This window comes from Esox lucius, chromosome 14 (genome assembly GCF_011004845.1).
Source record: "Esox lucius isolate fEsoLuc1 chromosome 14, fEsoLuc1.pri, whole genome shotgun sequence".
Lineage (NCBI taxonomy): Eukaryota > Metazoa > Chordata > Actinopteri > Esociformes > Esocidae > Esox > Esox lucius.
In genome coordinates this window covers 1,124,068-1,268,246 of record NC_047582.1, presented here as the reverse complement: position 1 = coordinate 1,268,246, position 144,179 = coordinate 1,124,068, and the positions used below count along the sequence as shown (strand labels likewise).

Genomic DNA, 144,179 nt, shown 5'->3' with positions numbered 1-144,179 from the left:
CCATTGGCCACAATGCAACTCAATGCACATGAAATACATATTGGCCTATAAAAAAAAGACTATTCTATACGCCGCAGTGAATGTAATGTAGGAAATGTTCAGGAGACTCTATAGATTGATTATATGCAAAGAAATCAAGGGGCACTGTGTATTTGCAATTGTTGCTGGTGTTTTACTCCACCCATTCCATTGGCCACAATGTAACTCAATGGATATGAAATACATATTGGCATATAAAAAAAAACAATTCTATACGCCGCAGTGAATGTATTGTAGGAAATGTTCAGGAGACTCTATAGATTGATTTCATGCAAAGAAATCAAGGGTCACTGTGTATTTGCAATTGTTGCTGGTGTTTTACTCCACCCACCCCATTGGCCACAATGTAACTCAATGGATATGAAATACATATTGGCCTATAAAAAAATAACTATTCTATACGCCGCAGTGAATGTATTGTAGGAAATGTTCAGGAGACTCTATAGATTGATTATATGCAAAAAAATCAAGGGGCTCTGTGTATTTGCAATTGTTGCTGGTGTTTTACTCCACCCATTCCATTGGCCACAATGTAACTCAATGGATATGAAATACATATTGGCATATAAAAAAAAACAATTCTATACGCCGCAGTGAATGTATTGTAGGAAATGTTCAGGAGACTCTATAGATTGATTATATGCAAAGAAATCAAGGGGCACTGTGTATTTGCAATTGTTGCTGGCATTTTCCTGCGCTCATCCCATTGGCCACAATGCAACTCAATGCACATGAAATACATATTGGCCTATAAAAAAAAACTATTCTATACGCCGCAGTGAATGTAATGTAGGAAATGTTCAGGAGACTCTATAGATTGATTATATGCAAAGAAATCAAGGGGCACTCTGTATTTGCAATTGTTGCTGGTGTTTTACTCCACCCATTCCATTGGCCACAATGTAACTCAATGGATATGAAATACATATTGGCATATAAATAAAAACAATTCTATACGCCGCAGTGAATGTATTGTAGGAAATGTTCAGGAGACTCTATAGATTGATTATATGCAAAGAAATCAAGGGGCACTGTGTATTTGCAATTGTTGCTGGCATTTTCCTGCCCTCATCCCATTGGCCACAATGCAACTCAATGTACATGAAATACATATTGGCCTATAAAAAAAAAACTATTCTATACGCCGCAGTGAATGTAATGTAGGAAATGTTCAGGAGACTCTATAGATTGATTATATGCAAAGAAATCAAGGGGCACTGTGTATTTGCAATTGTTGCTGGCATTTTCCTGCGCTCATCCCATTGGCCACAATGCAACTCAATGCACATGAAATACATATTGGCCTATAAAAAAAAGACTATTCTATACGCCGCAGTGAATGTAATGTAGGAAATGTTCAGGAGACTCTATAGATTGATTATATGCAAAGAAATCAAGGGGCACTGTGTATTTGCAATTGTTGCTGGTGTTTTACTCCACCCATTCCATTGGCCACAATGTAACTCAATGGATATGAAATACATATTGGCATATAAAAAAAAACAATTCTATACGCCGCAGTGAATGTATTGTAGGAAATGTTCAGGAGACTCTATAGATTGATTTCATGCAAAGAAATCAAGGGTCACTGTGTATTTGCAATTGTTGCTGGTGTTTTACTCTACCAATTCCATTGGCCACATTCCAAATTGCTGAATAGCCTTTAGATCCATTATTCCTTTTGTTAATGGAGGTGATTATCACCACTTGGTGATTACCTAACAATTCAGCCAATGATCTAATGTTGTTGTCAACGACATATATTAACTGGTCATTAGCCTGTTGTACCACCTTTAGAGATGTAGGTCCAAAAGACCATTTACAGTTTTATACCTTTTAGATTAGCAAAATAATAGACAGAGTCAAATCATAACCAATATCCAACTATTACATACTAGAATAAGTTCAACTTCATCAACTCTATTAGAAGGATATATTTTATTGCAACTACATTCCAGCCTTAGCTTAATTTGAGAAAAAAATATGTATTTGTCCTTATATTGAAAGATACATGTTTTAATTGAGACGTATGATGGCTTGTATTGTACAGTGAGGAAAAAAAATATTTGATCCCCTGCTGAATTTGTACAAAAGACACCTGTCCACAGAAGCAATCAATCAATCAGATTCCAAACTCTCCACCATGGCCAAGACCAAAGAGCTGTCCAAGGATGTCAGGGACAAGATTGTAGACCTACACAAGGCTGGAATGAGCTACAAGACCATCACCAAGCAGCTTGGTGGGGAAGGTGACAACAGTTGGTGCGATTATTCGCAAATGGAAGAAACACAAAAGAACTGTCAATCTCCCTCGGTCTAGGGCTCCATGCAAGATCTCTCCTCGTGGAGTTACAATGATCATGAGAACGGTGAGGAATCAGCCCAGAACTACACGAGAGGATCTTGTCAATGATTTCAAGGCAGCTGGGACCATAGTCACCAAGAAAGCAATTGGTAACACACTATGCCGTGAAGGAAGTTTGCCAATGATCATCTGAATGATTCAGAGGAGAACTGGGTGAAAGTGTTGTGGTCAGATGAGACCAAAATCAAGCTCTTTGGCATCAACTCAACTTGCCGTGTTTGGAGGAGGAATGTTGCCTATGACCCCAAAACACCATCCCCATCGGCAAACATGGAGGTGGAAACCTTATGTTTTGGGGGTGTTTTTCTGCTAAGGGGACAGGACAACTTATAACACATATAAGGGACAATGGATGGGGCCATGTACCGTCAAATCGTGGTTGAGAACGTCCTTCTCTCAGCCAGGGCATTGAAAATGGGTCTTGGCTGTGTATTCCAGCATGAATAATTACCAATTACAATTACCCAAAACACACGGCCAAGGCAACAAAGGAGTGGCTCAAGAATAAGCACATTAAGGTCCTGGAATGGCCTAGCCAGTCTCCAGACCTTAATCCCATAGAAAATTTGTGAAAGGAGCTGAAGGTTTGAGTTTCCAAATGTCAGCCTCAAAACCTTAATGACTTGGAGAAGATCTGCAAAGAGGAGTTTGAACCCCAGCACAACAAGGTCTAGTTGTATCGATTACCTGTATTTCCTTAAACAAAGTGTCCTTGATCAGGGTAGCCATAATTGGCATCTCAAAATCATTGCTCAAATGAATCTTTTTAGCCACTACTCATAGCCACTGGAAGGCCCTGGACGTCTCCAATCCGTAAGTCACATCCAGATCCCATGCTTGGGTTTCATACTCCAGGGCCAGCAGTTCTTGGTAATTGCCTGGGAGATGGATGGGCTGGCTTCAAGGTTGTTACCAGGAATGATCAGACATACTATGACTGGGACGAGGCCTCTGGGTAACACCTCCCCACGAACATCTGCCATCAGATGTGAAACTCTTGCTCCAGGAGTGGACATGAAGCCAAAAGCCATGGTACATCGACCAGTGGAATCAGCCTGATTTGGCATGGGGACAATGTTATCCACTAAGGCACGGACATGAGAATTACCAATGACCAGGACAAATTATAAGGAAAGAAAGTTAGAGATTTATCCCAATAATTAGGTTTTTCTAAATATATATTTTATTTTTTGAAAATATGTGCACATCCTAAAACCTTCATAGTAAATTCTGAATGTGGGCTGTTAGGTTTTATCTAAATACAACTAATATGGGGCATTACAACTCCCCATACAACAGTACATAAAGTTAATCAAACCAGTTACTCAACTTTCTACTCAAGTTGATCTCCTTCCGTCTTGGCTGTCTTAGAGTTTATGATGCTTAGGATGGGCATTGTATTACGAATGTGGCCAATTCTTAGTCAATATTATTTCCGGCTGTCTAAAACGAGAACATTTGCTTGGAGATAAATATATTACAGGACTGCAAAATGTTGGTCCTGGAAGGGCAAAACACTTTTCTGTTTTGTTTCTTAGAGGAAGTTAGCCCTCAGACCAACTCAACTGTACTCAGATGGTATCCCCGGTCAAAATAAGTCAGTAATGTGAAAATGAAGACCTGGGTTTTGGCCCTACGCGACCAACATTCAGGGCAGACATATGCTATAACTTTGTTAACATAGAGATGTCCATGGTGCTTTAAAGACCTCTCTGGGAATATTGCTATGAATACTTTTTAAGAGTTTTATTGTAAATAATCTAAATAAGCCAATAAGGAGAAGCTGTGTGTATTGATTTTCTGTCTCTACATTTGGCTATAAAAATCATTCAATCAGAATTTTGCTCAGGCAAATGAAATTACAACATATGCATACCAACATGAATCAAACAGCAAAACCAACAAATTGAGAAGAAATTGCCAACCTGATGAAGAAACAAAGCCTCTTAAAAAAATTTAACAGTGATTCATTACAAATGTAAGCTGTTCCAAGCAGAGTCCAAACAAGGGACTGTCTGCAAATGGGGTTGGTCCTACTAACCTGGTTATATATTATAGGCCTATCAAATGAGAGATTTGTGAACGAGATGCTACCTGTCAACTGAAAGGACGATTGGGATAGCTATAGCACAAGTTCATTTTTTAGTCGCTGGGCAACACAGACTTTCAACTCCCTCCAAAGATTTTCTATGGGGTTGTGATCTGGTGACTGGCTAGGCCACTCCAGGACCTTGAAATGCTTCTTACGAAACCACTCCTTCGTTGCCCGGGCGGTGTGTTTGGGATCATTGTCATGCTGAAAGACCCAGCCATGTTTCATCTTCAATGCCCTTGCTGATGGAAGGAGGTTTTCGCTCAAAATCATGGCCCCATTCATTCTTTCCTTTACACGGATCAGTCGTCCTGGTCCCTTTGCAGAAAAACAGCCCCAAAGCATGATGTTTCCACCCCATGCTTCACAGTAGGTATGGTGTTCTTTGGATGCAACTCAGCATTCTTTCTCCTCCAAACACGACAAGTTGAGTTTCTACCAAAAAGTTATACACATCTGGCACTGCAGGATTTGAGTCCCTGGCGGCGTAGTGTGTTACTGATGGTAGCCTTTGTTACTTTGGTCCCAGCTCTCTGCAGGTCATTCACTAGGTTCCCCCATGTGGTTCTGGGATTTTTGCTCATCGTTCTTGTGATCATTTTGATCTTGCGTGGAGCCCCGGATGGAGGGAGATTATCAGTGGTCTTGTATGTCTTCCATTTTCTTATAATTGCTCCCACAGTTGATTTCCTCACACCAAGCTGCTTACCTATTGCAGATTCAGTCTTCCCAGGCTGGTGCAGGTCTACTATTTTTTTTCTGGTTTCCTTTGACAGCTCTTTGGTCTTGGCCATAAACACCAGCAACAATTGCACCAGCAACAATTGCAAATACACAGTGCCCCTTGATTTCTTTGCATATAATCAATCTATAGAGTCTCCTGAACATTTCCTACAATACATTCACTGCGGCGTATAGAATATATATTTTTTTTATAGGCCAATATGTATTTCATATCCATTGAGTTACATTGTGGCCAATGGGATGAGCGCAGTAAAATGCCAGCAACAATTGCAAATACACAGTGCCCCTTGATTTCTTTGCATATAATCAGTCTATATAGTCTCCTGAACATTTTCTACAATACATTCACTGCGGCGTATAGAACAGTTTTTTTTCTATAGGGCAATATATATTTAATATCCATTGAGTTACATTGTGGCCAATAGGATCTGGGATGGGAGGAGTAAAATGCCAACAACAATTGCAAATACACAGTGCCCCTTGATTTCTTTGCATATAATTATTCTACCCACTCTCCTGAACATTTCCTAGAGTACATTTTTACAATATACACTAAGCAAAGTGTCAAAATCGATACATTTAATATTATTAAAATCACATTTTTCCACGGACTTCTATTTTGAAGGCAAAATCCGAAAACCGGAAGTCTTATTGTTGCTACGAAATCTCTAATGTTGCCAGCATGACGCTAATCAATTTGCGGCATCGGCAGCTCGCAGTGGCATTTCCGGTGGCAGGTTGGGATGCCACGGCATCTTCCCCGTTAGCAGTGGCATTTTTAGTGGCATGTTGAGATGCCACGGCATCTTCCCCTTTAGCAGTGGCATATTTTGTGGCAGGTTGAGTTAGCAGTGGCATTTTTAGTGGCATGTTGAGATGCCACAGCATCTTCCCCGTTAGCAGTGGCATTTTTAGTGGCAGGTTGAGTTAGCAGTGGCATTTTTAGTGGCATGTTGAGATGCCACGGCATCTTCCCCGTTAGCAGTGGCATTTATAGTGGCAGGTTGATATGCAATACAAATTTACTCGACCGATTATGGGATAGAACGGTGGCAAACAAGGGCTGTGTCCGAAATCACCCACTACTCAACATATACAACCAAACCAGTAGCCTGTCGTACTGTAGAGGAAAGAGCATATCCGATTGCAACTGCTGGTGTTTGTAGCATTTGCTAGTGAGATATTTTTTTTAATTTATAATTTATAATATTTTATTTGTATTACAGTCTGTTTTTTTGCTGTGCTAAGGAAAGAAATTGGTGGTAGCCTATTCATTTTATTTTTATTTAAAACGCAATGACATACTAGGCTGTATTTAGGAACAAAACTCTTTAATATAACATAATATAAAAATATTTTAACAATCACTGTTCCTCAAATCTAGCAAAGAGTATTTAATTGTTTTTATCAACAAATTCTTCCCAGAAGTTGTCGTAGTCCTTTTTTTTCAAAGACAAATGTAAAAAGTTCTGAGAATCCTCATCCAGTTCCCCATCCCAGGTGTCCATCTCCTGGATGGCTTCTTTTTTTTCTTCTCTGTCCATCGAAAAGGACAGCAGGGAGTTTCAGTCCTCCATGGAATGTTGCCTTATCGCACCAGTCAGCAGCAGCCAGGCTATGTTGGATAAGGTTTTCCTGCAGTAAAAAAAGTATGTTATTGATAATTTATGTTTTTCCCAAGTGAAGATTTCAGACTTATATCTACATTTACAGTACGAAACATTAAAAAACATTGTACCAACAAATGCTGTATTTATTAACACTGTGGGTTCCATCTAAAACCCTCCAAACTAAATGTCAGTATACAGGTGCTGGTCATAAAATTAGAATATCTTCAAAAAGTTGATTTATTTCAGTAATTCCATTCAAAAAGTGAAACTTGTATATTATATTCATTCATTAAACACAGACTGATATATTTCAAATGTATATTTCTTTTAATTGTGATTATTATAACTGACAACTAATGAAAATCCCAAATTCAGTATCTCTGAAAAATAGGGTGCGGTTATCCCTATTGCTCTCTACCACATCTTTTCCTTCCCTTCGCCTCTCTATTCATGTGCTTGGACACAAAGCTCTGTGAACAGCCAGCCTCTTGAGCTATGACCTTTTGTGTCTTGCCCTCCTTTTGACAGCTGTCAAGTCAGCAGTCTTCCCCATGATTCTGTTGTCTACAGAACTAGACTGAGAGACCATTTAAAGGCCTTTGCAGGTTTTTTGGGTTAATTAGCTGATTAGAGTGTGGCACTAGGTGTCTTCAATATTGAACCTTTTCACAATATTAAAATTTTCTGAGATACTGAATTTGGGGTTTTCATTAGTTGTCAGTTATAATCATCAAAATTAAAAGAAATAAACATTTCAAATATATCAGTCTGTGTGGAATGAATGTCTACATTATACAAGTTTCACTTTTTGAATGGAATTACTGAAATAAATCAACTTTTTGATGATATTCTAATTATATGACCAGCACCTGTATATTTTTTCTATTGAATTTAATTTAGCAAACTGCATTCAGATGATCCAACCTGCGGCCCTTTGCTGCATGTCTTCCCCTCTCTCTGTGCCCCTTTCCTGTCTATCTTCGGCTGTCACTAGCAATAAAAGTTTTTTTTATATAGTTGATTCCCCCGCTAGCTGCAGCTACAGGCTTCATATTCGGCCTCAGCTCCACCGACGGTCCACATCTTTTATCCGGGAGATGGGCTACTGCCAGCATGGCAGTAGCCAGTCGGAGCTAGCCAGTCGGAGCTTCACAATCGCTCTTCAGAAAGCTATAGTCGTCCTGCTGATCTCTGCTGATCAGGGTCTGAAAAAAAATATTGTTCCCCTAATGTAATCATGCTTTAAACTGCAGTCTTTTATTTGAGTGAGTAAAGTATTTTGTCATTGTATTTTAAATAAGTAACTTAAAGACATGTCTGCTTCAATGTATTAATAGAACAGCTCAACTACAGCCTATTTTACTGATTGGATTCATACATTTACACGTTCTACTTGAAATGGCTACTACTGTCAAGCTAGCTGATGCATGCAGACAAGCTAGCTCAAATTGACTAACTACATATTTATATTCAACCAAAAGTAAATATGAGATGACATGGAGAGTCAGGAAGAAAATGCTGGCTAAGCAATTTCCATACGTGGTAGGGCACAGAGAGTATTTTCTGTGTTATATATCAGCTAATTTGAGTAGGAGATGCGCGCGTATATGGGAGAAAAATAAACGTAGTTTCAAATTTTGGCGCACTGGCGCCGTTTAGGTCTTGACAGTCGCAGAGTCTGTATTCTCTCATTCATTCCCATGCATTCTGTCTGCAGCATATACGCGCAAGTACTATCAAACTCGCAACAATCAGACTGAAGGTTGGTTATGTAATAGTTGCATATACATGTAATTCCTGCAATGATGCATTCTTGCATCCACTGCTCATATGCCTGGACCATCCGGGATTGGTTTATGCGACATTCGGACAGAAAGGCAGTGGGTCTGGATGGATGGGACTAATTCAGGGAGTGATACATATTGCACTGATTAGTATTAGTTTCAGGACATAGTATACAATTGCACATTTTAACTGACTTAAAAAAATTTGCTTCAATCTCACTCCCAGGACTTTCTTCCATGGGCACCCGACCAGCCTGACAATTGGCAGGGCAATGAAGATTGTGGCCATGTATGAACAATCATACCCCCGGGCTCATTAACGACGAGTTCTGCACCACCACATTGGACTATCCAGCTGTCAACTGATCACCACCTGGTGGTGAGTTGGATCCGATGGCAGGGGAGGAAGCTGGACAGATTCGGCAGACCCAAGCGTACTGTAAGGGTCTGCTGGGAACGTCTGGCCGAGAGATCTTTAACTCCCACCTCCGGCAGAGCTTCGACTGGATCCCGAGGGAGGCTGGAGATATTGAGTCCGAGTGGACCATGTTCTCCACCTCCATTGTCGAAGCGGCCGCTCAGAGCTGTGGCCGTAATGTCTCCAGTGCCTGTCGAGGCGGCAATCCCCGAACCCGGTGGTGGACACCGGAAGTAAGGGATGCCATCAAGCTGAAGAAGGAGTCCTATCAGGCCTGGTTGGCTTTTGGGACTCCTGAGGCAGCTGACGGGTACCGGCAGACCAAGCGGACTGCAGCCCGGGTGGTTGTGGAGGCAAAAACTCGGGCCCAGGAGTAGTGAAGCCATGGAAAAGGACTATCGGCTGGCCTCGAAGAGATTCTGGCAAACAGTCCGGCGCCTCAGGAGAGGGAAACAGTGCCCTACCAACGCTGTTTACAGTGGAGGTGGGCAGCTGTTGACCTCAACTGGGGATGTCGTCGGGCGGTGGACAGAGTACTTCAAGGATCTCCTCAATCCCGCCATCACGTCTTCCATTGAGGAAGCAGAGGCTGAGGGCTCAGAGGTGGACTGATGAAGTCACTGAGGTAGTCAAGAAACTCCTCGGTGGCAAGGCACCAGGGGTGGATGAGATCCGCCCTGAGTACCTCAAGTCTCTGGATGTTGTGGGGCTGTCTTGGTTGACACACGTCTGCAGCATCGTGTGGCGGTCGAGGACAGTGCCTCTGGGATGGCAGACCGGGGTGGTGGTCCCTCTTTTTAAGAAGGGGGACCGGAGGGTGTGTTCCAACTACAGGGAGATCACACTTCTCAGCCTCTCCGGGAAAGTCTATGCCAGGGTTCTGGAGAGGAGAATACGGCCGATAGTAGACCCTCGGATTCAGGAGGAACAGTGTGGTTTTCGTCCGGGCCGTGGAACACTGGACCAGCTCTATACCCTCTACAGGGTGCTGGAGGGTTCATGGGAGTTGTGTTTTGTGGATTTGGAGAAGGCATTCGACTGTGTCCCTCACGGCATCCTGTGGAGGGTGCTATGGGAGTATGGGGTCCTGGGTCCTTTGCTAAGGGATGTCAGGTCCCTGTATGACCGAAGCAGGAGCTATATATAGTAAGTCAGACTTGTTCCCAGTGCATGTTGGACTCCGGCAGGGCTGCCCTTTGTTGCTGGTTCTGTTTGTAATTTTTATGGACAGAATTTCTAGGTGCAGCCAGGGGCCGGAGCGTGTCAGGTTTGGGGACCACACAATTTTGTCTCTGCTCTTTGTTGCCGTGTTGGCCCCTTCAAACCAGGACCTTCAGCATGCACTTAGACGGTTTGCAGCAGAGTGTGAAGCGGTGGGGATGAAAATCAGTTCCTCCAAATCCGAGGCCATGGTCCTCAGTCGGAAAAGGGTGGCTTGCCCACTTCAGGTTGGTGGAGAGTTCTTGCCTCAAGTGGAGGAGTTTAAGTATCTAGGGGTCTTGTTCACGAGTGAGGGAAGGATGGAACGGGAGATTGACAGACGGATCAGTGCAGCTTCTGCAGTAATGCGGTCAATGTATCAGTCTGTCGTGGTGAAGAAAGAGCTGAGCCGCAAGGCGAAGCTCTCGATTTACCGGTCAATCTACGTTCCTACTCTAACCTATGGTCATGAGCTTTGGTTCATGACCGAAAGGACAAGATCCCGGATACAGGCGGCTGAAATGAGCTTTCTCCGCAGGGTGGCTGAGCGATCCCTTAGAGATAGGGTGAGAAGCTTGTTCACCCGGGAGGAGCTCAGAGTAGAGCCACTGCTCCTCCACATCGAGAGGGGTCAGCTGAGGTGGCTTGGGCATCTGTTCCCGGATGCCTTCTGAATGCCTTCCCGGGAAGGTGTTCCGGGCCCGTCCTACCGGGAGGAGACCCCGGGGAAGACCTAGGACACGCTGGAGGGACTATGTCTCCCGGCTGGCCTGGGAACGCCTCGGTGTCCCCCCGGAAGAGCTAGAGGAAGTGTCTAGGGAGAGGGAAGTCTGGGCATCTCTGCTTAGACTGCTGCCCCCGCGACCCGTACCCAGATTAGCGGAAGAAGATGAATGAATGAATGAAAAGGATTTTGGCCATGTGTATTTAACCACAGGAAAACTGAGTGCACACATAGGCTACAATAAGCTCTATAACCTGTAAATTGATGATAACGTAATGCAATGTACTGTCTCAGATGTGGCAGTTCTAATCAATGATGGACAAAATGTGTATTTCCCCATTTGTTATACAAAAACCTTGTAACTCCATTTGAGCTTGATTTTGGTATAATATTAATAAAATGATGACACATGTATAAAGACACAATACCAACTTTGAACGTACTGTGTTCAATTATTTAAAAAACTTTTTTTTTTTACATTTCCTGATAAGTTGCGATTTTGGAGATATAAGGTATCTGCCTGACAACGACAATAAATACATGCATAAATACATTTCTATTTGCATAAATTAGGTTTATTAAATGTGTTAAATATGTAGGTTTTGTGTATATGTTATACAGGCTGGATACTCTTCTCTGTCTATGAGTTGGGGAAACGGTTAAAAATGTGGGGACTTCAGCTATACCTTCTCCCCCTCTCCGTCAGAACTCTTGCCAGTAAATCCTTGTTCTCCATTTAGCCAAGGCCCAAATATGGCCATTCTTTAGATTATGTATCCTATGTTCCTAGGACTTGGAGCATTAAGATGAGAACCAGATGTTAGAAGAACATACCTAGGAACGTGCACAAGTGTACTTTGTCTGTGTATCACCTAGAAGCTTGTAATAAACCATTAGAATTAAAGTATTGGTTTCTTGGAATAATTGTATAAAGGAATTGGCTTCCTATTTATAATTGAGAAATTAGAATTAAGTGTACTCAACCCTCGAACATGAGAAATGGAAAATAATTATCTGCAACATCTGCTTAACTGTCGAGTAGATACATGTCCATAACCAGAACAAACGTGTTGGACAGGCATTTGATTTCCAAGGGGGGGGGCACGTTTATCCTATTTACCAATAATGATTATCTTCAGCACGATGGACAGAAAGCTAATAATTTCTAGCATGTATGGCTGCCTAATGCTATGGGCTATTAGGCTATTGTCATTCGACGTAATCATTCCATATTCACAGTGACAGTGGAATAAAGTGATTTAACAAGAGGCTTACAACACTAATTGCAGAAACATGAATATATGGCGAATTAAACCATCAAGGATGTTTAAGCAGTATGACATGACGCTGCAACACAAATAGACATTGCAAAGGCCAAATCAATGACAAAACAGGTACCAAAGAAACAAAAAGGTACTCACAAAAAAATGTTCCTTTGAAGCTTTAAGCCAGGTGTACTTTTCGTACTCGATCGATTGAAAGTGCCACACAAACCCTTTCCCTGTCTGAAATAGGGCTGCTTTGTTGGGGGGTTTTCCTCGCAATCTCCAGCATTTCTCAAAAAATGCATTGCCAGTAAATCAGTCACCAAATCCATTTCTTCTCCTCCATTGTGCATTAAGAAACAACAGGGCTCAGTACAAATCTAAACAAAAAAATCTAACAGAATGCACTACATCTACTACATCCTTACCCTGAACGGTTGCTAGTTTGGGGTTTTCTTCGACCCTTTCTCACAATTTCCATGTTTTCTCAAACAAGGATTTGCCAGTAAATCCGCCACCAAATCCATTTCTTCTCCTCCATTGTGTGTCCAGAAACAACAAGGCTAAGTATAAATCTAAACAAAAAATCCAATGGAAAGCATAACATCTAAAAAATCTCACGTAATAAATAAAATAAATCTTTGATGTTCCTACATTACGTCCTAACTAGTTTTACCTCAGTTAGGTAGCTGGCTCTCCGATCACACCACCTGAAAAATACACACTTAGGCAAGCTAGAAGGCTGCTATGTGACAAAGAATAGGTTCATTATTGCAAACTCAATATCTTATTGGTTGAAGAATATGACAATCAACAACATTCTCCCAATTTGTATCAACAGAAGATGGGATTCACTCGAAATTCTGTAGGCCTCAGGGTATATTTTGACCTGGAGACAGTACATGTGGACAATCTGATTGGATAAAAGCTCTGATATATCTGAGCTTCACTGGAAACAGCACAACCGAGGGAGAGAAAAGCAATGAAATGATGAATAATTTGTAAAATACATAACACGTTAATGAAAATATATATTGCATTATAGAAAATATACTTTTTTGATTCTGACATCACTAGGCCAGCAACAATGGTCTCTGGTCAGCAGCAGTTGAAACTTTTTTCTTCTTGTACACCAAATTATTACTTTATCAAGTCAATCAATGTTTTGCAACATAAAATGTTAACTAGCGTGACATTAATTACCATTTCTGAAATTCCTGACTTAATTAAAAAATACGACTCCGTTCCCAATTATCGTCTACTTTACTATTCTGTTAAATTGCATGATATTTCGTTTTATTGATGTTGCAAATGACAGATTATGGACTAGAACATTTTACCTACCTTACTTGCCTTCCAGTAAAGAAAAAAGACTGATCAACTTAACATTACATGATGTCTGGTCTGTCACACATGTGGTGTTTCAGGATTTGCAACTTGTCTGCTAAAGATTGTTTATCAAACAAAGTCAGATACAGGTGACAAGATGAGTGACTGAAAGACAGGAAGGTAATCAAGATTTGAACTTCCGGTCAGATTGGTGAATCGTCTTGTTCAACCATCTTTGATCTCAGAGACATTTGGTCCCAGAATTAAGTGGAATGAAAAGAAAAATGGCTGCGCACATAAACAGTAATTTGCCAAACAAGCTCAACATAACCTTCATAAAGGTGTTTTTCACATATTTGTCCATTACTAAATATGCAAGAATCTGAATTCATAATTTTTTTGTGAAATAGTGAATAATCATGAAAATAAAGGCATTATTAACACAAACCATTGTCTGCTGGTTAGCATATGTTTTATTGATAAGACAAGTGGAGTGATCCTCAGGAAAATAACACATCTTAGAAGGTTGCTCAATAAATATTCAGTACTCTTTAACAGTACTACTTCCCTAAATAGTTTCAAAATATAAGTTTAACCAGCTGAAATCAGAATAAGCAACATGGAGTTCATGGGCTGCTGTGGTGGCCCTTTTTGTTGTCATAATATGCAATTCTGGAATTGTCAGTGCATTCTGAAATAGTAAGCATTAATAAATCACGCTCAGGGGCCTTCAGCGATGTTTCAAAATGTACTTGTGAAAAGGTTTAAACATGTAATTTCATGCTATAGAAGTAGGGTTTCAAAAATGTTCACAAATTCAGAATTTCTGAAAAATAATTGTTGTTCCTTTAGAGGAGATGCACTTAAATACCTCTTTTGACGATTTTATTTTAAACATGGTGAGCGTGGTGAGTTTGCAAATGTGGGGAACCTCAATAGTGCAACCATGCGGTTGGCATCATTATTGTCGCATCATCTTTGTTAACATACACACCAAGTAGTGTCAATGGCAGCCATGTTTTTTAACATACTGGCCTGATTTATATAACTTTTGATCCCTAGATGCCAAATACCAAAGTGCATGAAGTTTGGACATTTGTTGCCAGAGAAGATTTTTTTGTGTGTGTTTTTCACAAACTCTAAATGGCCGCCAAACCATTAAAGCGAAGTTAATGAGACCCAATGGCAAATATGTTTCTTGTGAGGAGGTGGACTTATCTACCTCTTATCATGGCTGTATCTCAAACAAAGTGAGTATGGTGACCTAGCTAATGTGAAAAATCTCAATAGCACCACTATGTGGTTGATAAAAAATCCTTGCAGTAATTTTTTACATATGGTCCTTGTCGACATATGTACCAAGTAGAATTATTATACCATTATCCTTGTAGGCGATGTGTCAATATAAGAACTTTTGAAACCCTAATTAAAGTTGCAAGCAGCATGTGGAAGGTTTCAGCATTGAAGCTACTAAACTCAGCATAAAAAGAAACGTCCCTTTTTCAGGACTGTGTATTTCAACAATAATGTTGTAAAAATCCAAATAACTTTACAGATCTTCATTGTAAAGGGTTTAAACAATGTTTTCCATGCATGTTCAATTAACCATAATCAATTAATTAACATGCACCTGTGGAATGGTCGTTAAGACCTTAACAGCTTACAGAGAGTAGGCATTTAAGGTCACAGTTCTAAAAACGCAGGACACTAAAGAGACGCTAAAGAGACGGTACATCCGAATATCACACCTGCGTGACAGGTACAGGAGACACTAAAGAGACACTAAAGAGACGGTACATCCGAATATCACACCTGCGTGACAGGTACAGGATGGCCACAACAACTGCCCGAGTCACACCAGGAGCACACAATCCCTCCATCAGTGCTCAGACTGTCCGCAATAGGCTGAGAGAGGCTGGATTGAGGGCGTGTAGGCCTGTTGTAAGGCAGGTCCTTACCAGACATCACAAGCAACAACGCCGCCTATGGGCACAAACCCACCTTCGCTGGACCAGACAGGAGTGGCAAAAAGTGCTCTTCTCTGATGAGTCACGGTTTTGTCTCACCAGAGGTGATGGACGGATTTGTGTTTATCGTCAAAGGAATGAGCGTTACACCGAGGCCTGTACCCTGGAGCGGGATCGATTTGGAGGTGGGGGGTCCGTCATGGTCTGGGGCGGTATATCACATCACCATCGGACTGAGCTTGTTGTCATTGCAGGCAATCTCAATGCCTTGCGGTACAGGGAAGACATCCTCCTCCCTCATGTGGTACCCTTTATGCATGCTCATCTGGACATGATCCTCCAGCAGGACAATGCCACAAGCCATACTGCTCGTTCTGTGCGTGAGTTTCTGCATGACAGCAATGTCAGTGTTCTGCCATGGCCAGCGAAGAGCTCGGATCTCAATCCCATTGAGCACGTCTGGGACCTGTTGGATCGCAGGGTGAGGGCTAGGGCCCCCCAGAAATATCCAGGAACTTGCAAGTGCCTTGTTGGAAGAGTGGGGTAACATCTCACAGCAAGAACTGACAAATATGGTCCAGTCCATGAGGAGGAGATGCACTGCAGTACTTCAAGCAGCTAGTGGCCACACCAGATACTGACTGGTACTTTTGATTTTGAGCCTCCCTTCATTCAGGGACACATTTCTGTTAGTCACGTGTCTGTGAAACATGTCTTATGGTGTTGACTCTTTTAGTGTTCACACAAATATTTACACACATTAAGTTTACTGAAAGTAAAAACAGTTGAAAGTCAGAGGACGTTTCTTTTTTTGCTGAGTTTATTAGCAAGATTGCAATTTGTTTTCAACTTATCCATAGTTGCAAGCAATACGACATCTATGTTTTCATGTTTCCTTTAGTGCCCCCATGTGGCCAACTTGAAACATCATTCACACAAAGTAAAAACAACCCTGATCATGTGTACTGTGGAAGATAGAAAATGTATAAAGTAAAAACTCCTTCAGTCATTTGCATGACAGTCCATTATTTCATGTTTAATCGTATATACGGGAACAAGCATCATGACAAAAAGAGTACAAGTACAGAGACCAACACAGAGTGCTGCCATGACATTTGTTTTGAATATGGCATTTCAGGTTCAAGCATGTTACTATTGGTGGTTTTGCTAACTCAGCTCTCCCAATAAGGAATAGAGTCCTGGTCACATCTATAATACAAGGAGCAGGAGCCCCACTGCTGCTATTAAGATGTACCCCCAAAAGGGAGATTTCTTCTAGTGATTTCTGCTAGGCCCAAGGCCTAGTCTACCACACATAGATGCAGACTAAGAGCATTACACAGAAAGAGACATCATGAGTGGCTGACAGTGTTGTTGAGTATATGCAATGTTTCAAGCACACTAACAGAAAATTAAAAAAAGAAGGATATAATAATAAATTAATTTTCTACAGTACCAAATGCAATCTCACTGAGTGACAAAGAACAACAGATATTGTGTTATGGCTATTATGCCGCCACTGTTTGGCCAAACTTGCATGTTACATGGCAATAGTTTTCAGGACATTTACCTCAATTGGTCTTATAATACAATATTCTGCATCAGATAAATATGGATACTTCAAATGTCTGACACTATCAGAGCAGTATAACACCTTCAGCACCAAACAATGTAACTAGGTAGTTGCTTGAACTTTTCAGAATGTAATAAATGTTGCCTAAGTAAATATAACTTAAGGTTTCTTTAAGGTTTTACATGGATTGATGTCTATATCTATCTGAACTTTTACATCGTCATTCTCCAGGCTGAGCACTGAGGTCAGCTAACCAGTTACTTCTAGTTGTCCCAAAAGCTAGGCTAAAAACTAGAGGGGATTAAGTTTTCGCAGTGGGTGGTCCCATCCTCTGGAATAGCCTACCACTGCATATTCGAAATGCCCAGACTATACACATTTTTAAGTCATTGATAAAGACTCACCTTTTTACTCTGGCTTTTAATCTTAGCTGAGTTGGCATTAAATGTCTGTGCTATTTTGCCTGTGTCTTATGTGTATCTACGTAATTTTGTACCTGTAAATTTCATATATTTTGCATATTTTGTTATTTACTCCTGTACAGCACTTTGGTAAACGAAAGTTGTTTTAAATTTGACATTAACATAACTTAATGGATGTTTATCAGTCTTCCCCAGCGCAGAACATATTAATGAATTCACCTTTTGCTTGTTGTACGATAATGATGGGGTCAGAAGAGATAATCATTATAATTTTCAAAGGTATGTGCACTTAAGTATGTTTATTAACATCAATGATTGTTTAATTTCGATGATCAAAAGACTATTACAGGTAGCAACAATATAACCCAATACTTTTCCAGAATTAGATTTATTTGGAAAATGCCCTCACTATTCTTACTCTAAAAATATGTTTACTTTGGTAGGGCATGGGCATAAAGCCTATGTCCCCATGTGATATTGTTAAATTACAAATCAGTTTTAATTTTTATTTAACTGCCATGTCTACAATTTAAAGGTAGAATTGATAGTTTTAGTGGAACTGCTGAAACACTAATTATAATATTGAAATGGTACAAAAACAGTAGTGTTTCACCAGTGAACTGCTAAATAACTAATTATAAAAATAATAATAATAGTGAACTGGTACAAAAACAATGGTGTTTCACCAGTGAACTGCTGAAACACTAATTATAATGAACCAGAACAAACACAATAGGGTTTCAGCAGTGAACTGCTGAAACTCTAAATATAGTTGCAAGCAACCATGGGACGAGGTTCTCTTGTGACATTGTGAGCAAAGGAAAGCAGTCATAACAACCTTGTAAGCATATGGTAGCAGAAAGAATCACATGGTAAGTACTTTCAAATATCTTTTACTGTGGTCAGCCACATTATCCGCCATCTTGTATTATTTCTCTTAGTTTTAAACACCCTATAGGGAGACATCTATTAGACACATATATGCTGTTGACCTGGTCAAACAGTTATTGTTGATTTTATGTAGATTTTTATGCCTTTCATGAAATTTTCACTAAAGAAATATCCAACATGGCAGAATGATGCAATTCTGTACATCCTGGGGAATGACGCATGTTCACAAAGAATCAGCATTCTAGGTCAATAGGGATGGAAATGGCATATTTGTGGGAAAAATGCATTAAGGCATGGCATGTGGCTCCCCTTGTGGAGGAATCGGGCAGACATGATAGACATGACTCTCTAAGGACAAAGACATAAACACTGGCAATGGAAAACGCAGTGGTAGGACACTGCAAATATATGTTTTTTTTAATGTTTCACTAAGAGTGTGTGTGTGTGTTTCTGTGTGTGATAAAAAGATGCAGATAGAATAGAAGTAGGTTACATCATTTTATCATCTACCTTCTATTGTCCAATGTACTTACATTAACCACATTTTTACTGATGTCATTGCACTACCAACTTGTAATTTATCTCTTATTCCTTACAACACTATAAAGAGGCACATATGAGACATGTGTACACCAACAGTCAAAAGGACTACCAGGTGATAATTCTGTCTAATTTTGGATGTTTCATGAAATTGTCGCTGTAGAAGTAAATCCCAGATGGCAGAAATTGCATAATTATGGAAAAAATGCATTAAGGTGTGGCCTGTGGCGCATCTTGTGAAGGAATGGGGTCAGGTGTCTGCGTGGAACCTATAGCTGGTCTGTACTTTCATTGTGCCATAATGTAATGCACACATGAAGTGTATGCATCCATAAGTTTTACACTGGTCAGCCATTTTGTCCGCCATCTTGTATTATATCTCTTAGCCTTTACCACCCTATAGGGAGATCTTAGAGACGTATAGGACACAGATATGCCGATTGCAAGGTCAATCAGAGGTATCATTGATTTTACATTTTCATAGGTTTCATAAAATGTTAAATGTATAAAATTACCAAGATGGCGGACATGATTGGTTCTTGATACAGTGTTGCAAGTCTTGGGGAAAGTGACATGTAGACAAAGAATTAGCATTCTAGGTCAATCAGGGTGGAAACAGTGTCAGTGTGAAAAAATGTTATTGGGGCATCGCATATGGTGCCCCTTGAGGAGGAATTGGGTCTGATGTCTGTGTGGTAGGTATACATGGTCTATTTATTCATTGTACCATAATGTAATGCATGAAGTTTATGGATGCGTTTGTTATACACCGGTCAGCCATTTTGTCCGCCATCTTGCAATGTATCTCTTATTTCTTATCACCCTATAGGGCAGCATGTATGAGACACTTGTAAGCCAAAGGGCAGGTCAATCTGACTTATTGTTCATCATACAGAAAAATCCAATATTGCGGATTTTATGGGTTCTTGAGGCTTTTTTGTTCATCATGAGAAATAAAGCAGGTATACAAAGAATTGGCATTCTAGAATTTACTTAGCCGTGTTTGACTTAGAGGGTAGATTCTTCATACCCTAGTGAGTAATTCTCAAAAGCCATGTTTCACCTCATAACGTCTAGTTCTTTTTTTATTAGGCAATTTGCATAGCCGTATTTGGCTTACAGTGTATTGACCTGGAGCCACTGGAATAGGTGGTTTAGTGCTGCTGACTAACACTTATATGGACTTAACACTTTATATGGATTCTGGAAACACTAGTGAGTCATTCTCGAATGCCATGTTCTATTTCACAAGGTCACAGTTTTTTGTAATAAGGCAATTTGTATAGGCCAAATTCAGGTATAGAGTCTTGCACTGGAGGCAATGGAGTGGGGCACTAAGAACGAGCTGCTAGCTATAGCCTCTAATTTCCCCCATGTGTTGACACTATATATGTATTATTTATACCCTTGTGAGTAATTCACAAAAGCCATGCTCCATGTCACAAAGTCTAGTTTTTTAGTGTTAAGGCAATTTGCATAGGCCAAATTCAGGTGTAGAGTCTTGCACTGCAGGCAATGGAGTGGTTGGCTAATAAAGTGCTGCTGGTGGAATGTATGTTGAGATAGACAGGATAGATGTTGGTCAATAAGGTAAATAGGAACATAGTTTGGCAGGGGACATTTGTGTCTGTGTGTGTAACTCTCTAACAGTAACTCTCTAAGGCCATCAACAAAAACAAAAACACAGGACACTGCAACTATATCTTTTTTTAATGTTTCAATAAGAATGCGTGTGCATGTGTGTGAAAAAGAGATACAGACAGCATAGAAGTTGGAAAAACATTCAAGAGTGTACCACTGTGCATAAAGATGGCACAAAAAACAAATCTATGTAACCTTCTTATCAATTACCACAAACATAAACATGAACAAATTGAACAGCCACAAAGCACACTGGGATGTCATTAATGCATAATTTGTTTTCAGGTGACTCACACCACCCCAAAATCCAACAAGCACATGATAAGCAGAATCATGTAATGGTGGATGTCCAATGTTCTCTCTCATCTTCATCCGCTTATCCGGTATTGGGTCGCGGGGACAGCAGCTCCAGCAGGGGACCCCAAACTTCCCTTTCCCGAGCCACATTTGCCAGCTCTGACTGGGGGATCCCGAGGCGTTCCCAGGCCAGTGTTGAAATATAATCTCTCCACCTAGTCCTGGGCCTACCTTGAGGTCTCCTCCCAGCTGGACGTGCCTGGAACAACTCCCTAGGGAGACGTCCTTACCAGATGCCCGAACTACCTCAACTAGCTCCTTTCGATGCAAAGGAGCAGGGGCTCTACTCCAAGTTTCTCACGGATGGCTGAGCTTCTCACCCTATCCCTAAGGGAGAAGCCAGCCACCCTTCTGAGAAAACCCATTTCAGCCGCTTGTACTCGCGATCTTGTTCTTACGGTCACCCAGCCTTCATGACCATAGGTGAGGGTAGGAACAAAAATTGACTGGAATATCGAGAGCTTTGCCTTCCGACTCAGCTCTCTTTTCGTCACAATGGTGCGGTAAAGCGAATGCAATACCGCCCCTGCTGCTCCGATTCTCCGGCCAATCTCCCGCTTCATTGTCCCCTCACTCGAAACAAGACCCTGAGATACTTGAACTCCTTTACTTGGGGTAACGCCTCATTCCCTACCCGGAGGAGGCACTCTATCGGTTTCCTGCTGAGAACCATGCCCTCAGATGTAGAGGTGCTAATCCTCATCCCAACCGCTTCACACTCGGCTGCGAACCGGTCCAGTGAGTGCTGAAGGTCACAGACCGATGATGCCATCAGGACCACATCAACCGCAAAAAGCAACGATGAGATCCCCAGCCCACCGAACTGCAACCCTTCCCCACCCCGACTACGCCTTGATGTCCTGTCCATAAAAGTTACAAACAGGATTGGTGACAAAGTGCAGCCCTGGTGGAGGCCAACCCCCACCTGGAACGAGTCCGACTTACTACCGAGAACCCGAACACAGCTCTCACTTTGGACGTACAGGGATTGGATAGCCCTCAGCAGGGACCTCCTCACCCCATACACCCGCAGCACCTCCCACTGTATCTCCCGGGGGACCCGGTCATACGCCTTCTCCAGATCCACAAAACACATGTAGACTGGATGGGCATATTCCCAGGCCCCCTCCAGGATCCTTGCAAGAGTAAAGAGCTGGTCGGTTGCTCCGCAACCAGGACGGAATCCGCATTGTTCCTCTTCAATCTGAGGTTCGACTATCTACCGAACCCTCCTTTCCAGTACCTTTGAGTAGACTTTCCCAGGGAGGCTGAGAAGTGTGATACCCCTGTAATTGGCACACACCCTCTGGTCCCCCTTTTTGAACAGGGGAACCACCACCCCGGTCCGCCACTCCTTAGGCACTTTCCCCGACTCCCACGCAATGTTGAAGAGGCGTGTCATCCAAGACATCCCTTCCACACCCAAAGCTTTCAACATTTCTGGACGGATCTCGTCAATCCCCGGAGGTTTGCCACTGTGGAGTTGTTTGACTACCTCTGTGACTTCTGCCATGGAGATTGACGATGCTTCCCCATCAGCCTCCAGCTCTGCCTCCACTATAGAGGGCATGTTAGTGGGATTTAGGAGTTCCTCAAAGTGTTCCTTCCATCGCCCAATTACCTCCTCAGTTGAGGTCAACAGTGTCCCATCCTTACAGCTTGGATAGTTCCACGTTTTCCCCTCCTGAGGTGGCGGACAGTTTTCCAGAAACCCCTTGGTGCCGACCGAAAGTCTACCGACAGCCCTTCGGGTCTGTCGGTACACTGCAACCGTCTCCGGAGTCCTCCGGGATAACATATCCCAGAAGGCCTCCTTCTTCAGTCAGACGGCTTCCCTGACCACCGGTGTCCACCAGGGTGTTCGAGGGTTATCGCCCCTTGATGCACCTAAGACCTTAAGACCACAGCTCCCAGCCGCAGCTTCAGCAATGGAGGCTTTGAACATCGACCACTCAGGTTCAATGCCCTCAACCTCCACAGGGATGCCAGAAAAGCTCCACCGGAGGTGTGAGTTGAAGATCTTTCGGACAGGGCCTCCTCCAGACGTTCCCAGTACACCCGCACTACCCATTTGGGTTTTCCTGGTCTGTCCAGAGTCTTCCCCCACCCCCTGACCCAACTCACAACCAGATGGTGATCGGTTGACAGCTCCGCCCCTCTCTTTACCCTTGTGTTCAAAACATGCGGTCTCAGATCCGATGACACGATCACAAAATCAATCATCGACCTTCGGCCTAGGGTGCTCTGGTACCACGTACACTTATGAGCATCCTTATGTTCGAACATGGTATTCGTTATAGATAATCCATGACTAGCACAGAACTCTAACAACAAACGACCACTCGAGTTCAGAACACGCCTCTCCTGGTGTCTCAATCACGCCTCTCCAGGTGTCTCCATCATTGCCCACGTGTGCGTTGAAGTCCCCCAGCAGAATTATGGAGTCCCCTAGTGGAGCCCCATACAGGACTCCATTCAGGGTCTCCAAGAAGGCCAAATACTCCGAACTGCTGTTCAGGGCATATGCACAAACAAAAGTCAGAGAATCCCCCCCCACAACCCATCCACTGGGGTAAATGCCAACATAGCGGCACTCAGCCAGGGGCTTGTGAGTATCCCAACCCCCGCCCGGCGTCTCACACTCTGGGCAACTCCAGAGAAGAATGAAGTCCATCCCCTATCCAGGAGACTGTGTGTGGATCTAACTGATAGCGCTCCACCTCCCTCACAAGTTCCGGCTCCTTCCCCCACAGAGAGGTGACGTTTCACGTCCCCAGAGCCAGCCCCTGCCGCCCGGGTCTGGTCCGTCGAGGCCCCTGGCCTTCACTGCCACCCATATGGCAGCGCACCCGACCCCAGCAGTTCCTCCCATGAGTGGTGGGCCCATAGGATGGAGAGGGGGGTGCCACGTTGCTTTTTCGGCTCCGTGGCAAACCCGGCAACCAGGCGCTCACTGGCGAGCCCTCCCTCTAGGCCTAGCTCCAGACGTGGGCCCCGGGCTTCCTCCGGGAAGCTCCTCCTCTTCCTCGTTTGTACATATAATTATTCATTTTTTGAACCATTCTTAGTCATGCACACATGAATGTTCCCAGCGCAAATTCGCCTGCAAATGCACTGTTTTGCTCCAGAGTAGTACACTATGAAAGGTGTTCAATCTACTCAGATTTAACTCAGGGTTATCAAGGAAAGTCAGGGTTGAAAAACTCTGATTGCCTAAAGTGGCATTAAACTGTACTACGACAGTGATTAAGAATTTTGTGAGTTGACTCTGTTAACTTACTGGAGTTTGTGTGCAGTCGCTTAAAAGGGGCGCGTTCAGCAACGCAAGCTGAGTTTTTGTACAATGGCTCATGCTCCGTCTTCTTTCCTGGAAGTATACACATTTATATAAAAATGTTATGTGGAGTTTAAAGAAAGTTTAACGCCTACATCTAACACAGTGGCGCCCAACAAAGGCAGGGAGGCTTGTTGGCAGCGTACTGATAACAGTACATTCGTGAGAGTAGTGTTCTTGAGATTGAGATGTAAGGACAAGTAAAATAGTCTATCTAAACAGTTATGGCCTAAACATGGGCTACATATCTGAAATGTACCCATTACTCACTGTTAATTACTTAAGATCTACTCCATAGAACACCTTGGTTGCAGGGCTACCTGTATTAATTTAATGATCAAATACCTGAACATTAATGCTGTGAAATGAACTCCTATTCACACAACCCCCCTCATGTTCTCCCAGGGGCACTCTAATTGGCATATGTGTGCGGTCAATCGCACACATCACCTTCGGGATTCCTATGGAGAAAAAAGTATTCTGTATATTGCCTAGGCCCAGTATATTGCATATTAAAAATAGACCAAGTATTTTTTGCTAATTACTTGCGATCGCATAAAAAGCATACTTGATCTTAAGAATGCTTTAATGGCCAGGGAACACAATAAATGCATCAAGCAGTTTAGTGAGAGCTACCATCTTGTGAACTGCATAGCATAGCCTACAGTATTCTTGCTCAGATGTTCAGCATCACCGATGGAATACAAGAAATGTCGACTGGCAAAATATTGCAAAGCATGTCACACTGCGCAATATGAGCGCATTACTCCTGCGAGTGGCATTGGAGACATCTGGCCCGAATTGAGGAGAATAAATATCTTTATTAGAAAACCCCATCAGGGTAAACTAAAAAAGAAGTTACCCAGTCTTTAAACACCCTCGCCTTGCGGAGTGAGCTGTCTTTAAACGGCAAATCTTTCTGAAATACAGAAAATTACAGAAAAGTCTCTTTTAACACCCTATAAGGGAGACATGTATAAGACACATATATGCCACTGGCCAGGTCAGTCAAAATTACTGTTGAGTAGATTTTTTTTGGATAGGTTTTACCTACCTTCTATTGTTACATTAAGCACCTTTTTACTGATTTCATTGTTCCAACATCTTGCAATATATCTCATATTTCTTATCACCCTATAGGGAGGCACTTATGAGACACCTATGTACTGACAGTCAGGTCAATTGGAGTAATGGTTGATTTTATGTAAATTTTTATAGTGGTAATTAGCATTAGCTAACTCTGTGAAGTCAAAAATCAGTAGATAGGGTGTTTACAGTTATGAGAGAAAAATACAAGATGGTGGACATATTGGCTAACACTTAAAACAAATGCACAAATAAACTTAATGTGTGCATTACATTAGGGCACAATGAAAATATATACCATGTATATGTACATACCAAAATCAAAATCAGTAGATTTTTGACATATCATCAAGATGTCGGACATGATATGTTCTTGGTCCAGGGTTACACCTCCTGGGGAATTAGACATGTTGAAAAAGAATCAGCATTCTAGGTCAAACGGGGTGCAAATAGTGTCATTGTGCAAAATGTTAATTAGGGTGTGGCCTGTGGCGCTCCCTGTGGAGGAATCAGGTCCTGTGTCTGTGTGGAAGGTATACCTGTACATGGTATATATTTTCATTGTGCCCTAATGTAATGCACACATTAAGTTTATTTGTGCATTTGTTTTAAGTGTTAGCCAATATGTCCACCATCTTGTATTTTTCTCTCGTAACTGTAAACACCCTATCGGGAGACATGAATGAGACACATGGTTGCCAAATGTCAATCAGGGTTATTGTTGATTTTATGTCGAATTTTATAGGTTTCAAGAAATGTTCACTGTTCAAATTATTCAAGATGGCAGACAGGATAGGTCCTTGAGGCATATTTGTACCCCTTGGGGAATAAGGCATTTACACAAAGAATTAGCACTCTAGGTCAATCGGCGTGGAAATTGGAATAATTGTAGAAAAAATTAATTGAGGTGTTGCCTGTGGCACCCCTTTTTGAGGAATCGGGTTTGGGGTTGGTGTGGATGACATACCTGATCTGTATTTACATTGTGCCATATTGAAATTCACACATGAAGTGTATGTATTGAAAAGTTTTACACTGGTCAGCCATTTTGTCCGCCATCTTGTAATATATTTCTTAGACTTTACCACCCTATAGGGAGACTTGTTTAAGGCACAGGTATGCAAAATGCCAGGCCAATCAGAGTTATTGTTGATTTTATGTAGATTTATATACAAAATATTAAATATCCTACCGGAGGACCCCAAATAATAATACTGACAATAACAACAGGGTTTCTCCTACCGGAAAACCCCTAATTACCGACAATAACAATAGGGTGCCTCCTACCAGAGGACCTCTAATAATACCGGCAATAACAATAGGGTTCCTCCTACTGGAGGACCCCTAATAATAATAATATTACCGACAATAACAATAGGGTTCCTCCTACTGGAGGACCCTGGATAATATCGACAATAACAATAGAGTTCCTCCTACCAGAGGACCCCTAATAATACAAACAATATAAACCACCTTCTTTACTTTGCATCGGGTCAAAATACACATAGGTTTATCACAGCTTCAATGCAATGAAAAATATTTATAGGGTGTGTAGTGAATTTCTATAGACATTGCCAAATGTTTGAAAGTAAACCACCTTTCGTGTCATTCTATTTGTGTTCTCTGACTTTCCCCACATCTAAAGATAACTAAGGTAGTTTGACATGTTCGGACTCAATAGTTATACCCCAATGAAACAGAAGGAAACAGAAACAGAAACTCAAGGATGACCACTTCAGAGTCCATAATAACTCAGACAAACTTGAAATGAGAATAAACCTTTATAATATTCATTATATAAGAGTTCCCTGGGAGGCCAATAGTCATGTCATATTAATACAAATAGTATTTGAAAGTTTACCTAAATTAAAAATGTGAACAGCATTACTTTTTTCTTGGCTTTTTGTTTATTTATACAAAGACCAGCAATAATGGTTGTGGGTACTATATACAGTATATAGTTAAGGTAGCAAAGTGTATTTAGAGCCATTATAAAAAAAGTGTTTGTATTTCACCATTTCGAAATAACACTTTAGTTTATTGGGTTGCTATACAGCATTTTCCATTATAATGTCAGTTTAGTCTCAGATCTATTTAATATCCAAATTAAGCTCTTATATTTAATATTTGGTTGCATATCCTTTACATACAATACCTGCCTGAAATTGACAAATGATTGACCCCACCGGATGCTGGGTAATTTTGCCTCTTAAGCCTGTACTCCAGCCACCTTGAGTTGTTGTTTAATTTTCCCTTGAATCTCAAGGCTTGTTCAGGTTGGATATTAATTGGGAAATTGACTTGGCAAGTCAAGAACTTTGCCCTAAAAACTCTCTAGCTGCTGTGAAAGTTAATTTTGGTTCATTGTCTTTCTGTATGAAGGCATTTGTATGTACTTTAGCAAACAAAGTTTGCAGTTGCATAACATAACAACACAAGTAAACAGTATACACTACCAGTCACATGTTTTAGAACACCCCAATTTTTCCAGTTTTTACTGAAATTTAAGCAGTAAAGTGCTGTAAATAACCTGAAATGGTAAAAATGCCAGAGGTGAAACAAACTATTTGCTTACATTTTTTTAACCAAAATTGCAAAGAAAGTTAAGGTGTCAGTGAGTACTGTTTCCTACACCATCAAAAGACACTTGGAAACTGGAGGAAACTCTGACAAGAGGAGTTGTGACAGACTCAAAATCACAACAGTCAGAAGACAATTTTTTAAGAGCCGCCTATCATGCAAACTGTTGACTCTCAGAACACTGGTCGAAGTAAACAAGTCAGTAAGTGACAGTAAGAAAACAACTGCAAAGATGGCAAAATAAGAAAATGTGGCTTTCCTGGTCCATAAAGCACCATCAGTGGACTACTGAAGACTGGAAAAAGATTGTATGGACATACTAATCAAAATTTATAAAAATCTTTGGTTCATCACCTAGGGTTTTTGAACACTGTCAAGTTGGCGAAAGGATGGTTCCTCAGTGTGTGACACATACTGTTAAACATTAAGGAAGCATGATGGTCTGGGGCTTTTTTGCTTGATCCAGAGTCAGCAACTTGAGAGTGGCACCCTGAACCAAATCGGCTAACACAACATTTGGCATCGCCATGCAATACCCTCTAGTGTATGGCCAGTTGGACAGGGATACACCCAACAGCAAGATAATAACCCAAAACATATCTCCAGGCTATATCAGAACTACCCTAGAAGAAAAGAACAGGACGGTATGCTTCAAATCATGGAATGGCCAGCACTGACATCCACCTGTTTACTGTCTACTACTTATTTAATTGTTGTACTGTGATTCAGTGATGTTCATACTGTGTATATGTTCTATATATCATGTCCACCTACCTAATGTACATAACACCTGCACAAAAATACTTATTCATTCCAGCATTGTTTACTCCATTAAACTATATATACACACACCTAAAGGATTATTAGGAAACACCTGTTCAATTTCTCATTAATGCAATTATCTAATCAACCAATCACATGGCAGTTGCTTCAATGCATTTAGGGGTGTGGTCCTGGTCAAGACAATCTCCTGAACTCCAAACTGAATGTCAGAATGGGAAAGAAAGGTGATTTAAGCAATTTTGAGTGTGGCACGGTTGTTGGTGCCAGACGGGCCAGTCTGAGTATTTCACAATCTGCTCAGTTACTGGGATTTTCACGCACAACAATTTCTAGGGTTTCCAATGAATGGTGTGAAAAGGGAAAAACATCCAGTATGCGGAAGTCCTGTGGGCGAAAATGCCTTGTTGATGCTAGAGGTTAGAGGAGAATGGGCCGACTGATTCAAGCTGATAGAAGAGCAACTTTGACTGAAATAACCACTCGTTACAACCGAGGTATGCAGCAAAGCATTTGTGAAGCCACAACACGCACAACCTTGAGGCGAATGGGCTACAACAGACCCCACCGGGTACCACTCATCTCCACTACAAATAGGAAAAAGAGGCTACAATTTGCACAAGCTCACCAAAATTGGACAGTTGAAGACTGGAAGAATGTTGCCTGGTCTGATGAGTCTCGATTTCTGTTGAGACATTCAGATGGTAGAGTCAGAATTGGGCGTAAACAGAATGAGAACATGGATCCATCATGCCTTGTTACCACTGTGCAGGCTGGTGGTGATGGTGTAATGGTGTGGGGGATGTTTTCATGGCACACTTTAGGCCCCTTAGTGCCAATTGGGCATCGTTTAACTGCCACGGCCTACATGAGCATTGTTTCTGACCTTGTCCATCCCTTTATGACCACCATGTACCCATCCTCTGATGGCTACTTCCAGCAGGATAATGCGCCATGTCACAAAGCTTGAATCATTTCAAATTGGTTTCTTGAATATGACAATGAGTTCACTGTACTGAAATGGCCCCCACAGTCACCAGATCTCAACCCAAAAGAGCATCTTTGGGATGTGGTGGAACAGGAGCTTCGTGCCCTGGATGTGCATCCCACAAATCTCCATCAACTGCAAGATGCTATCCTATCAATATGGGCCAACATTTCTAAAGAATGCTTTCAGCACCTTGTTGAATCAATGCCATGTAGAATTAAGGCAGTTCTGAAGGCAAAAGGGGGTCAAACACAGTATTAGTATGGTGTTCCTAATAATCCTTTAGGTGAGTTTATATATATAGATCACATCCACTGTCATTATGTATATAATAATACCTGCACTAAAATATTTACTCCAGCACCCTGCTCATTGCACTATTGTCTCATCTGTCTTACTATGTTGTTGTTTTGGTTTATAATGTGTATTTATGTGTACTGTATACCGCAGTCGGTGACTTTTGCTGAGTGGATTAAAGAGTGCCATCTTTAATCCAGAGTCAATTTCTTCTTATGTGTACACATACCTGGCGAATAAAGCTGATTCTGATTGTCTCCATACCCATCACACTGGTTTGGGATGAACTGAGCAGAAGGGTGAAAGCACAGCAACCTATAAGTGCAACACGTTTGTGGGAACGCTAGCAACTATGTTGGAAATAACTTTCTATGTGGTTTCCATTGTAGAAAGAATACAAGTGTATTCAGCTGCTGGCTGCAAACGGTGGCTAGTATGAGGAGTCAATAGTTGATTACATTTTGTTTAACAAAATTATTCCATGATTTATTTTTTGTATCCAAATGTAGTTGTTCTATACTTAAAGAGTACATTAACATATTAAACAGTGTGAATTTCAATGAAAACTGGAAAATTGATGTGTTCTAAATCCTTTGACCGGTAGTATGTGCAAGCCATAGCACCTCCACCGAATTTTATGGATGATGTTCTATGTTGTGCTTCTTCCTTTGTTGAAAACAAGGTAGCACCCAGGGCCATTACCAGGAGTCCTGGGTCCCCGCCCATACAGAAGACATTGACATTATTAGAATCAGCTGGGCCCCCAAGCCATTGCACCCCCCATTCATATTTACTTGTACCCTTGTTAGCAATGGCCCAGGTAGCACCCATCACCTAATCTAATGGTGAAGCATGGTGATAGGAGCATCAAACTATGGGGATGCTTCTCAGTGACAGGGACTAGGAGACTTCCCTCAGGGATGGATGAACTGAGCAAAATACAGAGCAGTCCTTGAAGAAAACCCAATCCACAAAACTGGGGTGAAGATTCAACTTTCAGCATGACGATGATCAGAAGCTCTGGGACAATCCTGTCCATGAGTGAAGCTACCCGAACTTGAACCCTACTTAATATTTACAGGGAAAACTGCCCAAATTAAAAGTTGGTGGAGGCATACCAAAAACACAATATTGCAATTATTATATTTTCAGTAAACTGGACCACATTTTTTATTTTCCTCTTTGTTATTGTGGTGTGTTTATGCAATTTGAGTGCAAAAATAAAATGTAATCAATTATAGCGCCTAACAACAAAACTAACAACACTGACTCTAACAACAAAACTGCATACTCCGTCCATCTCCTTAAATGCCATTAGATTAAAACTTAGAGGTCCTTCCCTTCTTAAATGAGTCTTCAGCATACAAGAAGGGAAGTATGCAAATTACAATATTAGGTCTCTTGTGAATAGCATACTCCTCACTTCAATTGAGCTATTAAGCATAATTCACACAGACAGATTTTCCCCAAAGTTTATTGCTTCTGAAACATTTTACACTGCAGAGCTCAGGTCTAGATGACAGAAATGTACCGTGGAATCAGTTTCATATTTTCAACTATTCCTCTTCAGCTACAGCGGCCAAGCTACAAAAGGTCTGCAAACAGCATCTTTGGAAAAAAGGAACTTAATAGTAAAAGTAAGCCTAAATTCATTGCCAACCAGTCTTTATACATCTCTGTACATTGCATCTCAAACTATTTACATATTTTCACAAGGCAAAAAAGTTGAATTACAAAACATTTCTGCACATTTTCCCAGTAAATGACCATGGTGAAGATGGTCCTTTTAGTGTAAGATCATATGTACGGGCAAACATTTTCATTTTGTACACACAATAGCTACAAATGATGCAGAAAGAATATATGTTTTAATGAAACGACAATAAAGCTTCAAAAATATGATATATGTCACATGATATAGAAACCAGAGAAATGCATTTAAGTAAGTACAGTGTATAATTGTACTTCTTCACACAGGACAACAATTAATGTGCAGTATTGACATCCAAGTTGGGAAACTCAAACTATGATTACTTATAAAGCAGCCTACTTTGAAGAAACAAAATAAAAAAAGTACCAGTGTACTGTATTCATACGTCATATTTGTGATAAAATAAATACATAAATGCATTGTTCTTTTGTGATTCCATGTGCAGCCCTTATATATTTGTACTCCAATAGAAATATAGTTTTTCCAGTGAGCCCCAATTTATTTTACAGTTTAGTAATAATAAAACAATTCAACTAACTAATGGCACAGATCTAGTAAATGATAAACAAAGCACTGTGATATAAACCACTTACAAATCTTTTCCCAATAACAGTGTTTCATTATTGTTTTTTCAAAATACATTGTTTAGCTTTTATCACTTATTATTGCTCATAACCAAAGCCTTACTACAAGCTAGAGGAAAGACTGACAAGTCAGTCATTCTTAGGAACTCAAATTGGTGCCTTCGGTCGAACCCATTGCAGAACACTGAAGAAAACATAAAATACAAAGAAAGATAATAATGAGCATGTCGGCCAATTATAACAAAATGCAGTGTTAATGTTGAAATGATAGCGCAGGTTGGGAAGAAAATATCAAAATATTGATTGATGTAAAAATAAATAAGGAACACTAGTATTTTGCTACTGATAACATATTACAATAAATAACCAACGTTGTAATAAAATACAAGTTTGTAATACCATTACAATCCAACTTGTCGAAATCAGAAAATGGGCCCAAATTAAACAGTGTTTTATTAAGAAAATTCTGTCATTCCATCTAGAGAAAGTGGTCTAGGACATCCTAGTCAGCTGTGAACATACATGATGAGGTCCATGATCATAATGTCTACTTCTCCAGACATCAACTGAGTCACAAATGGGACCCTACTCTTTGAATAGTGGACTACCGACAATTAGGACGCACTGTAATCTAGGGAGTTGTGGGGTTTACCCCACAGTCTTACGCCAGATGGTGAGACAGCCCACCTTCACTGGCTCCTAGAAACACTTCCGTTCCTCAATGACGCCATCTGGCACTGTGAAATGGAGGTTTAAGGTGATGGTAACAGGCACTCAAAATAATGGGGGTCCATAGGGTCATTTTGAGGTCAGTTCTAAGACTAAGCAATTAATCTGCCAATCAATTACTTCTGCTGACAAATGGGAAATACTGCAGTTTCATCTAATGTACTAAAAAGGTAGCAATCATTCAGATACGTGCTGACGGGTTTTGAAAAACTTAAATCGGAGTGGTGCCATAATTGTATGCAAGAACAAGATGTAATGTCTGAACAGGAGCCTGTTGTTGCATGCTCACAGGTTACCAGTCACACAATGCATCAGTTTTCCAACATCATGGCTGTTAGTAAAGGGAAGAGCAGGACTTTGGCTGGCTATACTGACTTTCACTGAAACCACACACACACACACACACACACACACACACTCACTCACTCATTTGACATCAGTTGGTGGGACTCGCTTTGTCAACGATACATTCAATAAGTAGTGGACAGACTTGAGTCTCATCTAAGGCACATGTTTGTTTTCTACTGAATGATGCTGTGTCTGTATAAAAAAAATGGGAAGATGTACACAGCAAAAATCTCTACGAGATTGCCCAATTAGAGTAAGTACTAGAGTAAATACTACAGTATGTACACTCATATCCAAAAAGACTAAGCCCCCCCCCCCTCCTTAGACAGTTTTGTTTCCATGTGCAGTGAAGATGAGGTAGAGTTAATTAAGTACTCTGTTCTGTCTGAAGAGAAGGGACCAGTGCTACTTACCAGCTGAACTGTGATCAGACTATCTGGTTTTTTATCAACACTGTTTATAATGAACAGTTATTGTTGATAAAAGGAACAATAACCAGCTCAAGTCAAAGCACATCTTTTCTTATGACTTCAATTTACATAATTGACCTGTCCTGGCAGATGTATTCCATCTCTTTTGAAAAGAAAAAGGGAGGATACTAATGAACACAGTCACGGGCCAAGTGTCAAGGGCCATATTGTCTGCAGGAAGAAAGATGTTCTGGAATACTGACATCCATATTTCAGGGCAATTTTAACCACAATATAACCACTTTGAAATACATAATGGGAGAGCAGAAAGGTACTTGCTTATATTCTGCAGGGTTGACCAACATAAAAAACTACTAGTTTTATAGACGTGTCTGGAATGGATGGATACCTTTAGTTCTTTAGGTCTTTTCAGTTGAGTGAAGTAGTAAACAATGGCCAAGACATTGCTTTTGATCAAACAAAAACAAACTTAGAAACATCAACAACAATATATTAATAGTAATAATATTGATAGTAATAATAAAGATCATGATAAAGCTAATAAATAAATGTAGTCACTACTGCATTACCACAGAAGGATGAGAGGCCCCTACTCCCAAACAAAATGCAGGCTTCCCAGTCAACCATCCCACATGGAGATGACCTCACCCCTCTTCAGGACAGGAAAAAAAAGGGTTGGCTGGCTGTGTGACCAGTTGCACAGAAATTGAGAGTCACGTTCAGCACACCACAGCTCTAACCTGTGATCAGTCCATCGGGTCCTTCTGTCTTTTGAGCGCCACAAGTGGATGAGATTGCATTGCTGGTTGATCCTTCCATGGAACCAACGGGTGTGTGTGTACGCAAGATTGGGAAATGCAGAGTCTCAATGATGTTCCCGATTTAGTGTAGTTGGGGGACAATTGACTATGTGACCTGACATCCATATGAACAACTTCATTCTTTTATCTCATGGCTGGTTAATAAATAGAAGAGAGCGTTATCCAGGGCTGGGCAGAGCATGGCTAGGTACTTGTGGGTAGGGCTAAGCAGGGTTTAGGAGTGTAGTGTGGGATGGGTTTCAGAAGCGGTTAAGGTTAGGGTCACTTGGCCTCACGGATGTCCAGTCGTAGCCACTGCAATCCCTGCCGTGTATGACGAACCAGAGAGCTGATGTTGGAGGTCAAGTTCAACGGGCCCAGAGCAGAGTTCAGCTCTGACAGCAAACCTAAAGAAGCACAGACAGACAGACAGGCACGCACAGACAGACCAAGACAGGGCCAGACAGAGATACAGACAGCCAGACAGAGATACAGACAGAGACATGGAATCTATAGGTCAATACCAAACATTAAACAGAGTAACAGTAGAGAAATGCTGACATGAACCTGAACGTCCACATCACCAGTATTTTTCCCCCAGAGCAACAATGACCTCTGGTGGTAACATATACAACTCCAGCTGTAAATAATCCCTGTGTAATTATGCTATCACTATGAAAGACCTGTAACCCTTTCCTTGTGTCCTTACCGCTGCCTTTGTGGGCTAGCTCATCAGCCTGCTCCCAGATGTCGTGAGCACTCAGAAAGAGTGCTGTGATGTTGACGTAGGACGACGCCACCTGCTGGATAACCTGTGGAATGGCCACGGAGCTCATAGTGCCCATCCCCACCCCACTGCTGTGGTTGGAGCCGGGCCCAGAGCTAGCAGAGCTGGCAGGGGACGGCATTGGAGACATTGGGGATGGGGTGCCCGTGCTTCTGGAAATAACAGAGGTCATGGCATGACTGTGTGCTTGGGGGGGGGGGGGCACTTCATCCTTAGAGCAGCTGTAAGTCACAATGAGGATGATTTTCTGCTAAATGACTAAACTGTCAAACCTATATAGAGTGGGTCCTTATCAAATGTTTTTGATTTCAGAAGTGCTCTCAATTGATGTAAGAGAGATAAATCATTTGCACCTGTTATATAGCCATAACTCTGATAACTGACTACATGCAACAGTAACAAAAATGATGCTTTTCAAAGAAGAAAAGCTATGTACTATGTTGTAGATAAAATACATACTTTGAAACGCAAGGGGAGGGAGCCTGAGCCGCAGACTTAGAGGAGCTCTGAAAATAAAAAATGGAAGATCCAGTCGGACAAATATTGGATTCAAGGAATTATCTACATTCAGGACACGTCAAACATTTAGGTTGATTGGTACTGGAATTACTCGAACCGGTTGTTTCCACAGAGCATTTATTTCAGCAAATGTGTGTAATGTGTATACTAAATGCACAAAGACAAACAGAAACAGAAGGGTCAACTTGTGATCCTAAGAGCATACCTTGAAATGATCTGTGAGGGTCCTAGAATACTTAAGTGCGGTTTCTCTCTTGTTGCGAAACATGGCCATCTGTAGAAGGGACTGGCACCTCATACTGAATGACGCGCAAAAACAAGGACACACAATCTACTAGAATACTTCATTTGAATCACCTTTCAGGTATAAAATACAAAAAACTAAATTATGTTAACTGTTGTTTTGCGTAGAGTACATAGGATTGTTTCCATTTACCATAAAACGATAAAGTCCTTGTCTGTAGCGGGGGACGAATGGTCTACAGAACCTTTCAGTTTCAATATAAACCTGTAGGAAGTAAATGGAGGGATTTACAGAAAACAACCAGACAAAGCCTGTACATGCAAAAGTTGTTTCACGTCCTAGAAACCATGTAGACCATACATCCACATTGTGTTTTGATAGTCAGAACGCAACTGTAGTGCATAGATCATTAATTCATAAAATGTTTTTGTTTATATTATTGTAACCTCTCTTCATATCCTCAGTTTGAGGAATCATTGCTCTGGCTTCATCCAGTTCAAATAGTTTTTGGCAGCTCACCTTATCAGATCCAGGGTTTCTGCAAACATTGTGTACGCTGACTTCGGTGTCTGGGGATCAGTTTCCATAGCGATGCCGCTCTCCATAAATGACATGGCAGCATCTAGGTAATTGAAAGCTTTGCCAACCTTATCTGACTGGAGGGAAGAAATACATACACAGACCTTGGTTTAAAATTGGCCACAGAATCCATAAAAAAGAATGAGAAAGAAATTAGGATTTAAAGAAGTAAAAGTTTACTCTTACCGTGGCGTCAGCTTTGTGCTTGAGTTTTTTGGCTTCCTTCATATAATACTCCACTGCTTGCAGCCTGTAGTTAACAGAAATTGTTACATTTTAGCCACAACCAACAACATCCCAATGGGAGATGGTCACTCACAGTAATAATAATGACACAGTAGGTAAGGAATCTTACTTGTCATCAAACTTTAGCAGGGGTCGGGAGGACAGGGCAGCCCCAGTGGGCTGGGCAGGCACGGAGAAGGAAAAGCTGCTCATGGGGGCCTTCTGATAAAACCACAGAGAACACAGTACAGCCTCCATTTCAACACTTCTTTCTCATTAATTTATTTCCGATACAGCAATTAGAGAGACCTTTAGTGAACTTTAGTGACAATTTCATGTAGAACACAGACGTTGACTCATATCTAATGAATTAATTGATTAGAAAGTACTGCTACGGAGTTGAATGGTAGTTTCACCTAGCTTCTTAAAATGTATGCATTACTTGTAATTTGATGTGGAAAAGAGCTTCTGATAAATGAATACAATTAAAATGTCTTGCCTTGCCAGTCTTAGAATGCTCTGTGCGATGTTTGCTAGTGCTCTTCTGCTTGACATTGGTGAAGGCCTGCCTATTTCTGCTGTTAGCTGCTGAGGCGGCAATGGGCTCAGGAGGCAGTCCTGCAGGTCGCTTGTGCCCCCCCATCTTTTTTCCATGATCCTGAGGGGCATTGGGCTGCTGCTCAGGGACTGGACAACCCTTTTTAGACTTCTTCTTAGGCTTCTCCTCATCTGGGTTCTTAGGCATCCTGAAAGGGAACAGTCCAGGTGGCATGTTAAATCAATGAGACAAAGAGGAAGATAGTGGAAGGGGACTTTCCAATCCTAACGGGAAAACGCCCCCAATCAGAAATTAGGGTTTGGAAATCACCAACATTTCCTTAGATGTCATCTCTTTTAAATATTTTTTATAAGTTAAAGTTAAAGGGGCACTGTGTAGAATCTGGCCTCTTAACAACATTATTTGTCTCCTCGTCTTCCAATACCAAACAAGACTGATATAGTACTAGCTAGTCCAGGGTGGTTTAGTTTGGGAACGATAGTACTAACAGGTGGACCAGCAAATATAATTAAATAGGGAATTTCAGTTATTTCGATACATTTTGTAGAAAACGATTACCTTTATGCTAGAAGTACAGTATAAATATTTTAACCTAACTTTTCTCACATCATTATTTTAAGATTCACGCATCCTCTGAAACACACCTCATCATGCCTTTCCGCATTTTATCACAGCTTGCTAAACAAAGAAGTTTTAGCACTCAGTACACATTCTGGAGGACAATGCATTCCACACTCAATAACCACAACTGAGCTCAGACACCCAACCTACCACGAGGTGCAACTCTGTCCAAAATCCACCCGTCTACCCCGGGCTAAGTGAATATGCGCTGTCCTGTGCGGGACACCCGGGAATTGTTATGCTGCAATCAAACCCCTGGCCACAATGATGCAGAGACATTGACCACCAACCATTTAGGTAATCTCTATTTCAAAAACGTACATAACCTAATATATATTTTTCTGCTGCCCCATAAAACGCAACACATCTGGCACTTCACAATTTTCACTCTGTCCTTCTCCGCAGTTTCGACAAAGCTCTCTCATGGTACTTAAAATCCACTAAGCACACAGTTTTAGGCAATAATTATTAAGGAAAATTTACAGAATGTCCAGAGGTGTTCCTACAGATAACAGCATAAGTATTTGTAGCATAAAGATGGTGCTAGTTAGCTAATAGGGGGTCGTATTTTTTCGCTACGTCACTAACCAACTACTGAAAATATAAATGTCCAATTAATGACATACTAGTTAACATTTGTATGTGACTAATAATCATCAGAAACATTGATGACTTGATCAAATGATTACTCGGTACAATATGTTTTTCAAAATTGCTGTTGGATATGCCGATAATTGGTTTGGGATTATGTATTCTGTATGTATATGTTCAGTTACTATAAACTATAGTTGAAACAAAATGGTTGTGGGTGGGTATTCTAGCATGACAATGACCCAAAACACATGGCCAAGGCAACAAAAGAGTTGCTCAAGAAGAAGCCCTTTCACGTTCTGGAGTGGCCTAGCCAGTCCCCAGACCTAAAACCCATAGAAAATCTGTTGAGGGAGCTGAAGATTTCAGTTGCCAAATGTCAGCCTCGAAACCTTAATGACTTGGAGAAGATCTGCAAAGAGGAGTGGGACAAAATCCCACTGTGTGCAAACCTGGTGGCCAACTACAAGAAACGTCTGACCTTTGTGATTGCCAACAAGGGTTTTGCCACCAAGTACTAAGTCATGTATTGTGGAGGAGTCGAATATTTATTTCACTCATTAAAATGCAAATACATTTATTTTGCGTATTTCTGGATTTTTTGGTTGTAATTCTGTTTCACTGTTCAAATAAACCTACCATTAAAATTATAGACTTATTTCTTTATCAGTGGGCAAACGTATAAAATCAGCAGGGGATCAAATACCCCCCCCCCCACTGTATGTATGAATTGCGCTATATAAATAAACTTGCTTGCTTGCTTAAAAAAAAACAAAAAAACATTAATAATTTAATAATTTTACTTCCATAGTCATATGTACATACAGGTGTTGGTCAAAAAATTTGAATATCATCAAAAAGTTGATTTATTTCAGTAATTCCATTCCAAAAGTGAAACTTGTATAATGTATACATTCATTCCACACCGACTGATATATTTCAAGTGTTTTTTTCTTTTAATTTTGATGATTATAACTGACAACTAATGAAAACCCAAAATTCAGTATCTCAGAAAATTAGAATATTGTGAAAAGGTTCAATATTGTAGACACCTGATGCCACACACTAATCAGCTAATTAACCCAAAACACCTGCAAAGGCCATTGAATGGTCTCTCAGTCTAATTCTGTAGGCAAACACATGGGGAAGACAAAAGACGATCATTGACACCTTGCACCAGGAGGGCAAGACACAAAAGGTAATTGCTAAAGAGGCTGGCTGTTCACAGAGCTCTGTGTCCAAGCACATTAATAGAGAGGCGAAGGGAAGGAAAAGACGTGGTAGAAAATAGTATACAAGCAATAGGGATAACCGCACCATGGAGAGGATTGTGAAACAAAACCCACTAAAAAATGTGGGGGAGATTCACAAAGAGTGGACTGCAGCTGGAGTCAGTGCTTCCAAGAACCACCACGCACAGACGTAGGCAAGACATGGGTTTCAGCTGTCACATTCCTTGTGTCAAGCCACTCTTGAACAAGACACAGCGTCAGAAGCATCTCGCCTCGGCTAAAGACAAAAAGGACTGGACTGCTACTGAGTTATGTTCTTTGATGAAAGTAAATGTTGCATTTCCTTTGGAAATCAAGGTCCCAGAGTCTGGAGGAAGAGAGGAGAGGCACAGAATCCAAGTTGCTTGAAGTCCAGTGTAAAGTTTCCACAGTCAGTGAATTTTTGGGGTGCCATGTCATCTGCTGGTGTTGGTCCACTGTATTTTCTGAGGTCCAAGGTCAACGCAGCCATCTACCAGGAAGTTTTAGAGCACTTCATGCTTCCTGCTGCTGACCAACTTTATGGAGATGCAGATTTCATTTTCCAACAGGATTTGGCACCTTCACACAGTGCCAAAGCTACCAGTACCCGGTTTAAGGACCATGGTATCCCTGTTTTTAATTGGCCAGCAAACTTGCCTGACCTTAACCCTTTAGAAAATCTATGGGGTACTGTGAAGAGGAAGATGCGATACGCCAGACCCAACAATGCAGAAGAGCTGAAGGCCACTATCAGAGCAACCTGGGCACTCATAACACATGAGCAGTGCCACAGATTAATCGATCCCATGCCACGCTGCATCGCTGCAGTAATTCAGGCAAAAGGAGCCCCAACTAAGTATTGAGTGCTGTACATGCTCATACTTTTCATGTTCATAATTTTCAGTTGGCCAACATTTCAAAAAAAATTTTTGTATTGGTCTTAATTAATATTCTAATTTTCTGAGATACTGAATTTGGGATTTTCATTAGTTGTCAATTATAATCATCACAATTAAAACAAATAAACATTTGAAATATCAGTATGTGTGTAATGAATGAATATAATATACAAGTTTCACTTTTTGAATGGAATTACTGAAATAAATCAACTTTTTGATGATATTCTAATTTTATGGCCAGCACCTGTATATGTTTCTGTCCAGGCCAGAAAAATGATGTACCAGAAGTAGCACATTGGATGCAGAATGAGGATGGATATGCTGCAGACTTCCTCAAGCTGGGAAAAGCAAAAAACACTGAAGGGCATAGGGTTACTCACTCAGACTTGCGGGAACTAGGACCTGAAGAAGAGGATTTGAGCTCCTCTGGCTTTGACTTCTTCCTTGGAGGGGCTTTCACATCCTTTTCAGCCTAAAAACCAAATATTAGAATTACACAAAAATTATATATTTTAGGGGTAGGTATGCAATTCTTACATTTGGAAATGCAATTTAAACATACATTGCAGCAATACACTTGTCAACTGGTGCTGTAGTACTACTACCATTTCTAATGCTAATCAACCGTACAGGTTGGCAGGCCGTAAAAGGGGCAGTGACGAACAGCCTAGATAAGAGCCTTGTAAAGTAGGCCAAGCTGCAATGTTTGCCTTGACAGCAGAGGTCCAAAGGAAAAAAGGACCAAACAACAAATCTTCTCAAATAATTTTACTGGCAGATCCGGATTGAATAAGTTGCAAAGGGATAATGCCATGATTGATTTGATGCAGTATTATTTCTGTTGTTGCTTTCAATACATAAAACAAAACAGCAGTAATTGAGATTGTTGCACATACTAACCTGGTGGGGACTGAAAATCCCTACAGGAATAGTAAAACAAGGAACACCTAACCTTGTGGGAAGATTTCACTGGTAACCAAAAGGATAAAGGCTATGCTGTGGGGGTGTTTTTCTGCTAAAGGGACGTAGATGGGTATTCCAGCATAACAATGACCCAAAACACATGGCCAAGGCAACAAAGGAGTGCCTCAAGAAGAAGCATATTAAGGTCCTGGAATGGCCTAGCCAGTCTCCAGACCTTAATCCCATTGAAAATCTGTGGAGGGAGCTGAAGGTTTGAGTTGCCAAACGTCAGCCTCAAACCTTAATGCTTAATGACTTGGAGAAGATCTGTAAAGAGGAGTGGGACAAAATCCCTCCTGAGATGTGTGCAATCCTGGTGGCCAACTACAAGAAACGTCTGACCTCTATGATTGCCAACAAGGGTTTTGCCTTACAGAGGGGTCGAATACTTATTTCACTCATTAAAATGCAAATCAATTTATAAAAAAATGTACATGCGTATTTCTGGATTTTTTTGTTTGTAATTCTGTTTCCCTGTTCAAATAAACCTACCATTAAAATTATAGACTGATCATTTCTTTGTCAGTGGGCAAACGTACAAAATCAGCAGGGGATCAAATAATTTTTTCCCTCACTGTATAGTAAACTAAAGGAATATGGCTCGGGTTTGGTCTAGATTTAGGATAACATTAGGTGTTGGATTTAGGACAGGAAAAAGCACAGCGCCAATGTGTTTTAGAGTACAACAGCACTGCTTATGCACTTATACTAGGCTAGGAGTGATACAAGGGCAGTACTGTGGCCTAGTGGTTTGAATATTGGAATCTGTAAATGTAGAAATGTTGGTTTGAAATGTTAGTTTGACCCCATGAGCAGACAAGCTGAAAAGCAAGGCACCTGACCCTGGATAATATTGTCTACTACATCAGTGTTTTTCAACTCTGCTCCTGCAGGCACCCCGCCCTGCACGTTTTAGATCTCTCTCTGCCCAAACATACCTGATGGAGCTCATCAAGGACTTGACAATGAGCTGATCAGTTGAATCAGGTGTGATAGAGCAGGGGGAGATCTAAAACATTCAGGGTTGAAAAACACTGTACTACATGACTACATGAAAATTATATATTTTAGGGGTAGGTATGCAATTCTTACATTTGGAAATGCAATTTAAACATACATTGCAGCAATACACTTGTCTGCATGTTTGATGTTAATGTACTACACCCTAAGGGCTGCTGAACTAAAACTAGCTGCACAACCAGAAACAGCATGCATTCTAATAAACAAAACAAAATACATTTTTACACACCGGTCTCTTTTTGTTAACTTTAGTGGGGATGGGGGCAGCCGGTTCAGTGTCTCCCCTCTCCAGGGCTATGCTGGATCTCTTCCTGGTGGCGGAGTCCTGGCACCCCTGAGAAAGCCTGGAGTTCTGAGCAGGGACCCGGGAGAGCAGGCTCAGCTCTATCTTAACCATTAGAGTCTGTGGAGGCCCCTGGGAGCCTGTGGAATCTTTGGCTGGGGACTCATGTTTGGCCTCGTGTGCTGCTCCTGGAGATTGTCCCCGGGGCTTCTTTTGGCCCTTCTGAAGGGCCGGGAGAGTCTCTGTCCTGACACTGGGGGTAGTCTTCACGGATGGAACTGCCTGGTCCACCCTCTGGGCAGGACTGGGAGAATACTCCCTCTTAGGTACCAGAGTTGCCTTTGGACCGCCGCCTTCAGACTTCAGTTGTTTCGTCTTCCTCTTCTCAGAAGAGATGCGCTTGGTGGGCTTCTTGCTGTCAGTTTTGTCCGTTTTGGTGCTCTTGCAGCTGCCATGCCCGGTTTTCGTTTTGACCTTTGGCCGGTCTGTGAACAAGGGGTCTTTGTCACGGGGGGCGACCTCCACACTCTCCACCCGTAGCCCGGCCTGAGGGGCCTCCAGATGGGGAGCCTTGACCGGTCTCGAGGGGTGTTTGTTACCCACAGTCTTTCTCTGGCCGCTGCAGTCTCCAACGCGTGTGGTCGCCGGGGATGTGTGGTGGACATGCTGGTTGTGGGCAGTTTCCTCGCTGCACTGAACTTTGGCTTCGTTGTCGCTGAACTCCGGGCCGTGCAGGGCCTTATTGGATTTGTAATCACTCGGAGGAACGACTTCCCCCTCGTCCTCTGCATCCTGGCCCTGCTGCACTTTGGGTAAAGTGGTGTGCACAGCGTCACTCTGACTCTCTGTAGTGGAGTTCTGCTGGCTTCCTCTGATCCAGTTGATCAGCTGCCAGTTAGTTACCACGGGGCCCTCAGCCTGGACAGACAATATATGAAGAGACATACAGAACCCGGTATAACTGGTAAGCCTAGTCCCGGACTCTAAAGCCATTCACTGTCCAAGAAAACAGGCTATCATGAACATATGACCGATCACAGCCAAACAGATTACACAAGTAAGGCTTTTGTTGTGTTTCGCTTGTGTTTGAGCTTTTTAACCATGTAAATAGGGCACACTTGTTATAGAGAGAATGTATTTTAATGTGTTTTCCCTGATTCAATTGAAAGTCAATGTGCAGACAATGCGATTGTCCCAATTATGTGATGTCTTAACGGTGCATTTGTACCTTGGGTACAGGTGGGTTGCTGATCCTCAGGGGTTGTGGGGGCTCCTCTGTCCCGCTCTCGCTGTCTGACTCAGATCCAGAGCTGCTCTCTGAGTCACTGGAGCTAGCTGACTCAACCCCACTGGAATGTGCTGTTATGACCGTACTGAAAGGCCATAGACAGAAAGTAGGGTTACAAAAAGCATGTGTAAGGAAAGCAATTCAGTTAATCAATTCAGACGTTTACAGGAATGCATTTCTTGCATCAGATGTTGATAACTCACAGAAGTGCTGTACAAGCAGTACTTATTTCCCATTTGCACCCTTTTAAGTGTGATCACATCGGTCCGACGTCATTTAAAAGTACAATGCTTAGCCAGGAAGCGGACAACATGGAACACTTGTCTTGTACAGTCATACATCCAATATCACAATGTTGTCACACACGGGACCGATGGATTTTTATTGGATGTAAAATATCACAAACCCTACTTAATGACACTGTCTTCATAGTTGTCTTTGTTTTGCAACATGCATAACTGATTTATAGCAAGGTTCCCAGACCTATATGTGCATCCAGTTCCTTAAAAATAAATATTTTTTAAATTGGGAAGAAACTAAAAACATCTCACGCTGGCACGGAATATTTTTACTATCACCAGCAACAGCACTTGTTTGACAGAGAGTGCCATGTTACCAGGTAAACAACATTGTCAGTGAGTTTATACAACATACAGGGCAGGTGTCTCGCCAAAGCAATTCACCAAAACGTGTCACGCATTCCGGCGCAAACATTTGTTGTTGCTAATGTGAATCTAAAATTATATTAACATTATAATAAAAGTTATTTAAATGAAATCGTTTTCACGACAACTGCTGTTCACTAAATAGGCTCTAACATACTATACCTTTTATTTTTAATTATTAATGATATTCAAACTACTAATGTTTGGCACACCTGCTGGGGATGATGAAAATCTCTCTATTACAAAACAACATCCCGCTCCTTGCCACATCACTATAAACCCTGTGAGGCCTTTTTGCACAGAAAAACACACACACACACACACACACACACACACTAATAGTGAGGTACCACTGGGACCGCTTCCAAGCTAAACACAGCAGCCTCCAGGATCACTAAGCAGTCTCCTGTTGTAACACCCCACCAGATGTTCTGTCAGAGCCCCGTCCTTAACAGACAAGACGGTAGAAATTATTACCATTATGTCTAAAAACCTTAAATATAAAAAAATAGACCTAGCTCGTCTGAAATTCTGAAAATATGAAAAGATTGGAAGAGTCACACTCGTGTTCTGCGTCACTGAATTATGGGTTTTGAATGTGGGACAGACTCATTTCTGCAGCTTTCTGTTTGCCCAACATAGATTTTCCATTTTACACTAAAAATGCCTTATTAACAAAAGCCAAGTGGCCCGGGGTTCACAATGAGTAAGAAAGATCTTACTGAAGAAAATCTCCAAGGCATCTCCTCAATTACCCGCAGAATAATGTGGTGCTATAAAGACCACCTGTATTATGTAGCTATAAATTGGTCACACAACCGGCCTATTGTGTTATAGCATTCCGGTAGGATCCTACCCCAATCTGAGCCTTGCAGCTGAAACACCCTGGGCTGTGAGCAGTGTCTGTGCTCAAACGCTTAGCGTTTTTCTAACTCGAATTATGAGAGGACCCCATCTCACCTTGAAAGATACAGTGAGGGAAAACATTATTTGACCCCCTGCTGATTTTGTACGTTTGCCCACTGACAAAGAAATTATCAGTCTATAATTTTAATGGTAGGTTTATTTGAACAGTGAGAGACAGAATGACAACAAAGAAATCCAAAACAATGCATGTCAAGTTAAATAAGTAATTTATAAATTGATTTGGATTTTAATTAGTTAAATAAGTATTTGATCTATCAATCAGACAGATTTCTGGCTCCCAGGTGTTGATTATACAGGTAACGAGCTGAGATTAGGAGCACACTCTTAGAGGGAGTGCTCCTAATCTCAGCTTGTTACCTGTATAAAAGACACCTGTCCACAGAAGCAATCAATCAATCAGATTCCAAACTCTCCACCATAGCCAAGACCAAAGAGCTGTCCAATGATGTCAGGGACAAGATTGTAGACCTACACAAGGCTGGAATGGGCTACAAGACCATCGCCAAGCAGTTTGGTGAGAAGGTGACAACAGGAAGAAACAGGAAGAACTGTCAATCTCCCTCGGTCTGGGGCTCCATGCAAGTTCTCACCTTGTGGAGTTGCAATGATCATGAGAACGATGAAGAATCAGCCCAGAACTACATGAGAGGATCTTGTCAGTCATCTCAAGGCAGCTGGGCCCATAGTCACCAAGAAAACAATTGGTAACACACTACGCCGTGATGGAATGAAATCCTGCAGCGCCCGTAAGGTCCCCCTGCTCAAGAAAGCACATGTACAGGCCGGTCTGAAATTTGCCAATGAACATCTGAATGATTCAGAGGAGAACTGTGTGAAAGTGTCGTGGTAAGATGAGACCAAAATCGAGCTCTTTGGCATCAACACAACTCTCCGTGTTTGGTGGAGGAGGAATGCTGCCTATGACACCAAGAACACCATTCCCACCGTCAAACATGTAGGTGGAAACATTATTCTTTGGGGGTGTTTTTCTGCTAAGGGGACAGGACAACTTCACCGCATCAAAGCGACGATGGACGGGACCATGTACCGTCAAATCTTGGATGAGAACCTCCTTCCCTTGGCCAGGGTATTGAAAATGGGTCGTGGATGGGTATTCCAGCATGACAATGACCCAAAACACACGGCCAAGGCAACAAAGGAGTGCCTCAAGAAGAAGCACATTAAGGTCCTGGACTGGCCTAGCCAGTCTCCAGACCTTAATCCCATAGAAAATCTGTGGAGGGAGCTGAAGGTTTGAGTTGCCAAACGTCAGCCTCCACCTTCATGACTTGGAGAAGCTCTGAAAAGAGAAATGGGACAAAATCCCACCTGAGATGTGTGTAAACCTGGTGGCCAACTACATAAAATCTCTGACCTCTGTGATTGCCAACAAGGGTTTTGCCCTTGTACTAAGTACTAAGTCATGTATTGCAGAGGGGTCGAATACTTATTTCACACATTAAAATGCAAATCAATTTATAAAATGTTTGACATGGGTTTTTATGGATTATTCTGTTGTTATTCTGTCTCGCACTGTTCAAATAAACCTACCATTAAAATTATAGACTGATCATTTCTTAGTCAGTGGGCAAACATACAAAATCAGCAGGCAATCAAATAAATTTTTCCCTCACTGTATATTAAAATAGTGCTAAACCTAAGCAATTACCAAAAATAAATATAAAGAAGACCAGGAGTGAATACCACCTAGGCAACCCTGGTTCTGCTGAACCATAGCAACTTTGTGTTATTGATTCAACCCATTTGAAAAAACAGGTGTGTTTGGAGGTGTACAGCAACTCTTTAATAAAATACTGTTCTCAATACAATTATTCCATCTTTATTTAACCAGAAAAAGGACTCAATGAGATTAAAATTCAACAAGAAACAAAAACTAATTTAAAACACAGAACATAAGGAAATCAAAATAACCCCACCATCCAGCGTCAATCAATAACCAAATAAATACATCAACAATTAAAAAAGGTGCACAATATTAAAAGCACTGACAACTAGATAGGCCATCCTCGAATATTTTCTATGCATCTTTAATCACACCCAGTGCTACAAGCTTCTGCATTTTAGGTTTTTATTTTTTGAAGACTATTCCATGCAGTAGGACCAGCAACCCTAACAGTTTCTCTGCCCATCTCTGTGCAGACGGTGGGAACTGTAAATAGAGATCCTTTGATGGTAAGCAATCGCTTTTAGAACTCGTTTTGCAGATAATTTCACAAAGGTAGAATGGTGTCAAACGCAGGACAGCTTTGTAAATTAACAAAAACCAGGCAAGCCTAGTTCAGCTGGCCCGGAATACAAAGTGTTGCCATCTCGAGATTCAAACTTGGGTCGCCCACGTAAAAGGCTATGTCATTAACCACTACACCACAGAGCGTTAATAGTTAATTGGCCATTTGTGAATGACAATGATAAACTGACTAACGTTTCTTACTAAGTATACCTCCACCTCAAATAGCATCTATGTATGGCGTTTGCCACTGGCCGTTTTAACAGCGTATTAGCCAGTAATAAGCTTTACCGGTATCTACTAATTTACTGGAATAGTCATAAGAATTGAGCAGTTGCTAGCGAGTCTGCCAAAGCTATTTCAATTAATGTCATAATAGCGTATTTTTTTTCTTTCATGGCAAAACAACATACTTTGAACGCCACGGCATTACACGTTTTCAGCAGTCGCTAGACTCCATTGATGATGGTGTTAAACTGACTAACGATCTTATTAAGTTTACCTCCACCATAGCGTCTATGAACCGCATGCTTTTGCCACTGGCCTTTTAACAGCTTATTAGCCAGTAATAGGCTTACTAGTATCTACTTACTCCTAGGAATAATCATAAGAATTGTAGCAATTGCTAGCGAGACTGAAGATGAACTTTTCCATGCCAGAAACAGTCGCAATATAACCATATACAGTTTCAGTTAAGGCTTACTATAACGTAACTACTGTATGTTAAGCCAGCAAATGTGTTTTTCTATCCTGACCCAAAATGCATGCACGGATGCGTACTTCAAAAATCCACCAGAAACAGTCACAATATAAACATAAACTGTATAAACATAAAAGTCTAGATGCCTAGTAGCCTGTAGAGATGCATTTGGTAATTACCATTACTTTATAACACAAGAACAGCCAAGCATTTTAATGATATCGCAATGCCATATTTGCAAAATCCCACATTGTAGACAAGTGTCGCCAAATAGATTCAAGCTTTGTCAGTATGCAACGATGCAGTAAACATGGGCCTGCACCTTATCTTACAACATGTTGGTAATCCAGGAACCTATACAAAGGTCATATTTGTGGAGTTTAACACCATCAGAACAGACAGGACTTCATCAAGAATCATTAAGACAGGGAATCATTAAGACAGGACTTCATGTTAATATCTGGAGCATGATTATATTTCATAGCTACAATTAAAACGTCAATACGGCATTGCAATATTATTTAAATGGCTGGCTGTGTGCTTTAAAGGCAAAAAGGAAATTACATAACATCAGCAAGCCAGTGGTTTTAACCTAAGAAGATGCACACAGGTAGGTGATAAGAAAAACAAATATTCCAATCTAAGTTCTGCATGTTAGACCGTGTCCAAACATAACAACAATGAAAACGCTATTATAAATGACAAAGTATAGTTACTTCGCTATCAAAAATAAACAGATTATATTTTTTTCCCCGTTTTTGTTTTTGGGAAGAACATAATTTCCATCGATCATCAGTTAGGATTTTTCTGGCCAGCTCTCCCAGTTAGAAACATGATTTTGTATAGATAGCTATATGTTTTCTAGGGGGGGAACATCGTTTGCATCCATCGGCTAACTTTTTAGAAAAAAAAAAATTCTGGCAAGCAGTCCGAGCTACCTTGAGGAAAGGAATGGGAGTTTTAGCCCTTCCTTCTAACCACGACCAAGTACTTTAAACTGCCCTTCCTACAACGATAGGTTTGCAACAAAAAATTCCTTGGATAATTACATACCAATGAATCATGGTGAAAAATGCATTCCGAATGATAGTGCAATCCTTCCTTGTAAAACAAGTAAGATAGTTCATTTCCAAGTGCTGACTGGTCAACAGCTTTTAACATGTTCATTTTGAGATGCAAATAGTACTGGATTTTAGCTATGCATTTCAAAGGCCTGTAAACAGGACAGCATTTTCTGCCTCCATAGATAGTTCAGCCGATACGGCTGTATTTCTCTTTTGGCTTGTTTAACTGTATGTAGCTACTGATGCCTCCAGCCAGCTAATCCTCAACTAATCTGTCTAGTCCTCGGCGAAATCTGAAACCTGGTCTACTGGGTGGCAGTCTGATACTCTAACCAGTACGTTATTTAACAATGGCTACTCAGTCAGCCAGCCAGTCAGTCACTCACTCACCCAAGTCAGTCAGCCACCCAGTCGGTCAGCAAGAAATATTCCCCTGTTCTTGGCCAAGCTCTACGGTTCAGCAAAAAAAGCATGCCAGCACATGCGCTTAAAGGGTGGGATTTGTTTGCCCTGCCTGTGAAAATACTCAGAGGAAATACTCTAGAAAGAACATGGAGATACAGCCGTGTGTGGATGACAGTCAGGCTCTGAATGTGATGGGAGAGAAAGAGGCAATAGATGTGTCCGTGGCACTTAATTTTTTCAGATTTAACACTTATTTAAAACCAGAGGAACCTGTTGGGGACAGGATCACGTGAAAAGCAAACCTGTCATGTGACTGGAGACTCCTGCCAGCTGCAGCCCCTCTCTGTAAGCAGAGAGCAGGGTGATGTATTTCCACAGTCTCTCAATGAGTAATCTAATACATGGCTTGTTCTTGATTTGCTGCAATACAAACGGCTGTGGCACACAGACACAAATGATACCTCTGACCTCTGGAAGTTCTCTTAGGTCACAGAGGGTCACCGCAATCTTATCGCCCCTAAATAGAAGCGAGGGCCTGGCACACATCGTGGCCCAGTTTGGGGACAGGAATCCCCGTTGAGACACGCAGGGTATACTCACGATGAGCTCTGTTCACAGTTCGTGGAGGAGGGGACTGCTGGAGGTGATTCATAGTGTTCTGGGAAGAGAAAACACCAAACATTACATGACTTGAATGCAATTGCTTGTTTGTTCAAACATTCATTCATCTTCTTCCGCTTCATCCAGGGCCGGGTCGCTGGGGCAGCAGTCTAAGCAGAGATGCCCAGACTTCCCTCTCCCCAGACACTTCCTCCAGCTCTTCCGGGGGGACACCGAGGCGTTCCCAGGCCAGCCGGGAGACATAGTCCCTCCAGCGTGTCCTAGGTCTTCCCCGGGGTCTCCTCCCGGTGGGACGGGACCGGAACACCTTCCCAGGAAGGCGTTCCGGAGGCATCCGAAACAGATGCCCAAGCCACCTCAGCTGACCCCTCTCGATGTGGAGGAGCAGCGGCTCTACTCCAAGCTCCTCCCGGGTGACCGAGCTTCTCACCCTATCTCTAAGGGATCGCCCAGCCACCCTGCGGAGAAAGCTCATTTCGGCCACCTGTATCCGGGATCTTGTCCTTTCGGTCATGACCCAAAGCTCATGACCATAGGTGAGAGTAGGAACATAGATTGACCGGTAAATCGAGAGCTTCGCCTTGAGGCTCAGCTCTTTCTTCGCCACGACAGACCGATACATCGACCGCATTACTGCAGAAGCTGCACCGATCCGTCTGTCAATCTCCCGTTCCATCCTTCCCTCACTCGTGAACAAGACCCCTAGATACTTAAACTCCTCCACTTGAGGCAAGCACTCTCCACCAACCTGAAGTGGGCAAGCCACCCTTTTCCGACTGAGGACCATGGCCTCGGATTTGGAGGTACTGATTCTCATCCCCACCGCTTCACACTCGGCTGCAAACCGTCCCAGCGCATGCTGAAGGTCCTGGTTTGAAGGGGCCAACACGACAACATCATCCGCAAAGAGCAAAGACGAAATCGTGTGGTCCCCAAACCTGACACCCTCCGGCCCCTGGCTGCGCCTAGAAATTCTGTCCATAAAAATTATGAACAGAACCGGTGACAAAGGGCAGCCCTGCCGGAGTCCAACATGCACTTGAAACAAGTCTGACTTACTGCCGGCAATGCGGACCAAGCTCCTGCTTCGGTCGTATAGGGACCTGACAGCCCTTAGCAAAGGACCCAGGACCCCATATTCCCGAAGCACCCACCACAGGACGAGTTTTTGCCTCCACAACCACCCGGGCTGCAGTCCGCTTGGCCTGTCGGTACCAGTCAGCCGCCTCAGGAGTCCCACAAGCCAACCAGGCCTGATAGGACTCCTTCTTCAGCTTGACGGCATCCCTTACTTCCGGTGTCCACCACAGGGTTCGGGGATTGCCGCCTCGACAGGCACCGGAGACCTTGCGGCCACAGCTCAGAGCGGCCGCTTCGACAATGGCGGTGGAGAACATGGTCCACTCGGACTCAATATCTCCAGCCTCCCTCGGGATCCAGTTGAAGCTCTGCCGGAGGTGGGAGTTAAAGATCTCTCTGACAGGAGACTCGGGCAGACGTTCCCAGCAGACCCTTACAGTACGCTTGGGCCTGCCGAGTCTGTCCAGCTTTCTCCCCCGCCATCGGATCCAACTCACCACCAGGTGGTGATCAGTTGACAGCTCCGCCCCTTTCTTCACCCGAGTGTCCAAGACATACGGCCGCAGGTCAGATGAAACGACAACAGCGGCCTAGGGTGTCCTGGTGCCATGTGCACTGATGGACACCCTTATGCTTGAACATGGTGTTCGTTATGGACAAACTGTGACTAGCACAGAAGTCCAATAACTGAACACCACTCTGGTTCAGATCAGGGGGGCCGTTCCTCCCAATCGCACCCCTCCAGGTGTCACTGTCGTTGCCCACGTGGGCGTTGAAGTCCCCCAGTAGAACGATAGAGTCCCCAGTTGGAGCACTTTCCAGCACCCCTCCCGGAGACTCCAAGAAGGTCGGGTACTCTGCACTGCGGTTCGGCCCGTAGGCACAAACAACAGTGAGACCTATCCCCGACCCGTAGGCGCAGGGAAACGACCCTCTCGTTCACCGGGGTAAACTCCAACACATGGTGGCAGAGCTGGGGAGCTATAAGCAAACCCACACCAGCCCGCCGCCTCTCACCATGGGCAACTCCAGAGTGGTGAAGAGTCCATCCTCTCTCAAGGAGTGTGGTTCCAGAGCCCAAGCCGTGCGTAGAGGTGATCCCGACTACCTCTAGTCAGAACCTCTCAACCTCACGCACGATCTCAGGCTCCTTCCCCGCCAGCGAGGTGACGTTCCACGTCCCTAGAGCTAGTTTCCGTGTCCAGGGATCGGGTCGTCTAGGCCCCCGCCTTCGACTGCCGTCCGATCCTCTCTGCACCGACCCCTTATGGTCCCTCCTGTGGGTGGTGAGCCCACGGGAAGGCGGCCCCACGTCGCTCGTTCAAACAGCCACAGATATTCATTTCATTGTATTCCACTGAGATGAGGATGGGTAAAGAGAGAGATGCGAAGTGAGGGGAAACCGCAGCTATGTAAAGCCTACAAAAATTGTGTGCAAAAAACTATTTATGCGCATCGGTTATATGCGCATCAGTTAGGTGGAAAAGAACCAGGAGGGCGGGACAGCTGCAGTTACCTATAGAGTACCAACCTTACTGAAACACAGATCAAAATATGACAAATAATTATAACATAGAACACACCCTTTACTAAAACACAGATCATAACAACATAAACAATCATAATATGGGACACACCCCCTTTTTGCAGCCACATCCTGGCTGTTCTCCAATCAGGGAGGTTTGAATGGGCAGGTCAATAAAACCATTAAGAGAGCCCCAGGGCCCAGAGCTGAGCTCATTTGGGAGGTTTATTATGCCTTGCCTGGCAGGTTCCTTGGACAGGAGATGAACAACAAGGCTGTGATCAATGACTTTTTAACTGTGGGGGACGAGAGGTTCAAGTGTTTGTGACGGGGCCTGGCGGAGATGAAGAGAAAGGGAAGAGTGAGAAAGAGAGGGCAAGTGAGCAGGGGAAAAACAGCACAGTAGTGTGCCAATGCGGATAAGAAAGATACTGCTTTCCATTGGCTTTGATGTTAAGAGGCCACAGTAAGGTTTTTAAAGTCCTCCCTGTGATGAGGATAATACAAGCTGACACCAGAGGTTTAACCCTTAGTGTTGTTATGGTGGGTTGAGAGAGTGACACACAGAGTGCTACATACAAATACACAAAGCGCCACCTGACAAAAAGAGTGAGACAAAGACCAGAAACAAAGAGAAAAAGAGACAGAGACCAGAAAGAGACAGACAGATACCAGAGAGAGTGAGAGACCAAAAAAAGAGAGTCAGTGATCAAAAAGAGAGAAAACAAAGACCAGAACAAGAGAGAAACCCAAAGTGACAGAAACAGAGAGAAACCAGAAAGAGTGGGAAGATGTTTAGCTGACATTTGTCAGAATCACTGAAACAGGGCTACAGAGCGAGTAACCCCCATCAACTAACAATAACCTAAAAAAGCCTTGGAGGGCGAAGTTGGTTTTCAGAGGAAAACTTAAGCTACTAACTAGGGGTTTGAACATGATGCATGTAATATGAGACCCAGATTGTAGAGTCCCATTCCCCCACAATTACTTACTTTGTCCTGGAAATGCAGGTCGGTCATGCTGTGCTTCCTGTGAAAAGACAAAATAGAGGCAAACAGAATTACTGACAGACAAGACAATGTCGGAAACTAACAAGGGAATAACGCACCAGTATTTATTTTGCGTGGCTGAGGTTAATAGTTCCCCGCTCCACACGTTGTTGTGCACTGCATGCATGTGTGCAGGTCAGCCGACTAGAAAAGTTGGAACATTGAATCGGAGATGTAGAGTAAGTTGGTCATGTTTGAATACTATTGCAATGGATTTAGCTTTCTTTCCTGTGGGTGCAAACCTTAAACCTCATTCACACAGAAGCGGCAATGCCTTTGTAGAAAACATAAGCGCTCCCTTGGTAGCCATTCAAAAAAAGGTTCCCGCCCCTCTCCTTGAAGCAGGACGGCAGCGCCGGCCACGGCAGAACAGCACACAGGATTTTTTGTGTTCTGTTTTTTATATCCTTCTCCATTGAAAACCAATAAGAAAGCTGGTTAGAGGTACTACAAAACTGAATAGTCCATAACCTAACCAAAACCTCGGACGAACAGCTAATTTGACTATTACTAGAAAAGGAGGAAATCTATAACGTCACACTCAAGGTCTATCAAGACAATATAAGAAACAATATAGCGTGGTCAATGATTGTTCAGAGTCTCGGACCTACAGTTGCCCTCGATCAGTTAACACGTAATATGTATTTAGTAGGGCTAGCTTTTGATATCAACCAAAACAAAATACTAGCTAATTGCTACAGCAGATAATTTTTTTAATAAATGGCATGCACCCATTTTTGTTAATGAACCGTTTTTTATCTGCTGTTGGACCTGGATCAGAAATGTATTTCCCCCTGCGCTTGAAGCTGCTGTCATTGTAATCTATCCCTCTTCTCATGCTTCTGCTGATCAACAACTTTACTAAAGACGTTTCTCAAGGGCACATATCATTATATTTAATGTTTATAATGTACTGCCTTTCTTTCCTCCGAGTGGGAGACACATCTATGTTCGATTTGTATGTTTTGTTACATAAGCTATCTTCAACATTTCAAATCCAAATGAGCCAATAAGATCAGATGTTACACCCAGTGCCATATATAGTCACATACAAATGCACTACGGAATAACAAAACAAATATAGACGTTTATTACTTCAATATTAACTAAATAGTATCTAGCAAAAAATATATATATTTTATTCTGGTGCAATATTCTTTTCAACCGAAATATAAACTTCTTGTGGGGCCCTCTGATTGGCTGCCACGGGTGCCGCCCAACGCACCAATTAAAGCTCCACTTCTGAACGGATTGTATTTCTGTTAACCCTATGTACATACTGTCTGCTCACTAGAGCTACAGAGCAACACGCTCTCATTCATTCCCAATGAGTGCCAGCGAATCACAGCGACAGCGGGCAGAGACCACATTTCCCAGCGACAGTTGAGATGTTCAACTTTATGCTAATTTCCAGCGAGCGGGCAGTGACCGAGATCAGCGACTACCAATGGCAGGGCAGATGTTCTCTGCTTCTTGGAAGTCCCTTCTCTATTCTACTCGCTAGCTGAAAACATTGACAAGAGAGATACTTATAATTGCGGTGTCCGGTTTCCCCATTATTTATGACGCTTCGCTGGCCTCATACAGAGATATAAATCTAAAAATGGATGGATGGAAGATTTCAGAGATCGTTGGGATCACGGGTGAGTGATACATGCATAACGTAAAACGAAGTAACTTCCTATTTTAACATTGACAAATCATTGACTTGGCATCGTCGTAATACATTTTTAGTAGTGGAGTCACGCAAATACTAAATACTAATTAATATGTGCAAAGACAGATGTTTCCCTTATACTGGTTGACTGGCTGTCGCTGGCATAAGTTAGGAAGATACGCCCGGCCAGGCCCGGCATGCTAGGTTCAGCTCAGCGACAGCAAGCAGACAGCGTGCGCGTAGCATTAAGGCATAGTCCGTCTCGTTTTTCAATTTCCCCATTAATTTTCCCTATAAGGGACTTTAGAATCGCTTCAATAATGGCTGTTTTGTGTAGATTTACGCCACCTCTTCATTTTGATACCCATTTTGAATTATCCCTACAAACGTGTACATGCCAAATAGTAACATAGCATTGTATAGTCTACAATTCCCTAAAGTAAACTTAATCTCTACATAATTTCTAACCTAAGCTAACGTTGACCAGCGCGATCAATCTGAAATCTTTGTGCTGTTGAAATGAAGTGTTACATATCTTCTGTCCCTTTCTATACTAGTCATTGCCATTAGCAAGCTAGCAATCCAGTAGCAAATACATAGTTTTGTTTTACTCATAGAAATATTACTAATAGAAAGCTTAGTTTGTCGACATTACTGTCAATTTCAGACCATATGTTATTTTTATGGAGAAGCATTAAAGGGGCAGAAGACCACTACAAGTGTGGACATAAGCAGAGGTGCAACAATAGTGAAGGTTAGAAGTTTATCCTGTGTTGGTCAGTGTAGCTAACAAGAAACAACAATTGATATATTATCAATAAACAAATTATCCAGGATACTCCCTTGGACACCATTATGATATATAATGCTGTCATTATTTACATTCTGAATATAATTGTCTTTTTACACATAAAGCTTGTATTGTGAGAGAGAGTGACAGAGAGAGTGTGACAGAGAGTGACAGAGAGAGAGTAAGAGGTTAATCAGCAAGAAGCTTGCTGTTTAGATTCTTCTCTGTGGGAAACGTGGATGGTTTTCCAGCTACCACAGGCTGCACTTAATGATGACGTTGAACCTAAGTATAGTTCTTTGAGATAGTCAAATTTGTGGCAAATTAGGTTTTATGGGGATTATGAGTCATAGTATTTCAGTGAATTGACCAAGTGAGTAAATGCCGGAGATAACGGAGTGACTTTTGTGCCAGGAGTGGCATAAAGTCACCCAACAGCAATGTGACAGACCGGTGGAGACAATGCCAAGATGCATGAAAGATGTGAATACAAATCAGGGTTATTCCACCAAATATTGATTTCTGAACTCTTCCTAAGTAAAAACAGTTGTATTTTGTTGTTGAAAAATGAATATGAATTTGTTTTCTTTGCATTATTTGAGGTCTGAAAACGATGCATCTTTTTTTTGGTTATTTGGACCAGTTGTTATTTTCTACAAATAAATACTCTAAATGACAATATTTTGATTTGGAATTTGGGAGTAATGTTGTCAGTAGTTTATAGAATAAAACAAAACTGTTCATTTTCCTCAAACACATACCTATGATTAGTAAAACCAGAGAAACTGATAATTTTGCTTAATTCTTTTCAGAGCTGTATTTCAAAAACATATTTTTAATATGTGCCTATTTTTTTTTTAAACATATACTAATATATGTATTACAAATGTATGGCCATATATTTCATACATATGTTTACATATTCGATTTTGGCCAATGCATTTAGCATTTACATCTAACTGATATATTTCCATATTTGTATTGTTTCCTGTCATGTGTTTATGTTAGCTAGTCTTTTCTTTTAAGTATTTTTACTGAGAGGAATGGCATTCAGGATACTGTGTTAAAATATATGCATTTTGTTTTCATAATAAGTCTTTTTTTAAATGTAAATTGTACTTGGGAGTACAAAGTGGTTAATTATATTGAAACTGAAAAAGGTGCTATATGCTGCTTGACAGTGACTAAAGTCAAAACTTTGGAGTATTTACTAAACATGTAATGTGACACAATGGAAGTTGAATGATACTGTGAATAAAGGCCCTTATTACATTAAGATGACTGACTCTAACCAGCTATTTCTTTACTTGCATTTACAATGTATTTCATAGAATTTATGGTAAATACATATTATACAATTTACAAATCGGCTATTTGTAAAAGATAAGTCATTTTCACAGTAATTAATGTAATGCAATAAGACCTAGACTGGTGGTTATGTTGGTTTGCTCCCCATTTTGCCAACAATAATTAGTTAAACTCACAATAACAAGGAGATTCTCTGGAAAATAATGTCTTGAAGGTTATTTCCATGATGTGTTGATGAGAAAAGCTTAACGTACTGCATATTCATGTATTTCATTATTTTAACACAATATTCAACGGTAAAATATATGACATGCATTGTATTATGATAGTGAGAAGCGCAAGTTATATATTTCATTAACATAATCAGTGCACATATGTAAATATATGTTGAGAAATCCTCTATATATGTGCATGGATGTTTAACATTAGTTTTCCGTATGGGTTGCGGTGAGCATATTCCAGGAAATATTTGATAGCGTGCCTGGAACACCTCCCCTGGGAGACGTCCTGGGGGCATCCTTACCAGATGCCCGAACCACCTCAACTGGCTCCTTTCGATGCAAAGGAGCAGCGGCTCTACTCCAAGTTCCTCACGGATGGCTGAGCTTCTCACCCTATCCATCCCTAAGGGTGAGAAGCTCAGCCATGCTGAATATTCTACTTATTTGCCTTAACTCCTGGGTTGCTTTCGCAGTATGTTTTGGGTCATTGTCCATCTGTAAATTGTAGCGGTGTCCAATCAACTTCACTGAATTTGGCTCAATCTGAGCAGACAATATATCCTCATACACTTCAGAATTCATCCGGCTGCTTCCATTTTCTTCACCAATAAACACTAGTGACCGAGTGTCATTGGAAGCCATGCCATCACCGTGTGTTACAGATGATGTGGTATGCTTCGGATCATGAGCCATTCCAAGCCTTCTCCATACTTTTTTCTGGTACAGGTTGATCTTAGTTTCATCTGTCTAAGGAAAGGTGTTGCAGAACTAGGCTGGCTTTTTTGATGTCTTTTGGCAAAGTCTAATCTCTGTATTTTCTCTTGTGAAGTCTTCTCTTTATGGTAGACTTAGATAATGATGTGCCTACCTCCTGGAGAGTGTTCTTCACTTGGCAGGATGTTGCAGAGTTTTTTTTTTAACCATGGTAAGGATCCTACGATCATCCACTACTGTTGTTTTCCGTGGACAACCAGGCCTTTTCGTGTTGCAGAGCTCACCAATGCGTTCTTTTTTCTCAGAATGTACCAAACTGTTGATTTGGCCACTCCTAAGGTTCCTGCAATCTTTAATTTTTTTGCAGCCTAAGGATGGCCTGTTTCACTTGAATTAAGAGCTCCTTTGACTGCATGTTGTGGGTTAACAGCAACATCTTCCAAAAGCGAATGCCACACCTGGAATCAACTCCAGACCTATCACCTGCTTAATTGATGAAGAAATAAAGAAATAGCCCACACATGTCCATGAAACAGCTTGAGTCAATTGTCAAATTACTTTTGGTCCCTGGAAAAAGAGGGGGCCACATATTAAAGAGCTGTAATTCCTAAACCATTTTTCCAATTTGGATGCGAATACCCTCAAATTAAAGCTGAGGGACTGCACTTTAAGCCCATATTCATTTAACTTGAATGTATGTAGGTAAACAGCCAAAATAACAAAACTTGTGTCAGTGTCCAATTATTTCTGGACCTAACTGTACAATCACCCTATAATACCCGGCGGATGCTGTTGCTGAGGTAGTTCAAGACAAAAACAGCTCTACAACTTGGGTCAGCTTTGCTAATAATCGCCCAGCCTGATTGAAACTGACAGGAAAGGACTAGTTGTTTCAACATCTCATACTATCTATAAGTACAATCTATTTCTGCCTGACTCCTGGGTTTTTTGGGAAACAGAATGAAGATAAATTGCTATAAGCTCTATGCTAGACGTGATAATCAATGTTTGCAGAATGGATGTCAATTTAATTTGGGACTTGAAAGATGATATTTTCATTGGGAGGAGAATTTAATGAGCAAATTGTCATCATTGATGAGCAACACTGCTCTATATACACAGGTACATGTTATGATCCCTCCTAGAAAAATCACAGAAATTGATTCCCTGCATTGGTTAAAGTGGAAAGTTCACTTAACATTTAACTTTCAGTTAAAGTTTTTCTAATGAATATTTTATCTTTATGTGCTAGCCAATGGTACCCTGACCGCGGTTAGGTACCGGGATTAAATACTTAGACCCATCGTCAGAATAGATTTTGGTTTCTATTAACCGTTGTTACGTAATTTTTTTCTCAACGAATTACACAATGTACAGTAAAGATTTTGATCTTTAATGAATTTCGTTCATCGAGGCGTGATGTGTGATTTGAGTGGTCCCTTAACTTTTCTGAGCGATATTGTTTGAGAATCAGAGTGCTAATGGACTTAAACATGTTCATTAACTGTGTCATAACGACAACAGCAGCAGGTCACTGAAAGAAATGAGTAAAGTCATCAACAATTACAATCCACCCATATCTTGACAGACAGCTTAAGTTGGCAACTGGCTAATTTAGAATTTCATTCAGTGATGTTCTGTCTGTCTGAGTTATAGCAGCGTCATGTCAGCATAGGAAAATAAACATTTTCCTGCACATGGAAAATGGAAATATATTGGCATTATAGATTATTTTAGGTATGAGATACTGGAATGGTCATAAATTGCCTTGACTGGACAAATTTTTTTTTTATTTGCTGTGGATTCTTAGTAAAAGAATGTACACAAACAAAATATTGAATGATGCACTTACTTTAACAACGTGTTGAAGTTGAAATGCCCAGTTTATTTGCCCAGGTTAACAAATGTGTGTTAATTAAAAACAGTTAACTGTTAAATAATATATCCTGTTTTATTAAGTAAAACAACAACTTAATTTAAATCAAGTTTTTTGTGTAATGGTCCTTAATTTTATCCACAATCGGATACAAACTACTCCATATACCAGGATGAAAGAGCTCATTATGGCTCATTTGGCCTTTTGTTCCTGACACCACGCCTATGCATCTCTTTATTGTCCTTTCCCTAATATAAAGCGAAGTCTAACTCTACACAGGTTAGAGAAACTTACCTAGCAATCAGTATTTCCTTTCATGCGCATGTAAAATAAAGTTAATAAGATCTCGGAAATCTCGGAAAACTCGGAAAACAAAACACCATTTTCTGCATTGATATCCTATATACACTTCACTTGTTCAAAAAAATAACACTATGAGGATATACAGTATTAGAAAGAAATCCATTATTAATCTGTTTAGGAGAGACCTAAACATAAGAGCGTGACATTCTCTCCTTCCAATTGGAGCTACACCGCTAGGGAATTGTAGGAAGGTGTGAGTTTCGGGTCTGAGCCCTGTATGGATGGTCTTGGCGCTGTTTACCTATATCATGACCAGACACCTTAGTCCATCTTAATACAATGGACTATGACTTTGGCTAAAAAGTAACACATGCAAGACAAGTGGAACTGGTGACTAAGTTGCAAGTAGTCAAAAGACGAGTCCTGCCTCCCCCCAACACTGGATCCCTACCAGTTTGCCTACCGGTCGAACAGATCTATAGAGGAAGCCGTCACCACGACTTTACACTCTGCCCTGACCCACCTGGACAAAACCAACACCTATGTGAGAATGCTATTCATAGACTTCAGCTCAGGTCATCCCCTCTAGGCTGGTCAACAAACTCCATGACTACATTACTCCTTTATTTGCCTCGTTTGCACGTCTAGAATGCCATTTAGAAATTGACATTTGTTCCCGAACATCTAATATCCCTCTTGTAACATAAACTATTAAACTAGCACATTTTTTTAGGTTAGACAAATCCCTGAAGATCAGTGAATGTAGAAGCTCATTAGGTGGAGTTTGCCATTCTAGTAGCTCACCTTGACTGGGAAGGAGAACTTAGAAGGCTCAGCTGTGCTGGGTGTGTGGATGGCAGTCAGGAGAGGAGGCCATGAGTGGGTCATTTCCTGATAGAGCCAGAGAGGAAAAAAGTAGGAGAAATAGAGAGAATATTAAGCAAGCAGAAGTAATATTATCTATGCCATCCAGCCCCTATGGGGTGTTGTGTAATAGAGTTCACTATGACCTCCTACCAGGTCAAATACCCAGAGAGGACTAAGTACACTACACAGCTGGACCAAAGTGACAGATTCACACAGTACATTAAGCGGTCTTTGCTGGATGCAGGATAGAAAAAACGTGGGTTAAGGGTTGAACACTGGAATGCGTCCATTGTGACCGATCCCTCTGTGGAAAGCCAACACATTCTTAATGATGATAATGACCGCTAATGAACTAACAGACCTGCTCGCCTGCAAGTCTGTCAGATTGAAAGTAGCTTTAACTGATGAGAAATAACTTACCCTCAGAATATCCTCCACAGAGTGAGCTTCATTTGAGAGAGTCTGGAAGGCAGAGAGGGGTGCAAAACACATCAGTCAAAAGGGGAGCTTGAACACACACGTATTTAACCCAGACTACAACCTGTGGAAACAATATGTTCATGATCAAGTGACTTTAGCCACACACAAACAGTAGTGAACCTGTGTGTGACAACACACTTAATACAGTTTGGAAAACGAGAGGGGCCTTCTCAGAGGGCAGTCAGTGAGGCCTGGAGGGGGTGTGTGAGCATGCCTGTGCGTGCATTCCCAGAGAATTTCAGTTTTAGTTTAAGCAATCACAGAATCTGCGTTTGTGTTTTAAACATCCTTCATGCCCCTTCAATTCTGTTATTTTGCTACAAAGAAAGAATCCAATGCCATTTTTGGGATGATTAAAACATTTACAGGAATGGTTAAGTTGCTTATTAAAACGCGTTATATTGGGGGTTTATTTTGTCTACCCAAAGCCTAAGCTTAATCATAACCCTTACTGTTTACAACAAAGACTTGTAAAGATGGACTTCAGAGTTGAGACGAAAGCTCCAGAGAGTCAACCAATCACTTTTCTGCCTTCAGGGAAGAGCTGCCTCCAGAAGAAGATTCAGGATGAGCAATGCCTTATTGTTAGTCGACAGTCACCGTAGATTAGGCAGTTATGTGAAGCCTATACATTAAAACTGCAATAACCCCTTTCTTCTAGAAATTCCAGCATGTCAAAGACCCCCTTCATTATCATCATTTCTTAACTTGGAGGTTTGTAGATAGACTTTATCATTTTTTAACATTCTAGTTTGGGCATTATTTTCAAAAAGCCTATTCCTGTATTCCAGACTCTAACCAAGATCTTCTTTACACAATGGTGTCAAACCTTGACCAAACATACTCTCTCCCTCCCTCCTTCTCCCTATAAACCCATTCCATGCTGTGGTTGAGTGCCCCCAGCACCATGCACACAAGTGAGTAAATCCCGGCAGTTGTTTTAATTAAAATGTCCTTGTGTTTTATTTGGTTTCTCTTTCAGACTGACTGACTCATCAAACGGCAGCATATTCCCCAATCACAGAATAGTACACTTTTTGCAACCAGGCCATATGGTACTAGTTAAAAGAAAACCCCACTCCAGAGCAGGGCCAGCAGGCCTTGGGCTAAGGTTGTTGCTTGCCCGCTGCAAAATATGTGAACAGTTGCTTAGCCCTGGGTTAAATCTCCATTAGCCCAGGGTTAAGGAGTTTCTTAGCCCTGGAATATGATGCAGTGTGAACACGTCTATAGACGTATCTAAGAACCCCAGGGTAACATCAATGGATCGGCAGGCCTCTCTTACTACAGTCAGTGTATGAGTGCATGACTCAGCTGTCAGAAAGATACTGCACTAACTTGGCCTACATGAGTGGGCAGGAAGGAATAAGCCTCTGCTCTAAAAAAATGTATTATCAAGACACAAATTATGTTTGCCAGACAACACCTGGGTAAAGAACCAAAACTATTGGAACAATGTGCTCTGGACAGGAGTTGTTTAGCTACAATGAGTCAAAGCCCAGATCTCCATCCTATCATAATGCGGTGGGGGAACTAGAAGCGGGCTGTGCTTGCAAGAAAGCCCTCGAAAGTTAAAGTTGAAGCAGTACTGTAAAGAATAGTGGGCAAACTTCTTCACAGTAGATTTAAGAGACAAAGACAGTTAGGCCTCAAGAAATGGCTTCATGAAGTTGTCCTCTTTTGCTGAAATAACACCAGCTATTGGAGCTAGGGGCATACTGACTTTCTAAACCATGACATTTCATTAGTTGATTTTGAATCATAATAAATTATTGCAAAATATAATATTTCACTGTACTTACTGTACATATACACAAAATCCTAATCATTTACTAAATCAATCAATCAAATGTATTTCTAAAGCCCTTTTTACAACAGCAGTTTGTTACAACCGCAAGTGCTTTTACAAAACACCCAGCCAGAAACCCCAAGGAGCAAACAACAACAGTGTTGAATTTCAGTGGCTAAGAAAAGCTCCCTAAGGTGGCCATAATTTTGGAATTTGGACAGGGCCCAACAGGCAGGAAATCAATCCACCCACATTGCCAAGCATCAACCAAAGGGACACCCACCAACAGCAAACACCTTGAAATGAGGGCTAGAACATGTCCACATAGCCCAATGTGGGTTTCCAGTCTCTCTAAGAGAAGGGAGTGATCAATAATGACAAAGGCAGCACTAAAATCAAGAAGCAACAGGACAGATGCGGAACCTTTGTCTGAGGCTATTAGAAGGTCATTTGTTACCTTCACGAGTGCAGTCTCTAAATCTTGGCTTGTTCCACAAAGAAATTCTAAAATTGCCCAGACAATATTATTGATACCAGGGAATTTATTTTGGAACTGAATTGAACACATGAGTTGCAGGTGAATGTGAAATGAAAATCACTCATTCAACCAGCTTGAATAGAGAAAAGGACTAATACCTCGGTTTTGTGTTGCATTTTGTACTGCAGTGAAAATTGACAGAAAGGTTAGACAACGTAATGGCCAAGCATAGATAATCTTCCTCTCCAGAGACCTTCCTGGTCCTGTTTCCACTAGTAGAAAAGTACAGGAAGCTTAATCATGGTTATGGAAAGTGCTCAATTCTGGTTAATTTGGCCAAAGGCTGTGTTACCACAGTCTCAAGTGACAATAAAATCAACAACATATGTTAATTTTCAGATTTAAAACACACATATATATACAGCTCTGGACAAAATTAAGCGACCAATTAACCTTTTTCTTTCCTTTCCAAAAAAGTGGAAAAGGAAGGTTTTGCGCGAGGAACAAAATGGTTAAAATTAAGAGACCACTGCAAATTGAACGCTTCTGTCCCTCACTCAAAACTTTCCTTTTCAACATTATTGGAAAGAAGAAAAAAAAAAAAGGCGCAGTGGTCTCTTAATTTTTTCCAAGAGCGCTATCTGGGCCCAATTTGGACATTTTCACTTAGGGGTGTACTCACTTTAGTTGCCAAACAGACACATATACACAGATTTTGTCCGACTCCTCCATACAGACCTTCTCCAGATCCTTGTGCTGGCTTGAGCAGGGGGATCTTGCTTGCGCTGCAGGATTTTAATCCATGACAGCGTAGTGTGTTACTAATGGTTTTCTTTGAGACTGTGGTCTGTTGTGGAAATTCTGAAACCTGATGCATTCTTACTGTTTAAAGGACTGAGTCCCATTGTTTGGATGTGAGAATGAATGAGTTACTAGTTAGAGATGCTGAGAGGGATTTGGTATTTGTCCTAGGGGGGCATCCTTGACCGGCACCAGCAGATTATAGAGTTAATCGTAAATCTGCCCGTCTGTATAACCCTTTAGTGTCTCTGTCGTTTGTCCAGATGCTTAAGGTCCCCCTCAAGGGTTGAGAAAGTTAACCAGGGAGGACAACATGTCCCTTGTGTCAAGCCCAGGACAGGTGATAGAACAAAGGGCATGTGTTTGATTGACATGAGACAGATGAGCAGCATCTGTATGGAGTTAGAGACTCCTCGGATGATTATGTTTGTAAGCGTTTGACGCGTCTCTCATATTTGCAAATAATAATAAAACTGTTGTGCCAAGAGTATGTCGTCTCTGTACTTCCTTATTAATGAGTTCGATGAAATTACCATCACAGGTCCCAGCTCTCTTCAGGTCATTGACCAAGTCCTGCCATGTAGTTCTGGGATGATCCCTCACCTTCCTCATGATCATTGATGCCCCCACAAGGTGAGATCTTGCATGGAGCCCCAGACCGAGGGAGATTGACAGTCATCTTGAACTTCTATTTTCTAATAATTGCACCAACAGTTGTTGCCTTCTCACCAAGCTGCTTGCCTATTGTCCTGTAGCCCATCCCAGCCTTGTGCAGGTCTACAATTGTATCTCTGATGTCCTTACACAGCTCTCTGGTCTTAGCCATTGTGGAGAGGTTGGAGTCTGTTTGATTGAGTGTGTGGACAGGTGTCTTTTATACATGTAACAAGTTCAAACAGATGCAGTTAATACAGGTAATGAGTGGAGAACAGGAGGGCTTCTTAAAGAAAAACTAACAGGTCTGTGAGAGCCGGAATTCTTACTGGTTGGTAGGTGATCAAATACTTATGTCATGCAATAAAATGCAAATTAATTATTTAAAAATCATACAATGTGATTTTCTGGATTTTTGTTTTAGATTCCGTCTCTCACAGTTGAAGTGCACTTATGATAAAAATACAGACCTCTACATACTTTTAAGTAGGAAAACCTGCAAAATCGGCAGTGTATCAAATACTTGTTCTCCCCACTGTATATACATATACACACACCAGGGATGGAAATTAGCACCCGCCACCAGCCAAATGCGGGTGATTTTGTGTTGTGGCGGGTAAACTCGCTTCACCTACCGGCCACCGTGGCGGGTAAATAAAAATAGCATACTGTTTCACCCGGACACTTTTACGGAAGAGGATTAGTGCCAAGCAATAATAAGAAAAATAAAACCATCTCGACATTAAAGTCACTATAATGCGAGATTAAAATTTTGAGAAAAAAGTCGAAATACAATCTTGAGAATAAACTCATTCAATATCAAGAATAAAGTTTAATAATCCGTTTTATGGTATCCTGGGAAACCACGAAACCTCGATGAATCTCGTGTAGGTGAAGCCAGCGATAACCTTGCATTTGTCCACTGGTTGTCAATTCATGTTGGACAAAAGCGAGTACATCGCGCAAATTGTACAGATTTTTTCTTCTAAAAAGACCTAGCCGCTTGCAAATTCTCTTTTAAATTCGTATGCTAATTATAAATCTGTCATAATTAGCTAATAGTTGATAGTATTTCTTTGTTACTGAAAGAAAGTCTATAATATAGCTTGACTAATTGATCCAACTCTGCCATGTCCTCTATCAGTAGACTATGCAATGCACACTGATCGAATGCGTTATTCTCAAGATTGTATTTCGACTTTTTTCTCGAAACACAACGACTTCATTCTCGATATTTAATGAGTTTATTCTCAAGATTGTATTTAGACTTTTTTTCTCGAAATGTAACGAGTTTAATCTCGCATTATAATGACTTTGTCGAGATGTTTTTTTAATTTTTTTTATTATTGCTTGGCACTAATCCTCTTCCGTACACTAATCGCAGGCATTAAGAGGACCGCTGAGAAAACATCTCAGCCAGTGGACAAAGAGGCGAAAGTCAAAAAAGTTTTTTTAAAGAACGATGGAGAAAAGCAGACAATGGGGAGTCCCATGATTGGTTAGTTTACGACGAGACAAATCTGATAATGTACTGCTCTGTATGTCGTCAACACGCTTCACATTGTTGGTTAAAAACAAGAAAGTGGCTGGTAAAAACATTGAGTGGCTGGTAGATTTTGAAATCCACCAGCCACAGTGGCCGGTGGACAAAAAATTTAATTTCCATCCCTGACACACACACACACACAAATATATATACACACACACACATATAGTGGGGAGAACAAGTATTTAATACACTGCCGATTCTCCATGGTTTTCCCAGAAAATAGAAATTGCATTCTCCCTTGCCCTAACCTTAACCCTACACCTAACCCAAACCCTAACCTAACTAATCTAAATCTAACCCTAACCTTAACCTCAATAAAGTAACACTTATGCCTAAACTTTACCTAGATGTACTGCCTAACCTTAACCCTAACCAACAATGCCTGGACCTTAAAGAAACCCCAATTCTAACTCTAAAATGAATTGTAAGTTTGACCCTAAACCCTGAGCCGGAAATTGACTTTTGCCTCATGGGGACCGGCAAAAGGTCACCATGAGTCAAATTCTTTCTGGTTTTACTATACTCATGAGGACATTTGGTCCCCATGAGTATAGTTCGACCTAAAACACACACACAGATCAGCCACAACATTATGACCACCAGCCTAATATTGTGTAGGTTCCCCTTTTGCCGCCAAAACAGCCCTGACCTGTCAAGGCATGGACTCCATAAGACCTCTGAAGGTGTGCTGTGGTATCTGAAACCAGGACTTTAGCAGCAGATCCTTCAAATCCTGTGAGTTGTGAGGTGGGGTCTCTATGGATTAGACCCGTTTGTCCAGCACATGCCACAGAAACTCAATTGGATTGAGATCTTGGGAAATTGGAAGCCAAGTCAACACCTTCAACTTGTTGTGTTCCTGAACCATATTTGCTTTGTGGCAGGGTGCATTATCCTGCTGAAAGAGGCCAATGCCATTAGGGAATACAGGTTGCACATGGTCTGCTACAATGTTCAGGTAGGTGGTACAAGTCAAAGTAACATCCAGATGAATGGCAGGACCAAACACGCACGCACACGGGCACGCACGCACACGGGCGCGCACGCACACGGGCGCGCACGCACACGGGCGCGCACGCACACGGGCGCGCACGCACACGGGCGCGCACGCACACGGGCGCGCACGCACACGGACGCACACGCACACGGACGCACACGCACACGGACGCACACGGACACTGTTAGAACTAGGAATAATATACCTCCACTACACTAACAATGCAGGGCAGTGGTCAGTCATTACAGTGGGACACGAAGCGGGCTCTGATCAGGTTGTAACTCCATTGTTGTAATAGTGAACAAAGACTGTCTGGTGGCCCACAGACTATCTGGTGGCCCACTACAACACAGGACAACACTACCACAGGGTTGAGTTGTGTACCCGAACAAGTAGGCAGATAGCAGCCTTTGGCGGCGTATCACCAGGATTTCCCTATCAATCCTTTCCACATTAGCCTTGGGGCTAACCTGATATGCCTGGATAGTAGATGTAACTACATATAAATAACAATAGTCCCTAGAGCAGCTCAGAGTAGTTTAAATCTACAAAACTCCAAAAAAGAGGTGCCGCTGAGATTGTCATGAGCGTGTTGTGACAGAGCACACCTCAGGATCTCTAGAACTCTCTCAAAGCAGTAACTATGATTCATCTGGACTACCAACACGACACTCCCTTCTCTCCTAAAGCCTATACTGCTCTTCTACATACACGCCGGCTCAACGACATTCCAGCGCAAACACAGTAACCAATGCTGAAAGTTCATTATGGGTACATTGGAACAGACTGTTTTCAACCCGGACTGGGTATAACAAACATCAACAAAGCGGGATAGCAACACCACCTCACAGCATAGCAGCCATTTAATCTAGCTAGTGAATGAGTTGCAGTTCAAGGTTGGGTTATTGGCATGCCTATGTGCCTGTTCGACTGTCTAGACTAGATAGATTGAGGAACCCAATCGTGTGATTAAATAGAATCAATTTACCTTGTATTTGACTAAAGAACAGCTTCCTTATCACCCATTTATTAGTAGTGACAGTCATGGGCTTCTCTTTTTAGTGTGTTAACAGGCACCCAGACTGTAGGCTCCGATGACAGTGTGTACATGTGGGCGTTTTCGCTGACGTGCAAAGGCTCACACACACACACACCCATTTTCTCAGTGCTTACATTAGGCTGGTCACTGACCCTAGAAGGTTTTCCTGGCAGGGGCAGGTAAATAGCCTAAACTCTAGTTAAGGCCATTTACCATAAGAAACTAAATTAGCGGAAAGCCAGAGATAATGTCAGTATTTTTATTTATTTTTTCTCATTCAAAGAGTTGCCCAAGCAAATATGTCATATAAGCTAAAGCTCATTGTGTCTGCTAGACATCTAAAACATGAGAATATGTTAGGACTTGCGACCTATGTCTACAGTTACAGAGTCTATATACATGGAACAATTCACCTGGTCAACCTACCTGATAAAAGGGGGATTTTACAAGATGTTAATTGGCTGTGTACTTTACCACACTTAAACACCCTATCTGACCTACAAATAAAATGTCATGCAATGGGAAACTAATTCTAGAACAGAAAATGTGTTTGAAAATGCTTATTATAATATATAATAAGCCCAGTCATGCAAATGTGGGAAGAATACTGATTGCCTCCATTTAAGAGAAAGGATCTTGGCTGACAGAGAACTACAACAGTGCAGTCATCAGTAAGTGCTTGCTGGCTTGTTTGATGTTAGTTAGTTATAGTTGGCTACTAGCTAACCAGCTAATGACAATGATGTTAGTTGGCCTGCATGGCAACCAGTTCTAACATACACTCACCTAAAGGATTATTAGGAACACCATACTAATACTGTGTTTGACCCCCTTTGGCCTTCAGAACTGCCTTAATTCTACGTGGCATTGATTCAACAAGGTGCTGAAAGCATTCTTTAGAAATGTTGGCCCATATTGATAGGATAGCATCTTGCAGTTGATGGAGATTTGTGGGATGCACATCCAGGGCACGAAGCTCCCGTTCCACCACATCCCAAAGATGCTCTATTGGGTTGAGATCTGGTGACTGTGGGGGCCATTTCAGTACAGTGAACTCATTGTCATGTTCAAGAAACCAATTTGAAATGATTCGAGCTTTGTGACATGGTGCATTACCCTGCTGGAAGTAGCCATCAGAGGATGGGTACGTGGTGGTCATAAAGGGATGGACATGGTCAGAAACAATGCTCAGGTAGGCCGTGGCATTTAAACAATGCCCAATTGGCACTAAGGGGCCTAAAGTGTGCCAAGTAAAGTGTGTCCCACACCATTACACCACCACCAGCCTGCACAGTGGTAACAAGGCATGATGGATCCATGTTCTCATTCTGTTTACGCCAAATTCTGACTCTACCATCTGAATGTCTCAACAGAAATCGAGACTCATCAGACCAGGCAACATTCTTCCAGTCTTCAACTGTCCAATTTTGGTGAGCTTGTGCAAATTGTAGCCTCTTTTTCCTATTTGTAGTGGAGATGAGTGGTACCCGGTGGGGTCTGTTGTAGCCCATTCGCCTCAAGGTTGTGCGTGTTGTGGCTTCACAAATGCTTTGCTGCATACCTCGGTTGTAACGAGTGGTTATTTCAGTCAAAGTTGCTCTTCTATCAGCTTGAATCAGTCGGCCCATTCTCCTCTGAACTCTAGCATCAACAAGGCATTTTCGCCCACAAGACTGCCGCATACTGGATGTTTTTCCCTTTTCACACCATTCTTTGGAAACCCTAGAAATGGTTGTGCGTGAAAATCCCAGTAACTGAGCAGATTGTGAAATATTCAGACCGGCCCGTCTGGCACCAACAACCATGCCACGCTCAAAATTGCTTAAATCACCTTTCTTTCCATTTCTGACATTCAGTTTGGAGTTCAGGAGATTGTCTTGACCAGGACCACACCCCTAAATGCATTGAAGCAACAGCCATGTGATTGGTTGATTAGATAATTGCATTAATGAGAAATTGAACAGGTGTTCCTAATAATCCTTTAGGTAAGTGTATAAACAGATGACCAGTACTTCTACATAGCAAGTATGCAAAACATATTATGAAAGTCTGAAAACATGACATAAAAACTGATCTTTTTTTTTAGTTCCTGACTATATTTTACAATGAATAGTATATATAGTATATTTAATATATATTTATTTAATTAAAAACATATTTTAATTTAAATCCAACACTAATTGTTGGTAATGTTTAAGAAAAGAGACAAGGCCAGCTTTGCGTTAGCCAAAACAATTAATTTACCTGTGACTGTATTGATGAGTCTTGTTTCTGTTAGGGACTATGTACCCTGTATAGTGTTCATGTGCAATAACTAAATTAATACTGCTTTCCTGAACAAAGTAATGTAGTCAAACTTTGTTACAATTTGCGACATATTCCACTTTTGGGACGACAAGTCTGTATTGAGATCAAATGTTACATAGCTGAGAATTACTTCAGAATGCCACCTAAGTACCATTTGGCCCCATGTGCTTTCACTGCCTGTACACAGAGTGCCTCTCCTAATGACAATTGCATTTCATTTATTTTCTAGCATCTATTTTCTAGAGTCAAAAGCACTGAAAGAAATGCATAACCTTAACAAAACAACCTGAACCACACTAAAAAAATAAAAATATCAAACTACACAAATATTACAAACAACACTTGAAAATTACATTTATCTTTTACTTATTTTTGGAAATGTGAGAACCCTCTTAAAGCCAAGTGGCCTGCTATGTTTATTCAATGCTTGACTTTTAAGAACATCAGAACTTGAATGAAAAAGCAAACATTTGATCACACTGAAGATTGTGCAGATTCACTGGCAGGCATATCTTTACTTAAACATATTCAATCAAAAACGTAATGACAATATCTTCAGTCTTTAATGTCCTGAGTGTATCTGAGCTACCCAGACAAACAGCCAGTGAGAGATTACTGTGCTACATTCCATTCTTATCACAGATGGATTTACAATTACAGTTCTGTATGGCTGAGGCAGGGCTTAAACAGAAGAGGAGAGTGTTTTGCATACAGGGGTGAGGGCAGGCAGCTTTTAAGCTCGATAAGAATAGAAATGCCAATACAACCCCAGAGTGACACCAAGAAGCTCCACATCACCCACTCTCCAGGACATTCACGATGGATTTAAATAAATTAATCAGGCTGCATGTGTTCAGCGCGATAGAATGTTGTGGAATGTTCACATAGAAATATATAATCTGGAAGTTCAGATAATCTAGAAGTTGACTAGGGGGAGACATCTGACAAGTCAGCTTTACTCATGGCATTTATGTGCACTGTTTGGTTTGTTGAGGGAGGGGTATGACTCACTGGACAGCTATCCCATACTGGATTAGCCTCCATGATGGGTGAAAAACGTCTGCCTGCCAATTCAGCACTGCTGGGTTTGTGTACATGTGTGCCGGGGCCCCAACAATGAGCATAGCAGAGGAGAGTAGTGTTGTGGAAATTCTTGAACTGATGTATTCTTGGTCGTCCTATACATGTATGAATGAGTAACTAGTTAAAGATGCCGAGAGGGGTCTGGTGTTTGCCTGGGGAGGCATCCTTGACCAGCATCCTTGACCGGCACCAGTGGATTAGATGGTTACTCGTAAATCTGTATAACCCTTGTGTCTCTGTTGATTATTCAGACATTGTGTCTCCTCAGGAGTTGAGAAGGATAGGGTGGGGGGACAGCCCGCCCTTTGGGTAAATGTTACACAAGACAGATGGGCAACAACTTACCTCACCCCTTTTTGTTTGTGATATATACTGTTGAATGAGCTATATTGAGTTAGAGACTCCTCTGACGATTATGTTGGTAAGCGTTTGACGAGTCTCTCTTATTGGCAAATATTTAATACTGTTAATTGTGCCAAGATAATTTTGTCTCTGTTTCTTACTCCTCTAAGAGTGTCGATCGATAGAATTACCATCACAGTAGGACCACTGCAGGAATAGGGCAAAAAATAAAAATAATCCAGAAAATGATTGGTTCAAAATTGTATTGTCAAGCTCACCTGTCCCTTAGTGTGAAAATAAGGGTTTTGATGAATGCAGAAACAACTACTGTTGTTTCAACTGAAAGTTTGAACAGAATGTGAGCTCTGCAGCATTTCCTTACCAATGATTTTCAAATTGGTTGGTTGCACTCTTTGGTTGAGCACCCTCCACTTCTTTCCAAAACAACCCAAGGGGAAATTATCGATTAGGCATTCAGAGGCATTTCAAGGGCAAAATATTCTGAATTGCAAGTATGAGAACATCCTATGTTTGAATCAAAAGAAATCAGACAGTTTCAAAGTGTACTAAATAAAATAGCACAAATATGAATGAATGTATTACTTTTGTTAAGCATACACGTTACTGTATTAGCGAAGAATGTTAAGAAAGTTTTTAGAATACATTATACAGTCAACTCAAGAAAACTCAATTAAGCTTGACCTAAGTAGTTCTTGAAGACCCATGGAGTCATTTTTCACAACAAGCCATTATTCACCTCTATCCCAGTGTTCAATTAGCATTAGCATTGTCCAAATTAATGAACTGAAACTGTGTGTCATAGGAAGTATCAGTTCAGTTGAAAATGAGATTCAATCAGAGAAAATGTAAACATTATTTCAAGGAATACAACCCTTAGCAGTCCACGTGTCTAACCACTATGCTATTTAACAAGGGCTAGTCAATCAGTCAGTCTGTCACTCATTCACTCAGTAAGAGACATTCATTCTTCCTGGCCGTCTCTGCTTATGCGGTCCAGCCAAAAAAATCTCATGTTCATAAGAATGCAGACCATGTACTCAGTACTTTTTAGAAGGGTCTTTGGCAATGATCATCGGTGAATAGCAATTTTCAGGTCTCTCCACGTATGTTCACAGGGTTTCAATTCCAGACTTTGGCTAGGCCACTCAAGGGCATTCACCGACTGGTCCCAAAGCCACGACAGCGTTGTCTTGCCTGTGTGCTTCAGGTGTTTGTTGTGCTAGAAGATGAATCCAGGGTGTTCTGATCAGGGTTTCTTCATGGACCTCTATTTATTTTGCGCAGTTCATTCCTCCCTCAATCCCGATCAGTCTTCCAGTCCATACAGCTGAGAAGCATTCCAATAGCATGATCCTCCCACCACCATGCTTCAGCATAGGGATGACATTAGCCAGATGATGAATGGTAACTTGTTTTAATCATACTCTGTCATGCTCTGTCCTTCAGGCTACACGTTATAGGCTTTTACTCAGGGCTTCAGTCTCGCCACTCTACCATAAAGGGTTGATTGATGAAGTGCTGGAGAGAAATAAATGGGCAAAAACATTTCTAAACATATTTTAGCTTTTTTGTTATGGGGTATTGCGAGTAGATTTTTTTTTAATGAAGTTTATTAAACTGGTCAGAATTAAAAGGGGTCTGAATCATTTATGAAAGGAACAGTGTATATTAGGCAATATGTAAATAGGGAGCTGGCATAATATGATAGTGTCATGATACAGCACAGACCACATTAACCAACTGCCTTGTCTGGAGAACACATTTTCCAACACTTTACATGGCTCTGGTCAACCCTCTAATCAGAAATTAAAAGCTAAACCAAGTTTGAGCATGTACATCAACTTGCATTACATTGATAAGAGGAAGTAGGGGCAATTAAACAATCAGGAGCATTAAAAGATGCATTCTCAGATTTTGGCCATAGGTAGTAAAGGGACAAAATGGGTATCTGACGATTTCGTCACGTATGTGCCGATATGTGCCCAAAGACATATAAAAACACGTTGTATAGATTTTGCTAACATAAACATCTGGCCCAAAATGGGGAGGGGGTAAAAATGTAATATTATAGTGAGTATTGTTTTTTGGAAGATGCAACTAAACATCCTGAGATCATTTGCTTTAGTATGCTTTAAACTCAATGCATTCCTTTTAAGATGGAAATAATTTTTTAGGGCTGAGAATAATGATTGATAAAATACATTTCTACACCCAGTTTCTTTAAGAATTACTCTACAGTTTCTTTGCAATTCTAATAAAACAATTTGAATGTCATGTGATTAACCCCAATGGATTGTTTAAGCTGTTCGGAAGCCCTAATTATGTGAAATTTCACCCATAAAAACTAACAGCATCAGTCAGATCCAATAGTCCTTATCTGAGACCAATCTCAAAAAACAATTAAAGAGACCAGTGTGTATTAATTAAATATCACAGAAGATTTTCTGATTTCTCCCACAGGTAGACAGACAGGAAGAAACCTCCTTTCCAAGGTCCTTCAAACCCAAATATGGAAATACTCACCCAGAGAAAGAATAGGACAAGGACTTCAACATGCAAATGGTTTTATGATAATTTGTTGTTCTGAATGACATCCATGTGGCTTCACAAGGTTTGTGAATAACAACACTGTCTTCCAAACAGAGTACAAAAGCAAAGGATAATTCAGGGTATTCACGATGGTATAAGCAGCATTGCAGACAGAGATGAGCAAGATGCAGGACAATTCCACTAAGTATATGCGCATATGCAACAGTTTTGTTACAGCGCAGTAGCAACAGCACCAAAACAAAGGCAATGTTGTGCATCACTCTTCAACATCATTTCTGTGAGGAAAACTCTACAATAACATGCGCTATAGTTTAACAAATAAGTCTCTTGACACACTTTAATTAGACGTATTTCTGTAAACACTGGGTTCAATGCAGTTATTTTTTAATGAAGGTAGTTTTGTTTTTGTACTGTAGCTTTCTATTCTATAATGTTTGATATTTTTTGTAGACATCAGGACTTAAGCCTATTTGTGTAACTAATGAGGATCATAACACAAAAGTAATATTTTTGTTTATAGGTTACAATATTTGCCTCCCAGACCTCAAAAGTAGTCTCCTTGTGTGTTCATGCATTTTTATAAATGTAGTATAACATTTAAAAATTGAAAAGCAATATTTAAAAGGAAAAAGGAAATTGATAGTTTCGGAACCAGCGTGCCCTGACTGCTGTTGGCCAGGTATAAACTGACCCTCAAAGTGTCAAGTCCCGTTCTCTGCTGTTAAAAGGGTACTTCCCTCATTTGTGTTCGGTAAGGCTGGTATATAATTTATTTAAAATAAGAACCCCACACACGCACACAGAGTTAAAAATGGAAGAGTACGCTGCTTACCTCTATAGACTGTGATGGAATCTTCAGTTTGCTAAGGCTGGGCTTGGTGCTTTTTAGTTCTGGTAAAGGTTCATGATAAGACTGCCCATGGAAGTCTTCTGGAGAGGGCTTGAGGTCTGGAGACTCACTGGTCACCTGGTCCTGGCCATCCATAGGCCGCACGTAAGCTGTGGGCTTCTGGGGCATGACCACCTTAGATATAGAGGCCAACGGTGGAGGGAAGGTCTGAGAGGGTAGAGCTGTCCCCTCACTGGCTGCAAGGGGGATGTCTCTCTGGAGGTCATCCAGCGGGGACACCACCATGGGGATGGGAGAGTCAGGGTGAAGGGGGGAAGCAGGGTGCCTCTCAGGGTGCAGTGAGGACCCTATGTGTCTGTCAGGGGTGTCCTGGGGCTCAGAGTCACTAGGGTCACTGGAATGTAGGGGAGATAGGGGCTCAGCTGGGGGGGAGAGAGCAGAGAGGACCGGAGGAAGACTGGCACACTCTCTCAGGTCTGGCCAGGGACAGGGCTCACCTTTCCTCTGGAGGAAGTCGGGGCTGGCCTGACCCTGGTTGAGACTCAGGGAGGACTGGACATAGGAGGGTGGGGGACCAGGGAGCTTCTTCAAAGGCTGTGAAAAATGGCTGCTGGTGGGGGGACCACCAGCGCCACCCTGGCCCACCCCGTACTGAGGAGAGTGCTGGAATGGAGGCTTCCCTCTGTCTCTTCCGTAAGATGGTTTCACATATGTTGTGGAGACATGGGATGGCGGGTCCTTCGAGAGGCTGTCCAAACACTGATGAGGGTTGGGGTTGTTCACATCTTCATAACTACCCAGCATCCTCTGAATACGGCTGGACAGCTCGTCTCCTTTGTTCGTCTGAAACCAGACAGAAAAAAATTATTTAGGTGCGGCTTACACTGTTGAAACAATTGATTATACCAGGATTTTTAACAGATTTGCAGTGATGGTTGTTAGGGTGATTAAAACAGCAGAGCGCATCACAAGGTCTGACCTGCCATCCCTGCAGGATCTCTACACAGAGAGGTGTAGGAGGAGGAGGAGCAAACAGATCATTACAGGTCCCAGCCACCCATGGCATGGACTGTTTACCAAGCTGCCGTCAGGCAGAAGGTACAGAAGAATTCAGTCCAAAACAAACAGGCTACGGGACAGCTTCTTTCCTCAGACTGTAAGTCTGCTCAACTCAGGAACCCCTCTTCCCTTCCATCCATGCACACCTGACACTTATAATATCATGTTCTTCTGCCAATTATATTATACACACCTGTCATTTTTCATCGCATTACAGATGTATAGTTATTATTGATGCGTGTTTTGTATAGTGTTATTATTGATTGATTGTGTTATCTTCTTTATTTTTAATTTATAATTACTGTTACTCTTTAACTTTTAACTGCACTGTCAGCAATAGGAAAACCAAGCATTTTATTGCCATTACTTGTTATTGGAAATGACAAATAAACCTTTAAACTTCAGTCTTGACAACTAATATCAAAATTAGAATGCGTATGACCATAACAAAGCATCTTGTTACACAGCATTGCTGTTGCAAAAGTTGACCCAATACTACAAATGGATTGTTTGTGTTAAAACAGGCATGCCCCTTTAGACAATGTCATTTAGACAAAGCTAGCTTAAACTACATATCAAAATGCACTGTAGCTGTTTTCCTTTGTATGTTTTCCTCAAAAGATGAAATAATGGGCAGCTATTTATGACAGCCAACCAATATAATATTTTCAATTGGTAGACCAGACAAGACATAGTAGTGTTTGTGACAGTAGTAAGCTAGTCCCCTTGGAATGGATTTCAGTCCAACCAATAACCTCAGAAAATGGGCTGCAGTTGAGGCCCAAAGGATAACCCCGATTAGCCACACTTTCACAAAGCATAGCGATCTCACCCATCATGCACTTAATTGCATGGAACTGACTGAAGCAAGTTTTTATACTTTTCCCATGACAGGAAGTGTGCATGTGCACACTTCGGAAGTTGTGCAGAGAAATCAGGACACAGCAGAAGAATCCGCCTATGCTTTGCTTTGGAGCAAATCAACAAAGCCAACGCATCAGTCTCTAGAGTGTACAATACCTGCCCCTAAAAGACTATGTCCCTGGTTTACCCTAGCCAATATGAGACGCTGGGCATTGTGATTAAGGACTCAGAACCAGCAGTAGATAATGCTAGGGCCCAAGATGTCAGGGAGCTAACTGACCTCACCCTAGTATGTTTTTGAGAGACTTGGGTTGTTCCCAGGCCCCAGCTGATGACAACAATGCAAAGCTTTGCTAGAATGAGGCTTCACCAAACTGCAGGCATTAAACAAGCTTAAAAGTGACTTTAGATTGGCTGCAGCCTAATCAAAAATCAATCAATCAAAATTTATTTATAAAGCGCTTTTTACAACAGCAGTTGTCACAAAGTGCTTTACAGAGACACCCGGCCTTAAACCCCAAGGAGCAAACAACAGCAGTGTTGAATTTCAGTGGCTAGGAAAAACTCCCTAAGAAGGTCGAATTTTAGGAAGAAACCTAGAGAGGACCCAGGCTCAGAGGGGTGACCAGTCCTCTTCTGGCTGTGCCGGGTGAGATATTAAGAGTCCAATTGGAATAATAAATAAATTTCTCTTGGCTAAATCCAGAGTATATTCGATTTTAGACTAGGTCAGAAGTATGACCAGGTGGACAAGGACAGGAACAGCAACGGTCCCCCCAAACCAGGTAATCCGCAGGTGTGGACCAGGACCTCATCTCCTTCTAAAATTTAAAATTGGAGGAAACTGAGAAAAGTTAGTAGTACATCCCTCATGTCCCCCAGCACAATAATATAGCAGCGTAACACCTTGGAAACTGAGCCTAAGAAGATACCTTAAGAAGATGTAAAGCCTCTCATTCATTCACAGCATAAGCAGGGCAATCAAATGATGAGATTCTTTACAATTGCTTCTTTAAGAAATAATAAAATGTGTTGTCAAGAGGAGAAAGGGAGGATAGACTGAAAGAAAGATTGATTGAGTGAGACATAAAATATATTGAACAGAAATATGAAAAGCAAAATGTAAAATTTTGGTCTTGAGAACTGCAGAAATCAGAACCTTTAAATGTACACAAGTGGTATAATTGTACTCAATGTCTACAAAATGTACATCCCTATCAGTGAGTTTGTCAATATAATCCATTAACCTGACAACATGTTTGTATGTTGCATTGATATTTTTGTTCAGCGTAGAAAATGTGCTGAAAGGATACTGTACAACATCCATGCCACAAACTCTTTGCCTTCCTCCCATCAGGCAGATGGTATAGGTCTCTCTGTTCTCGCACCAGCAGGCTCAGGAACAGTTTCTTTCCATCTACTGTTACACTGCAGAACTCTGTGACTCATCACTAAGCAAACCCACCCTTTATAGTACTGAACTCTGTCACTGCTTTACAAAGTCTGATAAGTTCTCAGTTTTTCTACAGGTACGTCTCATAGCTGCTGTTCCTGTATCTCATTTGCACATGCCAAATTGCACCTTAAAATTGCCTTGATGGCACATTTAGAACTGCCATTGTACTTGTATTTTCAATTGTTAAATGCACGTCTACTTGAGGCACCTCATTGCTGCTATACCTGCATTTCAGTTGCACATACTACCATACTCCTTCAATTTGCCTCGATTGCAAATACAGAATGCCACAGTTTTTGTGGAATTGACACTATAACCCGCACAAATATTTATCCCACTTGTACATACATTATACTTAATACTTGTAAATGTTCTGCGCTCTCTTTGCTTCCATTGCACATTTAGAATTGCCATATGTAAAGCATTTGCATTCATTGCACATCTATACATTCCACTTGTACACAGATATACTTAATACTTGTAAAGTTTCTGCCCTCTTCTATTTGCACTTCTGGTTAGACGCAAACTGCATTTCATTGTACTATGGTACTACGTTGGTACTAAGTGTCATCAAACAAACACATGGCAGCGGGATTTGAGTTCTGAAAACCAGAGTTGCCTGTTTTAGCTACAGACTTCCTGCACATGCCACAAGTTCTGGATTCATCGGTTCGAACTATTTAAGCAGAAAACTAGTAGACCACGCCATGGACACACATGTTGCCTGTTTTGCTTTATCACACTCACAAGCATTATTTTAGAATTTCAATTAAGTATTTTATTGGTCCCGGACAGAACTTAAACACCTACAGACTAATCCAGTGTTTCCCATTTCTGGTCCACTTCTGATGTGAAAGGATCTGATGTGATTGGTTAAAAGACCACTTTGCAAAAAACTTTACGCTACAATGCCATTCAATGTCATTTATATGTAGACATGGATTTATAAATAAATTAAAAATTAAATATTGATATTGTAAATATTCTGAGCTTTCTTATGTTGTTTTATGGGTAAAATTAAATAGGGGGCTTTGCCACATCAAATTGTTTTAGTACCGCCCATTTCTAATTTTTATTTTATTTTTGGTAGACTTCCGCAAACTCAATTGTTGTGGTAGTTCAATTCAAACGATTTTCATATCACAGCGTGTTTTATTGTCTCTCCGGGACGCCGAAGTAGGTGTGTCTTGAGCCTGGTGCTCAAAACACCAAGGATGTAATGTAGCATGTGAAATAACATGTATGATTGTGTTCACATTCCAAATTAAATTGCTTTTGATATAAAAACTGCCTTTTTAATGAAAATTGGTTACACAATACTAATGTGTATATATTTTACAGAAAATATATGCACATTTCTGAACAATGCACCATGCTGCCTCGGTAACAACAAACTCAGACGTTTGTTTGATTTCAAAAGCGTGCTCCTCCCTCACCGCTTTCACCCATTCCCATGACAGACTGTTATCATAAACACGGCTAAATCGGGCTAAATAGAACTCACTGGTACCTTCAAATGGCACTCAAACCTTCTTGTTACCGTTGCCTATATCCTGAGAGTAACAATGAAATAAAACAAGGCTAATTGAAGAGCTGAAAACCTGAAAATAAGGTATTGTTCATTTGCAAACACAACACAGAAAATCGTAACTTTTTTAGAGACAAAAACAAACTTTAATTACTTTTTCCAGGAATTAATTTAACTATTAACCATTAACATTAACAATGTATAGAAATAGCTTCATATTAAGCTGCAAAAAACAGGCTAACATAGCACTGCAGGAAAATAAAATTATCTACAACACTCACCAAAACCCCTCGGAAATGTAATGAATTTAATTATTTCTGAGTCAGAAAAGAGCTTATGAATCACTTGCAATAATTAAAAGGACCACATTGAGGAAATCTCAAAAAATTGAAAAAGTGTCAGTAGTTGAATTCCAATTTCTAGTACCAAAAGCACATCACGCACCAACCTTGATATCAGAGGGGGCTGATCCATAGAGGCAGAGGAGGGTGCTCATCCTCTATTTTGAGAGGCAAGAGGGAGATAAAAATACAGAAAGGAGTAATTGGTTGAAACAAACCATTGCCAAATCTCAGTATCATAAAATAATTTCTCCTTTCGAAAAAAAATCCATTATTGAAATTCTGATTAAATGCTTCACCAGCGACACTTGAACCCAGAGGGGAAAGCCAAGCAATGTGGAGTGGTGATGGGGGCAGAGGAGGACGGGCTCCTGCTGTCCTCCTTAGGGCGGGATCTCATATCAAATTAATGTACTTCCTGTTTTTTGTACGAAGCTTTTATTGACCAAAACACACAAAATGAGGACCTCCTCCTTAATCAATCAATAACCAGAGTACATTATTGACATTGCGTTTGTCCAATGATAATTTCCAAATGTAATCTTCAATTTTCTACCACTGTATTGTACATGAGTGTCAGGGTTTTGGACATATCTTTGGCCACTAGAGGCCCCATTGTATCTCTTGTTGGTTTTCAGTCTCGGTCATTATGTCTTATTGTTGTCACCTGTGCCTTGTTGCATGTTTGTGTATGTAAGTCACCCTTCTCCTGAGTAATTTGCTCAGTGTTTCCAGTGCCATGACCAAGTCTAGGTCTATCCCTTGCTGTGCCTCATCTGGAGTCTATATCTACCTTGTGAAACTGGTATGGTTCCTTTTTTTGTTTTTTATTGACTTTTGCGCTTTGACATTTTTGGAGTTTACATTTTGGATATTTCCTATGAAAGTTTGGACATTCCTTTTCATCCAATAAAAGATTTGAAGACATTGCACAGAACTGTCATCTGGTTTTCTGCGTTTGGGTTCACCGTTTTGATCTGTTCAAGTTCACACTTGTTCTAACCCTGTGTTTCTGACACGAGTGTGGCGAACTGACTGTGATGGATAGCGATAGATACAGCAACATTTTAGAAAAGAGAAATTATTTGTGCAAATTATGAACCACTTTCAGAGTTTCCTTTTTTCTTGTCGAGGAGTAGCTAGCTAGTGTTAGTTTGTTGTGGCAGCACTGGCAGACCGTTAAGATGGCGACTAGAGAATGGATGCTAACGAGGCAAATTATTGCAGCCTGAGTGGCATGGATGCAGAGAGCGGGATGGGGAAGAGCCACATGTGGATTATTTGTTGTTATTCCACAGGATTATTGTTCAGAATTTCCCTTTGCTGCATTCAGAAGTCTGACAGATAACTATGGTGATTTCCTTGACCTGGCAAAACTGAAGTCAGAGTTGCAGGTGTTATACAGTGACAAGGAGATCCAAGGTTGCAGAATTAAGCGTTGTGATTCATCACAGTCAATGAAAGCCAGTGGACTGAACAATGCAGAATTTGGACTGAACAATGCAGACTTATGTCTCTAATTGCCAAAATCAGGGTTAAATATGCTGGGGTTGAGAGGATTTTCTCTTGACCAAAAAGACTGAATAGTTACACAAGGAACACAATGGGACAAAAAACGACTGAGGAACTTGGCAATCCTTGCAATTGAGAAGAAGATTCTAAAATCTCTAAGAAATAATCCTGACTGGTATAAGAAGACCATAGACCTCTTTGCCGCACAGACTAGTGTTGTCTTGATACAAAAATGTGGACTTCGATAGTTTTGCCATACTCGATACTAAAACGATAATGATTTAATTGAAATGGTGTGATTTCGACAACGGTTTAGTCTTTTATTTTCAACAGGAACTTTTTACAATGTGTATAGAAATGTTAACATTGAACGATTTTGTGAATATATCATTTTGTACAAATTACATTTCTGTCGAATTGAATTCATTATTTTATTCCTGAATTCATTTATGACTATTTGCAAAAGGGATTTGTATCACACAACACACCTGTCAGTCTTTAAAAACTTTTTATAGAGGTTTGGGGGACTGTCATTTAAATTCTTAGCGATGTTCCTAGTGTTGCCTCCCTTCACTGAACATGATTTGAAGCACTGCTTGCATATCGGTGCTTCTATGTTTTCTGGGTCACCTTTTTCATTGGCTAGAAACCAAAGTAGTGCCATATCTCACTATGAGCTCCTTGTTTGACAACATGTTTTGATTTTGCAGCCGCAAGTTCTCCACCCGTAGCCATTGCTAATCCACAACTATCCTCCTTTTGCCCCTTGGCTCTGGCTCAAACACTCACATAGCAGAGCACGGGCATGACGTCACAAGCAGGTCCCCTTTTCTAAAAGACACAGTACAGCTTTTATCGCTGAGGTTCAACTGCCTGTTTCGGCGCATAAAATTGTTTTTTTCTTAATGCCAGTATAGTACCGTTCCTAAAAATCCAGTACCTTGGTACGGTACCAGTATACCATGCAACACAAGCACAGACTTTTCTTCAAAGTAAATTTGTCGACAACAACCTGATGACAACAGCCACTCTGCCTTATGACCTTATAAGATCCAAAGAAAAGGTATTCATAGCTCAATTGTTTATCCTCCAGTGCTTTTTCAAATACAATTGAACTGCCAAAGTGTTGATATTTTACTGACTAGACTTCTTCTGACCTTACAAAATATAAAAGAAGATGGCCAACAGTGAAGATAATCTCCCAATATGTAAAGTGAGTGGAACCCTCCCACAGGCACAAGAACTCATAACACACCTAATTTTTGCTTTTTTTTTTTATAGTTCCAGATTTTCATAGTTTTTCCTTTTTACATCAGAGGGTGTTTTGTCAAATTCCCACGGTAAAATCCTGGGCGCTACGTCACCCCTAATTGGCCCCTAGAGGCTTCCAGGGACACACACACACACAAGGTTCATTCTCATCCGGAGCTCGCAGTAATTAGATGTCTTTCCCTCTCTTTCACCTGGCCTTTTTTTATATTCTTCTTTTGTGTTGTAACTTGATATATGATAATATAGTATTTGTTTCTTATGTAAGGTGGGGATGAACTTTGGGTGCATTATCTTACCTTATTTGAATATTAAGTTTGGTTGCTAGTTGGATTATTGCTACATTTGAACATAAAAAAGTAGAGATAAGAAGCCAATTAGTGTAAAATAACATAATGCTGTGGGTTGGTTTTCCTCCTGTCCTCCCCAATTTCTGAGTCACCAGCAGCCACTGCTTGATATATTCCCTACCCATTTTAAGCAACACTGACACTAGTTCATCTTGACTAATGGCTTTGAGGTAACAACTAAAACAAGAATACACATGCCACTTCAAAGACCAGTAGTAGAGAGCGGGACATCTTCATTTGCAGGCCAGCTTTGACAGCTCTAAGGGCAGAAAACAAAATAAATCTCTCTTTATGCTAAGTTAAAAGTAAATAGTATTATGTTGTATCCACACTCCACATTTCCCTCTTGTTAAAATATTTTTATAATGTCCTCCCACAAAAACAAAATGTCTTTGCCCAACCCCCATTGTTTGACAGCTGTAGCTGCTAATCCGATTGCTCACTTCCACAGCTGATAGCTTGCATTTAGTTTGAGTTAATTTACAATTATAAATTTAATCAAGGTGATTTGCCAATAGGATATTACCTAGCTGGTTATATTCACTTAGCTATTCAGTATGTATTCGCATGGCTACACCCTGTAGCAAACTAGCTAGTTAATAATACCTATATTTAAAAATGCAACTCTGATAACATTATCACCCATCTGAAATCTCTCATCTGAAAGGAGAGCAACACATCCCAAATCAACAATCCACCCAAACCTAATTTTAGGTGATTGGTGGTGATTGGCCTATGTTTTAGAACAGTTTGAGAAAAACTTGAAACTACAATACTGTGACAAGGGTGACTCAGTCTAAAAAAATAAAAATAAAATAAAAACATGACCTTAACTTCTCCCACTGCCTTTGATTTGTGGGCTGATAGAAAAACAAAATAATGGTCGAAAGGCATTGAAGATACACCACTGGTCAACACATTGAAGCTGGTATGGTTGCTGGGTTATGTAAAATCAAGACATTTTCCGCCATAAGAATTTATCAAATTCATGTATTTCTAAATGAAAATATTATCCCACTAAAAAGTCCTGAAAAAGATATTCACTTGTATTTATGTTAAGCTCAATCAAACTATATTATACTTTAAAACAACTCCAAGGTCATTTAAAGCTGCAAGCAGCATTTAGGGGGTTTCAGTATCGAAAGCTACTACTAGCCAGAATGCTATTTTTTTTCAACTTATATCCATTGTTGCAAGCAATACTACATCTATGGTTTTCCCTTCCCTATAGTGCCCCCATATGGCCAACTTGAAGCATCATTCACAAATAAAGTAAAATCACAACTCTGATCATGTACCAAATGTAATCTCACTGAGTGAAAAAAAACAACCGATAGTGTGTAATGGCTATTATGCCGCCACTGTTTTTACTTGCAAGAACCGAATTTGCTTGCATGTTACATTGCAATAGTTTTCAGGACATTTTCCTCAATTGGAATTATGAAACACTTTCTGCATCAGATAAATATGGATACTTCAAAAGACTTCCCCAGCGCAGAGCATATTCATTAATTAATCCTTTGCTTGTTATAAGATAATGATGGGGTCAGAACAGAATATCACTATCATTCTCAAAGGTATGTTTAATCAAGTATGTGTATTAACATCAATGACTGAGCAAACAATTTAAAAAAAATTTGATGATAATAATAATACTATTACAGGTGGCAACAATAAAACCAATACCTTTCCAGATGTTCATTCATTTGGAAAATACCCACCCCATTTTAACTGTAAAAATGTGTTGACTTTGGCATATAGCCTACACGTCCATGTGTTGTTGTTAAATTACAACTCAGATTTCGTTTTAATTTAACTGCCATATATACACAATTCCAAAGGTGCAATTTATACATTTAGCCCTCTGTTAGAAGTGGAATTGTAGAAACAAATGAAAATAGAGAAATTACTTAACGACTGAGAATGGATCATCTACCGAGGCTTGAACACAACACCCACTCTACCAAAGGCACATTTTTAATACCTAAAGCATTGGTTATAAACATTAACTTCACCAGAATGATTTAAGGTGAACTAACGCTAGCTTAGACCGAGGCTCTTCTGTCAAAACATTTTGACGAAATAACCATGGCAACAAACATTGCATTCCACTAAACATTTGCTTATATTAGCAAGTCATTGTACAAATGAAAACAGAGAATTAACTTATCTACATGAGCATAGATTAGAGACTGATGCTTGAAATCTCTGAAAGGTAAAATTATTATTAGCTAAATTGTATTTTATAATGTTCATGTCAACAGAATGATTTTAGATGGACTAACGTTAACTTACACTGAGATTAGTTAAACATATTTCCGTTAGCTAACGTTACTAGCTAACTAATGTAATTAGCATTTATTGCTAATGTTAGCGGCGTTAGCTATTTTTTATTGACAAATCTTTGGAGGGAGCTGAAAGTCCGTATTGCCCAGCGACAGCCCTGAAACATGAAGGATCTGGAGAAGGTCTGTATGGAGAAATGAGCCAAAATCCTTGCTGCAGTGTATGCAAAGCTGGTCGGGAAATATGGTGTGGTTGGATGTATTATACAACCCCTCTGCAAACCTTATGAGCACAAGCAAACTAACAACAATAACATAAAATAGGATTTTTTTTTTTATATTAGATAATGTTCTCTATATTAACTTACTTAAGCTCCAACCAATTCTCAGTGTGCTCCACCTTATATTATTTAACTTTTGAAAAAGTAATTTTGGTTCATTTATAATTTCCCCCATTTATTTTTATTTCAAGATAAAATACAAAAACCAAAAACCTTATTGTTGCTGACGAATCCGTAATGAAGAGTCTTATTTTTGCTACCAGAGTTAAATAAATAAAAGGCCAGCAAGTATAGAGTGGTATAGTTGTTTTTAATGGTTTTGTGAATGTAATTTTTTTAATACCAACTCCTTTACAACAACCATACACGATCAGTTGCATGGATATGGTGGAGGTGGTAACAGCTGGCCACAATCAACTTATGGTAACTAAATCACAGAATCGCATTTTAAATTTGCAGTTCCAAATCCAAAATGTAATTGAAATCAGGACAGCCCTATATCCTATATTATCATGTCAGTGTATTTTCTAAGCCTATATAGGGTAATTTAAATGACAAAGTCATCATCCAATCTTGAAATTGATTAGCCCATGACCAACCTTGTACATCTAAATGGCAGCTACATTTATCTTAACCTTACTGGTTAAAACAAACTATTATCTGGTTACAGTCCTAACTAACCTGCTTACATGGCCTATGACAAGAACAAACGTGTTGGATGAGCATTTGATTTCCATGGGGGGCACATTTATCCTACTAACCCATAATGATTAGTAACTTCAACACAATGGATGGAAAGCTAATATTTTTTGCATGCATGGCTGCCTAAGGCTATACAGTATAATGGCAAAATAATTGCTATAATTCGAATAACGTCACCATGAAATTACAGTGACACTGGAATAAAGTGATTTAACAAGAGGCCTATAAAACACTAGTTATGACAAGACACTGCAACACAAAGACATCGCAAAGCCTAAATCAATGACATTACAGGTACAAAAAAAACAAGGACGCACTTACAACAACAATATTCCTTTGACGCTGTAAGCCAGGTGTACTTTTCGTAGTTGATCAATTGAAAGTGCCACACAAACCCTTTTCTTGACTGGAACAGGGCTGCTACCTGGGGGGTTGGCCTATCGTTCCTCACAATTTCCAGCTTTTCTGGAAATAGACTTTGCCAGTAAATCCGCCACCAAATCCATTTCTTCTCCTCCATTATGCGTCAAAAAACAACATGGCTAGGTAAAAGTCTAAAGAACAAAATATGATCTAATGAAAAGCACTACATCTAAAAATCGAAACGTCACAAAAGAAAGTTAAAATAAATCTTAGATGTTCCTACATTGTTAGGTAGATAGCCCTCCAATCACAATCTAAAAAATGCACACGAAGGCAACTAGGCAAGCAAGAAGGCTTCTGCATGTTAAAAGATATGCTCAACATGGCAAACTCAAAATCTGATTATTTGAAGAAAATGACAAATAACAACATCCTCATTTGCTTCAATAGAAGATGGGATTCACTCAAATCTATAGACCTATAGATTTTCACCCAGAGACAGCACATTGGATAAAATCCGATTGGATAAAAGCATAACCAATGGAGAGAATAGCAATGAAATTACATCAACAGACTGATAGGAACTTTGTATAATAAATAGAGCATTAATAAATAAAATATAAAATTATATGAAATTATAAATTAAACAAAATTCTGATTCTGAAACTCCTCGGTGGCAAGGCACCGGGGGTGGATGAGATACCTCAAGTCTCTGGATGTTGTGGGGCTGTCTTGGTTGACACGCCTGTGCAACATCGCGTGGCGGTCAGGGACAGTGCCTCTGGGATGGCAGACCGGGGTGGTGGTCCCTCTTTTTAAGAAGGGGGACCAGAGGGTGTGTTCCAACTATAGGGGGATCACACTTCTCAGCCTCCCCGGGAAAGTCTATGCCAGGGTACTGGAGAGGAGAATACGGCCAATAGTAGAACCTCGGATTCAGGAGGAACAGTGTGGTTTTCGGCCAGGCCGTGGAACACTGGACCAGCTCTATACCCTCTACGGGGTGTTGGAGGGTTCATGGGAGTTTGCCCAACCAATCCACATGTGTTTTGTGGATTTGGAGAAGGCATTCGACTGTGTCCCTCACGGCATCTTGTGGAGGGTGCTTCGGGAATATGGGGTCCTGGGTCCTTTGCTAAGGGCTGTCAGGTCCCTGTACAACCGAAGCAGGAGCTTGGTCCGCATTGCCGGCAGTAAGTCAGACTTGTTCCCAGTGCATGTTGGACAGCAGGGCTGCCCTTTGTCGCCGGTTCTGTTCGTAATTTTTATGGACAGAATTTATAGGCGCAGCCAGGGGCCGGAGGATGTCAGGTTTGGGGACCACACAATTTCATCTCTGCTCTTTGCAGATGATGTTGTCGTGTTGGCCCCTTCTAACCAGGACCTTCAGCATGCACTGGGACGGTTTGCAGCCGAGTGTGAAGCGGTGGGGATGAAGATCAGCACCTCAAACCCGAGGCCATGGTCCTCAGTCGGAAAAGGGTGGCTTGCCCACTTCAGGTTGGTGGAGAGTGCATGCCTCAAGTGGAGGAGTTTAAGTATCTAGGGGTCTTGTTCACGAGTGAGGGAAGGATGGAACGGGAGATTGACAGACGGATCGGTGCAGCTTCTGCAGTAATGCAGTCGATGTATCGGTCTGTCGTGGTGAAGAAAGAGCTGAGCCGCAAGGCGAAGCTCTCGATTTACCAGTCAATCTACGTTCCTACTCTCACCTATGGTCATGAGCTTTGGGTCATGACCGAAAGGACAAGATCCCAGATACAGGCGGCCAAAATGAGCTTTTTCCGCAGGGTGGCCGGGCGATCCCTTAGAGATAAGGTGAGAAGCTCGGTCACCCATGAGGAGCTCAGAGTAGAGCTCCCGTCCCACCGGGAGGAGACCCCGGGGAAGACCTAGGACACGCTGGAGGGACTATGTCTCCCGGCTGGCCTGGGAACGCCTCGGTGTCCCCCCGGAAGAGCTAGAGGAAGTGTCTGGGGAGAGGGAAGTCTGGGCATCCCTGCTTAGACTGCTGCCCCCGCGACCCGGCCCCGGATAAGCGGAAGAAGATGGATGGACAGTGTGTCAATAATGACCATTTCTGAATAGTGAATAATCATGTAAATAAATGCATAATTAACTATCATTGTCTGATAGTTAGCATATGTTTTATTGATACAACAAGTGGAGTGATACATCTTAGAAGGTTGCAAAAAAATTATTCAGTATACCCTAACAGTACTATTGCCAAAAATAGTTTCAAGATGTAATTTTAACCAGTTGAAATCAGAAAATTTCTCCAAATCAAATAAGCAACATGGTGTTTATGAGCTGCGGTGTTGGCAATTTTTGTTGTGTCATAATATACAATTCTATAATTGTCAGTGCATACTGAAATAATGTGCATTAAGAAATCAGGGGCCTTAAGTGATATATAAAAACTTACTTGTGAAAAGGTTTAAATCTTTTCTATTCTATAGAAGTAATTAAGCGTTATTCACAAATTCAGAATTGCCAAAAAAGAGTCCCAATTGTGAATATGTTCCGTGGGAGATGGACTTAATATTAATTTTTTCAAGATTTTATTTGAAACATGGTGAGCTTGCCCCACCATGTGGTAGATAAAATAATATTTGCAGTCATTACTTTCCTATAATCGTTGTTAAAATATGCACCGAGTACACACCGAGCCGTTTTTCCACCACAGGAACTATACCCAGGAACTACAAACTTTTCCAGGAACTGTTTTGGGGGTAAAACTGCATTTTACCCCCAAAACAGTCCCTGCTCGGGAGGTAAGACTCTCCCAGAGTACCGGAACTTTTGGGGTAGGGCTTGCAATGCAAATGCAAATGTCCTCAGCGGAGTAAATTTACAGGCGTTATTAAAAGGAGTTTATTTTGCTTGCAAAATAAATAAAAGAACATATTATGGAGAGGAAATCGAGCGACAGATGGACCTACGACGAAGTCCAGGCCTAATTGAGTGTTTATGCTGATGACCAAATCCAGCGAGAATTCAAAATGGCGATTTGTAATAAGGTGTACACGAAAATATCCTACAAGTTAGGTGAGCTAAACATTATTCACACCGGGAAACAGTGCTGGGAGAAGCTTAAAAAATGAAAACATGATTACAAGAAGATCAAGGATCACAATAACAGAAGCAGTTCTGACCGGCAGAGCAAATAGTTTGACCGTCTACATGCATTGCTGGGCCACAGGTCGGCCTTCTATGGCGCTACGGCAACGATTGATTTGGCTGATGCATTGTTGGAAGCCATGGTGGAAGACACAAACTGTATAACCAGTCGGTTTAAGGTATATCACAATGTTTTACATGATGCATGTTAAATGTTATAATGTTATGTTTTGGAAAAGTCAGGATATTTGTATACTACATTTTGTTTTTTCATGCTATTGTTCTTCTAGACAAAAACCAAAGTTAGCTACAGGAACATCAATAATGGCAACCCCTTATTATACAGTAATGTATGGTGGTTAAATACTTTAAAAATGTAATGTATGGAACTTTTATTTTTGCGAATCGTGAACTTGACACATCATCACGTAGGCTGTTATCAGTGATCTGACTTTTTTCCCAGAAGGCATGAAAGGTAGCTAAAACGTCCTAGTAAACACGTAATTGAAACTGTGATCAGGCATTTGTAACACAAATAAAGAGGAAATGAAACATTATTGGACAAAATAGTAAGGAGGCTGATAAGAGGACGGTGGCCGATAATAGGGGTCGTATTTTTTTTATGAAGAGCGATAAGGAGGTGAGAGTTGGCATTCCTCGAGGGTCCGGCAAAAGAAACTGTGCTGTGTATTAACCATGTACAGTGTTATGTATATTATTGCTTTATCTTCTTGCTATATTTTTATGATTCTCAATACGTAGTCGACGTGTGCTATGCCACCATTCATAAGCATATTACAGTCATGAATCTATAATATTCAATAATACTACCAATTGCTGCTGGTTTACTTCTGTTACTGCCATATCTATTTGTTCAATAATAGTACCCAGATTGCTGCTGGTTTACACTACTCTTTTTATTTTGCACCTACATTTTTGCTGATTAAATAGTTGTTGAACCAAATACGTGTGTATAGTGGCTGTTTGTGTAAATCTGAAAACAGAGGAACTTCCACACAGTCATGCTCACTGCTGAAATATTTATTAAATCTCAACGTTTGCAGAAATTGTGTACAGTGACACACCATAGAAATGCCGACTCCAAATTAGAAATGCTCCTTTATGGAGTTGGTTGCAGGTTTCCACAGTGTAATGCCGATCCTTTTTTTAAATAGGTACACCACGGCGATGTCATGTCACCCCAGTTATGGTTAGAATCGACGGTACAGGTACAGAAACGTGTCCTTAAATTCTTTATCCACTATAGGTGAAAGTTGAAACCACGGTTTCCCACTGTTGGTGGTCTTACCATTCTCCTTTTTTGTGCGCGATGACGCGAATCCGTCTCATCAGTCATCTCATGGTCAATCTCTGCGATAACTTGTAAAATCTGTTCACCTTATTTGCATTCGACTAGCATTTTGGGGATTTTGAATCCGCTTTCCTGCTACCACTCGTCTCTTTTCCCCTGTTGACTCAATGACCACATTTGCAAACCAATTAATCAGGATCAACAGCAACACAACTTGAATCTCCTCCCTGGTTGCTGTGGTGTTGCAGTGTCGCATAAATAATAAAGATGTCTGTCCGTCGCTTTGTATAGCATATAGTGCATACGTCTGCAGACTAAATTGCCTAATCTTCGCAGGTCTTTAAACCGCGGTGGAAACGCCCACAACAATGGGCTGAAGGAACCCTTTGGTTCCTTGAATAGCAGTTGCTGGGACCCAAAGTTCCGGTACTTTTTGGTGGAAAAGCGGCTTATACATGTGCAAAACCACAAAGGACGGCTGCAGACAATTAAAAATGGCGGTTGAAAATTTAAGCAAGTAAACTCTACTACTACTCGACCAATCCTGAAATGTTCAGCAACGCAAGCCCCACCCCAAAAGTTCTGGTACTCTGGGAAGGTCCTACTCCTGAGCAGGGATTGTTTTGGGGGTAAAATGTAGTTCCCGGTTCTGTCATAGTGTGTAAAAGTCAATGCCATTTAATTAGGGAAATCCTGGGATTATGTCAGTTACCTAGACCCCAGATCATCCCATCATATCCCTTGGATTTCTGGTGGTAAGGAATATGAGGAAAGGGGTTCTACACAGCCAAGAATAGAACAAAACAAATATTGACTTCTTCGAGCTAGGGATAGTAGGAAATGAATGTGAAGCACATACAGTTGTGCTCATATGTTTGTATACCCTAAAATTGTGGAACTTTGGCATTGATTTAAAAAATATGACTGATCATGCAAAAAAACTATTATTTTATTTATGGATAGTGATCATATGAAGCCATTATCATAGTTGATTGGCTTCTTTTTAAATCATAAGGATAACAGAAATCACCCAAATGGCCTTGATCAAATATTTACATACTCCTGATTATTTGGCCTTGTTACAGACACAAAAGGTGACACACAGGTTAAAATGTCAATTAAAGGTGAAATGTGGCTTTTTAAATTGCAATTATTGTCTGTGGATAAATAGTCAATGAGTTTGTTAGCTCTCACGTGGATGCACTGAGAAGGCTAGTTACTGAGCAGAAAATAACAGTCAAAAGACCTGCGTAACAAGTGTTGGCTTATGGCTCTTTTGCAGAATAATAAAGGACCCAAGTCAGGGGGGAGAAGCGTTCCTTGTTGTTTATTCACAAAATATAGTATAACAAGGTAATGGAACTTTATAAAGATGGAAAAGGAAATAAAAATATATCCCAAGCTTTGCAAATGCCAGTCAGTACTGTTCAATCACTTATTAAGAAGTGGAAAATTAGAGGATCTCGTTACCAAGCCAAGATTTGGTAATCCTAGGAAGATTTCAGCCAAAACTGTCTGAAGAATTGTTCGGGATACAGTGGAAAAAGCCACAAGTAACCTAAGGAGAAATACAGGCAGCTCTGGAAAAAGACAGTGTGGTTGTTTCAATGAGCACAATACGACAATACTTGAACAAAAATGAGCTGCATGGTTGAGTTACCAGAAAGAAGCCTTTACTGCGCCAATGCCACACAAAAAAGCCTGGTTACACTAATTTAATGTTTTGCTCATTATATTATTAGATGACATTCAACTTTGTCATTGAACAGTACAACGAAATGCAGGGTGAATTTGTCCTGTCCTCTTATCAGAAAAACACCCCCAAAGCATAATGTTTCCACCTCCATGTTTGAAGGTGGGGATGGTGTTCTTGGGGACATTAGAATCATTCCTCCACCTTAAAACACAGCGAGTTGAGTTGATGCCAAAGAGCTCGATTTTGGTCTCATCAGACCACAACACTTTCACACAGTACTCCTCTGAATCATTCAGATGTTCATTGGCAAACTTCAGACGGGTCTATACATGTGCATTCTTGAGCAGGGGGACATTGTGGGCACTGCAGGATTTCAGTCCGGTGTAGTGTGTTACCAATTTTTTTCTTGGTGACTATGGTCCCAGCTGCCTTGAGATCATTGACAAGATCCTCCCGTGTAGTTCTGGGCTGATTCCTCACCGTTCTCATGATCATTGCAACTCCACGATGTCAGATTGTGCATGGAGCCCCAGACCAAGGGAGACTGACAGTTATTTTGTGTTTCTTCCATTTGCGAATAATCTCACAAACTGTTGTCACCTTCTCACCAAGCTGCTTGGCAATAGTCTTGTAGCCCATTCCAGCCTTGTGTTGGTCTACAATCTTGTCCCAGACATCCTTGGACAGCTCTTTGGTCTTGGCCATGGTGGAGAGTTTGGAATCTGATTGATTGATTGCTTCTGTGGACAGGTGTCTTTTATACAAGTACCAACCTGAGATAAAGAGTGCGCTTTTAATCTCAGCTCATTACCTGTATAAAAGACACCTGGGAGTGTCTTTTTCATCACCTTTTTGACATGCATTGCAAACAGACTGTGGCATGGATGTAAAGGGACCCTGATGATGCTGTACGCCTAATGCAGACACCACTTGCGCTGGAGGTCTACAATGGTTGGGAGCTGGGCACCGGTGATGTACTGGGCGATTTTCATCACCCATTGCAGGGCCTTCCGGTCAGCCACATATCGGCCAAATCACACTTGCTCAGTTAGTCAGAATGCCCTCGACTGTGCAGTGGTAAAATTTCACATGGATCTTGGAAGACAGGCAGGCCTTCGTCAGCATCTTCAAAAAGTACAGGCACTGCTGTGCCTTTTTGACCAGGGTTGAGGTGATGAGGGCCCAGGAGAGGTCCTCGGTGATGTGGACACCCAGGATGTGGACACCTCAGTGCCATTGATGAAAACTGGGGAGTATTATGAAGACACACTGATATGGTTTTAAAGTAGTAACATGACAGGAGAATAATTTTCCCCAATCATTTTGTTTCCTTGTTTTTGAAGGACAACTTAAAAGTACGCCCAAAGCCTAGGGCTACTTCCCTGATCAGACAGACAACACATCATTTCCTCTGTGAGGTCAGGACAGCCTGAAGACATAAACACAGTCTCTCACTCACCCACTTGGCGCCCTGGCCAGGCCAGGCCAGATCAGCACACTGCACAGCAACAGACAAAAAGGCATGGAAAGTCTCACCACACTGCATTATTTTGAGCTTTACCCTCTTATTTTCCAGAAAACCTAATTAGCTATCTAACTGGGTTCCTAGAAATAACAAGCTGCTGCTGACAGGCTGTGGTGGGTGTTCATTGGCTGGCGGTTCATCCAGTTTGGGGCACTCCACTGGGGTACTCCCCCTCTCTCTTGGGTCTTGACATAGCAGGAACACCAAGAGGCTTAATTAACCCGACAACATCATGCCCTACACAAGCCATGACTGGTTGAGGGTCCTATTGGTCTCACCCAATCATCAGGTTTCCACACTAACGAGAGTAGATGATACTCAACACCCAATCCGTGTTTCCTATTCAAATAGCCTATCTTGAGTGATATAATTGACACCCAAACAGCAAAACCTATCAATAACAAGCTCCTTGTATAGCCGCTACTACAGTATGCAGTATCTTGAAGAATTCCTCATTGCAGGTAATAATAAATGATTTAGGCTTATTGCTACGGTTTGCTAGAGTAGAGATTGCGAATACTGTCAGCATGCACAGTAACACTGTCACCTCCAAAATGATTGGCACCCTTGATAAGATGAGACAAGACAAGTGTAGCCATATAAAATAAACAGTTAAATTAAACCAGTCATTTAAAAAAATATATATATAATAACCAAATACAATTTCAATAATGAAAGTTACTATTTGATCTACAGAGATGGTGGTTGGGACTTTCAAAATAAAGCGTAAACCAAAAACGCTAAATTTGAAAGGTCAAGTCTCTTATCTTATTTGACTGAAGTTGTGAAATTAAATATATGGGTCCCTTAAACATGAAATTTGATGATTAGTATTTCACCATTTGGAATTATACAGAAAAAAAAACTTGCACCAAATGACCCATCTGAAAAAGACTATATGCCAGATTCATTGACAAAGATTGCTGAATGCAACAAAATCATACTTACTAAAAGGTGGCCTGGGTAAAAGGTACATACAAAAAGGTGGCTGGGGTAAAATGTGTGACTGGACAAAGAGTTCCAGCATTTACAAAATTACACTGATTGACCCTGGGCACAATACATCATTCGTGGGGTGCCACATGTTTACTTCTCCTCGGGTCTTTTGAGTACATCTGATCTTTTCACAATATCTGTCTTTTTCACAGCTTATCTAATTATAAAATGCCAAGAAGTAATTTTCTTGATTAGTCCGGCAAGGGTGGAGTGTGTATGCACTATGAAAAAAGACCTTAACATATTAGCTGGTAGTGCCTCGTGCCAGACTTCCCTGACATGGATTTTCTGCAGTACAGCTGCGAGAAGGATAGAAAGTCTTGTCCTCTCACCTGGAAAAGACAGGGTCAGTGTCGGGGTGCACACAGCCCACCCCAACACTGATACTCACTTCTGACTTTAAAGGCAAGTCCACTACACAGGGTAAAATGTGAAGCCTGTAGCTAGACTATATCTCAGTAGCTACCAGTGGCAGACAGATATGCACACGGTCACCACTATCGGAAAAAAGTATACATCAATAAGAGGTTCTGAAGGGGTTTTATTAAAAGTGCATCATTTTTGACTTAAGACCAAAGATCAACCAAATAGCACATGATTAGTTATTAAAGAATGAACAGGAGCCAAACCCACCTTGTAGGGTTCCCCAAAGAGTGGAATGTTCTCCTGGAAGAACTCCTTCTCTTGGAGGGCTTCCTGGTTCCGCCGTTCCCACTCTCGGATGCGAAGGAGGTTCCTTTCTTCATTGTAGCTGAAGGAAGCAGATAGACACACAGGATGTGTCATTGTGTGTCATTGGCTCCTGTCTTTCACAGAATCTTTACTTGAAACCAGTGCATTAGAGGTCACTCCTATACACTACACATCAATTTCTTTACTGTATGTCAGAGTTGGTCTGAGAACCGACCTAGACTACACAATCCAAGCTTTCCTGCACTGCTTTACACCGCCAGGGCATCAGCATTAACTTTACAGAAATATGAGGTTGCCAGGCAACCAAGGTTCAATATGCAGTGCACACAGGTCACCTCACCTAGACAGCACTAGCTACTACTACAGAAATACAAGAGTATCGGTTGGCTCTGCTCAGTAGTTACGAGCTCTTCTTGATTAATGGAATAATGCAGCCTGACAAACAGAATGAGAGATAAGTTTGCTGCTGTATTTTTTCAAAGAAATTGCAAGTTCAGCAACAGTTGCGAGACTACATATTCCGAACTAAAATGCAAAGATTTCAAGTTAATACACTAGTCAGATTCAAGATAGGGAGTGGCGCCCAATAGGGGGACATTTTTAAAGACGCAGGAATTGCTATTGCCTCCGTTACAATGTCAGTAAAGGCAGAGTTAAAACATTGATCTGTTTAGTGATATTTTTTATTATACTCAGGTCACAAAATGTAGGCAACTCCATATAAATGCCCATGATTTTGGAAGGAAATAGTGAACCAACAGGTTTCCACATAATTCTGGCACAGTATGTAGTATACTTTTGGCCATGTGGTGCATGATAGACAAAATCTAGGTAACTCTCCAAAAAAAAAAACTGGTCATAGCGCATGCCTTGAGCAGTGGTTCCCACTGCACACATTGTGTGTACACCCCAACAGCACACATTGTTGTTGTAGCCCTGGACAAGCACACCCAATCCAACTCAATGAGTGCCCGATAATTAGTTGACAAGTTGAATCAGCTGTGCTTGGCTGGGGCTACAATGAAAATGTGTACTGTTGGGAGTACTTGAGGACCGTAGTTGGGAACCATTGGCCTAGAGAATAAGGTAATGGAAAGATGAATGTGTGCCAATCAGGACAGTAGACAGGTGTAAATAATGGCAGGATGTGTCCCCAGGACTGTAGACAGAAGTGGGGAGGGGCACCCCTATCAAATACTGGAGACAGGGGTAAATGGAAGGGAATATGTCCCAATCATTACTAATTACTAAAATAAGGAGGAATGTGTGTTTAACTGAAGACAAATGTCAATGTTGGGGTGGAATCAAATACTGAAGACAGGTGGAGTTGGAGAGCAATGTGTCCCCATCATTACTGAAGACAGGTGTAATGGGGCTAATGTGTCCCTTACTAAACTGAATATTGACAGCAGGTATCCATTAGAGCATCAGTAAACTACAGGCTGCTAGATCAAATCCTACAGCTGACAAGGTGAAACATCTGTTGTTCTGTTCTTTAAGAAAGTTAACCATATAGTAATTGCTCCCTGGGCACCCAATGTGACAGACTGCAGCCACCTCAATTCAGGAGGAGTTTGGTAAAAGGCAGATTTTTTATTTTAGTAGGACCTTGTAAGAAATACAATAATGTAGCCCTTAATTGGGGGGGGGGGGGGTGTAGCAGGAGACAGGTTTAATTACATACACAAACATAGTCCTGCGAGGTTGCCACCACATCTGTTTCAGACACTCCCTCTGGACTGGCACACTGCCAGAATAATTGTCAAATGAATAACAACACTTTATTTTGATTAAAGAAAATGGGCTCTTAAATCAGATCTGTGGTAGTAGGACAGTGAAGTGTGGTTAGTATGAGTAAGGCGGAAAACTTGGCAGTTCCTTTCAACTGCCAACTAAATAGACGGCCTGCAGTTAGGCTATCATCCTGCCCTGCTCAGTTCTGCATCATGTAATTTTATAGAAGTTCCCGGCACTTTCTCGAAAGCCCCCCTTGAAGCTTCCATGGCAACAAGACCAGTGAGGTGGCCTAGTTAAGCATATGCAGCAAAGCTGATCGTGTAACATTGACTGGTTTGAGCACCAAGCCAGCCAGCACAAAGTTAGAGAAACTACCAGGATTTCCTCTTCTTCTAACCATCACTGACACTCTTTTTTCAAAATGCCACTCAATTGTTGGAACAAGTTGCATAACCCTAGCAGACTTCCTAAACCTATCCAATCAAACAAATGATTCAAACAAATTAGGTATGGTACTGTAGTAGGGGTTAAGCACAGTATAACCGATTGTGTCTGCAGGATCTCAGAGGAGTTCAAAGTAGCAAGGGCCATGAAGGACCTGCTTGAGGAAAAAAAAATAGTTTTTTTTTAGTGATATCAGAGATGATCAGTGTGTTATTAAATGGTTGTAAGAGACATCTGTCAGACCACACGTGATATTATTTACTTGGGGAAATTGTTCACAACCAAAGCTTCTTGTCGTAGTGGTGGTGTGTTGGGTGATGCACTAACCCCTAACCACTATGTCCTCTTATAACTGATTATCACCCTCCTAACTCCATCTCCGCTTACGTCTCTGATCATTGTCTCATCCGTCTTACACAAGAAAGGCACATGATGAAGACAGAAGGCCAAAGACTAGCTAGGTCACTCTTAAAAGCAGGCCTACTTACATGTCCATCCAATCCATCTGCAGGTATGTAGCCTATGCGTAGTGCCAGGATTCTCAGAAGGAATGCAAGAATGAGCCTTTACTTTTTTTTAAAAGCAAGTCTGTAGCACAACAATGCACAAGACTAATATGTATGACATAAGCAAAGGGTAACATGATGCCGTGATGTAGGCCTACAGGCTGAACATAATGGATTCCTGTGCAGATGTCTGACAAACCACAAAAGCGTGATGATGGCAGGCGCTAAGTTTTATAGGAGGTGCAAGGCTGTCTGTAGTTAGCTAAATTGAAGGAAAAGCATACTGGCCTCCATTAAAAAGGTTGGCTGAGAGATGTGTGGGGGAGGGACAGACTCATACCCATGCAATGGGGAAAGGTCAACATGTGGGTCATCCTGTATCATTACTTACAACCCATTGACTTCAGTATAGATTTGTGAAATTGTTAGTAAAGAGTATTTTTTTATGCCTAACCTACATCTTTCATTCACAAACGCATTTTCTTCCCTCTAATCTGTCTTTAAATGTATATTAAGCGTACTACATCGTAGAACCTCGATACATAAGCCCAACTAGAGACATGGTGAGTTGCCCTGGCCTAAACACCTTTAAGTTTTAACTAAAGTTTAAATCTATAATGCTTTATGAACTGACAGCTAATTGATTCTGCTGTTGCACAGTAGATTTAGCAACAATCAACAGCATTCATTCATTTTGGTGACACCACTGACTCATTCACTTTCTATTCACAACAAACCTAATATTCAAAGCTTATGAATATATTCAGAGATTACTAGAAACAATGAATGGGGGCAATGTTTTATTTTTTGCAAAACCAACAGGTTGGGGTACATCAGCTGTTTGTGAATAAGCTATCAGTTGACAAATTCATTCTTCCTGGTTATCAAAATTTCATAAAAGCACAACAACAACTGATTAACTGTGATTCCACTAACAAGACATGTTTCTTTCAGAAGAAAACATTTTTGTATAATTTTTTTCCTAGTAATGGCTATATCTCCCACAACTAACATTAGAGCTAACAGGTTAGGCCCTGCGAAGTTTGAACTACTTACTACTAGTACTAGATAAGAACAACCTAGGTAGCCTACTACTACTAGCTAATACAGAGAGTAAATTTATAGAAATCAGTAGTTAGCATCCAACTATACAATACTGTAACTAGGTAGTTAGTTGTCCACCAGACACACGGGTGGGGACACAGCTAATTAAAGTTAACTGCCTTGCATCTAAATGTTTTTACACTTGTAATGTACAGTTTAAACTCGTCAGACAACTTTAGTACAACTAGCTTACTAGCTACATTATCAACTAACTAAACAATTGAATTAACAGGCAAGTTAGTTTATTTACTAGATATTTTAAAACTTGGTTATCTAATTCAGTTAAGGAAAAGCTGGTTATCTGAAAAATAACGTTACTCAGATATAGCGGAGTTGGTTTTGCAGTGGCATCAGGTAAAGCAAACACACGGTTGACGGACACGGACGGTCACGGACACACACACACACACACACACACACACACACACACACACACACACACACACGGTGGGGGGACGGGGACGGGGCGCGCGCGCGGACACAGCTGTGGGAGTGAGCAGGCTAGTTCCAGCTGATTCCACCAAATATGGTAGCTAGCTGCGTTACCCCAACAGATAATACGTTTAATGTAATCTAACTTTGCCACGATCCATTTCATTTATAGCTATTACCCAAACTTATAGTTGCAAATCAAAGTAGTTCACATGATAAAATTCAACTTTAAGACAATCGTCTCCTTGCAAGCTGGTTAACGTTATGCTTAACGGTGTCAATTCATTGAGCTAAGCTAACGTTATCGTTCTCTGCTTACCTTGAGCGAGCTGCCATGGTGCGCTTCAAAAACCAAATTTCAAGTTGCTTGCCATGTGTTTCTGACAATCCGTGATTGGATAATCTCCCCTCTTGATTACATTGTTTACCAGTCAAATGCCATCAAAATCTTTAGATAGATAACTGCCTATAATTTGTTATTTCATAGTTGTCTGCTAGTAACAGTGCGTATGGATCTTAGGCTCAGGGCATACTGGGCTGTTCTATTTCATGCAGTCATCCGGGGGACCAAGCGGAATCTGATTCGATATATGTTGTATCTAACGTAGAGAAACTTGAAGAAAATAAACACATAACAAATTATATTTATTTGTAATATGCATATCCAAATATTTTTAGGATGTATGGTATATACATTTTTCCACTTTTTTATATTGTAAACTGTAAAAAACAAGTGTGCACAGGTTCCCCTCCACGCAGCAAATGGTACAGCTACATCAGTCCTATTATGGACATGTTATTCTTCTCTCTGAATCACCACCTAAACTATTGCCACCGATAGCATGCATTTTTTTTTCCTTAATGTGGAACTATAAATGTCATTACATAGCATAGCAACGATACATGTGAACAATGGCACCCCATAGATCTGGAACAACTTTCAGGATGTCACTTATTGGATTTAATTTAATCGAATTTTATGAAAAATAAACGCAATGAAGCCTTAATACTTCTTCTGCCTGTTATGTTTCCGGCCTTTGTAGAAGGCCAATCCTCTGCATAGGTCCTTTGGGGTTAATACTTTGAGGTGGGAATAGAAGCGTGGAACGGACCACACAGCAACAGCAGCACTTTGCACCAGGATTCCAAAGATCAGTGTCCACTAGCCTCATTCTGAGCTCAGAATAAGAGCATATGTTTCTTTTGTTGATATAGGAATAACAACTCACCCCTCAGCCCAGGCCTCTTTGACTTAGAATAATAGGTAAGTGTGAATAATAATAGAAAACATGTTTATATTATTTTATGATATATTTACTTAAATTATTACTGCAAAATGTATAAAATGCTGAAGAAATTGGAGTGGTACACATTGTAATTTCATTATTTTTTATTTATACCTCATTTAGTTGTATAACTGAATTCAAGGGCTTCATTTTTCAATGAATCCAGATTGTGCTGTCTACAACACAATCAGGATAAGCTGGTAAATAGAATGACTGATTAGTGTTGTACTTGGTCAGACAAAGTCCATTTTGCTCTTGGCACTAAACCTTGAAAGCTATATTACTCCCATACACACATACTCCACTTAAAGACCTGTATAAATTACCAAGTCAAAGCTGAGAAATGGGGTCCGCAGTAACAATATCATCTAGTACAAACCCCCTGCATTTTATTTCCAGCTGCCATGGACACAAATACTGTATATCAGTGACTGTGGACTAGAAATCCTTATTGTTCAGGTACAGCAAGAAATCATTAAAAAGACAACTTACTGTATTGTATGCTATATTAGCCTCACTTATGCCATATCTATACAGTTAAATAAATGTTTGGATTTCACTGGTATCCCAGGCTGGCAATAAATGTGCTGCTTTTCTCAGAGTTGGGGCTGTTGTGGTCATGTGATCAGGTCAGGCTTCTCTGTTAAAAGCTCTTAAGCCTTGTCTCTCCTCCCCTAACCATGGCGGAGACACAGAAATCCTCATGTCTCTAGAGCTAGATCCAGTAGATAAAAACATGGCTCTGTAGCACTGTGGCTGCCTGACCCACACAGAATGACAAATCACTGGGCTATCGAATCACCCTGACAAATATTTTGCCTGTTGAGAGCTGCAGCGAGCAGACAGGCAGTAACACCAGACCTGAACCAAACTCGTACAAAGACAGAGTAGGCTACCCTATCTATCACCCTAACAAGCAGTTAGACTGTCAAAAGAAAGAGTCAGACAGGCAGCACATAAGTGCCACACAGGGCTCTGTAGCACTGGGCCTGACCAACACAGTGAGATTGAGAAAGAAAGATTTGCATACTGTGGTAAGCAATTACTGCAACAAACACCCAGAGTGTGAAGAGTGACTTTGACACAAAACAGTAATATATTCCAGAAAATGTTAATAAAATGGATCATGAGCAAAGAGCACTGTTTTTGTTTGAGGTTTTCTCAGATGCCACATTATTATTTGTGCAAAGTTAAAATTAAAGTTACACTTTTTTAAGTTAAAATTAATTTTCCATGACTCACTTCAATGATACACCATACAGTAATAAAGCTGCTACATGCATCACGCAAAGAGAGCGCTAAGTGTAGTTTTCAAGTTTGTAAGTAAGAGAATAGTTACAAGATTACTCAAAAGTTAAAGAACAAAATACTTTTCTAACTATTGAAATCCCTAAAAAGCGCCCCCAGACATAGTGTAATTTAAGTCTGTATTGTGAAGCAGGGACTCTCAACTGGTAGGTTGCAACCCACATTTTGACTGTAGAAGGGTTTTAATTGGTTCAGCATAACTGAGTAAAATAAGGAAGTTATTTGCAAAGAACATTCTACAACCATGTTTCCAAAAAAGTTGGAATGCTGCGTGAAATGTAAATGAAAACAGAATGCAATGATGTGCAAATCATTGAAACCCTATAATCAATAGAAAATAGTACAAAGACATTTTATTGTTTCTTGAAAATATATGGCCATTTTTTATTTGATGCCAGCAACCTGTTTCAAAAAAGTTGCAAAGAGGCAACAAAAGACTGGAAAAGTTGTGTAATGCTAAAAAAACTAAACCTAGTGGAAAATCAGGCAACTAATTAGGTCAACTGGCAATAGGTCAGTAACATGATTAAAAGATCATTCCAGAGAGGATGGGTCTGTCAGAAGTGAAGATGGGGAGGGGTCACTCTGTGACAGACTGCGCGGGCAAATAGTGCAACAATTTAAGAATAATATTTCTCAACTGATAATTGCAAAGAGTTTGAGGATCTCATCATCTATTGAACATTATATAATTAAAAGATTCAGAGAATCCGGAGAAATCTCTGTATGCAAGGGACGAAGCTGAGGACAAGGCCATGATCTTTGGGCCCTCAGGCAGCACTGCATTAAAAACAGACTAGAGCAAGAACTAAAAAAGGTATCTGGTACCAGGTACTATCCTAACTTTTGGCCAGTGGAAAAGCAGAAAAGGCAAGGCGAGTAGAGCCGAGTCAAGCTGGTACATAGTGGTGGAAAAGTTCCCAAAGTGGGTAGAGGCAAGGCGAGTAGGTTTGAGATGGTATCATGCAGTGGAAAGGGTCAATATAAACAAGATCCAGAATTACCATTGCCTTCTCTGGGCCCCAGCTCATTTAAGATGGACTGAGGCGAAGTGGAAAACTTTTTTTTTTTTTTTTATCATGGATGCCACATATTCTGGACTAGAAAAGAGGGACAGTTCAAATGCTAGCATCTATGAAGTTATGGGAGTGCATTTGTGCGCATGGCATGGGCACATATGTGAAGGCAACATTAATGCTGAACAATATATTCAGGTTTCTAGAGCAACATATGCTGCCATCCAGACAACATATTTGTCAGAGAAGGCATTGCTTATTTCAGCAAGACAATGTCATGCCACATTCTGCGCATATCACAACAGCATGGAGTCCGGGTGCTAAACTGGCCTGGCTGCAGTCCAGACATGTTGAAAACCATTGAAAACAATTGGCACATTATAAAATGAAAAATACGACAAAGGAGGCCCTGAACTGTTGAGCAGCTGAAAACCTATATCAAGCAAGAATGGGAATACATATCACTTTTAGAACTTCACCTCAGTTCCCAAACGCTCACAGAGTATTGTTAAAAGATGTGATGCAACACAGTGGTAAACATGCCCCTGTCCCAACTTTTTAAAACCTTGTTGTGGGCACCAAATTCAAAATGGGCATTTTTCCAAAAACATTTTATATGTTGTCTTTCTACTATTTTCAATTAAATATAGGGAAAAATGATTTGCACATTATTGCACTCTGTTTTAATTTGCATTTTACACACCATCCCAGCGTTTAATGGAATCAGGGGTTGTAAATAAAATGAAAACTATTTCTCTTCAATCATATTATTGCCCCCAAAAGATGTTGCTGGTTTAAACCAAGTCGAGCTTGTCAATATTATCACTAATATGAGCAATATGGAATTATTGACTATGATAAAGGTGGAAAAGTTGTTCCATTGACAAATGTACATTTACAGTCAATATATTAATAAAACAGATTTAATTATTGTGATGTGAAAGTTGGTGTCTGATTCAGTTTGTGTCCTGAGACAAAAACTGTTGTGACAAAAACTGCAGGGTTACAGTCAAGAGTGATGCTGAACATGTAAGTTTGAACCACTTAACTACTCCTGTCCAATAGCTATTGTTATTAATCTCATCCATCATAGGTGCAGAAAGAGCTGGAGCCAATTCCTAGTCTGTGGCACGGATGCAAAAATATTTACATTTATATACGTACACACTTTTCTTCACCAAACATGCATGCTAATGTTCTGCTTGATTTATTTTTCACACAATTTTACTCAGAATTTCAAACAGTCACTTTTCTCTGTGTTGAAGGTTAGGGAAGGAGGTGGGGGCGTTCAGTGAACATAGCATCCTTTTTTAACAGGGCATCCTGGCTGTGTTTCCAAAGGAATTTGGCATTGCTTCAACACTAATTAACATAACAAAACTGAAATGCATCAAAAAGCTTTTTTAGTTTGACTGTGACCAAAAATATAAGCTGTGTGTTTTTGGAGTCAATGTATTGAATATTTGTTTTTGAGGGGAGGGCTGGATCTAGATTTATAAATGCCTAACAGTGATTTTGTTGTCCTGATGTTCAAATGTAATGTGCATTCCATTTACATGATCATCCCATAGCATATGGCAAACATTTTCAAAAACACAGTTTTAAAAATGTATCTCATCTTGTCCAAAAATGACCTCATCCTGTCTCAGAATTATCACCACCAGTCACAATCCCAATCAAAATGAGGTTCAGGCATGCAGCAAGTCGTTTCGGGAGGGTGATGCACTGCTCTCTGATTTAATAGTTCACAATAAGATGTCAGATGTTTGAATATGTGACCGGAGTGTACATATAAAAAAAATGTTTTACACAATGTAATTTCCACATGAAACACAACTACAGTTATGTCTGGTAATAATTGGATACTGACACATGTTTTGTCATTTTGGCTGTTTACAAAAATATATTCAAGTTACCGTTAAGTGAATATGGGCTTAAAGTGCAGTCTCTCAGCTTTAATTTGAGGGTATTCACATCCAAATTGGAGGAAGGGTTAGGAATTATAGCTCTTTAATATGTAGTACCCTCTTTTTCAAGGGACCAAAATTGGACTATTGATTTAATAGCTGTTTTATGGACAAGTATAGGCTGTTCCTTTGTTATTTCTTTATCGATTAAGCAGGTAAAAGGTGCTCTCAATAACATGCAGTCAAAGGTGCTCTCAATGCAAGTGAAACAGGCCATCCTTAGGCTGCAAAAAAAGAAAAATACATCAGAGAGATAGTAGGAACATTAAGAGTGGCCAAATCAACAGTTTGGTACATTCTGAGAAAAAATAATGCACTGGTGAGCTTTGCAACAGAAAAAGGCTTGGATGTCCATGGAAGACTACTGTGGTAGATGATCATAGGATCCTTTCAATGGTAAAGAAAAACCACTTCACAACATCCAGCCAAGTGAAGAACACTCTCCAGGAGGTAGGCATATCATTATTCAAGTCTACCATAGAGAGAACACTTCATTAAATCAAATACAGAGGGTTCACCACAAGGTGCAAACCATTCATAAGCCTCAAGAATAGAAAGGCCAGAATAGACTTTGCCAAAAAACAGGAACAGCATTCTTTGGACAGATGAACTAAGATCAACCTGTACCAGAGTGATGGGAAGAAAAAAGTATGGAGAGGGCTTGGCACAGCTCATGATTCAAAGCATACCACATCATCTGTAAAACACGGTGAAGGCAATGTGATGGCATGGGGTCACTAGTGTTTATTGATGATATGACAGAAGACAGAAGCAGCCGGATGAATTCTGAAGTGTATAGGAATATATTGTCTGCTCAGGTTAAGCCAAATTCAGCAAAGTTGATTGGACAGAGGTTCACTGCGAAAGCAACCCAGGAGTTTGTAATGGCAAAGACGTAGAATATTCTGCAACGGCCAAATCACCTGATCTCAACCCGATCGAGCATGCGTTTCCCTTGCTGAAGAAAAATCTTAAGGCAGAAAGACCCACGAACAAACAACAACTGATGACAGCTGCAGTAAAGGCCATCACAAAGGAGGAAACCCTGCGTTTGGTGATGTCCATATGTTCTAGACTTCAAGCAGTCATTGCCTGCAAAGGATTCTCAAAAAAAGTATAAAAATTCCACCTTTTATTTATGACTGTGCTAATTTGTCCAATTACATTTGAGCCCCTGAAAAGGGCTGTGTATGTGTATAAAAATGTTTGCAATTCCTAAACTTTTCATATTCTATTTTTGTTCAACTCTTTGAATTAAAGCTGAAAGTCTACACTTCAACTGCAGAGTTTCAGACTTTGATGTTGGCTTTCAATTGTTTCATTTCAAATCCATTGTGGTGGCAATACAGAGCCAAAATTATTTGTACTTTACTGTATATAATAATTATATATTCACCTTACAACCTACATTTCCTATTGCTGCAGGATTATTGTCCTGCCATGGTAAAACTGGTTAAATGTTGTATTATGTACTACATATTATGTTCACCCTGTCACGTTAAACTGAATATCAGTATCAATGTAATTCTTATTATGGGCTGTGCATGTGGCTATGTCTCACATCATACACTATGTATGGACCAAATCAACCTGAGTGTGTTTAGATATCAATACAAACAAAAACTGGGCTGAATTATACCAATCAAATGTATGCCTCACCCTCACTGCATGGCCATTGGATGGCATTACACCATGTTTTGTCATTGGAATGCAAATATGTCTGATCTGTGCTAGAAAGAGTCTGGGCATAGGGGATGGACACGTAGCTAGCCACTAAAACACTTAATACGAAGGCTGGCTGCATAGGCTGTGACTCAGCTGAGGAGAAAGGTCAGTTACTGGACACTCGCTGTCTCTCCTTCCTTTTCTCTCTCTCTCCCTTTCTTTTTCCCTGCTTATTGCTGTCTCTCTCTCACTCTCTATGTAGTTGTCTGGCAAGCTGCCAAGAACCAGAGCAAATCAAAATGTCATCTGTGTCCCAAATGGCACCCTATTCCATTTATAGTTCGCTATTTTTGAGCAGTGCTATTGGCAATATTGGAAAATAGTGTTCAGTTTTGTACAGACTCCCTTCCTTTACTTAACAGGCTGGGTTGTGCTAGATCTTACCTCCTGCTCTGCCCTGACTGATGGATTACATACAATACAGCTGCCATGAATAATTTATCCGGAGTAGTGTTGGAAACATAGGTCGCCCAGGGATGAGTTGAAGGCTTGGAGTGTGTCACAAATAGCCTGTAATCTCTCAGCTGTGGTGTAGTGAAGCTCGGGTCCTCGCTCTAATATAATTTGCCCTAAGCCTAAAGTATTACACAGACCACACCATTAAGGTTGTAGTACACTACCGGTCAAAAGTTTGGGGTCACTTAGAAATGTCCTTGTTTTGAAATAAAAACAAATTTGTGTCCATTAATATAACATCAAATTGATAAGAAATACAGTGTAAGCATTGTTAAGGTTGTAAATGACTATCGTAGCTGGAAATGGCCGATTTTTTATGGAATACCTACATAGGCTTACAGGTGTTAATTAACAGCAACCATCAGTCCTGTGTTCCAATGGCCCGTTGTGTTTGTTAATCCAAGTATATTATATTAAAAGGCTATGTGATTATTAGTAAACCCTTTTGCAATTATGTTAGCACAGTTGAAAACTGTTGTGCTGATTAAAGAAGCAATAAAAAAACGGCCTTCTTTAGTTGAGTGCCTGGAAATGAAAGATTTATTTCTGATACTCGTCAGCCTGTTCTTGTTCTGAGAAATTAAGGCTATTCCATGTGAGGAATTGCCAAAAAACTGGAGATCTTTCACAATGTTGTGTACTACTCTCTTCACAGAACAGTGCAAACTGTCTCTAACCAGAAAAGAAAGAGGAATGCACAACTGAGCAAGACAAACATTTGAGTGTCTAGTTTGAGAAACAAATGCGTCACAGTTCCTCAACAGGCAGCTTCATTAAATAGTACCCGCAAAACACCAGTCTCAATGTCAACAGTGAAGAGGTGACTCCGGGATTGTTGGCCTACTAGGCAGAGTTCTTCCTCTGTCCAGTGTTCTTTTGTCCATCTTAATCTTTTCTTTGTATTGGCCAGTCAGAGATATGTCTTTTTCTTTGCAACTCTGCCTTGAAGACCAGCATCCCAGAGTCACCTCTTCACTGTTGACATTGAGACAGTTATTTTGTGGTTAACTACCCCAACAGTTTTTAGCTGTGCTAATATAACTGCAAAAGGGTTTTCTAATGATTACATAGCCTTTTAAAATTATAAACACAACGTGAACACAGGACTTATAATGGACCTCTGTACGCCATTAGATATCAGTCGTCTCCAGCTACAATAACCATCTACAACATTAACAAAATCTACACTGTATTTCTGATCAATTTGATGTTATTTTAATTGACAAAACTGTGCTTTTCTTTTGAAAACACCTGATGAAGGTCCTCGGACTGGAACTTTTTCATTAAAGCTTTTTGATATTTTAAGCTTTTTGATATTTTAGATGACCGATCTTCGGTCATCTCTGACGCACCCGTCAATTTGCAGGTGTGCAAAGGTTTTGTACTTTCGAAAACAAGGACATTTCTAAGTGACCCCAAAACTCTGAACGGTAGCGTATATATAAATATAAAGAGGTTATATAGTACAATGTTTGGACACAAACACATTCAATGGTATCACTTATTTATTTTACTATTACTATTGTAGAATGATAGTAAAGACATTAAACTATGAAACAACACATAAGTAATTATGCTGCAACAAGAAAACTGTTAAACAAATCAAAATTCATAAACAAAAAAACATTTCATATTGTAGATTCTTCAAAGTAGCCACCCTTTGCCTTGGATGACAGCTTTGCACACCCTTGAAATTCTTTCAACGTGCATCATGTATAATTAACATGGAATGCTTTTACAACAGTCTTGAAGGAGTTTCCATATATTTCGAGCACTTGTTAGCTGTTTTTCCTTCACTCTACTGTCCATCATATCCAAACCATCTCAACTAGGTTAAGGTTGGGTGTTTCTCAGTAATTTAGTAAATATATAGAACTGAATGTGTAGGTGAGTCCAAACTTTTGACTGCTACTCTGTGTGTGTGTGTGAGAATATATAGGGGAATATATATACATATAGGGGAGTCACCTCCCCCATATGTATATGCACTGATAAGCAAAAACAATATGACCACCTGTCTAATATGTTGTTTGTCCTCCACATGACCCGTCGAGGCATGGACTCCTACAAGACCTCTGCAGGTATCTGTGGTATCTGTCACCAAGCCAGCAGCAGATCTTTCAAGTCCTGTAAGTTCCGGGTTGGAGCCACCATGGATTAGCCTCGTACAACCAAGCTCACATTCTGTTTCACTCCACACATCAATCTGGATACACTCAATGTAATTTTGTCTTCCTCTGTTCAAGTTATGGGCAGACCAATCAGCATTCTCTAATAACCTCTGGGAGGGTTTTAGCTGATGGCGATCACAAGAAAAACAAACAACATAACAACAAAGCTATTTAAAGCTGAAGTACACAAGTTTTTTGCATTAACATAACCATTCTATTAATCTGGATCGTGGATGAATTCTTACCATATCAGATGGTCCCAGGCCCACATCTGAAAACCCTCTGTATATGGTGTACTGCTCCTAAGGAATAAAGTGGTTGGCTCTCGTAGTGGCGGGACATTTTATCCTGGGAGCAGGAAGGGATACATCTGATGTATCAAACAAAGAGCTGAGGCTGGACAAAATAAGGAAGTGGCTTCTCTCATATTTTGGATCAAGAGGCGAGAGATGCTAGACAATTTTACAAAAAAATTCTGAATGTAATGGTACCTAAGAAAATACGGTTTAGATCAAAAGAAAGCAAATTTGGTAAAAAAAAGAGGCAGATAGACTGCAATTCTTCTGTTAAATAATAAGTAGCTAAAATAATAATTAAAATAATCATATGTCAACTCACCTGGTCAGATTAAGATTTTTTTTTGATGAATAAAGTGCACAGGTAACATGTGGGTCTTTAAGAGTGAACAGACGTCACACCAGCGACAGCTGAGATTTCAGGGGAAATCTATTTTGAAAGTTATGTCCTTCAGCTTAAAGATGTTGGCATTCATGCTTCTTTAGCATCAGTTATAACAAGACTAGAAGGGATAACTTTATTGAAAGAACAGCAGTTCTCACTATTGTTCCAACTGGTTTCAGGAAGAGTAATGAGTCGTAGTTTTGATTGGTTTAGAGTGATACAACTGCCTGCAGAATAAGAACCCACATTGTCAAAGCCCCTAACAAATGTCTAGAACACATATGTATCCAGATTTGAGGAGATCGGACATATGTATCAGTAAGACTGATGAGTAAGATCAGGATAGTCATATGAGAAAAGCCATGGATTGGATTTGATGGTCCAGCACATCTCACAGATGCTCAATCAGATTGAGATCTGGGAAATTTGGAGGCCAGGGCAACACCTTGAACCCTTAATTATGTTCTTCAAATAATTCCCAAGTTCACAATGTGTGCAGTGTGGCAGGGTGCATTATCCTTCTGAAAAGGCCACTGCCATCAGGGAATACCATTTCCATGAAGGAATGTACTTGGTCTGTAACAATGTTTGGGTTGGTGGCACATGTCAAATTGATGTCCACGTGAATGCTCGGACCCAGGGTTTCCCAGCAGAACATTGCCCAGAGCATCAAACTGCCTCCACCGACTTGTCGTCTTCACACTGCATCCTGGTGACATCCATTCCCCAGGTAAACGTTGCCGACATACACGGCTGTCCACGTGATGTAAAGGAAAACGGGACTCATCAGACCAGGCAACCTTCTTTCACCTTTCCAGGGTCCAGTTGTGAAATTTGTGTGTCTATTGTTAGTTCTTTCGACAGTGGACAGGTGTCATCATGTGTATTCTGACCTGTCTGCAGCTACTCAGCCCCATAGGTAAACAGGATTCGATGCACTGCGTGTTGTGCAACATTCCTCCCATAACCATCATTAACATTTTCTGTGAATTTTGCCACAGCCAACTTTGTCGGACGGACCAGACGTTAGCAGCAAATCCTTTTAAGTGGAACTGAATCATGATTACACACATTGATATAACTGGGGCTCCTCCATGAACTGCCACCTTAACGTGGTGGAGGGGTTTGAGTACCCGAGTGACCCTAGGAGCTATGTTGTCTGGGGCTATATGCCCCTGGTAGGGTCTCCCAAGGCAAACAGGTCCTAGGCGACGGGTCAGACTAAGAGCGGTTCAAAACACCCCTTAATGATGAATAATTATTTGAGTTCCGTGACGTCGCCCGGTATGGCGCAGCCGGGGCCCCACCCTGGAGCCAGGCCCGGGGTTGGGGCTCGCACGCGAGCGCCTGGTGGCCGGGCCTTTCCCCATGGGGCCCGGCCGGGCATAGCCCGAAGGAGCGACGTGGGGCCGCCTTCCCGTGGGCTCACCACCCACAGGAGGGACCATAAGGGGTCGGTGCGTAGAGGATCGGGCGGCAGTCGAAGGCAGGGGCCTAGGCAACCCGATCCCTGGACACGGAAACTAGCTCTAGGGACGTGGAACGTCACCTCGCTGGCGGGGAAGGAGCCTGAGATAGTGCGTGAGGTTGAGAGGTTCCGACTGGAGGTAGTCGGAATCACCTCTACGCACGGCTTGGGCTCTGGAACCACACTCCTTGAGAGAGGATGGACTCTTCACCACTCTGGAGTTGCCCATGGTGAGAGGCGGCGGGCTGGTGTGGGTTTGCTTATAGCTCCCCAGCTCTGCCGCCATGTGTTGGAGTTTACCCCGGTGAACGAGAGGGTCGTTTCCCTGCGCCTTCGGGTCGGGGATAGGTCTCTCACTGTTGTTTGTGCCTATGGGCCGAACGGCAGTGCAGAGTACCCGACCTTCTTGGAGTCTCTGGGAGGGGTGCTGGAAAGTGCTCCAACTGGGGACTCTATCGTTCTACTGGGGGACTTCAACGCCCACGTGGGCAACGACAGTGACACCTGGAGGGGTGTGATTGGGAGGAACGGCCCCCCTGATCTGAACCCGAGTGGTGTTCAGTTATTGGACTTCTGTGCTAGTCACAGTTTGTCCATAACCAACACCATGTTCAAGCATAAGGGTGTCCATCAGTGCACATGGCACCAGGACACCCTAGGCCGCAGGTCGATGATCGACTTTGTTGTCGTTTCATCTGACCTGCGGCCGTATGTCTTGGACACTCGGGTGAAGAGAGGGGCGGAGCTGTCAACTGATCACCACCTGGTGGTGAGCTGGATCCGATGGCGGGGGAGGAAGCTGGACAGACTCGGCAGGCCCAAGCGTACTGTAAGGGTCTGCTGGGAACGTCTGGCCGAGTCTCCTGTCAGAGAGATCTTTAACTCCCACCTCCGACAGAGCTTCGACTGGATCCCGAGGGAGGCTGGAGATATTGAGTCCGAGTGGACCATGTTCTCCACCGCCATTGTCGAAGCGGCCGTTCGGAGCTGTGGACGTAAGGTCTCCGGTGCCTGTCGAGGCGGCAATCCCCGAACCCGGTGGTGGACACCGGAAGTAAGGGATGCCGTCAAGCTGAAGAAGGAGTCCTATCAGGCCTGGTTGGCTTGTGGGACTCCTGAGGCAGCTGACGGGTACCGACAGGCCAAGCGGACTGCAGCCCGGGTGGTTGTGGAGGCAAAAACTCGGGCCTGGGAGGAGTTCGGTGAGGCCATGGAGAAGGACTATCGGCTGGCCTCGAAGAGATTCTGGCAAACCGTCCGGCGCCTCAGGAGAGGGAAACAGTGCCCTACCAACGCTGTTTACAGTAGAGGTGGCCAGCTGTTGACCTCAACTGGGGATGTCGTCGGGCGGTGGAAGGAGTACTTCGAGGATCTCCTCAATCCCGCCGTCACATCTTCCATTGAGGAAGCAGAGGATGAGGGCTCAGAGGTGGACTCGTCCATCACCCGGGCTGAAGTCACTGAGGTGGTCAAGAAACTCCTCGGTGGCAAGGCACCGGGGGTGGATGAGATCCGCCCTGAGTACCTCAAGTCTCTGGATGTTGTGGGGCTGTCTTGGTTGACACGCCTGTGCAACATCGCGTGGCGGTCGGGGACAGTGCCTTTGGGATGGCAGACCGGGGTGGTGGTCCCTCTTTTTAAGAAGGGGGACCGGAGGGTGTGTTCCAACTACAGGGGGATCACACTTCTCAGCCTCCCCGGGAAAGTCTATGCCAGGGTTCTGGAGAGGAGAATACGGCCGATAGTAGAACCTCGGATTCAGGAGGAACAGTGTGGTTTTCGTCCGGGCCGTGGAACACTGGACCAGCTCTATACCCTCTACGGGGTGTTGGAGGGTTCATGGGAGTTTGCCCAACCAATCCACATGTGTTTTGTGGATTTGGAGAAGGCATTCGACTGTGTCCCTCGCGGCATCCTGTGGAGAGTGCTTCGGGAATATGGGGTCCTGGGTCCTTTGCTAAGGGCTGTCAGGTCCCTGTACGACCGAAGCAGGAGCTTGGTCCGCATTGCCGGCAGTAAGTCAGACTTGTTCCCAGTGCATGTTGGACTCCGGCAGGGCTGCCCTTTGTCACCGGTTCTGTTCATAATTTTTATGGACAGAATTTCTAGGCGCAGCCAGGGGCCGGAGGGTGTCAGGTTTGGGGACCACACGATTTCGTCTCTGCTCTTTGCGGATGATGTTGTCGTGTTGGCCTCTTCAAACCAGGACCTTCAGCATGCGCTGGGACGGTTTGCAGCCGAGTGTGAAGCGGTGGGGATGAGAATCAGTACCTCCAAATCTGAGGCCATGGTCCTCAGTCGGAAAAGGGTGGCTTGCTCACTTCAGGTTGGTGGAGAGTGCCTGCCTCAAGTGGAGGAGTTTAAGTATCTAGGGGTCTTGTTCACGAGTGAGGGAAGGATGGAACGGGAGATTGACAGACGGATCGGTGCAGCTTCTGCAGTAATGCGGTCGATGTATCGGTCTGTCGTGGTGAAGAAAGAGCTGAGCCGCAAGGCGAAGCTCTCGATTTACCGGTCAATCTACGTTCCTACTCTCACCTATGGTCATGAGCTTTGGGTCATGACCGAAAGGACAAGATCCCGGATACAGGCGGCCGAAATGAGCTTTCTCCGCAGGGTGGCTGGGCGTTCCCTTAGAGATAGGGTGAGAAGCTCGGTCACCCGGGAGGAGCTCGGAGTAGAGCCGCTGCTCCTCCACATCGAGAGGGGTCAGCTGAGGTGGCTTGGGCATCTGTTTCGGATGCCTCCGGAACGCCTTCCAGGGAAGGTGTTCCGGTCCCGTCCCACCGGGAGGAGACCCCGGGGAAGACCTAGGACACGCTGGAGGGACTATGTCTCCCGGCTGGCCTGGGAACGCCTCGGTGTCCCCCCGGAAGAGCTGGAGGAAGTGTCTGGGGAGAGGGAAGTCTGGGCATCCCTGCTTAGACTGCTGCCCCCGCGACCCGGCCCCGGATGAAGCGGAAGAAGATGATGATGATGATGATGATGATATAACTGGGTGTATATTTAATAATAATAAGAATAATACAATATAAAAATTTACACCATATACTATAAATAATAGAAATTATTTTTGTGTACTTAAAAAGTATGGGGCGCCGCCATGTTGGAATGATGTATACAACTGACGTAACAAGAATGTTAGCGCTCTAATCTCAACCCCGCAAACCTGCAGTAATAATGGAAGAAGACCGACCAATCATACCTGTCCCTGTTCTTCCCTTGGCATATGCTTTTGAACCAATAAGTGTGTTCCCGTAGTGGTTTCATATGAGGCAGATCATTTAGTTGTGTCGGACTACAATATAGATAATGTACATTTTTATATTGTATTCTTTTCATGTTATTAAATACGTACACAATTATGATGTCAATGTATGTATAGTTAAGTAGTAAACATTTTAACATTTTTATGCACAAATATGCTCTTTTAGTTGTCAGGTTAAGTTTTGTGAACGTATTACATTAATAACAGGGCCCGTACTTCACTCATGGGGAATTTGGAGGCCAAGTCAACACCTTGAACTCATTGTGAATGCCTTCCTGATGACAAATAACATTTATGAAATACTCCAGTCCGGTTTCAGACCCCATCATAGTACTGAGATAGTACTTTTTCAGCAATTTGAGCTACAGAAGCTCATCTGTTGGATCCGACCACACAGGACAGCCTTGGATACCCACGTAGCCTTGACCCTGTCACCGGTTCACCACTTTTCCTTCTTTGCACCAGTGGTTCTTACTACTGCAGACCGGGAACACCCCACAATGGCTGCAGTTTTGGAGATGCTCTGAAGCAGTCATTTATCCAACACAATCTGCCCCTTGTCAAAGTTGCTCAGATACTTACGCTTATATTGTTCCTGCTTTTAAAGCCTGATTTATGCTTCTGCGGGTCTGCATTGTTAATGTCATGTGCATGTGTACTCAGATGTGCTCAGCATTTATAGTTGTGCAGCCTTGTTGTGTAGATAGCTGTTACACTTGTTAGGACTAGGCGGCGATGTTGCACAAAATGTTGGTTTGTTCGCTTGTAAATCAGGAAAGCTTCACTGAAGTAGTAACTGTATAGTTGGTAAACAATATAATAGGTAGCTAGATCGGGGAAGACAGTTTCTAGAATGGCACGTTTGAGAGTAAAATTAAATGAAGAGGAGAAAGGAAGAGAAGACTCTTGGCACCTGGTTTGTTTCCTTGTCGAGCAGGAAAACTTCACACAAGTATCTGTATAGTTGGTAAACAGTATAATAGCTATCTAGCAAGAATACAGTGTGCTTCTTCAGCAGATGCGTAAGATGGACGAAGAGGTATATTTATAGTATTTTAGCATGTATGCAATGTATGCAATCCTGCTACAGGGGACAGTTGCTATCCCTCAAACTGCAAACCTTCCTGGGATAGGAGTCACCATCCCCATGTCATCGTTGGAGATGCTGCTTTTTCCATTGCATGGAAGTCTGATGAAGCCCTTTAATGGTAAGCAATCATTTATTGATATTCTGAAAATATTTGGAGGGTTAAATCATAAGCAGATAATATATTAGATTAATAATAGGGTTAGGGTTATATACTTCATACTTGTAAGTGTTCTGCCTTTTATTTCTTCCATTGCACATTTAGAATTACCATATGTAACACACACACACACCTTGTAAATTTTTTGCCCTCTATTTGCACTTCTGGTTAGACACAAACTGCATTTATTTGTACTGTACTTGTACTGTTCAATGACAACTTTCAATCTATTGTCATTGAACAAGTACAAGTACAGTACAACAAAATGCAGTTAGTCATTGGATATTTATTTTACATTTCAATGTATATTCTGCTTTACCGGGTGCCAATCTGGACAAAAGCAAGATGATCTACAAATATCAACATTCACAGACCAGACATCATTGAGAACTAATTTGGTATGATGGCCGCAAGGTGGAGAATTTTAGGCAGACCGTTGGAATTCCTACCAGACAAATGTATACATGTTGTGAAGGGCTGTGCTGCACTGCACAACTATCTGGCCTATACAGATGCTGCCAACACACCTGCAACAAAGTATATACCACCTAATTTAACAGACTCTCTTTTGAACAATGGCGAGGCACAGCTGGGAAGTGGAGAAGACAGGTCACAGAGGGAGGCACCTTGGCTGACGCAGGGAGGGCCTCTCAGGCTGCTGTTGGAGTCCTCAATGACCTGATGAGGTGTTTCATGTGCCATGGCAGGATACGGTGCTGAGGGCTGGCCTACTGAACTCTCAGTAAATTATTGACAAACAAATATTTGACAAACTAAATAGGTTCTTTAAATGTGTATGGACATTTGTAAGTGTAACAAGATATTGCAAACAGTGAAAAGAGTGGACTACTTAGAACTTATTGTTTAAAATGCAAAGAAAGTGCACAAAATATTTTGTTCAAATGTGCACTCAGCATTTTAAATCAAAGAATATAAATAAAAATAATAATATTGAAAGAAGTAACTCAAAAGGTCAACATCCATGAAGTGTGCAAATTATTATCACTCAAATCACAAACAAAAGTATACTTAGTCCCTTTGGACAAAAATTACTTTAGCCCCATCGGGGTGTGTGTTCAAACAGTGACTTTCCCCATCTCTATGCAAATTATTTTGACTCAAATCACAAAGTTATTTAGTCACTTTGAAAAGGATTACTTTAGCCACATCAGGGTGCGTATTCTTTCCCCACCTCAAATAAAATGGATTTTGAACATGGCTACACCTTTTTTATGTTGTGGCAATTTAAGGATCAGGTCACCTATGGTGTGACAAAATCTTTCAATATCGTCATCAAACTCTGAAGTGAGCATGGCATGTCCCTCTCTCTTTTCTGCGCTGATCCAGAAGTTTAAGTCGAGCTGTCAGCTCATCGCCGAAAACCAACATATTTACTTTGCATTTAATGTTGGATTTACAACTAGCTTGCATGGCAAAATAGTACTATTATTGTTAGCTAGCCAAACTTGCTTTACATAAAACGTCTGTTTCTACAGATACAATTGTGGCAGTAATATTGATAGCTAAAACTAAATATAACTAAATTTAACTGAGTAGTTGGCTAATTAACGTAGTCATGCAAACAAACGACTGGTACATGTAAAATGAACGCAACAGAATCAATGGAGTATACACTTTCAGTACTTGCAGTTTAGTTTCTCCGACAACGTGACTAAAATTTTCGTTTACTCCCAGTCCACATGGAGAACTCAAGTGTATTGAGAAAACCGTCAACTAAGCTTAGTTTTTGTTTCCTGTGTTGATAATACGAATCTTTAAACATTACTGGCCAGTTAGCCACTTACCTCATTTGTGTCCTTCCCAAAATTGGAGTTGGTTTCACTGCCAAGAAAGCATCAGCGTTTTGTGAGCAACATTAAAGAAACACTTCCAGGTCACGAAAATCTGAACATTTTCAAAATAAAAGAGACCAACGAATTACTTAAAAACATTGACAACAACACCTCTCAAAACATTGACAACAATTCAAATATGATCATATTTAAGAGTCATTTCGATAAAAAGTGAGTGTTAAAACACGTCCCAAGGGTAAAATTCAGACAATGCCAATGACAGAAAATGGAATACATATTGCCTCATAGCTCATAAACTATTGAATATTCCACAGAGAAAGCAGTGTAGGAAATGTCCAGGAGAATGTGAGTAAGACAAACCTGTCTTATCATGGGGAACGGTGTGTTACATCTAGCAACACAATATTTCCACACCCTCTTTTTCCACAATGTAACTTAATGGATATGAAATATATATATTGACTCATACAGAAAAAACTATTCTATACGCCACAGTGAATGTATTGTAGGAAATGTCAAAGAGACTCTATACAGTGATTATATGCAAAATAAATCAAGGGGCACTGTGTATTTGCAATTGTTGCTGGCATTTTGCTCCGCCCATTTCTTTTGCATATAATCGCTCTATAGAGTCTCCTTGACATTTCCTACAATACATTCACTGCAGCGTATAGAACAGTCTTTTCTGTACAGGGCTATATTTATTTAATATCCTTTGAGTTATATTGTGGCCAATAGGATGTAGGATAGGTGGAGTAAAATGCCTACAGCAATTGCAAATACACAGTGCCCTTGATTTTTTTGGCAAATAATTACTCTATCCACTCTACTGAACATTTCCTACAATACATTTTTACAATATACACTAAGGAAATTGTCAAAATCGATACATTTAATATTACTAAAATCGCGTTTTACCGTGGACTTGTATTTTGAAGGCAAAATCCGAAAACTGGAAGTCTTATTGTTGCTACGGAATCTCTAATGTGAGAAGGGTCCAACTGCAGCATGCAGCAGTCGCTCACGCCATGACCCCTGCTCACGCCACGCCCGCGCACGCAACTTCCGACAGCAAGAGGGAACATGAGGTGAGCATGATGATGGCAGAGGACACCCAGTGGCCTTATCCTGTCTTAATTAATTCATTAAAAAAACGTAAGGTTGTTTTATATACATATATAACGTTACGTTTTTTTTATAATATATATATATATTTTTTAATATAATATAATTTTTCCTCAAAAGGTTCGATTAGAAAAGGATGACAGGTGCTTCATATTGGAGGTAATGTTTACTTACTGCTTACACTGTTTACTGGCTATATTAGCCAATAAACATGGCACAACCCCTCCCTTTATCCTTGCACTATTGGACTTATTTGCACTATCACCATGACACACACTATAGAGCACCTTATGCACAATAATTGCCCTGTCACTGCAAGCGTCTCATGCTTATACATCCCTTAGTACAGTCATATCAATATCAGGGAAACTAAAACATCAGGGTAATGCATTATGATAGATGTTCTCACCAATAATTGTTAATTTTCATATTTCTGCTAACTTATGCCCAAACATGATTGATACAAATTGAATGATTGTTGCCATTTGTACAGGCAATAGTGTAGTCAGTGTGTTGTCTTTACTATGCTTGATTTTGCCTGACCTGTATTTTACAGTTACCAACATGTGTGCTTTCTGAAATCCTAAATGAAGTGATACTACAGGAAGGAGATAAGGCATACTTAAGATTGGCTTGTGTGTACCACCTTCAGGGACACTGGCCCTCATTTATCAAAAGTGCGTACACCAAATTTCCAGCGTACACCTGGCGTACACCCAAAACCACGGTGACTTGGAGATTTATCAATATGGACGTTGGCATACAGCACTCTCAAATCCTACGCCAGCTCAGGAGGTGGTGTACGCACGTTTTGAGTTAGTGCGAAAATGCGCAGAAAGAAAATCCTAACGCACTGACAAACTAAAAGATATGATATATTATGACCCACTGTAAAAAAAACAACAACATAATAATTACAAACTTCAGTGTTTATTTTTGTGCAACATGGACTTCAATGTTTAATTTGTGTGACTTTACCAAAGCATTTGATTTATATGTATTCCTTCAGATGCGAGCCTGTGCGCTTTACATTACGTTTCAGGGTTAGGCCCGGCAGTTGCGCACAGGCTGGGTTCAGTAATAAAAGGCTTTTAATGACCAAAATATAATTCAGACTGACAAAATAATATAAATCACATTCTTCTTCTTTTAAATAATAATAATAATAATAGAAATAATAATAATAATGACATTCTTCTTCTAAATAAAAATACACGTCATTAATAATAAATATCATAAAATAATAAGACGAATATTACAAATTGTCATGCAATTATTAATGTGAATGAATGGTACTCCACATCATATCATCATCTTTTATTCCGCTTTTTAAACTGCCAAATAAAACAATTTTATTTCTTTCTACCTCCCTGGTGATCGTCTCAATCTCCACGTCAGAGAAGTTTATCTTTTTTGCCGTCTTCCGTGTGTCCATGGCGTAAAATGAGGGCGTGGGGGAAGCGGAGACTTGAATATATAGAGGCGTGTTATTCTAATGACGATCGTTTTCAGCCGCGGCATTTATCAAGGGCAGGTATTGCGTACACCTGGATTTTAAAGGTACGCACAGCTTCATAAATCAGGCGGTGAGAGGAGTGTAAGCAAAATCTTACGCCAACATATACACCCGTTTCTACGCAAGAATGATAAATGAGGGCCACTGGCCCTCATTTATCAAAAGTACGTACACCAAATTTCCAGCGTACACCCAAAACCACGGTGACTTTGAGATTTATCAATATGGACGTTGGCGTACGGCACTCTCAAATCCTACGCCAGCTCAGGAGGTGGTGTAGGCACGTTTTGAGTTAGTGCAGAAATGCGCATGTTGAGTTAATGTTCTCATCATTTATGTTATATTATGTTGTTTAATTATGATACTGACTGTTGTATACCCAAAATTGTGCAAGAGTTAATTGTGCGCATGTGTGAAGAGACGGGACTTTTATTTTGACCTGTCTCAAGTAAAAAATGTGTAGCCGTATACTCAGCCCCTGCTGCTGTTCCCTCATGCACTGATGTTATGCCAGTGCATTGAGATGTAAACTGAAAATAAAACAGTATTAATAGTTATATTTGGAGTGATCTTTGGTGGATGGATGACAACAACATATTGCACATGGACATGGCGGAGAGAAATGAAACCTTAATAGCGCAAAAAAGAAAATCCTAACGCACTGACAAACTAAAAGATGTGATATATTATGACCTACTGTAAAAAAAAAAAAAAACATAATTACAAACTTCAGTGTTTATTTTTGTGCAACATGGACTTCAAGGTTTCATTTGTGTGACTTTACCAAAGGATTTGACTTATAGGTATTCCTTCAGATGCGAGCCTGTGCGCTTTACATGACGTTTCAGGGTTAGGCCCGGCAGTTGCGCATGGACTGGGTTCAGTAATAAAAGGCTTTGAATTACCAAAATATAATTCAGACTGACAAAATAATAAAAATTACATTCTTCTTCAAAAACCCCTTAATGAAGAAAAAAATTGTGTGTCCTGTGACGTCGCACGGCATGGCGCAGCCGGGGCCCCACCCTGGAGCCAGGCCCGGGGTTGGGGCTTGTTCGCGAGCGCCTGGTGGCCGGGCCTTTCCCCATGGGGCCCGGCCGGGCCCAGCCCGAACGAGCGACATGGGGCCGCCCTCCCGTGGGCTCACCACCCACAGGAGGGACCATAAGCGGCCGGTGCAGAGAGGATCGGGCGGCAGTCGAAGGCGGGGGCCTAGACAACCCGATCCCCGGACACGGAAACTAGCTCTAGGGACGTGGAATGTCACCTCGCTGGCGGGGAAGGAGCCTGAGATGGTGCGTGAGGTTGAGAGGTTCCGACTAGAGGTAGTCGGGATCACCTCTACGCACGGCTTGGGCTCTGGAACCACACTCCTTGAGAGAGGATGGACTCTTCACCACTCTGGAGTTGCCCATGGTGAGAGGCGGCGGGCTGGTGTGGGTTTGCTTATAGCTCCCCAGCTCTGCCGCCATGTGTTGGAGTTTACCCCGGTGAACGAGAGGGTCGTTTCCCTGCGCCTACGGGTCGGGGATAGGTCTCTCACTGTTGTTTGTGCCTACGGGCCGAACGGCAGTGCAGAGTACCCGACCTTCTTGGAGTCTCTGGGAGGGGTGCTGGAAAGTGCTCCGACTGGGGACTCTATCGTTCTACTGGGGGACTTCAACGCCCACGTGGGCAACGACAGTGACACCTGGAGGGGCGTGAATCGGAGGAACGGCCCCCCTGATCTGAACCCGAGCGGTGTTCAGTTATTGGACTTCTGTGCTAGTCACAGTTTGTCCATAACGAACACCATGTTCAAGCATAAGGGTGTCCATTCAGTGCACGTGGCACCAGGACACCCTAGGCCGCAGGTCGATGATCGACTTTGTTGTCGTTTCATCTGACCTGCGGCCACATGTCTTGGACACTCGGGTGAAGAGAGGGGCGGAGCTGTCAACTGATCACCATCTGGTTGTGAGTTGGATCCGATGGCGGGGGAGGAAGCTGGACAGACTTGGCAGGCCCAAGCGTACTGTAAGGGTCTGCTGGGAACGTCTGGCCGAGTCTCCTGTCAGAGAGATCTTTAACTCCCACCTCCGGCAGAGCTTTGACTGGATCCTGAGGGAGGCTGGAGATATTGAGTCCGAGTGGACCATGTTCTCCACCGCCATTGTCGAAGCGGCCGCTCGGAGCTGTGGCCGTAAGGTCTCCGGTGCCTGTCGAGGCGGCAATCCCCGAACCCGGTGGTGGACACCGGAAGTAAGGGATGCTGTCAAGCTGAAGAAGGAGTCCTATCAGGCCTGGTTGGCTTGTGGGACTCCAGAGGCAGCTGACGGGTACCGACAGGCCAAGCGGACTGCAGCCCGGGTGGTTGTGGAGGCAAAAACTCGGGCCTGGGAGGAGTTCGGTGAGGCCATGGAGAAGGACTATCGGCTGGCCTCGAAGAGATTCTGGCAAACCATCCGGCGCCTCAGGAGAGGGAAACAGTGCCCTACCAACGCTGTTTACAGTAGAGGTGGGCAGCTGTTGACCTCAACTGGGGATGTCGTCGGGCGGTGGAAGGAGTACTTCGAGGATCTCCTCAATCCCGCCGTCACGTCTTCCATTGAGGAAGCAGAGGATGAGGGCTCAGAGGTGGACTCGTCCATCACCCGGGCTGAAGTCACCGAGGTGGTTAAGAAACACCTCGGTGGCAAGGCACCGGGGGTGGATGAGATCCGCCCTGAGTACCTCAAGTCTCTGGATGTTGTGGGGCTGTCTTGGCTGACACGCCTGTGCAACATCACGTGGCAGTCGGGGACAGTGCCTCTGGGATGGCAGACCGGGGTGGTGGTCCCTCTTTTTAAGAAGGGGGACCGGAGGGTGTGTTCCAACTATAGGGGGATCACACTTCTCAGCCTCCCCGGGAAAGTCTATGCCAGGGTTCTGGAGAGGAGAATACGGCCGATAGTAGAACCTCGGATTCAGGAGGAACAGTGTGGTTTTCGTCCAGGCCGTGGAACACTGGACCAGCTCTATACCCTCTACAGGGTGATGGAGGGTTCATGGGAGTTTGCCCAACCAGTCCACATGTGTTTTGTGGATTTGGAGAAGGCATTCGACTGTGTCCCTCGCGGCATCCTGTGGAGAGTGCTTCGGGAATATGGGGTCCTGGGTCCTTTGCTAAGGGCTGTCAGGTCCCTGTACGACCGAAGCAGGAGCTTGGTCCGCATTGCCGGCAGTAAGTCAGACTTGTTCCCTGTGCATGTTGGACTCCGGCAGGGCTGCCCTTTGTCACCGGTTCTGTTCGTAATTTTTATGGACAGAATTTCTAGGCGCAGCCAGGGGCCGGAGGGTGTCAGGTTTGGGGACCACACGATTTCGTCTCTGCTCTTTGCGGATGATGTTGTCGTGTTGGCCCCTTCAAGCCAGGACCTTCAGCATGCACTTGGACGGTTTGCAGCCGAATGTGAAGCGGTGGGGATGAAAATCAGTACCTCCAAATCCGAGGCCATGGTTCTCAGTCGGAAAAGGGTGGCTTGCCCACTTCAGGTTGGTGGAGAGTGCCTGCCTCAAGTGGAGGAGTTTAAGTATCTAGGGGTCTTGTTCACGAGTGAGGGAAGGATGGAACGGGAGATTGACAGACGGATCGGTGCAGCTTCTGCAGTAATGCGGTCGATGTATCGGTCTGTCGTGGTGAAGAAAGAGCTGAGCCGCAAGGCGAAGCTCTCGATTTACCGGTCAATCTACGTTCCTACTCTCACCTATGGTCATGAGCTTTGGGTCATGACCGAAAGGACAAGATCCCGGATACAGGCGGCCGAAATGAGCTTTCTCCGCAGGGTGGCTGGGCGATCCCTTAGAGATAGGGTGAGAAGCTCGGTCACCCGGGAGGAGCTCAGAGTAGAGCCGCTGCTCCTCCACATCGAGAGGGGTCAGCTGAGGTGGCTTGGGCATCTGTTTCAGATGCCTCCGGAACGCCTTCCTGGGAAGGTGTTCCGGTCCCGTCCCACCGGGAAGAGACCCCGGGGAAGACCTAGGACACGCTGGAGGGACTATGTCTCCCGGCTGGCCTGGGAACGCCTCGGTGTCCCCCCGGAAGAGCTGGAGGAAGTGTCTGGGGAGAGGGAAGTCTGGGCTTCCCTGCTTAGACTGCTGCCCCCGCGACCCGGCCCCGGATAAGCGGAAGATGATGCTATGCTATGCTATGCTACATTCTTCTTCTTTTAGACAATAATAGAAATAATAATAATAATGACATTCTTCTTCTAAATAACAATAAACGTCATTGATAAATATCACGCGTGTTTTCACTAACCTTATGGAAATGTTCACTTTTGATTGATAATTTGTTTTTCACAGGTGTCGCTACATGGAGCAGATTTTCTGAGTCCTACAGAAAATAATTCTACACCATGTACACCGTGGACACCTGTCATGAAGACCCACATCCAGGTTACTGCGATCACTTTTGCCGCCAAATGCAATAGGTAAAAATAAGGTGTTTGTGTGTAACAAAGGGTGTGGGGGAAAAAATAATTGAATATGTATTTGCTACATTTATTTACTTATTTTCTCTTTCAGTGAAAACGGACACGTATACTACCTGTTGGCAGACAACCCTGAGCCAACTGGGTGTTTTTCAAGCTGCAGGCCACCGTGACAATTTGTGGCTGGAAACTTGGGATTGAATTTTGAATTCTCCAGTGTTATTACAGACTGTTAATGAATTGTTTATGACAAAAAAGAGATGTCATATTCAGCCTATGTTTAAAAAACTTTTGGGTGAACTTTTTGTATAATTGTAAAATTTTTAAAACTTACATCTATTGAGAGTCTACTTTATGCTTTTTTGGTTTTAATAACGTCCTGTTCAATGTGTAATAAAATTCAAATCCTCTGAATATTGAGTCAATTTCTGAACACTGGGGAGATGTGTACAACTGGTGATCTGGTTTATCGAATGCATTGCACCAATACGATTTCTACCCAGAGCTGTACATTATTATCATTTGTTAATATTATAATAGAGACAGTCTGACTTTTCCATACCCACAGGATTAAAGGGCCTACATCTACGTACAGATACTGATCAGCATAAAGTCCTTTGGAATCACATGTAAACTGCAGTGGAGGATTTTTCTTTCAGTGCTTCGACCCAGAGAGAGCCTTCTAGTCCTCTTGTGACCAGCCCACTATGTGACAGTACTGTCACATAGTACATAACTTACATCCACATCCACTTATTAAGACCAAGAAGAATTAGATCGTTGAATTGTTACATTGTCATGTGTTTTTGCTTACTTCTAAATAAATAGTTTTGTTGTTTGCAGTTCAATTTATTATACATTAGCAAATACAAAAACTTATCCAATACAACATGAACTGATTGTTTTTTTAATTGCATTCTGTAGTTCCACCCAAAACTATAAAGAATGGGCAAAGAAAACAAAGGGGCTTTTATTTTGAAGGCAAAGAAAACAAGGGGGCTTTTATTTTGAAGGCAAAGAAAACAAGGGGGCATTTATTTTTAAGGCAAAGAAAACAAGGGGCCTGGCGTGAGCGGGCGTGGCGTGAGCAGGGGGCGTGGCGTGAGCGACTGCTGTAAGCTGCAGTTGGACCCTATTGTCTAATGTTGCCAGCATGACGCTACTTTTTTCCCCCTCCTGCAACTCAAACAGGAAGACGAGTATTCCGTACTCAATCAAACCTTCCCTCCGTCATCCAACCAATCATCGTTTGTGCGGCTCTATTTTTATCATAGGTACTCTTCAACTGTGAGTGACGGAATCTAAAACAAAAATTCCAGAAAATCACATTGTATGTTTTTTAAGTAATTAATTTGCATTTTATTGCATGACATAAGTATTTGATACATCAGAAAAGCAGAACTTAATATTTGGTACAGAACTTAACCTTTGTTTGCAATTACAGATATCATACGTTTCTCTTGACCAGATTTGCACACACTGGAGCAGGGATTTTGGCCCACTCCTCCATACAGACCTTCTCCAGATCCTTCAGGTTTAGGGGCTGTCGCTGGGCAATACAGACTCTCAGCTCCCTCCAAAGATTTTCTATTGGGTTCAGGTCTGGAGACTGGCTAGGCCACTCCAGGACCTTGAGATGCTTCTTACGGAGCCACTTTTTAGTTTCCCTGGCTGTGTGTTTCGGGCCATTGTTATGCTGGAAACCCAGCCACGACCCATCTTCAATGCTCTTACTGAGGGAAGAAGGTTGTTGGCCAAGATCTTGCGATACATGGCCCCATCCATCCTCCCTTCAATACGGTGCAGTCGTGCTGTCCCCTTTGCAGAAAAGCATCCCCAAAGAATGACGTTTCCACCTCCATGCTTCACGGTTGGGATGGTGTTCTTGGGGTTGTACTCATCCTTCTTCTTCCTCCAAACACGGAAAGTGGAGTCATGTCATCTTCTTCCGCTTATCCGGGGCCGGGTCGCGGGGGCAGCAGTCTAAGCAGGGATGCCCAGACTTCCCTCTCCCCAGACACTTCCTCTAGCTCTTCTGGGGGGACACCGAGGCGTTCCCAGGCCAGCCGGGAGACATAGTCCCTCCAGCGAGTCCTAGGTCTTCCCCGGGGTCTCCTCCCGGTGGGACGGGACCGGAACACCTTCCCAGGAAGGCGTTCCGGAGGCATCCGAAAAAGATGCCCAAGCCACCTCAGCTGACCCCTCTCGATGTGGAGGAGCAGCGGCTCTACTCTGAGCTCCTCCCGGGTGACCGAGCTTCTCACCCTATCTCTAAGGGATCGCCCGGCCACCCTGCGGAGAAAGCTCATTTCGGCCGCCTGTATCCGGGATCTTGTCCTTTCGGTAATGACCCAAAGCTCATGACCATAGGTGAGAGTAGGAACGTAGATTGACTGGTAAATCGAGAGCTTCGCCTTGCGGCTCAGCTCTTTCTTCACCACGACAGACCGATACATCGACTGCATTACTGCAGAAGCTGCACCGATCCGTCTGTCAATCTCCCGTTCCATCCTTCCCTCACTCGTGAACAAGACCCCTAGATACTTAAACTCCTCCACTTGAGGCAGGCACTCTCCACCAACCTGAAGCGGGCAAGCCACCCTTTTCCGACTGAGGACCATGGCCTCTGATTTGGAGGTACTGATTTTCATCCCCACCGCTTCACACTCGGCTGCAAACCGTCCCAGCGCATGCTGAAGGTCCTGGTTAGAAGGGGCCAACACGACAACATCATCTGCAAAAAGCAGAGACGAAATTGTGTGGTCCCCAAACCTGACACCCTCCGGCCCCTGGCTGCGCCTATAAATTCTGTCCATAAAAATTACGAACAGAACCGGTGACAAAGGGCAGCCCTGCCGGAGTCCAACATGCACTGGGAACAAGTCTGACTTACTGCCGGCAATGCGGACCAAGCTCCTGCTTCGGTTGTACAGGGACCTGACAGCCCTTGGAAAGTGGAGTTTAGACCAAAAAGCTCTATTTTTGTCTCTTCATACCACCTGACCGGATCATCCAGAGGTCATTGGCAAACTTCACATGGGCCCGGGACATGCGCTGGCTTGAGCAGGGGGACCTTGCTTGCGCTGCAGGATTTTAATCCATGACGGCGTAGTGTGTTACTAATGGTTTTCTTTGAGACTGTGGTCCAAGCTCTCTTCAGGTCATTGACCAAGTCCTGCCGTGTAGTTTTGGGCTGATCCCTCAGCTTCCTCATGATCATTGATGCCCCCACAAGGTGAGATCTTGCATGGAGACCCAGACCGAGGGAGATTGACCGTCATCTTGAACTTCTTCTATTTTCTAATAATTGCGCCAACAGTTGTTGCCTTCTCACCAAGCTGCTTGCCTATTATCCTGTAGCCCATCCCAGCCTTGTGCAGGTCTACAATTGTATCCCTGATGTCCTTACACAGCCCTCTGGTCTTGGCCATTGTGGAGAGGTTGGAGTCTGTTTGATTGAGTGTGTGGACAGGTGTCTTATACACGTAATGAGTTCAAACAGGTGCAGTTAATACAGGTAATGAGTGGAGAACAGGAGGGCTTCTTAAAGAAAAACGAACAGGTCTGTGAGAGCCGGAATTCTTACTGGTTGGTAGGTGATCAAATACTTATGTCATGCAATAAAATGCTAATTAATTATTTAAAAATCATACAATGTGATTTTCTGGATTTTTCGATAAAAAACACATGCTTTATAAGTTGGAAAACCTGCAAAATCGGCAGGGTTTCAAATACTTTTGCCAGATGCCAGATGGCTACTTCCGCAGTTTTTGAATGGCTACAGTAAAAACTTCAAATGAAAATGTGCATTTTGTATCAGATGGAAAATATGCAAAGGAAAGTGACGTCCCTGCTGTTCTGCAAGTTCTTGAATTTGCATGACCGCACTGTCCCCCCGAAGTTTCGGGGCCGCCTATCCACACATTTTGATTTATTGTGAAAGCTATTCTTCTGACGAGAACAGATTTTCACACATTCTCCATTTCCAAATGTGTGAGAAAAGCTAGCATTGTTACCAGAACTTGAGTTGTTACCTATTGTCTGGCAACTTTTTTACAAATTGGATGTGTTTGGGATGCCCTATACGGTCTGGAATAGTCCTTAATTTATGTTGATCCAGACTTTGTCCAGTCCAGACTGGCATATGCAGTGGGTATATAAAGTCACCCCTCCTGTAATCACTATGGTGAGATCTAAGCACAGATTCAGGAAGCTGGTGTACAAACTAGGCAAGGTTATTTAATCTATTGATAGGCAAAGACAGGTTGTGGGCTGTCAGATTTAAATTAATCATACCCCTTGGAATTGTTGCAAATATTTGAGAGAATGCAAGTTTCTATACTATTCATAATGGTCTTGTAATTCCCACCATGAGAGAGCATTCCAATCACCTATAAATTGAGATCAGCTGAAGCAGTAGTCAGTCAACTGCAAGTCATAGCTAAAACCAAAGAGCTTAGTGAAGACCTCCGGTTGCGCATTGTGGCTGCTCCCAAGACAGGGAACGGCTATAAAGCGATATCCAAGTGATGCCAGTGGCCACAGTGCAATGCATAATTAAAAAGTACAAGGAGTACCACACTGTAAAAAACCTCAAAAGGTGTGGTAGGAAGCCAAAAGTGCCCCAGCACTCGCAAGAATGATAGTGCAAGAGGCCAAGAAGAATCCAAGGATCACCACCAAGACCATCCTGATGAATCTGAGCAACTCTGGTACGAACATCTGAAGGTAGACACTCCTGTGGACACTGTACTAGGCTGGTCTCTATGGATGCCGACCAAGGAGGACTCCACTACTCCAACTCAGGCACATAATAGCTCGACTAGCCTATGCAAAAGCTCACCTGGACAAAGACGAAAGCTGTTTGTCATAAATTCTGTGGTCGAATGCGACGAAGATTGAGTTGTTTGGACACGGGGACTTGGCTTTCGTTTGGTGAAAGAAAGGAGAAGCATTCAGCCCCAAGAACACCATCCCCACAGTCAAGCATGGTGGTGGGAATGTAATGCTTTGGGCCAGGCAACCTTGTCAAAGTAAATGGCATCATGAAAAAAGAGGACTTCTGGATTCTGGAGGAATTCTGGAGGAAAACATCAGGCAGTCTGCAGAAAAACTTGGCCTTGGCCAGCATTGGATCTTCCAACAGGACAATGATCTGAAACATACAGCCAAAGTGGTCAAGAAATGGTTAACAGACAACAATATCCATATCAATGACCTGGAGAGCACTGCAAAAGAGGAGTGGTCCAAAAGCCCAGTGGAGACATGCAAACAGCTTGTTAACAATTGTAAGCTCCGTTTAATTGCTGGGATGGCAAATAAAGGCTTTGTCATTGATTACTGAGAAACAAATTCCAAGGGGTATGAATCATTTCTGACATGGCATTTTTTGTACAAATTTTTGAAATAGTTACGTTATTCATTTGTATCTCCAGCACAACGTCTTACAGTGTTTTGTCACTTGTTCTTGTCATTTCCAACCAGAAGAAAGTTATTGGTCAAATAAAAAATCACTATAGCTCACAATTTGGCATGGGTATGAATAGTTTTGGGCTTAACTGTATATGATGGGGACATTCTGGACGGGAGATTCCTCAGCTTTGTAGATCTGGCATAAGGCATCAGCTTTAGTATTTTTCATTCTGTTTCAGAAGTGGAGCTGAGGTGAACCATTTCTTCAATTGACTGAATCCCTTCTCTGCGGCACCATCCTCAATACTGTTCTGATCTTTTTGACACTATGCACTGGAGATGTGTTCTAAAACACTTCATGTCACATGACACCAGGTGTCGATATTGTCATTTGATATTGAACAAAACCTGTGTCAATTGAGTGTCAAAAACCTGACTGCCTCAGATTTTGAAAACAGGGTGGCAATACCAAAAACTTTTTATTTATTGAGTGAACCACACAGAGCAGAGCCTGATTTTACCTGTAAGTAGTTTGTGCTTATCTCAGCGTTAGTTCAGTATATCTTTGTCTTTTTAAATAGCTGACTAACTAGTAACTGGCATTGAAGTTGATAAGTGCTAGCTAGTTGTTTAGTACCTCAGCTACAAATGTTATATTGCTACTGTTACTGTTGTTGCTAGCTCTTTTGGGGTTTTAGGCTGGGTGTCTATAAAAGCACTTTGTGACAACTGTTGATATAAAAAGGGCTTTTTTTAAATACATTTAATTGATTGATTAAAATCTGATTACTGATCTGGGGAAAAAGCTAATTGTCTGCCATGTTTTGTACTGCACATAGATTCACTGGTTATGTCTGTTTTTTTATTTTTATTGATGTTCATATCTTGGTTGGTGATTTAGATGGTGATTTAGATGGTGGTTAACTAACATATCATTTAAAATTAAACATTACTAAAATGTTATGTTTGGTTTACAGGCACTGTTTCAATGTTTGAAATTATAGACCAAACTTTAATGGAATGTTTCTAAACCTGTTGTATATGCATGTTTTTTTGTAAGTATATAGTGTGATAATGGTGTACACAGGCACCAGTGTGATTTTCTGTGAAATTCAGCTATAGATTTTTCCCCCGGCCCAGAACTGTATAAACAGAAATGGCACAAATAGGACAGAAAGCATGCAGGGACTCCAGGTCAGGAACACAAAACCCTGGATGGAAAAAGGAAGGAGGTTGATTTGCAAACACAGAGGAGGACTTGCGTCTCTCAGAGAAAAATAAAGGTGAATGGGTGTTTTCTTGCAAGGCAGAAATCTACACAGGCCTCTCAAAGCTCTCGTGGATCTGCTCTATCATCGAGGGGTGAAGCCTCCATTCAGAAGCAGAGACCCCACCAAAAGGAAGTATGCGCCTAGGTTGAGAAACCTGGGGAGATACACTGCATGCAATGACAGGTGGTGGCAATTACTCCAAACAAGCAAGCCTCTGTCCACAGATAGATGGAGTGTGTCACACTGTTAAAATACTTTATGCAAAAATTCAAATAAAAACAAAACATTTCAGAGGGTATACTTTTATATGATGCTGTGTGTATTTGTGTCTGTTGTTTTATTTATGTGTTTACTGGATAGCGGCTTTACTAAACCCTGGGCCTTGTCTCGGTTGTGTGAATATTAGAGTGAATGTTAGTGTACGTCACTGTTGTCAAGTTGACAATCCAGACCAGAACATGTTGGTCCAATAGAGAGCTAGAAGCTCTAGATAATCTTGGAGACAAATGTGCAATTGAGAATCAAATCTGTCTCAACACTGTAAAAGTTACCAATAACTCTTCACAAGATTCACTCAAATCCCAGAGAGGGACATAACATCCCATCTCTCTTGATCACCAAGAAGTGGCCGTTGGAACAATGCAATAGTGCTTTACCCTGGGAACAACATAGCTTCTGCAGTAGTTAACCACTCTCAGGGATGACGGATGGCTGAAGGGCAGAGGCAACACTGATGACGCATTAAGAATACCACAGGTGACATATTGGGGACCACACCATGTTGCAGTGTTGCCACCTTCACGACTTTGTCGCTATATTTAGTGAGTATTCAGACCCCTCTAGCAACTCTTTTCCAAAAAAGCGACAAATCTAACAACTTTTCTGGTGTTTTTGGAGACTTTTGGACTCTTACGTGAAAGCATGTATCGTTCTTACTCTTCTCAACGAGCAGCAGTCCCTCCCAACTGCAGTCAGAGACTGCAAATGAATCACGCATGCAGGAAGCCGCTGCTGGCTGATCCCTCCCTGGCTTACATTCAGGGCAGGATATAAATGTCAAATGTTCTTTGTCTACAATAACACACTGCACAAAAATAAATCATTGCCTCAGTCACTTACTTCGTCCTCTGTGTGTGTGCCTCTCTGTGACATAAGCTAAACATCTAGCTAGCTAGCTCATCATGTCTCAGTCTAAACTGTACACAAAAAAATACAGAAAGGAGTGGGAATCAAACCCAGAACTGCGTTGTCGCAGACCAGTCAAGGTGCCCATACTGACCCCTGTGACCACTACTGAAAGCACCTACAATGGGCATGTGAGCATCAGAACTGGACAACGGAGCAATCGAAGAAGGTGGCCTGGTCTGATGAATCACATTTCCTTTTACATCACGTGGATATGTGTCGCTTACCTGGAGAATACATGGCACCATGATGCACTATGGGAAGGAGACAAGCAGCTGTTCTGCCTAGGGTCCTGCCATTCATGTGGATATTACATTGACATGTACCACCTACCTGAGCATTGTTGCAGACCATGTGCACCCTTTCATGGCAACGGTATTTCCTGATGGCATTGGCTTCTTTGAGCAGGATAATGTGCCCTGCCACAAAGCAAATATTGTTCAGGAATGGTTTGAGTAACATAACAACGAGTTCAAGGTGTTGACCTGGGCTCCAAATTCTCCAAATCTCAATCCAATCGAGCATCTGTGGGATGTGCTGGACAAATAAGACTGATCCATTGAGCCCCCACCTCGCAATTTACAGGACCTAAAGGGTCTGTTGCTAACGTCTCGGTGCCAGTTACCACAGCACACCTTCAGAGGTCTAATGGAGTCCATGCCTCAACGGGTCAGGGCTGTTTTGGCGGCAAAAGGGAGACTTACACAATATTAGGCAGATGGTCATAATGTTATGGCTGATCGGTGTATATGTGCTTATATGTTTTGCATGTTTTTCCCAGATGCTTCCAATTTTATTTGTCATTTATTTTTAAGGGCAAGAAGGCAGAGGTTGGAAGAAGTTTTAGCTCGGAACATGAAGGTAAGAATGAACATTGGCAGACATTGAAATTTATTGAGTTCCGAGGAGTGTAAAATAACCAGATATTTAGGAGTGAATAATTAACTGTCTGTCTTTACTTTCAGAACATTTGGAGAAGATCAAGCGGCTGACTAAAGAGAAGGTCAAGCTAAGGGCTCTACAGTTGGCTCTACAATCAGATAAAAACAAGACTATAGTTGCGCTAGGATGTTGTCTTCATAAAACGTAATTTTTTTTCTTGAATGTCGTGCAATTTGTAAATAGTATGTGATGTAAGTCCATGTTATTCACTTCACTTGCACCAAATGGACACAATGAGTGAATAACTGCGCGAGCTGTTGAACAAGATGGCTGTAGTTCTTGCTTTTGTCCAAGCAAATGGCTCGGTGGGAGAGTTGTCATTCCCAATATTCAGGGTATTCAACTCCCCTGGACAACCTGGAAGACCTGTGGCAGTTTGATTTACAGTTGAGGCAAGACACGGATGTTCAGGAAAAAACTACTGTTACAGCTGGCAGGGAGCTGAAGTACACGGTGTGGCGGATGCTACCGTGCATCATTACAAATGCTCTTGCCATCTTGATCACCTTGACTGGAGCTGGGAACAAGGCCAGCTTTAAGAACCTTTTCCTCAGGAATATTCTTCTAAGTAATTTGTACATGGCTATTAGATTCTTCTGGTTAATTTATAATGACTTTCTCCAAATCATATCAGATCATTTATGTACAGTATCTGATTACTGTATTACAGGAGCAATAAGGAAGAATCCTTCCACCCGGGATGCCACTGACAAGGCTGTCACCAGGTACCTGGAAGTGGCAGCTGATCATGCAGGTGGGAGAAGACGTTGTGGCTGTACAAGGGACCTGCCGTGAATATGAATGACAGAGCTCCAGCACAACCGATATTGCTGCTAATCTACATTACTCTTTTTAAACTGCTGCTTTGTAAAGTGTTATGTATATGATCCCATTATCCTCTTGATATATTTAAAGCTGTGTGTGAATATTTTTTAATTCTCACTGTAGTTGTAGTGTGATTCTCACTGTAGTCAAATACTGTGATCTATTGCTGGACATTGTTTGATTTTTAAATTTCAATTCATTTGCACGTTTATTTTGTATGCTACCTATATAATGCATGTTTCTTTGTATGCATCTTGCATTGTTTGAAATAATTTTTTTAGATTTATTTCAGTTCATTGTCATATGTTATATGAGCAAAATTATTATAAAGAAAACCTAATGTTGGGGCATGAGGCATCCCGCTGGGTTTAGTACTGTCGAGCCACTGGTGAGCCACTAATCAGGGCATTGTTGGAAGGCATTGTAATGAAAAAAAAGCGGCCCGCAGCAGGCAAATGGCCTTAAAGAATAACAGTACAGAGTGCCATCCTCCCATTTTGTGTAAGCATAAGCACTGGGACTATTCAACTTAAAGCAAATGTAGGAAGTATAAAAGTTAGTATTTAGTCGCAAACCCCTTACTCATGGTAATAACAGCAGTAGGTTTTCGATCCATTGACGTCAGCAAACACTTGGTTGAAGCCACTGTGAGCTGTTGTACACCACAAAACTTTGACCTGTTATACACCACAGTACTTGCACCCTCTCTGGCATTGTGTTACAGAACTGCTCATTTGAGTGGACTTTTATTGGCTGCATCACAAGGTAAACCTGTGTAATGATTATGCTGTTTAATCTGATGGAGTGACGGTGCGAGTTCAATGCATGTGTAAAAATGAGGCAAAAAGGAAAGAAAAACAAAAACTGAGCGATAGCGGATAGTCTCTTTATAGTTTTTCGGGAGAACAGAACAGCACCTCACATCTAGTAATGACAGGAACAATAATCTGTGAGGTGTAGTGGCAAACAAACACAACATATACACAACTGATGAGGAAACAAGCGTGTCCTTGGGGTGAGCTATGTGATGGCAGTTTACGAAAATGGTAGATAAGACAGAGGTCAATTGCACAATTAAGAGTTTATTCTTGCAAGGAGAGAGTACACAGGTTACAAAGTAAGAGATAATAATTGTCACTGCGGTGTCGTCGTGGTGTGTGGTGAATAAAAAGAGCCAAACACAGGGAGGCGGTAAACGTAGCTTTGTATTATATTCTTCTTTTAAATGGCACGCAAATAAACAAAAGCGCACAAGCGCAAAACAAGCGTGCATAGGTTTCTCTCCAGGACAACACCCAACATAGAACAATACCTCACAAAGACACCCAGAAACACAGGAACTAATATAGGCAACCTAGGGAATGGACACCAGGTGTGTGCAATAACAAGACATGATAGTGCCGTGGGAGGAGGAGCAGCGTGACTAGAAGGCCTGCGATAACGCACGCCGAACACCACGCCAGGGGGGAGGGCGTGCGTCTCTCACGTGAGTCCTCATTACAGTGCCCCCCCCTTGACGCGCAGCTCCAGCAGCACGCCCCCGCCGGCCCCGGGGCTGACCCGGAGGACGCTGCGCAGGACGATCAGGGCGGCGACGATGGAAGTCGGCGCGAGGAGCTCCGGATCAAGAACATCCACCGCCCAGCAACGCTCCTCCGGCCGTACCCCTCCCACTCCACCAAGTACTGCAGGCCCCTCCCCTCGATGTCCAGAGGGGATGGAGGGACCTCCCGCACCTCAGACTGCTGGAACGGACCAGTCACCACCGGCCTGAGGAGAGAAACATGGAACGAGGCGTTAATCCTGTAATCATTCCCTCAATAGGTTTGGCTCTGTCCTATGTCAATAAAACACATTCCCTTTGTTCTATTACGACCAGGAGATGATAAGCTGGCCAGCTATAGCAGAGCGGAGTGAACAAGAGGGTTGGTAATGGTTTATGGTTTCAAAGAGCTAGTTCAGCGTTTCTCTCAGTCAGTTACTATGGCAACATACAACATGAAACTAACCTGCTTGCTAGCAGGTTTTATCCAACCAACCCTGAGTTTGTCCTACACTTTAACTGAAACATCCCATCTGAATGTGTCAGACAAAGCGTGTCCTTTACTTGAAGAGCCTCTTGAAGCACAAATACTCTGCAGAAATCTCTGTCGGGATGTTTTTTCATTCCCTAATGATTATCTGTTTGAGCATTACCATTTTTCTGCACAATCAATCATTTATCTGAACAATATTCTAAGCCCTCATATCGTTCCTATTATACATTGTAGGCATGCTCTCAGTTCGGAAAAGATTCTTTGTGTTGCAGTTTTCTGTGTAACATTGGTGACGCATATGTCCAAGGCAACCATCTATGTCGGGCTGTCAGAGATGTGAGTTGCACTGAAATGTTTTCTGTACAGTTTTGTAGTGTTCCCGAGTCACAGACCCACAAGATTCATCAAACAGAACTGCACGTATCAGCCTAAGCAGTAATCAATTTATTTGGTATGATGCTTTGTGAGTTGAAGAATTAATCCCTTGGTAGCCTATGGGGATTTCGGCCGGATTTCACTACTTGGACATTTTGGGTCATAGATTCATTTCTGTAACATATACAACCTATTATGATGTATCCTGGTAATAACAACCCCTCTGGCTACAATAAAAACACATAAAAACAGACTTCTGGGTCACTATTTATAAAACTAATCTGTTTGAAAGGCAAAAATCTTTTTTCGGAAAACATTTCTGCCATTCAGCATCAAGATTTTTTTTTGAAAGCATTATGAGGTTTTGTGTCAATGGTATTTCCTCATACTTTCATGCCTTTACTATCAAATTACACTGTAATTTGGTTGAAAATAATGAAATAATGAAATAATAGAAGGTAAAAAATATAGGCACCCCCAAAAAATTTGGTTCTTCTACCTAGAAATAAAACACTATAAAATGAAAGATAATAACTTTTTTTTGGGTGTAGATCGCTAGTTACGTTTGGACTTATATATTTTATAAACTCAGAAACATCACCAACTTCTTCCCAAAAACTCAAGAACACCCCCATACTATGTGGACTAAATATTTATTTTTATATCATATTTATAATACAAACGATGTATTATGATTCAAAACATCATATATAGTGATGTACACCCTTGTAATCCCTATTCTTGTCTACACATTAACCTTTCTAAGATGCATGGTCAATGTCATTGCCTGGTGAAAAGTTCCCATAGCAACCCAAACAATACACAGACAACCCAAATAATACACGGACAACCCAAATTATACACGGAACGCTTCACGAAAGTGGCTACAAATAATATACCATTGGAATCGGACGATTATGGCGATTCTATTTTTCTGAATATTTATGCAAATGAGCACTGTCCGCGGAACCACGGATGTCGACTTTGTATGTTAATACTTTGGGGTTTTCAGGGGTGATTGGCTGCATGGATGGCACTCATACTGCTATCACAGCTCCTTCAGTGAATGAAAGAAATTGTGAATATGAAATCTTTCCCTTTTCAACTTTTTTGGAAAGGAAATTTTTTCCAGAGCTGCATGTTGAATGTAGCCACTGAAAGGTGTTTAATTAGGTAGGGGAGGCTAAACAGTATCACAATTGCTTGTACTGATATTATACTTTTCCTGTTTCAAGTATATCTTCAGTTTCTGCCAAGTATGTTTTGTGCCTGTTGGGTTGCACCTGCATAAATAGGTGGCCTCACTTGGTCCAGGCAAGCGAACTCGGCAGTGAAAACTGCCCACAAACAACTATACTTCCTGAGGAGTCTAAAGAAGTTTGGCATGCCTGTAAAAACTCTCACCAACTTCTACAGATGCATCATTGAGAGCATCCTCTCAGGCTGCATGACTTCCTGGTACAGCAGCTTCTCCGATCGCAAGTGAAAACGGCCCACAAACAACTATACTTCCTGAGAAGACTAAAGAAGTTTGGCATGCCTGTAAAACTCTCACCAAAATCTACAGATGCATCATTGAGAGCATCCTCTCAGGCTGCATGACTTCCTGGTACGGCAGCTTCTCCGATCGTAAGACCCTCCAGAGGGTGGTGAAGACTGCGGAGCGCGTCATTGGCTGCCATCTCCCCTCCGTGCAAGGCATCTACAATACATGATGCTTTAAGAAAGCACGGAACATAATAATAATAATACATTCTATTTGTATTGCACTTTACATTTTATCAAGTGCTACAGAGCATATCAAAATACAAAATAAATCAAGGGCCACTAATTTTATAAAAGGCTTTTTTTTAAAGATATGTTTTTAACCTTTTAATGTGGTCTTGAAACAATTACAATCAGGAAATAAAGTTATAAACACTGTTTTGAGCTGGTGTGATCGTACGCGTCAAAGGGTTAAAAACATCTGTAGTCTGAGTGGCCCTCAGGTGGTCAGGGAGGGTGTTCCACAGCCTCGGAGCGGCAGATGAAAAAGCCCTATCACCCATGCTGCAGAGCTTGGTTCTGGGGGTTTGGAGGGTGTTTGTGGTTGCAGATCGAAGTATACGGAAGTCTGGGGGGTGAGGAGTTCCTGTAGGTAAAGGGGAGCATGTTCATTGAGAGATATTGAGCATGAAAAGTAACTGAATTAAGCTTAACACAATGTATGAGAGTACTAACTATCATACATAGTACTAGTGCTTCAGTACTAACTATCTCTGTATGGAGGACACTAGGTAGGAAATGTGATGCCCCATTACTGATGAGTCCCAAACACCCTGTCCACACCACCTGCTAGGAACTGTGTATGTGACTGTCATAGGACTCTCTGAATAGACCCTTGGGTCATAGGTTGGAATACGCCATACAAGGGAATTTTGTAGGATAAACTATTTCTTATAATAGCCTGTGTAATGGTTGGCTATGAACACTGACCACCTCCTGTGTGTCCTGGTATAAATGATTGTGTTTACGTTGGAATAATTTGGAGAGAAAAATGAAAGAACTTTGGAAGGTTATCACTGTAAACCTCATGCTGAATAAAGGCTCTCCCCTGACTTCTGGTTGCATTCATTTTGTTCATTGATCACAAATGGACAGAATCTAACACCGTAAAGGCACTGGTGAGTGAGGAGGGATACCTTATATTCATTTCTGAGTAGGACAGGGAGCCAGTGAAGAGCTTTCAGGATGGGGGTGATATGGTCATGCTTGCGCACCCTCATCAAGATCCTGGCAGCGCTGTTCTGGATGTATTGTAGTTTCTGGATGCTCTTGATGAGACAAAGGCATGGACAAGCTTCTCTGCATCTGCCAGGCTGGGTGTTGAACGGAGTTTGGTGATGTTCTTGAGGTGGTAGAATGATGTCTTACAGAGCTGTCTGATGTGTGTGTCGAAGGTGAGTTGAGAGTCCATTTTAACACCCAAGTTGGTGACAGATGTGGAGAGGGAGATGTATTGGCCAGAGAAAGTGATATTGGTTATGGTGGAAAGGCGGATCCGATGTGGTGTGCCAACTGAGATGGCTTCCGTTTTTGAACTGTTCAGCTGAAGGAAGTTGAGCTTCATCCACACCTCTATCTCCTCCAAGCAGGTGGTCAGTGTAGATGTTGGCAGGGAAGGAGGGAGTTGTCCTAAGGTAGAGCTGTGTGTCATCAGCATAACAATGGAATGATATACTATGTCTGCTAATGACTTTGCCAAGGGGGAGCATATAGATGGAGAAGAGGGTGGGGCCCAGCACAGAGCCCTGAGGGATGCCGCAGGTGACGTTGTGGGTGTGTGGTTTGGCTTTGCCCAGGGCGACGTGCTCGGTTCTGCCGGTAAGGAATGAGATAAAACATTTCCTGAGAGTCCAGTGGTGTATTGCAAGCGGTGAAGGAGGATGTTGTGGTCAACTGTATCAAAAGCAGCTGTTAGGTCCAGGAAAATGAGTAGAGATGGAGAACCAGTATCTGCGGCCATCAGGAGATCTTTGGTGATCCTGACCAAGGCTGTTTCTGTTCTATGACCAGGGTGAAAACCAGACTGAAATTTTTCAAACATGTTATTGTGTTTGAGGTGATTGTGAAGTTGTGCTGCAACTGTTTTTTCCAAAA

General features: G+C 41.8%; 1 protein-coding gene and 2 long non-coding RNA genes across 4 annotated transcripts in view; all 3 read right to left on the bottom strand.

The window, feature by feature from the left end:
* The window catches only part of LOC117595555, a 14,366-nt gene extending 12,522 nt beyond the window's left edge, over positions 1–1,844 (bottom strand). Inside the window, exon 1 of the long non-coding RNA XR_004576783.1 lies at positions 1,828–1,844. This is a non-coding gene — a long non-coding RNA (uncharacterized LOC117595555). The remainder of the gene's footprint in view (positions 1–1,827) is intronic.
* A 29,640-nt stretch (positions 1,845–31,484) lies between these two features.
* On the bottom strand, positions 31,485–103,521 carry aff1 (AF4/FMR2 family, member 1). Of its 2 annotated transcripts, none has more exons than XM_029125121.2 (19): positions 103,315–103,521; positions 98,713–98,830; positions 77,403–78,263; positions 62,901–62,942; positions 62,418–62,504; positions 54,688–54,724; positions 51,070–51,127; positions 44,401–44,545; positions 43,119–44,090; positions 41,287–41,378; positions 37,483–37,729; positions 37,114–37,205; positions 36,945–37,008; positions 36,699–36,835; positions 36,372–36,443; positions 36,141–36,234; positions 35,876–35,922; positions 35,339–35,568; positions 31,485–35,036 (listed from the first exon to the last, which is right to left on the bottom strand). In XM_029125121.2, exons 1-19 carry the CDS (start codon positions 103,329–103,331, stop codon positions 34,912–34,914), a joined length of 3,537 nt encoding a protein of 1,178 aa, XP_028980954.2. In that variant the 5' UTR covers positions 103,332–103,521; the 3' UTR covers positions 31,485–34,911. The 2 variants fall into 2 exon arrangements, with proteins under 2 accessions (XP_028980954.2, XP_028980955.2); XM_029125122.2 differs by having other exon boundaries at positions 35,339–35,565.
* A 16,297-nt stretch (positions 103,522–119,818) lies between these two features.
* LOC105007530 lies at positions 119,819–122,357 on the bottom strand. Its single transcript, XR_827555.5, has 3 exons — positions 122,321–122,357; positions 121,394–121,493; positions 119,819–120,319 (listed from the first exon to the last, which is right to left on the bottom strand). It is a non-coding gene; the product is annotated as an uncharacterized LOC105007530 (long non-coding RNA).
* Between the last annotated feature and the right edge of the window lie 21,822 nt (positions 122,358–144,179).

Excerpts from the sequence above, each read along its gene's own strand:
- aff1 (XM_029125121.2), bottom strand. Across the intron at positions 37,730-41,286 it reads CCTAGTTCCCGCAAGTCTGA|GATGCCTAAGAACCCAGATG; the intron begins GTGAGTAACCCT and ends GTTCCCTTTCAG. Across the intron at positions 37,206-37,482 it reads AGCATTCTAAGACTGGCAAG|AAGGCCCCCATGAGCAGCTT; the intron begins GCAAGACATTTT and ends TGGTTTTATCAG.